The sequence below is a fragment of the Pan troglodytes genome, chromosome 15 (genome assembly GCF_028858775.2).
Source record: "Pan troglodytes isolate AG18354 chromosome 15, NHGRI_mPanTro3-v2.0_pri, whole genome shotgun sequence".
Lineage (NCBI taxonomy): Eukaryota > Metazoa > Chordata > Mammalia > Primates > Hominidae > Pan > Pan troglodytes.
Genome location: NC_072413.2, coordinates 86,811,129 through 86,955,307, shown reverse-complemented (window position 1 = coordinate 86,955,307; position 144,179 = coordinate 86,811,129). Strand labels below are relative to the sequence as shown.

The window sequence follows — 144,179 nt, the reverse complement described above, 5'->3', positions numbered from 1 at the left end:
AAGAAAGTAGATTTTTGGATAGAAAATATATATACATTTGTACCTAGGGAGCCCAGAGAGGAGGACAGAATGCTTCTGGTTGGGGCTAGGATTTCCCAAGAGAAGCCTGGGAAGACTGAGCCCTGGCCCAGTGGCATGCTCCCCACCCTCTGGGCACCTGCAAGGTGTTCAGTAAGGGGGTGCCGATAGGCCTGTTTTCCATCACCTTGGGCTCGCAGATCTAGGGCTGGCTGGGCCCAACTGGAAGTGATCACTCATGGTGTCTCATGCAGTGACAGTCAGGTGGTGATGGGGCTGAGGTCATTCGAGGGCTTCTTCACTGGCTCTCTGGCACCTGGGCTGGAACCTGGAACTGCTGGGGCTCCGTTGGGCATCTCCTCCTCCTCCTCCTCTCCCTCTCTCTCTTTCCTCCTTTCCCTCTCTCTCTTTCCTCCTCTCCCTCTCTCTCTTTCCTCCTCTCCCTCTCTCTCTTTCCTCCTCTCCCTCTCTCTCTTTCCTCCTTTCCCTCTCTCTCTTTCCTCCTCTCCCTCTCTCTCTTTCCTCCTCTCCCTCTCTCTCTTTCCTCCTCTCCCTCTCTCTCTTTCCTCCTTTCCCTCTCTCTCTTTCCTCCTCTCCCTCTCTCTCTTTCCTCCTCTCCCTCTCTCTCTTTCCTCCTCCTCTTCTTCTCCTTCTTTTTATCTTCCTCCTCCCTATCCTCCTTCTTACCTCCTCCTTGTTCTTCTCTCTTTCTCTTTCCTCCTTTTCCCCTTTCTCTTCCTCCTCTTCCTCCTTCTCCTCTTCATCCTCTCTTTCCTTCTTCTCTCTCTTCCCTCTCCAACATCTTCTCTTTCTTCTTCTTCCCTCCCTTCCTCCTTCTATATAGGGCAGCTAGACTTGTGTGTGTGCGTATGTGTATACATATATATATATATGTATACACACACACAAGTCTAGTATATATATGTATACACACACTATATATATATACACATACACTATATATATTTTAATATATATATAGTGTGTGTGTATATATATGTGTATATATATGTATTTAAAACCCTGCATTTTTATTTAAGCCTAGACCACTCCAGCTTCTGTCTAAGGTGCCTTCTCCAAATGCACAGTTCCACTGGGGAAGTAAGTACCACTGACTGACTGGGTGGTGTAAACAATAGAAATTTATTGTCTTTCAGTTCTGGAAGCTAGATCAAAGTGTCAACAGGATTGGTTCGTCCTGGAGGCTCTGAGGGAGACTCTGTTCCAGGCCTCTCCTCCACCCTCTGATCATTCGCTGGAAATCTCTGCTGTTCCTGGGCTTGTGGCAGCAGAATTCCAATCTTCACACCGTGTCCTCCCTGTGTCTGGGTGTCTGTGTCCACATTTCCTCTTTTTTCTCAGGACGCCTGTCATACTGGATTAAGGGCCCACCCTACCCCAGTCTGGCCTCATCTTAACTAATTATGTGTATAACCACCCTATTTCCAAATGAGCTCACATTCTGAGGCACTGGGGGTTAGGATTTCAACATATGAACTTTTGGGGGACATGGTGGAACCCATAACAGCCAGAGACTCCTCTCCTGCCAAGCACATCATAAGGACCTACTGCATTCAACCCACTCTGCCTGTGGCGCTGTGCCTCTGTGCCTGTCTAGAGGGCCAGTCTGCCCATTTGATTTTATTCAGAAAGGTTTCCTCAATGCCTCCCACACATGTGGAGAACATGGAACAGAACAGAGCAGGAGGCTTCCCTGAAGCCATTCTCGTGAGTGCCATGTTCCTTTTCATCACAAGACTTGGTTCTAGCAGACACCCAAGGGAGGTGAGCTTTTTCCAAAGCTCAGAGAGTTTTCAGGCTGAAACTTCCCACCCTGCAGGGCAAGCTTACTTTCAAACCCCCATTCAGGGAGGCCATTTGTGGGGTCTGTCTGGCTCTGCTGGTTTGAGTTCTGTCTCCCTCTGAGAAGCCCTCCCCAGCATCCTCCAATCTCCCAGGGCCCCTCCACGGGTGGTCTGCCTGTGTCTCCTCTCACACCTTCTCATCCCTTGGACTGGTCATGGCTTGTTTGCTTGTCTGCTCCCCACTGGACTGTAGGCTAATGGCGACAGAGACCTGGTCTCAGTCATTGCTGCATCGCCTGTGCCCAGCCCAGAGCCTCACCCCCAACTGGGACAGAAGGCCACAAACTACAGCCCCTGGGCCATATTTCATCCCCCAACCACCTGTTTTTGTCTAGCCTGTGAACTAAGAATGGTTTTTACATTTTTTAATGGTTGGGAGGGAAATCCCCCAAAAGAATGATACTTTGTGACATGTGAAAGTGATATGAAATTCAAAGGTCAGTGTCCACAAATAAAGTTTTACTGGAAAATAGCAATGCTCATTCATTTATATATTGTCTATGGCTTCTTTAGCCCTACAATAGCAGAACTGAGTAGATGCAACAGAGGCCGTCTGTCTCCTAAAACAGAAAATATTTATAATCTGTTTCCTTACAGAAAAAGTATGTGCCAACTCCTCTACTAGACACTGGGGAGATGGATGTTGACTGATGATGAAACAATTGGATAAATGGTCCCCAGAGCCCAGGCAGCTCAAGCTGCCTTTTGCTATTAGTTATTTTTATATGTGAGATCCTGAAGGCAGGGATTGAGTCTTCTTTTCCTTTTTTGGCTCACCATGGGGTCAGAAGGTCTTGGAAAATGTTGATGCTGATTTGCTGCCTTGGACACCAGGAAGCGGTGGTGCACGGAAGGGCTTGAAGACGCGGGTGCTCCTTCATCGCTGGTCGGTAGAGTCCTTCACCCTTGGTCTGGAGGTCAGGCTGTGGTTGCTGCGGTGCATTCTCTCAGCTGGGAGACCATCCCTGCATGCACTGTGAGAGGAGACATGAGGCCTGCAGACCTGCTAGAAGCTGGGGGGAACACCACCGGGTCCACTGTCGGACAAAGTATTTGACTTTCAAGTGAAAACCAAACCTAGGGCACAAAGGAGAAAGTATAGATGTCAGGTACTGACAGGGCTGTATTTAAACCTCATCTTTGGTTCTTTCTAATTCTGTGACTTTAACACAAGCTGCTGCGCCTTTGTTTTCTCATCTGCAAACTGGGGACAGTAATGGTTGTCGTAGGATCTCAGAAAGACGATGGATGTATAAAAAGATGTTGAGAGACATCTTTCCGTATCTCAGAAATTGGAATCAATACTCAGCCACTCAATAAATACTGAATACCTGCTATGCACCAGGCACTGGTTCAGGCTTGTGGGATATACCAGTGCTATAGATGGAATGTTTGTGCCCAAGATTCATATGTTGAAACCTAATCCCCAACATGATAGTATTTGGAGATGAGGCTTTTGGGAGGTGATAAGTCATGAGGGTGGAGCCCTCGAATGGGATTATTGCCCTTATAAAAGAATCTCCCGAGAGACCCTCACTCTTTCTACCATGTGAAGACATGAAAAGATGGGTATCTATGGACCAGGAGACAGACCCTCACTAGACACTGAATCTTGCCAGTGCCTTCATCTTGGACTTCCCAGCCTCCAGAACCATGAGCAATAAATGTCTGCTGCTTAAGCAACCCAGCCTATGGTATTCTGTTATAGCAGCCTGCATAGACTAAGACAATCAGTGAACAAAACAAAGAAAGCACCTCCTCTCAAGGGGCTTCTATTTTGGCAGTGGAGACAAAAAATAAACAACAAACATAATGATGTAAATTATATAATGTGTTAGCAGGTGATAAATGTTATGAAAAAAAGATAAAAGAGTAGGGCAGGGCATAGGCGCTTGGGAGTGCCACAGTCAGAGAGCAGTTTGCAATATTAAATAGAGTGATTGGGGCAGACTCATGGAGAAGGGGAGCTCTGAGCAAATGCTTCGGAAATCAAGAATATGTCTGTTGAATAAAGAGTTGTTTGACCCTGGGCAAGTCACATACAGCCACTGAGCCTCAGTTTCCTCAACTGTAGTTAACAAAAGCTGCTTCTCGGGATTGTTGTGAGTTTTACAGGAAATCAGATTTGTAATAGTGTAGAGCTTTGCATCTAGTGGATGCTCAGTACATGCGTATTATGAGGGGAACAATAGTGGTTTTTCTTTTTGGTAAAGAATTGCTCATTAAGTTAATTTACATGGTAAATTAGGGGACCCACCCCTGATACCTCATGGGTTAGCCTCTGAAGCTCAGTCAATGTGTACCACAGAAATCACCCCAGTAGCACCAAGAACCTCCATGAAATGTCAGATACTGGGGACCCCAGAGACTTTTCCAGACATTACCCCCAAATCAGAAGACTACTTTGATTCCAGGTGTGTGTGTGTTGCTATTGTTGTTGGGCTGAGAAAGTGGATTGGGAGTATTGCCAGCTCAAATAAATGTGCTTCTTATAAGAGCTTTTGGTTTTCTGTCCCCCACTCCCTGCAGGCAGAGCCTGCATAATTTGTGGGGGGAAAATGTGGAGCTCCATTTCTCCAAGCAAAAGGAAAGTTTCATTAAAAGTACTAAATAGGCCAGGCATGGCGGCTCACGCCTGTAATCCCAGCACTTTGGGAAGCTGAGGTGGGCAGATAGCTTGAGCTCAGGTGTTTGAGACCAGCCTGGCTAAAATGGTGAAACCCCATCTCTACCACAAATACAAAAATCAGCCGGGCATGGTGGTGTGTACCTGTGGTCCCAGCTACTCGGGAGAACGAGGCAGGAAGATTGCTTCAGCCTGGGAGGCAGAGGTTGCGGTGAGCCAAGATTGCACCACTGCACTCCAACTTGGATGACAGAGTAAGACCCCGTCTCAAAAAAAAAAAAAAAAAATGTGCTAAATATAAAGCTTCTTTATTCCATGTTTTCTCTCTCTCAAATTGTCATGGTGTCTTTTATTTGCTATTTAATGTTCTTGTAAGTAAATACAAATTAAAACTGGAGAATATTAGCATAAATTTTGCTATTCATCTTTATGCTGTGCAATGGTTACCATAGTTTTAGTTCTTTCTGGTTCTGCATAGTGTGAGGGGAGATTTGAACCCCCCAAAAAGTCCCGTCACTTGTTATTTACTTATTCATTTGGTTTTAACCTGCCTTGTGTTTGCAATGGATTTTAGATGGCTTTACAGGTAAATGCAATATATAGTCAGTCAGAAACCACATTAGGTATTTTTAACAGAGGATATTTAAGACAGGGAATTGTTTACATAGGTATTGGAAGCCTGGAAGAACAAACAGAGGTTACCTGGGTAATACCTACACATCAGTTACTGAAGGAAACAGCCAGCTCTGTCTGTCACCATTTACTCACCACTCTGTTGAGGTTCTTCTCTGGAGTATTGATTCTATAAAAAACCTTCAAGGAATTGACCCTGAGTCACACACAGACTATAATTCTCATGGAATTTCTCATGGAATTAGGAAATGTCAGTGAGAAAGGTATCAATGCAAAGGCCTAAATGCAAATGAAATTTGGGTTTTCACAAACTTCACATACTTCCAAAGCAATTTGAGAAGCATGATGAAGAAGGCAACATTGAGGAGTTTCAGGTTATAAAAGGAGTCTCCTTGAGGAAGCCCTTGAGGAATAATACAGAAAATGGGCTTTAAGCAGGGGCCAGGTTGGGCTTTAAGCACCAACCTGATTCTTAGGCTCAAAGTTTTTAATATGACTCAGGTGCTTTTGATTTCTAGAAGCTTCTCTTAGCAATATTGTGGCATTATTTTCTGGCACATCCTAGAGAAAGGCTTTTAGTCTATGAAAATTGTTTTCATAAATATAACCCATCTCTGCAGAGGCAGACCACTTGGAAGGTAATTGGTTTAAACATGTTCTCCAGAGACGTGGTGAGGTTATTCAAAAACAGGATGGGGAAGATAGAGGCCCCATGCTTCTAAAAATATGTGCAGGCAAGTGCTGAGCTAAATTATATTATAGCTCCCAAATTTGCAGCTTCTTCTTTCATAATGCCCCAGGAGGAAGATGCAACTTTCTGCAGCAGTCACTGTCACTCCCTTGTTGGCCTTGACTTGAAACAATTTTCTTCTGGGATAACACACCATCTGATTTAGCAGAGACAACTGCCAACATTTTACCTCTAGGAAAATATTTTTATTTAGAGATTGGCAGCCATATAATTTAGTTCAAACCCATAGAGGTTTGTTTCAATGACATTAAACCCAGAAAGTAAATGTGATTCAAGGCTGCAATGGCCAGATATTTAGCAAATGGTCGACTTGGATGCAGAATCACACCACGGGGGTAAATTACCGAATTCTATCCAGTGATTCAGAACTCCTACAGGTGGCCAGAGTCAATCTCGATTCCATCCTCTGACTTTTATCAGCCACCTCACATGCTAATAGATATAATTGGCAGCCCCAGTCTTGGCTTCACACTGATGGGCTGGCTTTTAGAATTAAGGATTAGTCAGGGGACAAAAGAGAATCTCCTCCCACAGCATGATAAGCCAAGTTGCCCTTCAATTCTTGATCACTTAACCCATTCTAGAGAGTAATGAGGAACAGTGACAAGGATTACTTATTACTATGGGGTAGGGGGGTGCATTGATGGTTTTTTAAAATGATGGTATTTAGTCAATACCTATTGTGTGCTCTCTACTGTGCTAGCTTTTCTGGATACTTTAGTAAATAAAGGAAAACATGGTCCCTCTTCTCACAGGGCTTATGATATAGTGAGGGAGATAAGCATTAATCAAAGAAACACAATTACATGTAAAATTACGACTGTAATAGGCCATTCCTTTGGAAGCAGAAAATGGTGCTAGGTAGCAAAATTAAGACAATTAACTCATGATGAGAGGCCAGGGTAAGCTTCCCCAAGGAAGAGACATTAGTCTGAGACCTGAAGGGAGAGAAAAAGACTATGAGGCAGAGGGTAGAGGGAAAATGTTCTGGCAGGGGTGGCGGAGGACAGCACACCCGAAGGACAAAAAGATATATAGATACGGTGCTTGCAGTAGTAAAGGTGGATGCTAAGCTGCTATGACCAAAGACCTTCAAAACACATTGACCCAACTGATAGCAATGTATCTCTCTCTGTAATCACTATCTAGGATTAATAGGGAACTTTGCTCCATTAATTCATTCAGAGACCCAGGTTCCTTCCATCTTGTTGCTTGACCATCTCCCTAGAACCCCAGGCTGTTTTCCTCTTCCACATAGTCAAAGCTGGTTCACCACCAAAATTACATCAGCATTTCAGCCAAGGAGAGGAGCTAGCAAGCTCCATTGGAGAGAATATATTCACAGAACCAGATCCAATTGCAAGAGAGGCTGGGAAATGTAGCCTCCAGCCAGATGGCCATGTGCTCTGCCAAATCTTATTTGGATGTGGGAACAAGCTGTAATCTAAAGGGAAGACGGAAAGAATGAGCATTAGGGCAGGCGCGGTGGCTCACGCCTGTAATCCCAGCACTTTGGGAGGCCGAGTGAGGGGATCACCTGAGGTCAGGAGTTTGAGAACAGCCTGGCCAACATGGTGAAACCCTGTCTCTGCTAAAAATACAAAAATTAGCTGGGCGTGGTGGCACATGCCTATAATTCCAACTACTCAGGAGGCTGAGGCAGGAGAATCGCTTGAACCCAGGAAGCGGAGGTTGCAGTGAGCAGAGATCATGCCACTGCACTCCAGCCTGGGCGACAAGAGCAAGACTCCATCTCAAAAAAAAAAAAAAAAAAAGAATGAGCATTAAGATATAACAGTCTCTGTCCCAAAGCAAAAAGCATTCTTAGCATGTAATTATATTGTCACTGAACTAACAAATAAAAAGAATAAATATTCCCTCTTGCCTTGATTCAGTTAAAATGACTGCAACAGGAAGACCAATTAGTAATTGTATAAGCTTCCTAGAAGCATTCTTGGTGCAACTTGCCATCTTTGCAGATCATGAATGAAACACGGGGGAAGGAGCACCTCCAAAATTTTACCACCTATGGGGCACTTACTATGTCAAGCACTGTATTATGGGTGATTTACATACATTCTCTTCTTTAAACCTTACAACAATCCATTTTACAGATGATGGAACTGAGGCAGAGACAAATTAAGATTACATTAGGTCACGTAATTGGCATATAGAGAATTTGGAATCAGATCTGAATTCTAAATTCCATCTTTTTAGCAGGTACACTATATGAATGTCTCCCTAGAAATTGTGACTCCAACACAAGGAATTTAAGACATTAATGCATATATTACTGGGTAGATTCTCAAATAATTGGCATATACGGAATTTGAAATCACATCCGAATTCCAAATTTTATACTTTTAGCAGGTACCCTATACAAATGTCTCCCTAGAAACTGTGACTCTGATAGAAGGAATTTAAGACATTAAAGGATATATTGCTGGGTAGATTCTCCCTATTTAATGTCCTTAGAAATATTCTGGTTCAGGGCCGGATGCAATGGCTCATGCCTGTAATCCCAGAACTTTGGGAGGCCAAGGCAGGCAGATCACCTGAGGTCAGGAGTTCAAGACCAGCCTGGCCAACATGGCAAAACCCCGTCTCCACTGAAAATACAAGAATTAGCTGGGCATGTTGGTGGGCGCCTGTTACATGGGAGGCTGAGGCAGGAGAATCGCTTGAACACGGGAGACGGAAGTTGCAGCGAGCCAAGATCTCATCACTGCACTCCAGCCTGGGTGAGAGAGCGAGACTCTGTCTCAAAAAAAAAAAAAAAAAAAAAGAAAAGAAAAGAAAAGAAAAAAGAAATATTCTCGTTTAAATGTTTTTCTCTTAGTTTCTTTCATTTTTTTCCTCCATTCATAACTAAACCTTCCCTTTTATCAGCTAAATGACTGGTTTATGAGTTATCCTTATAATACACTTGGGTTATACCACATACTGGACATTGAATATCAGTTTTTCAAAGAATGAAACTCTCAGTACAGATTACTTCTAAAGTTACACTGTAAAGAATTTGACCTTTCTTTAGTTATTCAGAAGCTCTCAACTTGACTCATTCAATAAACATTCACAGATCATCTGTGGTAGGCACAGTGCTTGGCACAAAGATGAATAAGGCCCAGACCCTGCCGCCAAGATGCTCCCAGGCAAACACATAGCCAAGGGGTCATGACACCTTTGCAACAACAGCAAGTGTGTGATGCAGAGGTCATTAGGGCAGTAAGGCCTCCATGAGAGCGAAGTGGGTGGTGAGGCCAGGAAGGGCTTCACAGGCATGATGATATTTAGGAGAAGTCTTGAACGGTGAAAAGGGCTTAACCAGTAGACATGGACCAAGAAGGTATATATGCAGATGGAAAAGCATTTGGTGAAAGCACAGAGGTTTAACATGACATACATATATATATGTTCAGGTGTAGTAGGTACTGGCAAAATTTTTCCAAATTCGTTGCTCCAGTTTACAGTCCTACCAGTAACAAAAGGAAGTTCCAGTTGTTCTGAAACATTCTAGTTCATATTTGATGTTTTTGGTTCTGGAAATGTTAGCTACTTAAAAGTGGTATCTCGTCATGGTAGTAGTTATTTCATTGTGAGTTTAATTTACATGATGTTAAGTATTTTTTTTTACATATTTATTGAGCATTTTGATATTCTTTCTAAAGTGCCAGTTCAACTCTTTTGCCCATTTTGTCTATTTCTTCTTGATTTACAGTCTGAATACAAGACTTTTGTTGAGTATATGTATCTTTTCCAGTCAACAGCTTGTCTTTTTCCCTCTTTCAATGTTTTTCATTTATTTGTTTGTTTGTTTGTTTTTAAGACAAAGTCTTGGCCGGGCGCGGTGGCTCACGCCTGTAATCCCAGCACTTTGGGAGGCCGAGGCGGGCGGATCACGAGGTCAGGAGATCGAGACCATCCTGGCTAACACGGTGAAACCCCGTCTCTACTAAAAATACAAAAAATTAGCCGGGCGCGGTAGCGGGCGCCTGTAGTCCCAGCTACTCGGGAGGCTGAGGCAGGAGAATGGCGTGAACCCGGGAGGCGGAGCTTGCAGTGAGCCGAGATCGCGCCACTGCACTCCAGCCTGGGCGACAGAGCGAGACTCCGTCTCAAAAAAAAAAAAAAAAGACAAAGTCTTGCTCTGTCACCCAGGCTGGAGTGCAGTGGCACCATCTCAACTCACTGCAACCTCCGCCTTCCAGGTTCAAGCAATGCTCCTGCCTCAGCCTCCCGAGTATCTGGGACTAGAGGTGTGTCCACCACACCTGGCTAATTTTTGTATTTTTTAAGTAGAGACAGGGTTTCACCATGTTTGCCAGGCTGGTCTTGAACTCCTGACCTCAAGTGATCTGCACCCCCTTGGACTCCCAAAGTGCTGGGATTATAGGCATGAGCCACTGTACCCAGCCCCAAAGTGTTTTATTTTAATTAAATTCATCAATTTATTAAAAGTTAGTGTTTAATGTTTTGTTTAAGAATAACTGGGCCAGGTGTGGTGTCTCGGGTCTATAATCCCAGCATTTTGGGTGCCCAAAATGGAAGGATCCCTTGAGACAAGAAGTTTGAGACTAGCCTGGGCAACATAGCAAGACCCCATCTTTAAATAAATATTTTAAATTAGCCAGAAGTGATGACATGGGCTGTAGTCCTTACTTAGGAAGCTGTGGCAGGAGGATTGCTTAAGCCCAGGAGTTCAAGGCTGCAGTGAGCTATATTGTGCCACTGTACTCCAGCTTGGGCAACAGTGCAAGACCCCATTTCTTAAATCAATCTAATCAGTTAATCAGTTAATCAATCAACCAATCAATCAATCAATCTTTGCTTACCCCAAGGTCATGGAGACATTTTCTTACTTTCTTTTTCTGCATACTTAAATGTTTTTATTTTCACCTTTAGTTCTATAATCTACCATGAATTAATGTTTATGTATAGTGGAGGCAGGAATAAAAGTTCATTTTTTGCCCCAACTGATATCCCACTGACCCAGCAACAACCGTAGAAAAGACTGTTCCTTCGCTACTGAATTGCCCTAGGGCTTCTGTCATAAATCAGGTGTCTATATTATATATATATTATATATATATTTATCAAGCTATACAATTAATATTTGTTTACTTTATTAAAGTTGTTATTCAATTAAAAAAACATTTTTTAAGCCCAGAGGTGTGAAGCTACCTAACAAGTTTGAGGATTTGTAAGTACTCTGGACCAACTACAGTGTGTAGTACTGAGGGTGGTATGGAGTGTGTAGTACTGAGGGTGGTAGGGGGTGTGTAGTACTGAGGGTGGTATGGGGTGTGTAGTACTGAGGGTGGTATGGAGTGTGTAGTACTGAGGGTGGTAGGGGGTGTGTAGTACTGAGGGTGGTATGGGGTGTGTAGTACTGAGGGTGGTATGGAGTGTGTAGTACTGAGGGTGGTATGGGGTGTGTACTACTGAGGGTGGTATGGGGTGTGTCATACTGAGGGTGGTATGGGGTGTATAGTACTGAGGGTGGTATGGGGTGTATAGTACTGAGGGTGGTATGGGAGGAGATTCATTCATTTAAAAAGTGTTAGGTGTGCACCTACTATGGGGCACACAGGAGTCTCCATTCAAGGGATATTGCCTTCATGGTGACTGGATTTTTGTACAGGAGTAGAAAAAAATAAAATTCTAAAGCAAGATGAAAAGGATTAGAGTGACAAGAGCTGCTATTTTCATAAAGACAGCCTCTCTGACATTTGGCCCATAACCTGGGTCAAGGGGTTGAGGGAGTGTGAGCCCTGTGGATCTAGGGAAAGAGTGACACAGGTAGAGGGAAGAAGTGCAAAGGCCTTGAGGTAGGCTTGAAACAGTGCTCAAACCAGAGTGGCTGGAGGGGAGGGAGGGAGAGAGAAAGAGGAAGAGAAAGCCAGAGTGGCTGGAGGGGAGGGAGGGAGAGAGAAAGAGGAAGAGAAAGCCAGAGTGGCTGGAGGGGAGGGAGGGAGAGAGAAAGAGGAAGAGAAAGCCAGAGTGGCTGGAGAGGAGAAGGCACAGTAAGGAATGAGAGTAGAGAGACAGTGAGAGGCTGATTGCAAAGGATCTCCTGGCCCAGTGTACAGACCTGGGATTTCATTTTGCATGCAATGGGACAAGACGGGGAGGGGGAATTGATCAGGGGAGTGACATGATCCAACTTAGGTTCTCCATAGCACGTGGAGGCACATGGAGGCAGGAAGACAAGTTAGTACAAGACCGGAAAAGTCAGCAGGGATATGGTCATAGAAGACCTTATGAAGAACAACTGAGGCCAGGGTGTGGCTTGCTCACATTATAGAAGGATCATTTTAGCAGCAGTGGAGAGTGACCTTGATGTGGAGACTAGGTCTGTGGAGACTAGGTCTGGGGAGACTACTGGCAAGGAAGCCAGATGGCCAGTACCCTTAGGGTACTCTGAAGTCTTCCTCGGGGTCAATAGTTCTATCAATAGTTCATTTTAGATAGGCAGGAGTGCTGATCAGTTGGATGTTGTGGTTAGCAGAAAGCCCAGTGACAGAGGTCCTTGTCCACAGAAACCTCACAACAAGGTGAGGTTTCTTCTCCTTCTTCTGCGTTTACCTACAGGAAAAATGAACAGCTGCCTTCTAAAGTGATGTGTTCCCCCTTTTTCTTCAAACAAAATGGCACCAAGACAGAGCAAAGCAGAACTGGGAGGGTTTGGCTGCTATATTGGGCTTAGTTCCATTTCCCAGTTTGTAGCTACTCCTGTGTTGGGAGCATGAGCTAGTTTATGGTCACAGAAACGAAGCCCAGCTGTGAGAGGGGCTAATGACAGAAGGAAGCAGGAAAAACTCGTCATTTTTATAGAATCTCATTTGAATCTCATCCTGGCATGCCAAACAACTAAGGAAAATTGAGAGATTAAATTTTCTGGGAAGCCAACTGGAACTTTCTTACTTGCAATTCTATATCCAGCTGAAACTGCTCACTGAAAAATCATAGAGGGCTGGGAACGTGCAGCCATCTTCAAACACTGTACTTCCATCACAGAGAAGGCTCCTATAGGGTTGATGCTCAGGAATGCAATATTATCATGCAAAGGAATGCAGTACAAATTCTTCTTTTATGCTTTTCTTGGAGCTAAAGGGATAGGTTTTAAACATTGAACAAATGTAAGAGAGCCAGAATATTGCTTGTCATACTCGAAAGCTATAGGGATAGACAATAAAGGCAATCTCTTTCATTTGAGAAGCAGCAAGCGGTGGGGTGGTCAGAAGAAAACAACAGGGACTTGAGAGTTGGACAGGTCTGGACTCAAATCCTGGCACCACCACTCACTGGCTGAATAACATTTGGAAAGTTATTAAACTCTTGAAGCATATTTTTCTTTCTGTAAAATGGGGATAAAATTCTGACTTTTCAGAACAGTGGTGAATATTAAACTAAAAAGTGCACATAACATGTTGGGCACATGATAGGTGCTCAATAAAGGAAAGAGAGCCAAATAACATGTTACCCTCTACATAATGCTTTCATTATGTAATTGTATATACTGAATAATAATAAGGCATGTTGGAAACAGAAAATTTAAATCTCCCTGTGAATATCTCTGGACCAGGCCTGCAACATGGCCCTCAAGACCACCCCCAACCTGCCTGTGCGTGGCCGGACACCAGCCCGGGAGGCATTCCCAGCCATCTCCAGATCTCCAAAGACCTCTAAAGGAAATAATGGACATCCGAGAGCTATCGCTGGTATTTCAAGAAAAGACTAACAAAGAGTTTTTCGTCTCTAAGCCTGCATAGATTATCAAAAACATCAAGTGCTGTTGCTTTTGCCTGGAATTGAGACAGTCCAGGGTGTTTTCTCCCATTGAGGAGAATCTCAGATTCTTTGCTATACACCACTTTGATGATTAGAATGGGCAAAATGAATTATGTACTTTATTCAGATGAAATCTTTCTTATGGAACCCGGAAGTCAGCTGGGGCCTCCCTGCTCTTCTGAGATGGAGGGGACCTGGCTCAAATCTCTCAATTTCATGGCTTGAGAAAGTCCAAAGCCTTCACCGAGGCATGTACAGATCTCATGGGTTTGGTTGCCATGGTGACCTTCCTCTCTGGCTCCCACAGACATGTATGAAGGCTCATGTTTCACCACTTCAGTCCAAGACTTTGTCACCGTTGACACACATACATATTCCACTCACACCATGCATTTTCAGGGTCACAAAAATGGGGGTCACAGGCAAGGACCCCTCCTCCCACTGACTTCACACTAAGACCTCCTTTCTCTGCTGTCTCTCTCTTCCCTCCTTTCCTTTCTCCTTTCTTGCCTGTCTCAGCAAGGCAGTCTTGCTGTCATCTTTCCAGCTAGAGCATCATGCTCCCTTTTCCCCAAAAATATGGCTCTCTTCCACTGATGCATTGCAATGGATAAAAATGTTTTGCCACTTCATTAAACTTGATATAAATTTCTTTGAGGAAAATCATCAAGAGCTCTTTACTGACAGAAGCAGAGTTACCATGAATCCAGGGCAGTGGTTCTGAGTGTGGTCCCTAGACCAGGAGCATGAGAATCACCTGGAACTGCTAGAAATGCAAATCCCTAGCCCTGTCCCCGCCAACAACTTACAGAAGCAGACACTCTGAGGGTGGGATCCAGCAATCTATATGTTAAGAAGCCTTCCAGGTAACTCTGATATGGAATAAAGTTTGAGAAGCACTGGCCAAGAAAGAGGACCTCAGCTGGAACTAGATGAGCCTGTCAAACCCCAATGCCCATAGAGACTAGGCAATAATACGATGGGCATTGGACAGAAAAGAATGTTATGGGGACTTGAGGGGACTGGGGCTGATTTTTGCCACATGGAAAGGAAGGTCCAAGATGGTCAGGTTTTCTACATTTTCAAGAAAAAACAGAAATGTGAATTTTTGTGTGCATTCTCCAGATGTTTAAATGTCAGCAACAAATTTGTCTGGTTCTCCTGGGTTAATTCAAGGGCTTAGAGAAGCTGCCGACACTATCACCCTCTTTCAGCTGAGAATTACAGGATTCCAAGCCATGCTTCTAGGTCTGCTGCTCCTGGTTCAATTTTTTTGAGATGGAGTCTTGCTCTGTCACCCAGGCCGGAGTGCAGTGACACCATCTCGGCTCACTGCAAGCTCCGCCTCCCAAGTTCAAGCAATTCTCCTGCCTCAGCCTCCCGAGTAGCTGAGACTACAGGCATGCACTACCATGCCTGGCTAATTTTTTTTTTTTTTTTTTTTTTTTTTGTATTTTTAGTAGAGAGGGTTTCACTGTGTTAGCCAGGATGGTCTCGATCTCCTGTCCTCGTGATCTGCCCGCCTTGGCCTCCCAAAGTGCTAGGATTACAGTTGTGAGCCACCGTGACTGGCCTCCCAGTTCAATTTTTAAAGCACAGTTAGGAACAGTGGAAAAAAATGAAATGGAGACTCTCATTTAAGGTGGATTTTGTGCCAGACATTAAAATGGGTTTTTTAATTAATACAGGGCCGTGGAGTGGGAAGCCTATAAAACAGTAGTGAAATGGCAGTTGGACTTAATGTGAGATATTGTTTCTGAGCAGCCTTTTTATTTCCATCTGTATTTTCTCAGAAAGTCACCAGGGAATCCGTTTTGTTTCCTGCATTACATTTAAAGCCGGGCCTATAGAATATATGCAGTGCTCTCTCGTTGCCAGGGCAACCATTATCTTCTCCTAATTCCTTTTCTTTCCTAAAAATAAAGTGCCCTTTCTCAAAGTATCTATTTTGGCTTTTTATTTAAATCTCTCTTTCTGCAGCAGCCCCGTCTCCCTTTGACCTGAGTGTGACTTTTGTTTGGCTTGAGAAGAGATGTCGATAACACACATTCTGGACCCGACTGCCAGCCATCTCTGAGTGTTCCATTAGAACACTAATGAGAGCCACAGACACGGGGGGCTGGGAAACAACCCCAGCAATTTCATAGAAGGGGGTCATGGTCCCATTCCTATGGCACAGATGGCACTTGGAACAATGTTTCCCCAGCTCATTATTTCATTGGCTGCTTCCAAAGAACTGTATTTCCACGGCAGAAATGACCATTTCAAGAGATGAAGAGATGGGCGGAGGGCCCAGTGCCCAGCTGCTCTCATGAGGGATGAAGCCTTAGACTGCCCCACTCCTTTGATCTGTAACTAGACAATGCCCCTTCCCTGGTTCCTTGGCATTGTTGGAAACATTCCTTTGCCTGTAGAGAAGTCTTGATGGTCCACTTCAGAGGCATTAAAAAAGCTGGAAGGAAAGGAAATGTGGAACACTGGCCTAAGTTCTGCAGCCTTTGAACATCAAAGACCAGGCCTTGATCAATACATCCACTAAAAGTGATTGCTTGGGACTTCTGAACCAAAAGGAACACGCTCTATAGACCATATCCTTTTGGAGACAATTTGCCATGCTGAGATCCTACAAAGATGGATCTTGTCATGAGATAAGATGAGAAAATCAATCTGCCCAAGATTAACTAAGGCAAATAGTTATGATCCCAGTGCTCTATGAGTCTACGTCCAAGCTAGGCTGCCCTGATGCATCCCACACAGATGAGCAGAAGACATTCATAGAGTCACAAAGACATGTCTGGTTCTCAGCGGAGTGTGTGCTTGGAGTTCTCTCTGGATTTACCTGAGCCATCCACATTCCTCCCTCTCCATCCTTACTGTGGCCAGCCTGCTCCTTGACAATCTGAGCTTCTCCATTACATCTGTGATAATGAAAAAGACATGCTCTTCCCTACCAAGTCAAGTGGCCAACGCAGGAGTGGGAAGCATGACTTTGGCTCATACCAGCTTGTGTTTGGGGCACAGTGTATCTAACGGGAGTCTTAAAATTTGCCCACTACACATACTATGGGGCTAGAAGTCATTATTTTCTTTCTCTCCCTCTTGCAATTTCAAGTCTTCTCCACAATTCTTTCCTACTGTAATGTTGTTCACTTGGATGGTGGCCCTTTGGCACAGCTAATGTGGAGCCCGAGCTCTGTGGTGTTTTACGGAAGGAATGTCACTTGCTGTGACCTCGACTGTGTGCTGCGGCTGGGGGTCAGGCTGGACTTGATGGGTCAGCAAGTTGGGACTGAAAACAGATAATTAAGAATTGGTCCTTGGTACCAGGCTGAGTCAAGAAGCCCAGGGCAGCTCTTGGAGTCCAGAGCCCCATCTTCAGATAGACAAGTTGCTCACAGAAAAGGGTGAGCTGGGGGGTAGAAGCACTGCCCAGTTCTGCCACAAGGAGGAGAAAGTCCAAGGATGAGATTGCGCTGCTGGAGGATGGGCAACCAGCAAAGAAGAAGGAAGGCACCCGCTCTGACCATTTCCCTGTGGGCCTCATGGTCTGAGCCCTAAAGGCTCAATCACATACCGATTAGACTAGTCTGAGCTTTCACAACACTTTCTTTGAGGTTTTTTTCATCATAGGCTTAGTAATTTTGACATTATGATCTAATCTTAAAAGCACTTGTTGACCAAAAGAGTAGAAAGCAGGGTCTTGAAGAGACATTTGCACACCCATGTTCATAGCATCATTATTCACAGTAGCCAAAAGGTAAAGGAACCCAAGTGACCATTGACAGATGAATGAATAAACAAAATGTGGTATATCCATACAGTGGAATATTATTCAGCCTTAAAAAGAAAGACAATTCTGGTATACACTACAATATGGATGAACCTGGGGGATAATATACTAAGTGAAATAAACCAGTCACAAAAAGACAAATACTGTACTTTATAATTCCACTTCTATAAGGTACCTAGAATAGTTGAAATCATAAAGACAGAAAGTAGAAGGATGATTGCCAGGGACTTAGGGAAGGGGAGAATGGGTGAGTTCTTGTTTAATGTATATAGAGTTTCAGTTCTGCAAGATGAAAAGAATTCTGGAGGTTGGTTGTACAACAGTGTAAATGTACTCAACACTATTAAACTCTACACTTAAAAATGGTTAAGTGCCGGGTGTGGTGGCTCATGCCTGTAATCCCAGCACTTTGGGAGGCCAAGGAGGGCAGATCACAAGGTCAGGAGTTTGAGACCAGCCTGGCCAATATCGTGAAACCCCGTCTCTACTAAAAATACAAAAGTTACCCAGTTGTGGTGGTGGGCACTTGCAGTCCCAGCTACTCAGGAGGCTGAGGCAGGAGAATCACTTGAACTCAGGAGGCAGAGGTTGCAGTGAGCCAAGATTGTGCCACTGCACTCCAGCCTGGGTGACAGAGCAAGCTCTGTCTCAAAAAAAAAAAAAAAGGTTAAGATGGTAAATTTTATGTTATATATATTTTACTACAATATTGAAAACAAACAAATAAGCACCTGCTTTTTTGTCCCCTTTGTTTTTCCTGCTATTCTACTGAGATTCATTGAAGACATGGGTCCTCATCCCAGGACTGTCACTCACAAATTGCGTGACCCTGGGCAATTCACAAAAGCTTTCTGCACATAACTTTCTTCATGGATAATTGGGAATAATAATAGTGACTTTGGAGGATAGGGTGGGAAAGGATTTATGAATTAAAATGGACAATATATAAGGGCTATTGGAGATTACAAATCCATTATGTCCCTAAGGACACTGACACCGAGGTCTTGCATCTATCAAGGACTCAATGAATGGATGGATCCAGAAATGTGCCTTAGCCAGCAAGTGACTGACAGAACAGTAAAGTCAGTGAAATTGGCCTTCAGGCCCACCACCAAGTTGGGTATCTTCCTGCCCTCCTGAGTCCTCCATGCTTGCATTCTTCCCTTCCCAGAAAGCTGGATGATATGGTTTGGCTGTGTCCCCACCCAAATCTCATCTTGAATTGTAGCTCCCATAATCCCTGCATGTCATGGGAGGGACCCATTGAAAGGTAATTGAATTATGGTGGCAAGTCTTCCCTGTGCTGTTCTCATGATAGTGAATAATTCTCACAAGATCCGATGGTTTATAAAGGGCAGCTCCCTTGCACACAAGCTCTCTTGTCTGCCACCATGTAAGACATCCCTTTGCTCTTCCTTTGTCTTCCACCATGATTGTGAGGCCTCCCCAGCCATGTGGAACTGTTACTGTGAGTCTTTTAAACCTCTTTTTCTTTATAAATTACGCAGTCTCAGGTATGTCTTTTTTTAGCAGCATGAGAACAGACTAATACACTGGGTGAAGTCTTACACTCAGACATTGGTTCACAGACATCTTGCGAAGGTGTCCACACTTTTATAAGAAGTGTTGGGAAAGCAGGGCACTTAACCCAAAAGAATAAATTTCAATGGTGGAAGTTCAGACATTAGCAATAGTGCCTTACAGAAGCTGAGTTGGGGGCAGGGACAGATGGGGAGGGGAAAGTCTTCTTGGCAATCTCTCCATCACAGCATGCAGTGAGAAAAGCCAAGGTCCTCAGCTTGGGAGTCATGCTGCCATTTTGGTGAGAAGCAGCATCATAGCTTAGTGTTAAGAGCAAGGACTCAGGAACCTGACAATCTGCATTTGAACTCTGGCTCTGCCACTGAACAGCTGTGTAGCCTTTCATGTGTATTTAACCTCTCTGTGCTCCAGTCTCCTCAACTTTAAAGTGAGGATGATAATAGCATCCACATTGTAGGTTTGCTGTAAGGAATTAAATCAATCCTTCATACAGTGAGTACTTAGACAGTGCTTGGCACATAGAAAGTGCTATATAAATATTTGTCAAATAAAATCTAGAAAAATGTGCAACACCCATATCTATTCCCTGGCTTCTACATTGGATCTTTTCCTCCCCATTGCTACTATCATCCTGATTTCCTGCATGGAAAATATATTCCCCACCCATGCCCTGGCCACAAACAGATAACTCTTTGAGACCAGATTCCTGGCTGCTAATAAAACTGGCTTTCAGACCCCATTTTCTAGTTAGTTGCCTAATTTAGAGACCTTGTCAATTTGCATTACATAGAAATAATGCAATAAGACTTCAAAGCCACTTAGAACCATGCCCTACAGCCCGTCTCTGAAACTTCCAAAGTGGGTTGGAGCAATTTTAAATTATTTGACAGCATGAAACTTCTCCCTTGCAATTTTCCTGTGATGACAGGGGTAGGACAGTATTGGGGGTAATCACTTAGAAACTAAGTGGCCAAAAATGTGCTATGTTCTACTCATAAATGGAAGCTGAGTGAAATAAACCTTTTCATCATAATGGTTTAGATTATTCTGTTGCTGTTGCTGCTTTTGTTTATTTCTTTCCTTTCTCTTACTTCTTTTGTTTGTAATCTAATAAATTCCTGTTCAAGTTTAGATGAAATAGTTAGAATGCACAAATGAAACCTGCACCCTGATTTTTTAAAAAACAAGAACATTATGAGTGCCCTAGAAACCCTATAGCCATGATGCTTTCTAGTCACTACTCTCCCACCTCCAAGCATACATAACCTTACTTTTAAGGGCATTGAATAGTCTTGACTGTTTCTGTACTTCACATGAATGGAATTTTACAGAAGCTATGGTTTTGCGTCTGTTTTCACCCAACATCATATTTATGAGATTCATCCATTTTATCACATATAGTTGTAGTTTGTTCACTCTCATTGCTGTGCCATATGCCTGCATTAGTCTGTTCTCATGTTTCTAATAAAGACATGCCCAAGGCTGAGTAATTTATAAAAGAAAGAGGTTGAATGGACTCACAGTTCCACATGGCTGGGGAGGCCTCACGGTCATGGCAGAAGGTGAATGAGGAGCAAAGTCACATCTTACATGGTGGCAGGCAAGAGGGCTCGTGCAGAAGAACTCCCATTTATAAAATCATCAGATCTCGTGAGACTTACTGAATCTCAAGAGAACAGTGTGGGGGAAACGGCCTCCATGATTCCATTATCTCCACCTGGCCCCGCCCTTGACATGTGGGGATTATTACAATTCAAGGTGAGATTTAGGTGGGGACACAGAGCCAAACCATGTCAATGCCATTGTGTGATTAGACCACAGTTGATTTATCCATCACATTGGATGGACATTTGTGTAGTTTCCAGTTTCAGTAGATTTTGAATAGTGCTGCTAGGAACCTTCTTGTACATCTTTTGGTGAATGTGTGAAATCTATTTTGTTTTGTACAAACTGTTTATCTCCCCTCTTTCTAACAAGCCTCCCTCCCCTTATCCAAGTCAGGCAGGGTAATCCAAGAGTGGGTGATTGGAAGGGAAAAGAATTCCAGCTGCCCAACTTCTGGCTCCTATCTTCCTTCCTCCCTAAGCAACTTCCTTCACCCTCCTCCCTCAGGACCTGGGATTCATCCATCCCAACCTGGGGCTGCCTTTCCTACTGCCTCCTGATGTGCTTTCCTGTGACTTCCCCCTGGAGCTCCAGCTCCTCTGCCTCAAGACTGCCACACCCTCTTTCACCCACCTGCAGGCCAGAATTCTTGTGACCTCAGGCAAGCCTTCTGAATGCCGATTCCTAGCCTCAGCTAACAGCTCTGGCCTGTTGCTGTCTTTGTTAGATGCTGTGATACACCCGCTCTGCCAGACTTCTTTCCTTCACTGAACACTGTGTCTCCTGGGCTTTCATCACCCCAGCTAACTTGCCTTAACTATTTGTACTAGTTATGAGTGTGGAATTTGAGATCAGGAAACCTAGATTTGAACTTCAGTTCTAGGTTTTAGTTGTGTGGTGCTGACAAGTGCTTTGATCTCTCTAAGCCTTAACTTCCTCATCTGTAGTAACAGTAACAATATACCCTGAACTCATAATATGGCTGCAGAGTTATAAGAGATAATGTGCTTATTATTATTGGGGTTGTTGTTATTACATATGCCCTGCATTATATATGCTGCTTTTTGCCTTCTAAAGATAAATCACTTTGGGTTTTTTTTTTATTCAAAGTCAACAGTTTTTACCATAAAATAACATTGAGGAATGCTATCTAGAAAGAATCACAATTAGCCTAATTCCTTTGCCCTTCTTTAAATATACTGAAAAGAAGTTGGGAAATATTCACAATATATTATTAAGGGTTTCTTCTTTTTTTTTAAAAAAAAGAGGTAAGACACTCAATTATATATACATATATGTAGTTTTTGTTTTAGAAAAATCAAAGAAACATATCGAGAAAGGGATGGCAAAGAAAGATTAAAAGGTTAATAGTATTTTCCTCTGGTTGGTGGGATTCTGGGTGCTTTCTATGGTAGTCCTATTTTCCTATAGCTTCTGATATATATACATACACACATATATCCTTTTATACACATATACATACAATTTAGGCTTTTAAAATAAGCCTAGAGTTTAAAGTCCTGCCTAGAACAATCAGACAAGAGAAGAAATAAATGGCATCTAAATTGGAAAGGAATAAGTCAAAGTATCCTTGTTAGTAGGTGATATGATCTTATACTTGGAAAAAACTAAAGACTCAATGAAAAAAAAACCTATTAGAGTTGATAAACAAATTCAGCAAAGTTGCAGGATACAAAATTAACATACAAATCAGTAGCATTTCTATATGTCAACAATCAACAATCTGAAAAAGAAATCCCATTTATGATAGCCACAAATAAAATTAAACATCTATGAATTAACTTAACCAAAGAAGTAAAGAATCTCTATAACAAAAACTATAAAACAATGATGAAAGAAATTGAAAAGGAAACTCAAAAATGGAAAGATGTTCCATGTTAGTGGTCTGGAAGAATCAATATTGTTAAAATGTCCATACTGTCCAAAGCAATCTACAGATTTAATGAAATCCCAATCAAAATACCAATGACATTTTTCACATAAATAGAAAAAATAATCCTAAAATGTATATGGAACACAAAAGACCCAGAATAGCCAAAGCTATCCTAAACAAAAAGAACAAAACTGGAAGAATCACATTACTGACTTTAAATTATACTACAGAGCTATAGCAACCAAAACAGCCTGGCACTGGCATAAAAACAGATACAAAAACCATTGGAACATAATAGAGAACCCAGAAACAAATCCACACACATATAGTGAACTCATTTTCAACAAAGGTGCCAAGAACATGCACTGGGGAAAAGACAATCTCTTCAATAAACTGTGCTAGGAAAACTGGATATTCGTATGCAGAAGAATGAAACCAGACCCCTATCTGCCACCATATAAAAAAATCAAATCAAAATGAATTAAAGACTTAAATCTAAGACTTCAAACTATGAAACTACTACAAGTAAACATTGGGGAAACTCTCCAGGACATTGGTGTGGGCAAAAATTTCACGCACAGGTAACCAAAGCAAAAATGAACAAATGGGATAACATCAATTTTAAGTTTCTGCACAGCAAGGGAAACAATCAACAAAGTGAACAGACAGCCCACAAGAATAGAAGAAAATATTTGCAAACAACCCCTCTGACAAGGGATTGATAACCAGAATCTATCTGGGTGCAGTGACTCACATCTGTAATCCCAGCACTTTGGGAGGCCGAGGCGGGTGGATTGCCTGAGGTCTGGAGTTCGAGACCAGCCTGGGCAACGTTGTGAAAACCTGTCTCTACTGAAAATACAAAAATTAGCCAGGCGTGGTGGCACGTGCCTGTAGTCCCAGCTCCTCAGGAGGCTGAGGCAGGAGAATCTCTTGAACCCAAGAGGCAGAGTTGCAGTGAGCCAAGATTGTGCCACCGCACTGCAGCCTGGGTGACAGAGTGAGATTTCATCTAAAAAAAACAAAACAAACAAACAAACAAAAGGGAATCTATAAGGAGCTCAAACAACTCTTTAGGAAAAAATCTAATAATTTGATCAAAAAATGGACAAAAGATTTGAATAGACATTTCTCCAAAAAAGACATACAAATCGCAAATAGGCATATGAAAAGGTACTCAACATCATTGATCAGCAGAGAAACGTAAATCAAAACTACAATGAAATACCATCTCATCCCTGTAAAAAGCTTATATCCAAAAGACAGGCAATAACAAATGCTGGTGAGGATGTGGAGAAAAGGGAACCCTTGTACGCTGTTGGTGGAAATGTAAATTAGTAAAACTACTAAGGAGAACAATTTGGAGGTTCTTCAAAAAACTAAAAATAGAGCTGCCATATGATCCATCAATCTCATTGTTGGGTATATACCCAAAAGAAAGGACATAAGTATATTGAAGAGATATTTGTATTCCCATGTTTATTGCAGCATTGTCACAATAGCCAAGATTTGGAAACAACCTAAGTGTCCATCAACACATGAATTGATAAAGAAAATGTTGTACATATACACAATGAAGTACTATTCAGTCACAAAAAAGAATGAGATCCAGTCATTTGAAAGAACATGGGTGGAAGTGGAGGTCATTATGTTAAGTGAAATAAGCCAGGCACAGAAAGATAAACATTGTATATTCTCATTTATTTGTGGAATCTACAAATCAAAACAATTGAATTCATGGAGATAGTAGAGGATGGTTACCAGAGGCTGGGGAGGTTAGTAGGGGAGTAGGGGGAGGTGGGAATGGTTAATGGGTACAAAAAAATAGAAATAATGAATAAGACCTACTATTTGATAGCACAACAGGGTGACTATAGTCAATAATAATAATTTAATTGTACATTTTAAAATAACTAAGAGAGTATAACTGGATTGTAACACAAAAGATAAATGCTTGAGGGGATGGATGCCCCATTCTCCATGATGTGATTATTACACATTGCATGCCTGCATCAAAACATCTCATGTACCCCTTAAATTTATATACCTACTATATAACCACAAAAATTAAAAATAAAAAAATTAAATAAACCCAGTTTGGACAATGGAAAGGAAATTAAATTAATAGACTGGTGACCTGACGGTGAAGTCAGGAAAGAGTCTAGTATTAGCTTCCTGGTTATCACTTGTTTCTTTCTATACAAAACTGACTTGGGCTTTTGTCATGCAATGGAGTCAAGGAGGAGTATGTTTGGCACCCAGGTGATCCACTTGGGTCCCTCTTGGTACATGCACCATTTTGACAATAAGTGCACGAGTGCAGGAAGCCCAACCTCAGAAGGGCATGGTGACCAGGGCACAGACCCCTCAGGGATACAAGTCTGGGTCACTCCACCAGCTTAACCATCAAGATCTGCAGAGGTTCTGGCTGAGGGTGAGAGGAATTGAGGATGGATGGTAGAGGAGAGAGATTATAAATATCAATTCTGATTTTAAGACCAGTTGCAGCATCAGGGGCTCAAACTTGTCTTACTGATACACTGCTTCTAGGTTCCCCCCAAGAGGCAGAAGAAGCTGCTTCCAGAATGTATATGAAGACGAGATTCAAGTGCACAAAGGTGAACTGTGGGGGCCACTGTGATACTCCATTGAGATCCTCTTTCAGAAAGGGCTTGTTTCCCCAGGTGCCTGGAGTGCTGTTGGTGACTACCTTCAGCTGTAAGTCCTTTAAGGCAGAGAAGAGACATAATTTAGAAAGATTTATCTGCCAGCTCTTAAAGGGAATGAACTAGATCTGTACACATCCACATGGGTAGATACCCCAAACAAATCTTCAGTGTAAAAAATCAAGATGTAGAGAATGCAATTATTTGGGTCGACTTGGAACACCCATTGAGCAAAACTATATATTGCTTATGGTTACACATATGTATATCAAAATATACAAAATAAACACCATACATATGTATTCTCTAGAGGGACAGAACTAGTAGGATATATGTATATATAAAAAGGAATTTATTTATTAAGGAGAATTGACTTGCACAGTCACAAGACGAAGTCCCACAATAGGCTGTCTGCAAGTTAAGAAGCAAGGAAGCCAGTAGCATCTCAGTCCAACTCTCAAAACCTCAAAAGTAGGGAAGCCAACAGTGCAGCCTTCAGTCTGTGGCCAAAGTCCCGAAAGCCCCTCACCAACCACTGGTGTAAGACCAAGAGTCCAAAAGCCAGAGAACTTGGAGTCTGCCGTCCGAGGGCAGGAAGCATCCAGCGCGGGAGAAAGATGAAGGCAAGAAAGACTCAGCACGTCTGCTTCTACCACCTTCTTCTGCCTACTTTTTCTAGCCACCCTGGCAGCTGATTGGATGGTGCCCACCAACATTGTGGGTGGGTCTTCCTGAGAGTGGGTCTTCCTCTCCCAGTCCACTGACTCAAATGTTAATATTTTCTGGCAACACCCAGAAACACCCAGATACACCAGAAACAATACTTTGCATCTTTCAATCCAATCAAGTTGACATTTAATATTAACCATTACAAGAAATATTTGTGCACATTTTGTAAGCCTTCACATGCATAAATATTTTGACTTAGCCTTTGCTGTGTAACAAATAGCTCCGGGATCTTAATGGGTTACAATAACAAACATTTGCTTTTATTCACATTACAGGAGGGCTGTTGTTTCTCAATGTCCCTCTTCAACTCTGTCAGACTCTGTTGGACTCTGGTGGGTTTAGCTGGGCTCAGCTGGGCTCAGCATCATGTGGCTTCTCACTCTGCTACCCCAGCTGGAGGAGCAGCTCCTATCTGTAATCTGCTGTAACCATGGCAGAGGACAAGAATTCAAGAAGGGCAATATTAAATCATGAGAGTACATTTAAAGCAAGATCAGATCTGGCATGCTTCATTTTCCTTTGGCCAAAGAAAGTCACAGGACCAAGCCCAAAGTCTTTGGGGAAGTGTGTTCTGCCTTCAGGGAAGCATAACAGGGTAAGGAGGCAATAAATTATTGGGAACAAATAACATGATCTACCATACACTACAAACTCATGGTGGTGACTGCCAGGGGAGGAGCTGGAAGGGCAATGGAAAGAGGAGTCAGTGAATGAAGAGGATGTTATCTAGAACTGTAATATAATTTTATAAAAGACTTGATACAATATGACAATTCTGATAATGAAATACAGATATTTGTCTAATTATGCTTGGTATTTTGCTTTCTGTTTTCACAGAAATTATGAATTGATGAGGGGGGAGATTAAAAATGGAGTTGGAAGGGAGTAGTTAAGAGGCAATTGCAGAATTCCAGGTAAAATGATAAAGACCTGAATTATTACCCTAGCAGGAGAAATGATGTAATGGAGTTATTGAAAAACTAGAATTGACCAGATTTTCAACATCATTAGCAATTTTCATGTGTTTATTTAACACTTGTATATCCTCTTCTCTGAAATGACTCTTCATGTATTTTGCCCACTATGTACTTGGATTGTTTATTTTTTTAACTATTAGAGTTTGATAACTCTTCATATATTTTAGATACTAGTCCTTTGCTGTACGTGTAGTTTGCAAATATTTTTCCACTCAGTAGGTTTATTTCATCATCTTAACTCTGTGTTTCAGTGACCTAAAGTTTTTCAAATATTGATTAAAGTTTTCACATAAATTTTTTTTATTTCAACCATTTTACGTGGACCATTCCATGGCATTAATTATGTTTACAATGTCATTAAACCATAACCACAATATGCAATTTCTTTCATCATTCCAAATACAAACTCTGCATCTATTAAGCAATAACCCACATTTCCACCACCACCCCAGTACCTGCTCCCTTCAATCTATTGTCTGTCTCAATTCATTTTTCCTGTTCTAAATATTCTGTAGAAGTAGAATCATACATATTTGTCCTGTTAATTTCTGTCATAATTCACTTGCAATGTGTTTAAGGTTTGTCAATGTTGCAACTTGTATCAAACTTTCATTCCTTTTTATGGTGGAATAAAGTTTTATTGTTTGTATACCCTTAAAAAACAAGATCAGATTTGATGATCAATTCAATGTGAAGGGTGGGAGAGAGGAATGAGTCAAGAATGCAAGCATGCCTTCAGAGATGAACCAAGAGTGACTGCAATGGCAGGGATGCCAGCTCAGGTGCCCGGGTGGAGGAGTAACTGCTCTCCCTGCCGGAGAACAGAGGTCACAGGGTGGCTGGGCCAGGAGGAGGTGAGGCCTGTTATTTCACGGCTTTGTTGATAACTCTGAATCTATTATTTTGCTTTTCCTTCTGTCTTTGTTTACCTATTTGTTCCTTTGCTTGTTCTTTCTCACTGCTGGTTTGCAAACCAGGAGTACATACACCTAACTTGAACTGATATTATTATTTTTGGTAACAAGTCCTTTCACTTGAGAGTTTTAATTCTACAAGGGTAGGGCCAATGAAATAGTGTAGGCTGGCTAGCAACAGGTTGCTCTGGGGAAGAAAGTGTTCCCAGTGAAAACTTGGTGACTGAAAAGCACATACTCATTGCAGACTTCTTAACGTTGCTTGAGGGATTCATTTGCCATAATTAAATACATGTATTAATTTATTCAATATGAATCTGGAGCTTGCTATAAACAGATGTCTCCACGGAAGGCTGCTGGAGAGCAAACCAGGTCTTATAATTTGTAGTCTGAGTCCTTGTGACCTTTTTTTGATTTGGGGTTCATGTTGAAAGCCACCGTTCATTTCTCTGTCATTGTATCTCATCTTCAGTCATTATAGAGGGAACCACATCCTCACCCCTGGGACTTCTCGAAGGGAATTGTTCATTAAGCCAGTCAAATTTAATCTCCATATTGTTAAAAATCTCCCCAACCCTTTTATATGATGCAATAACAAACAAATGAAAAGCAGCTAGAACTTGTATGCATATAAGTAGATCCCGAACAACAAAAGGACCAGTTTTTCTGGCTAAAAGCAAGCCTGCCATTACAATGAGGCCATGCCTTCATTCCTACTCACTCAATTATACTTGAGGAAGAGATGGGAAGCTAATTCTCTACCTGCCCCACAAAACTATTCCATTTCACAACCCATCTACACTATCACTTACATCGATAGCTCATGTTGCTGGCAGTAAAGTGCTGTGATCTTATTCCATTTTAAAACAGTCCTGGAATAAATGGTGCTGAAATTGCTCAGATCTAGCCTGCTATCTTCTACCCCAGCATACAGAGAGAGAACAGAACAGATGAAATGCTGGGCTTGCCGACCCCGTCTCTCCTTTCCACTTCGTGGTCTTAAGAAAATCACATAATCAGAAGTTCAATTACCTTCTCTATAAAATAGGAAGAAAAGGCCGGGTGCAGTGGCTCACACCTGTAATCACAGCATTTTGGGAGGCCAAGGCGGGTGGATCACTTGAGGTCAGGAGTTCGAGATCAGCCTGGCCAAAATGGCGAAACCCCATCTCTACTAAAAATAGAAAAAAAAAAAAAAAATTAGCTGGGCGTGGTGGCAAGTGCCTGTAATCCCAGCTAATCAGAAGGCTGAGGCAGGAGAACCTCTTGAACCCAGGAGGTGGAGGTTGCAGCGAGCCGAGATCACACCATTGCACTCCAGCCTGGGCAACAAGAGCAAAACTCTGTTTCAAAACAAATAAATAAATAAAAATAAAATAAATAAAACGGGAAGAATGATATCCTCAATGTAGATTTTTTAATGAGGATCACACAAAAGAAAGTAGGTGAAAGTGCCGACGTTTGTTAGAGCAGAGCATTTCAGACTTTGACGTGTGTATGACCGTGTGGGAATGGGATACAGGTTCTGGCTTTGTAGCTCAGTGGTGGAGCCTGAAATTCTGAGTTTCTAACAAGCTCCCAGATGATGCCAATGCTGCTAGGCCATAGACCATAACTGGAGTAGCAAAGTGATTACTGTGTTGTCCAGTGTGGTAGATGCTGGCCACAGGTGTTCATTTAAGTTTAAATTAATTAAAATGAAATAAAATTTAAAATCCAGTTTGTTAATTGCAGTAGCCAAATGTTTAGATGTCCACAGCCACCTGTGACTAGTGGCTACCACTACATTGGACAACACAGACGTAGAACATTTCCACCACTGCAGAAAGTTCCACTGGACTGTGCTGTGTTAAGCACCATGGTGATGTTTAAAAAGCTATTCGATAACATTCAAACAGTGTTTACTGATCATCTTTGTATTTGTCAGGGTTCTCTAGAGGCACAGAACTAATAGGATAGATGTATATATGAAGGGGAGTTTATTAGGAGAATTGGCTCACATGATCACAAGGTGAAGTCCCACAATAGGCCATCTGCAAGCTGAGAAGCCAGGAAGCCAGTCCGAGTCCCAAAACCTCAAAAGTAGGGAAGCTGACTGTGCAGCCTTCAGTCTGTGGCCTAAGACCCAAGAGGCCCTGGCAAACCACTGATATAAGTCTAAGAGTTCAAAGCTGAAGAACCTGGAGTCTGATGTTCAAGGGCAGGAAATATCCATCACGGGAGAAAGACGGAGGCCAGAAGACTAAACTAGTCTAGTCTTTCCCTGATTCCTGCCTGCTTTTATTATGGCCGCACTGGCAGCTGATTAAATTATGTCCACCAGGATTGAGGGTCAGTCTGCCCTTCCCAGTTCACTGACTCAAATGTTAATCTCCTTTGGCAACATCCTCACACACACATCCAGGAACAGTACTTTGTATTCTTCAATGAAGTTGACACTCAAGATTAGCTATCACAATCTTCCACGTATATTTCTAGACACTAATGAGATAGCAGTGAGCAAAACAAAGTCCTTGCCCTTGTGGAGCTTACCTTCTGATTTGAATAAATAAGAGATTGTAACTAAATGGTCTTGGATACAGCAGCTCTCTCATAAGCAGACTCAACTTTATCCTACAACAGCCTCACAGCAGAATTCATCACTTCCTCACAGCCCCTGAAGCAAAAGCCACTCAAATAACCATAAGTGAAGAATTAGTCTGAAGATTTTACTGAAGATTTCTTAAAGGATGCTACAGGGAAGTCTACATTGCATAGCCCAGAATACTGTTTAATATTGTTTTTCTTTTTCCTTTTAAAATTACACAATTAATACATGTCAAATAGGATTTTTACCTGCTTTCCACTCCCAACACCCAAAACGCCCTGTCTGATACTTCTTCCTAAGTCTCTCTGTTTTGGGTCACCGAAGAGATCTTCCCAATATTCTTATTTTGCAGAGAAATTAATCTCTGCCCAGTTCCTCAAGCCTTGCATGCCTGTTACTTCTATACCTTTTACTTCTTTGAGTTCTACCGCAGCTTTCATTCGAGATGAAGTCCACCTGCCCTCACATTGTTGACCATGAAACATTGGTGGTAATCACCAGCTCACAAAAGCCAATGGTGCTTTTATCTTCCCAACTTTGTGTTCAGTGACCTCATATTAGAAAGCTTGAAATTCATCTGAGTGGTAGTATTTACACCATAGAAATTGGCATATGCTACAAACTAGGTCTTTTTTTTTCCCCAGAGAACCAACTGTTAAACATGTGGTAGCACACCACTGGGTGTAGAGAACATGTAGAGATGACATGGTGCCCAGTGTCATTTAGAGCTTATTGAGAGGACTCTGTTTCATTTTGTAGCCCCAGATGCTTCTTCCTCTTTGTTTTCTACTGTGGGGTCTGAAAGCTGTCTCACTCCTCTGAGGGGGACCCTCCCTTGCAAGACAGAGGAGAAGCAGCCACTCTGGCAATTCAAAGAACATCATCCCATGGCTTAAAACAGAGTGGTCCTCTGGGCCGGGAGAGACATCAGGGAGAAAATAAGAATGAACCACATCCCTCCACTCCATTCATTGATAGGAAACCTACAGACAGCACCTGATACTCACCTGCCTTCAGGTGTGCTTTCTTTGGTTTATCGTGAAACCAGCCAAATTCATTTTTCTCTGTAACTGTTAAATTGAAAATCAGTGACATAAAGAGGTGGTAAGGGAAAACTGGGTTTGACTTCCGGTATCTCACAACTGCCCTTAGTGGACTGCAACCACCGTGGTAACACTCTAGAAGTATGGAACAAAAACTAGTTTACAGTCACCTCTGCTCAGAGGGGGGGTGGGGGAGATGGAGGAGTTAAATGCAATGATGTGAAAATCATTTGGGGGATTTGCAAGAAGCTCTGGCTAAGGCAGCCCCCCTGGGCAAGCTTCTCTTCAGCTCCTATTTTCTGTTTGCTGTGGCTTGAGCCAGCTCTACACTATAGCTCTGGGCACTGCCTCATAAGAGACTCTTGCCTCCCTCCTATCATTTTTGCACTGCTCTTTTCTGTTTCTTCTCAAGTCTGACTTGACATTCAGTGAAGCCTCTTTTGCTTTGGATGAAAATCCTGGAAGTGGTGAGGGAGGTGGGGTAGGAGAGGTTCCCACTATGATTTAGCCTGGGTTTCAACAGGGCCCCAGGCTCACCCCACTCACGGCAACACTGGATGTTAGGTTCTGCCCTAACCCTTCCACCCCTGCACCCTAAGGCTTTAGTGGAGAGGCCACAATGAGAGAGGCTGCTGCCACCAGCGGAGAAGATAGGAAAAGAAGGAAAAGAAGCATTCATGTGAGGAAAGCCTCCGTGGATGGTACACCTGTCCCCTTGGCCCTTGACTCATTCTTCTGTTCCTTAATGCCATCTGGATCAGCTGTGGGCTCTCTTGCCTAATTATAGTTCATAAGGGCCAATTTTGTAATGACTTGGCACCTAAATTGAGCCTGCACCTTTTTCACACTGCAGTTTGGGCTTTAATAGCTTAAGTAGGACAGCCAACTCGGGTAAATCACCTTGCTTGTAAAGAGGTATTTAGGGCTATATGAGGGAAAAAATGCCTTTACAAGGTGGATGGCTTAAAGGTAGATCCAAATGCAGCATCTCGACTAGAAATTTCAAGGCAGATAGGCTGGGTTTAAAAATATGGGGCAGGGGTCCAAGCTGCAGCCCATGTTTTGTGGTATCTCCTCCCTTCTCCTCACTCTCAGCTGATGGCCTTATTTCACTGGAACAATAGGAGCAATTAGAAGAATGTCACCTGCCCCCAAGGAGACATCTTTCCGGGTAGCAGTGCCTATATCTTTATACTCTTGTCTTTCATCCTGTTGCTATGGGCAGAGCTGTCTACACTTCTATTTAAAACCAAACCCAACACTGGAAGGCTTCCCCTCTTACCTTCTGCAATAACCCTCTCTTGCTTGCATCGCCAAGTTTCTCCCCTGCAAGACAGTTCTCTGAGTGACCTTGAACCAACCCAATTTTCCCTCCCCCTTTTTTGCATGTAGTCTCAAGAATAAGAGTAGAATGTGCTGGAATGCAATATCCTGAGAAAAAGCTCAGGCTTTATTCCTCTCTCCCCTAGAAGGAAGATGTCCTTCAAAGCTTTGCCCAGGGAGTCCTGTTTCTCCCAGGGTATGAAACCCAGGGCAGGCTGCCTTTTGAGGGTCCTCAGCTGTGATACAAAATGGGACACAGGCAGTCAAGACCACGTTCACCTTGGGCAGTTTTCTTGAGCCTTGAGGGATGAGCTCACAATGGATCCAAGACTTCTGTCCCTTACTGTTATCTATAAAAAATAAACCTGCTTTACATAACTTGTGTGTATGTTCTGTCTCACTGGACTCAGACAAATAGATAACCAGTATGAGGTGGACTTAACAGTAGCCTAGGATGTCTCGGGCATAAGTACATGGACTCCTGGTTTCTGGTGCTTGGCATAATGACATTCTCTGCAATTCTATACGCAGTGGGAGTCTCTCTTGAGATTGATGATTAGTGAGCCTGCTCCATGCCCCTCTCTGCTGGATCATTTCTATCAGCATATAAACACGTCGTACACTGCCTATCTAGAAACAAAACACAATCAAAACACAGAAATAAAAACCTCCTTTGACCTAACGTCTACAATCCAGGTGCTGCCAATCCCTCCCTCCCTTTTACAGAAAAATACCTTGAAAGGGTTGGTTATCTACTTTTACGGGCTCAACTTCTCTCTTTTTGGTCTTTCTTGATCCTCTCACATAAGCTTTTCATGCCTAACACTCCAATGAAAGAGCTCTGTATCCAATGGTCAAATTTAAGTTCTCCTCGAACCCTATCAACAGATTCATGTGACCCTGTTGAGCACCTTCCTTCTTGAAACACACTTCACTGGACCTCCAGCCCTCCACTTCCTCTCTTGGTTCCCTTCTTACTCACTGGCCACTCCTCAGCCTGTTTTACATACTCCTCAGCCTCTTTTGCTGCATCCTCCTGATTTTCCCCATCTCCAAAGTTTGGAGGATACAGTCATTGGACAGCTTATCTTCTCTATCCGCATTTCTTTCCTAGGTAATGTCATCCAGCCTAATGGCTTTAAATACCATCTTGTCATTGACAATTCCCAAATGTGCCAGCCTGGACATGTCTTCCGAATCCCAGCTCTTGAATCCAGCTGCCTCCTGTACAGCTCCATTGGGATAGGAATTTCAAGCTGAATTTTAACTCCTTTTTTTTTGAGGCAGGGAAGTCTCACTCTGTTGCACAGGCTGGAGTGCAGTGGCACAATCACTGTAGCCTTGACCTCCCACACTCAAGCAATCCTCCCACCCCAGCTTCCTGAGTAGCTGGGACTACAGGTGCACACCACCACACCCAGCTAATTTTATTATTTTTTGTAGAGCCAGGACCTCACTATGTTGCCTAGGCTGGTCTTGAACTCCTATCCTCAAGTAATCCTCCCACCTTGGCTTCCAAAGTGCTGGGATTACAGGCATGAGCCACTGAACTGAGTGAATTTTAACTCTTGATTTCTCCCTCCATCAACTCTTTCAGTTGCTCAGGCCAAAAAGCCATGGAGGCATCTGTAACTCCTTTCTTTCTCACACATTCGACAGCCAATCCATCAGCAAATCCCTGGCAGGTCCACTTCTAAATCATACCCAGAATCTGCTCACCCCTCCCTGACTCCACTGCCACCACCCAAGCCAAGCCACCATCCTCTCTCACCTGGATCATTGTGGTCCACTCTATGTTTCTACCCTTGACATCCCAACGGCCAGAATGATGCTTTAAAAATCAGGTCAGGTATGTCATTCCTTTTCTCAGAACCCTCACATCCTTTTCTACCTCTCCCAGATAGAATCCAAAGCCCTTACCACCACCTGCAAAGCTCTACACAACCTGGATCCTGAGGCCTCTGGCCTCACCTCACTGCACCCTGTCCCTGCTGCCTAACTCAGTTTAGGCTGCCAGAACAAAATATCACATACTGGGTGGGGGGAGGGGGCTTAACTCATAAACATTTATTTAATCACAGTTCTAGAGGCTGGAAGTCCAAGATCAAAACGTCAACAGGTTTGGTTTCTTCTGAGGCCTCTCTCCTTGGCTTCTAGATGACTGCCTTCTTGCTGTGCCTTTCCTCTGTGCATGCACGTGCCTGTGTCCAAATTCCTCTTCTTGTAAGGGCATCAATTACATCTGATTAGGGCCTACCCTAAAGATCTTATTTTAATGTAATTACCTCTTTAAAGACCTTATCTCCAAATATGATTACGTTCTGAGATGCTGGGGATTAGGACATCAACATAGAAATTTTAGGGGTACACAATTCCACCCATAACATCGCCATCACTCTGCTCCAGGCACACTGGTCTCCCTATTGTTCCCGCATCATGAAATGGACATAGTAATAGTACTTTCCTCATGGAATCAGTATAAGGATTAAATTAGTTCACATATACAAAGCATTTAGAACAGTGTCTGGCACGTAACAGATGCTCAAAATATGTTAGCTGTTGGGGTTGGGGTTGTTATGGTTGTTGTGGTTGCGTAATACTCTGTTTGACCAGGGGGATATTGTGCCCCTGAAGATTGGCTGCTGGAACGTCACTGCAATGATTAAATGGGGACAGAGATGGTGCAGATGGCCACATCCAATAGATAGAAAGAAAAGCTCAAATGTCCCTTTATCAGGGAGGTCTTCCCTAACCCCCACTAAAATATCAAACACACACACACACACACACACACACACACACACACACGTTACTCTCTATCTTCCCTATTCTGATATGGCATTTATTACCCCATGATAGGTTATAAATTACTAGTTTCCTTATGATCTGCCTTCACTGTCAATCTTCTACCTGACAATAAGCTCCACGAGGGCCAGAACTTTGCCTGCTTTATTTTTAGAGCCTAGAATGGGAGCTGGCAATACTAGGACTCAATAAACATTTGTTGACCAAATGAATGAGTGGTAAATGAACAGGTGTGCTCTTCCAGGCCCAGGCTCCCAAGGTCCCATCCCTAGAAAAAGGCAAGTGGTGAACTTAAGAAACAAAACAGACCGAAAGAGCCCTTTTTCTTTTTCTTTTTTTCCCAACTTTTATTTTAGATTCAGAGGGTATGTGTGTAGGTCTGTTACCTGGATATGCTGCATGATGCTGAGATTTGGGGTACAAACAATTCCGTCACCCAGGTACTGAGCAAAGTGCCCAATAGTTAGTTTTTCAACCCTTGCTCTTCTCCCTTCCTCCCCTCTCTAGTAGTCTCCATTGTCTATTGTTGCCATCTTTATGTCCATGATTACCCAATGTTTAGCTCTCACTTGTAAGTGAGAACATGTAGTATTTGTTTTTTTGTTCCTGCATTAGTTCACTTACAATAATGGCCTCCAGTTGCATCCATGTTGCAAAGAACATGATTTCGTTCTTCTTTATGGTTGCATAGTATTCCCTGGTGTATATGTACCACATTCTGTTTATCCAGTTTACCACTGATGGACACCTAGGTTGATTCCATGTCTTTGCTATTGTGAATAGTGCTGTGATGAACCTGCGAGTCCATGTGTCTTTTTGTTAGAATGATTTGTTTTCTTTTGGATATATACCCAGTCATGGGATTGCTGGGCCAAGTGGTAGTTCTATTTTAAGTAAAGGAGCACTTTTTCAAATGAATGCTCTGTAACCTGTTGGGAACAAGGTCACGTGCAGCAGTAAGTTTGGGGCAATGAGCAAAGACTTCTCCAGAATACATCAGTGGGGTGTGGTATGGGTACAACGCCCCTTCAGCAACATCCACAGAGTGTGATGATGGAACCAACAACAGTGGCTGCACCAGATGGCAACTTGGCATGGTGATAGCACACAGACTCAGCACTTGGCAGAGGCGGTACCTTGTGGGGACAGGCTGTGGCTCAGGCAGCCTTGGTGGCTGATGCTGTCATCTTCAACTGGCATACCATGGAGGAACCGACAGCTCCCGGGGATGGTGGTGGCAGTGCCCTGGATGGCAGGCACAACCACGTCATGACGGCATCTGGAGCTTTCTAGTGGGTGCCAGACCCTTTCGCAGCAGGGCTGGCGGGAAAGCCGTGGGAGAGCATGCTCTTGGCACTCAGGGCAGGCACCAGCCCCAAAACTCCTCAGGCAGCAGACACCATCCAGTGGGGCTCCAGAAATGAAGACCCCAACAGCTGACACATGGAACCCAAGAGTGGTGCTCTTACCGGCACTCGAGGACAGTCTAGAGGACCCATAGAAATCACAGGATGCTATCTTACAGAGAACAGAAGCCCCCCGTAACTGTGGAAGGGGAAAGTGGCCAGAAAAATATTGTTTGTTTTTGTTAATAAGACTCTAGTGTGGACAGAGAAAACTTGGATTAAACACTGTGCTGGGCATCATCTGTGGTCCTTAACCACGGTCCCACCTTGGCATGCTCTCTCCAGCAAAGCAGGGGAGGAAGCCTGAAGACCCCATTAGTTTCCGCCACAAGAAGCACTCACTATGGTTTCTGGGAAGCACTCACTCAGAAGGTGGGAAGAAACTGGAAGCTAGTTTTCTTCCTCCGCCAGTAGAATGCAGGGACCTGGACCCCTGCAGGGATGTTAGCAGCTTTCTGCATTTTCTGGGCTCTGGATAACATCATCCCTCCCTGCTTTTTGTTCTCAACAGCCCTTCCAATAATCTTGTGGCTTAATTCCTATATTAAATTCCCCTCTGCCTAAATACCTACAGCAATTTGTGTCTTCCAACTGATAACTCTAACTAATGCAAATAGGTATTAGGTTGGTGAAAAGTCAAGAATTTTGCACCAACCTAAAATATTTTCCATTTTTATTATGGTTTATGATGTCTAAAAAGCTTTTGAATTATCTAAATTCTAGAACATCACTTTCCTGAGTCTCAGTTTCTTCATCTACAAAGTAGGAGCAGGCCTGGCATGGTGGCTCACACCTGTAATCCCAACACTTTGGAAGGGTGAGGCAGGAGGATTACTTGAGGCCAGGAGCCTGGGCAACATAGAGAGATTTCCCTCTACAATTTTTTTTTTTAAATTAGCTGGGCAAGGTAGCATACTCCTGTAGCCCAGCTACTCGGGAGTCTGAGATAGGAAGATCACTTGAGCCCAGGGAGTCAAAGCTGCAATGAGCTGTGATTGTGCCACTGTTCTCAGCCTGGGCAACAGAGCAAGACCCCATCTCAAAAAACAAAACAAAACAAAAAAAGAAGCTATAAGACCTCACTTGCAGGGTTATTGACAGAATTCAGTAGGATTAATTCTAGCTCAGAATTTAGCCCGGAGTTGGTGCTAACTTTTAGCCCTGGAACCCAGCTGACAGAACTAGATCATATCTAGTACTATGATTACATTAAAAATGAAAAACAAGACTATGAAAATAGCCCAGGAGAAATAAAACTGAACTGTTTACAATACAGGAATATCAACTCAACCAAATAGTTCAAAATCTCCCCTTCAGTTGCCAGGAATTCAATGTAGAAACACTCAAGTGGCATTCTATATGCCTTGGGGATCTGAGGGTGAATGGAAAACAGCTCATATTGGAAGGGGATGTAATAACATCAAGCAGTGTGCCAGTATAAGGGTGAGAAAGTAGCCTTATTTTAAATGTCCATGTGCCATCCCACTAGGGTACTTTATAGTCAAAATATCTTGACAAGCTTCTAGTTGCCAAATACCTGCCTTCCATTTTAAAGCATGCTATTTCAGTAGTGTTGCTCTCCGAGAGGTTGTAAGCAAACTGAGATTTTCTAAATCTACTATCATGCCCCTACTGACTTAAATTATAACTTGCAGAGGTTTTGTTTCTAATTCCTGATTCTTTTCAACTCTAACACTTAGCTGAAATATCCCTGCTTTCTCTACCCAGCTTGCGCCAGTCAGAGTTCTTAGTTGAGAAAAATAGAAGGCATTTTAGCAGTGTACCCAGAAAAGGAATTTATTAAAGGACACGAGATCATTTACTGAAATTCCTGGAGGACTAGAGTCAGGTTGAGAGTCCATGCAACATGCAAGCCATGCTGCAGGGCAGCTCCAGGAAAGACATTTCTCATCAGTGGATATAGAACTGCAGCTCACACCAGAAGCTGACCCCACATTCTGGTTGCCAGACCTCTCTTTCTTCTGTTCTTGAAGGCTGGATGCCTCACTAACCCCTGCCATCTGAAAACTGGATTCTGGGATCCAGCTGTTTCCTACTATTGTTTTCTTCCAAATTAAAGTGTCCCGTGGGTGAGTTTGATTAGAGAAATCAAGATCACATGTCTGTTCCCTACCTGCAAGAAAGGCTGGAAAGGAAGATAACTTCTATCTTGGGAAGTAGGGTAGGCGACTTACATCTTGGGAAATTCATAAACTCCAACAATTATCATCTTTACACAATCCTTCTGTCAGTGTAAGCAAAGATCTTCAAGGTGGAATTAATTAATTAGAGATAAAGAAGTACCTGCCATGAAACCAGAAATGTGTTTGGTTCTTTACGGAAGTTTACATGTGCAGAAAAAGCCATTTTATACGCAGCTTCAAGGAGCTTATAATTTAATTGAAGAAATAGGCAACCAGCTGATACCTATGTGCTACGGTTTGAATGTGTCCTCTGCAAAATTCATGTTGAAATACCCTGCTGTAATGGTATTATTACTGGTGGAGTCGTCCAGATTCTTGGGCATTTTGAACAAAGAGTTGGACAAAAGGCACAAACAAAGCAATGAAAGACTGAAGCAACGAAAGCAAAGATTTATTGAAATGAAAGTACACTCCACAGAGTGGGAGTGGGCTTGAGCAAAAAGCCCAAGGGCTCTGGTTAAAGAATTTTCTGGGGTTCAAATACCCTCTAGAGGTTTATCATTGGTTACTTGGTTACACCCTATGTAAATAAAGACTTGGCCCTCGACCAGTCTGATTGGTTGTGGGAGGGGACCAGTCAGAGGTACTTTCCATTTTTCTTCTGCCTCACAGTTAAAAGGGTGGGAGTTGCAAAGGGAGTAGCCTCTGACCCTTTTGTTAATTGCACATGGAGGGGTGGGGTTTTCCTTTTGATTCAGGTCTAGGAAATCAGTGTGAATTGGCCTTAGGTTCCCTGCCTCCAGACCCTATTCTCCTGTTTCTGTATTAAGAAGTTGGGCCTTTGGGGAAGGGAGGAAGTCACTAATGTCTAGAGTGCCTTATAAAATGTCTAGAGGGCCGGGCGCGGTGGCTCATGCCTGTAATCCCAACACTTTGGGAGGCCGAGGCGGGCGGATCACGAGGTCAGGAGATTGAGACCATCCTGGCTAACACAGTGAAACCCCATCTCTACTAAAAGTACAAAAAAATTAGCCGGGCGTGGTGGTGGGCGCCTGTAGTCCCAGCTACTCGGGAGGCTGAGGCAGGAGAATGGCGTGAACCCGGGAGGCGGAGCTTGCAGTGAGCCGAGATCGCGCCACTGTGCACTCCAGCCTGGGCGACAAAGCAAGACTCTGTCTCAATAAATAAATAAATAAATAAATAATAAATTGAAAGGTCTAGAGGTAACTAGCCTAGGGCCTTTTAGCTCTTCCGCTCTTCCACCATATGAGGACATAGCAGTTGTCCCTCTCCAGAGGATGCAACAACAAGGCACCCTCTTGGAAGCAGAGAGCAGCTCTCACCAGACAATGAACCTACTGGTGGCTTAATCTTGGACTTCCTAGCCTTCAAAATTGTGAGAGAGAGAAAAAAATCTTTTCTTCATAAATCACCCAGTCTCAGGTATTTTGTTATAGCAGTAGGAACGGGCTAAGCCACTGGGGCTGGTAATTCACAGTAGCATAGACTTTGGACATTTAGGAGGTTGATATCTGTAGACCTTTGGGGTCTCCAAATTTATAAATATGGATAATATGATCACTGAAAATCACATGATTCCTGAATGTATCCTTATTGCCTTTTCAACTTTCACTTACGTTTTCTCTTTAATTTGGTGCTATTTTAAAACAAATGGAGTTTCATTTTTGAAGAATACATGAAACAAATGACCAGAGATCCACAAAGACCAGTTGAGATGAGAATGATGGGTGGTCAGATGGGCTTAGTAGTAATTTCCTCAGGATCAAATAACTGCTTAAAAGGTTAATGAGAAGAGGTCAGGGAAGGTTCAAAAGAGGAAGCAAAAATTCCAAACTTCTTTCTACGGACTAGAACAGTGGTCTCCAATCCCTGGGTTGCACACTGGTTTTATCAATGTCCAACATGCATTTATTGAGCACCTACCTAGTACTGTGAGGCAAAGGGGATATAGCAGGGAACCAGACAATGCCCCTGCATTTCTGGGGCTTCTATCCTAGTTGAGGAGAAAACACACACTAAATATTTATTTGGTTCCATGTGATAGGTCTGCAAAGGGGAAACACGGGCCATGATGAGAATTGGACAGCAGGATTTAACCTTACCAGTAGGTTCTGCTCAGGCTTTCATGAGAGTGATATTAAAGCAGGCCTCTGAGTATTCATGTCTTTACATGGAATCAACCTAAATGCCCATCAACAGTAGACTGGCTAAAGAAAATGTGACACATATACACCATGGACTACTACGCAGCCATGAAAATGGATGATCCTTTGCAGCAACATGGATAGAGCTGGAGGCCATTATCCTAAGCAAACAAACACAGGAACAAAAAACCAAATACCACATGGCCCCATTTATAATTGGGAGTACAAATGGACGCAAAGAGGGGAACAACACGGTGGGAACTACTTGAGGGTGGAGGGTGGGAGGAGGGTGAAGGTCAAAAAACTACCTATCAGGTACTGTGCTGGATGACACACCCAGCATGATATCAGGTATTGCCTAGATGACGAGATAATCTGTACACCAAACCCCTGTGACATGAAATGCACTTATATAACAAACCTGCACAAGTACCCCTGAACCTGAAATACAAGTTAAAACAATAATAAAGCAGGCATCAGAACAGCAAGGAGGAATTGGTGGGAAGGAGAAGCAGAAAGATTCCAGTAAGTGGAAACAACACGTGCTAGGGTCCAAGTTGCTTTACCTCTGTGGACTTTTAGATTTGAACGATTAAAGTAGGGACAATAGTACCTACTTTGCAGGATGATGTGAAGATAAATGACCTAAGTACCTGAAGTGAACATTTGTCACTGTTGCCACCCATCATCCAGGCAACTCTTCTATCTGGGGGGCATCCTAAGTCAGGTGGAAGCCACAGCCCACCTACCATTACGGAGGCCAGAGGAAGTAAAAAGATCCTCTCCCAGCTCCCTGACAGGTACTGCCTGGGCCTGTTATCCAGGCTGGGCCAATCAGATGCTCCTGTCCAACCTTTGAATCTGGAGGTAAAGAAGCAAAGATGAAGGATTAGAGAGATTATTTGTAACGGCTTCAGAGATGACGCAAGTCCAGCCACACAGCAGAGAAAGTCCTAGGAGCAGAAACCAAGCATAGCAGGAACCACAATGATGCTGGGTGATGCTGGAGGCAGCGTCCTGGGCAGATCCTCCCTGTGGTGTGGCCTCGACCATCCCTTTCCTCCCCTGCAATCCACTTGTCCTTTGAGTCTGGTTATCCAGACATTTCGTCATTTCTGTGGTCTAGCTCACATTCTTTTGATATATTCATTTTTCCACTCAGGTTAGCCAGACCGGATTTCTATTGTTTGCAGCCAGAAACCATGATCTCAGCACCTAAAAAACTAAAGAGATTAAAAAATGAAACCTAAAACAAAATATTTAAGATATTTAGTTGTTGCTGGAAGAATCTGATGTAGTAGTAGAAATAAGAGGTAAGCTTTCTTCCAAGTAGACAGCAATTGCAACTACATTTTAAATGGCTCTTGGGCAAAAAAAAAAAAAAAGTCTATATTCAGGATGAATGTTAATAAAAAGCAGCTAGAATAATAGTAAGATGCCAGGCCCTCCACACCCCTTTCTGGTTCCAATATTCCTGTAGTTTAAACCAGAGCACAATAGCCAGGTCATTGGATAGAATGAATGTTAATATATGCCCAGGAAATAGCTGAGCTTTAATTCAAAAGTCATAGGTTGCTCTGAGACATACAAGCTGGACTGCCATGTAGCAGTTAGGAGAGACAAATGGCTACAGAACTTAGATGTAAATTTTTTTAAGTGCTTAATTGGTGCAGCATGTGATGGGACATGTACTCCAGGATTTAATAAAGTATAGATTATCTGGATCAAATTGAGGCCATTTGCAAAATCGAGTTACTAGATAGCCATTTTTTAAATGACTCGTGCTACCAGGAAGGGCTATTGCACAAATGATTGTCTGCATTATCCCTGAAGGGTGCTCTGCTTGTCATGAAGCAGAGCTCCTGGAAAACCTGTCACATGTTATAAAACCCAGGTTTGTGACAACTGACTTTAGCAGTAGGGAAAAGAAGAAACTTAACCAACATAATCAAAAAGCAGGTAGAGGACAGTTATCACCCTTAACCTTGGCATCTGGCCGCTTCTTACCACTTCCAGATCTATCTCTCATCTGAGTTGCTGCAATGGTTTTCTGACTTGTTTCTGGTTAAGAAAAATAAAAACAGAGACCACCTTTTAGATATACCCCAAGGCCAACCACCTGCAGCTGCATAGCCAAAACAAGTCATTCTGATTACCCTGAAACCCTTCCTCTAGTCATAAACACAAAACCTTGCCTTTGCATCCTTGTCAGCATGATTCTTTGAAATTAAACCAATCAACTATAGACAAATCAGCGTAAAGAGATTTGTTTGTCCTAAAAAGAATGATAATGTACAACGGCCAATCACAGGAAAGATCAAAATACCTCTCTTCTTATGCTTTACAAACTGTGCTGTCTGCCATAAGGCCAGCTTCTTACCACCTGGTTCCAAGTCTCCTGCATTGCGATCTGTAAATTTTTTTTGTATAACAGTAAACTTTTAAAAATTTTAGTTTGATCTGGTCTTATCTTTGACATCTCCGTATTTCCACTCTTCTCCCTTATGGTCTATTTCTCATCACAGCAGCCAGAGTGATCCCTTTTTTTTTTTTTTTTTTTTTTTTTTTTTTTTTTTTTTTGAGATGTAGTCTCACTCTGTCATCCAGGCTGGAATGCAGTGGCATGATATTGGCTCACAGCAACCTCTGCCTCCTGGGTTCAAACAATTCTGCTGCCTCAGCTTCCCGAGTAGCTGGGATTACAGGCATGTGCCACCACACCCGGCTAATTTTTCTGTTTTTAGTAGAGACAGGATTTCACGATGTTGGTCAGGCTGGTCTCAAACTCCTGACCTCGTGATTCGCCCACCTCAGCCTCCCAAAGTGCTGGGTTTACAGGCGTGAGCCACCGCACCTGGCCCAGAGTGATCCTTTTAAAACCTGAGTCAGATTATGTTCCTAATCACAACTCTCCAGTGCTTCCCCATCTCAAAACAGGAAATAATCAAAGTCCTTACAGTGGCTTACAAGACCCTAATGATCTGTCAATACCCACCCCCACCCATACACACTCTCTCACACACCCACACACACACTCTCACACACTCATGCACACACTATCAAACACCTCCCCCCACACACATCTCTGACATCATCTTGTACCACTCTCCCCTTCACTCAACTCCAGCCATTCTGGTCTGCTTGCTACTCCTAGAAGAATCCCAAGCTCCAAAACATGCTCCTGTCTTAGGGCATTTGCTTCAGCTGTTCCCACTGCCTGGAACTGTCTTGCCCAAGATACCCCCTTAGCTCACTCCCTCCACCTTCTGTAAGTCTGTGCTAGAATGTCTCCTCATGAGACCTGCCTTAGACTCTCTATTTAAAATTGCAACTCACAGCTCCCTCTGCATGCTCCTGAGCTGTTTTTCCCTATCATGTACCCTAGCATGTATCTTAGCATGTACCCTAGGATGTATCTTAGCATGTACCCTGTATGCCTTCTCTGCTAGTGCACTCTCTGCTTTACTTATTATCACATTTATGGATGGTTTTATGTCTCCCTCCTAGAATATAAGCCCTATAATCACAAGGATTTTTGTGTATTTTGTCCACTGTTGTATCTCCCTAACCTATAAGAGTATTTAGCATTTAGTAGATGCTCAATAAATATGTGCTGAATAAATAAGTGACTGTCTCAGGGGAGAAATAAAGCAGACCAGAAAATAGAGAAAGTCTTTCTGAGTTTCTAAAACTCTAAGCCTCTGAGCAACAGAAAGGGTAGGGTGTAGACAAAATGCTTGGGAGAAACATGAAAGAGAGGATTTTCCTTCTACCTACACACTAGAAAAATATTTGAGGGGGTTGAAGGAAAGTGACAAAAGCAGAGAGTTTGGTGAGTCCTGGAGAGTGACATTTATGCTCCATGGACAGAACCCCAGGGAAGCCTCAAGACCCGTGAGTGGGGATGCCTCACTGATGCCTCTATTCAGAGAGGACCAGAAACAGCATCTCAGGGAGGTGCACACCCCAAGAGGGAGCAGAGCAGCAGAGAGAGACACAGGGCCAAATACGGCCACCTGTACAGAAAGGAGAGCAGTCTCAGTGGGCATCCGTGTACCCAGGCTGTCTCTCCAAAAAGCTTGTCAGTGTGTAACCCATCTCCCCTGCCAAACCTTCACACAGCTCTGAGAAAGTAGAGTGAGCCAAGCACAGTGGCTCACACCTGTAATTTCAGCACTTTGGGAGGCCGAGGTGGAGGATCACTTGAGCCCAAGAGTTTGAGACCAGTCTGGGGAATATAGTGAGACCCTGCCTCTACAAAAAAATTTAAAAATTAACCAGGCATGCAGGCATGGTGGCACATGCCTAAAGTCCCAGCTACTCAGGAAGCTGAGGCAGGAGGATTGCTTGAGCCTGGGAGGTGGAGGTTGCAGTGAGCCAAAATTGTGCCACTGCACTTCAGCCTGGGCGACAAAGCAAGATCCTGTATCAAAAAAAAAAAAAAATAGTACAGTGATCTCTAAAGACTAACTTAACTCCCCACTATCCCATTGGAATAAAGGGAGAAATCATAAGTTATGCAAAAATGAAATTACATTTTCGGCACACCAGAGTTCAAATTTACCTCATTTTATGTTAAAAACAATCACTAATATTTTAAGGGATGGAATAAATTTTAAAGAAATGTTGGTCATGTGCCAGGCAGAGTACAACTTGGTTCCCAGGAGCCTGGGATGAGCATTTCGTATCCTCTGCTGACCTTGAGTGTGCGTCTGTAGGAAAATTAGAGACACGTGAGGCTGCTGCACACAGCTGAGTAATTGCCATGGCAACTAAAGGCCCATCACCTGAGCTTTATTCCAAACTGAGTTATCAAGAGCAAATTGCAGACAGTCTCAGAAAATAGAAAATGGAAAATTCACCTTCTCTCCCTTCTCCTTCTTTCTCATGATATTGGAGTTCTAAAAGTATCCCATCCCTCTTCCTAAAATTATTCCGAATGCCTTTTTTTTCTTTCTCGGATTTGCTGTCTGATTCATATATCCTTGTGCTTGATGGGGTGAGGGATTGGGATAAAATTAGCTCACTGCAGTTCCCTTAGCAGGGTCACCCCACATATCTCACATTGGCAAGGCTGGCAGAATGACAGAGTGTCCCCAATGAGGCCACTTTGGGACAAGCACATCTCTGGTCTGTTGAAGGAGATCCATGACCTCATCACTCTTGTCTGGAAGGGATCATAACTGAGATAGAAAAGTTGTCATGTCAGGCTGCTTCTGGACCTGAGGTTGTGTTAATGAATAAATGATGACTTTCTGACCAGATCTTTATAGTTTTTTTCTATCATTTAAAGTAGAAGATGGTACACATAAAATGATTTGGAATATGCTTCAGGTGATGGGTTCGTTAGTTGCCATGGTGATTACTCAGCCATGAGTCAATGTTCCTTCTTTAAACAGTTCCAACATCTTAATAAGCATAAAAATCAACTGCAGCCAGGTGCAGTGGCTCATGCCTGTAATCCCAGCACTTTGGGAGGCCAAGGTGGGAGGATCACTTGGAGCTGGGAGTTTAAGACCAGCCTGGGCAATAAAGGGAGATCCCGTCTCTATAAAAATATTTATTTAAAATACTGGCAGAGCATGGTTGTGCATGCCTGCAGTCCCAGCTACTTGGGAGGTTGAGGTGTGAGGATCGCTTGAGCCCAGGAGTGTGAAGTTACAGTGAGTATGATGATTGCACCACTGTACTCCGACCTGGGTGACAGAGCAAGACCCTGTCTCTTAAAAAAAAAATCAACTACAGAGTGTGTCTAAAATATTTATTCCTGGGACCCTTCTTCAGGATCTGATTCAGTAGGGCTGGGTATGGGCCCCGGGAATTTGTGTTTTTAACAAACACCCTGTCTTAGTCTATTTTACCTTCCTACAAAGGAATACCTGAGGCTGAGTAATTCATAAAGAAAAAAAGCCCGGATGCAGTGGCTCACGCCTGTAATGCCAGCACTTTGGGAGGCCGAGGCAGGCAGATAACTTGAGGTCGGGAGTTCGAGAGCAGCCTGGCCAACATGGTGAAATCCTGTTTCTATTAAAAATACAACAATTATCTGGGCATGGTGGTGTGCACCTGTAATCTCAGCTACTCGGGAGGCTGAGGCATAAGAATTTCTTGAACCCAGGAGGCTGAGGTTGCAGTGAGCTGAGATCATGCAGAGACTCCGTCTCAAAAAAGAAAAAAAAGAAGTTTATTTGGCTTATGGCTCTGCAGATTGTAAAAAGCATGGTACCAGCATCTGTTTTTGGTGAGGGCTTCAGGAAGCTTCCACTCATGGTGGAAGGGGAAGGGCAGCTGATGTGTGCAGATCACATGATGAGAGAGAAACAAGACAGAGCCGGGAAGGAGATGCCAGGCTCTTTTTAACAATCAGATCCTGAGTGAATTCATAGAACAAGAAGTCCCTCATTACCGTAGAGGCGGACACCAAGCTGATCCTGAGGGATCCGCCCCCATGACCCAAACACAACCCACCAGGTCCCACCTCTCACACTGGGGCTCAAATTACAACATGAGATTTGGAAGGGATAAATATCCAAACCATATCACACTCTCGCCCCAGGAAGATTCTCATTCAGGTGATCTTCACACCACACTGTGAGAAATACAGCACACTCAAAGGCTTTCCTGAGTAAGGTTAGTGAAATGTCACCAGTTTGTAACTAATAATGTCACAGATTTGGCAAAATGTCAATGAGTAACAGCTGACTTTGGGGTGGGAGGACCTCACTGCAGTAGAGTCTTTCTACCTGAGCTATGTGCCCTTGGGCTAGTTCCATGACCTCGGTTTTCTCATCTGTATTTCCTTTATGCAGAGGATACCTAAAATGTGTGGAAATGAATAACTGATACAAAATTACAAACCCCTGAATATCAAGTACACACACAGGTTGGCAAAAAAGAGTTAATTCCAGACTGTTTCACATTAAAATAGACATTACTTTTTTTTTTTTTTTTTGAAACAGAGTCTAGCTTTTTCACTCAGGCTGGAGTGCAGTGGCACGATCTCAGCTCACTGGTTCCCCCGGCTTCCAGGCTCAAGCGATTCTCCTGCCTCGGCCTCCCTGGTAGCTGGGACTACAGGTGCATGCCACCATACATATTTTGTATTTTTACAAAAACACAAAAATTTTTGTATTTTTAGTAGAGATGGGGTTTTACCATGTTGACCAGGCTGGTCCCAAACTCCTGACCTCAAGTGATCCACCTGCCTCAGCCTCCCAAAGTGCTGGGATTACAGGTGTGAGCCACCATGCCCAGCCCAAAATAGACATTACTTTTTTAGAACACTTAGAGTAATTATTTTAGGGAACACACTCCCGTTCTCCTTTGAAAGAAAAGCCCAATCTCCTACCTCGATTTTGAGATTTTATTTGGACTTTGTATCTCCTAGCCTCTAGAGATGTGGTCATAAAAAGTAATGTACGTTTTATAAAAAAGTTTTCTCACTTTGCCTTAAATGTATATGCATACACATTTTCGTGTAGAAGACTTAAAATATTACACATATGGTTATACTGGACTGCAAAGAAGTGAATGGAATTGAACTAACTGTTGGAATTGAATTAAATCTGTTTCTAATTTTCCCTTGAAAAAGAGCAACCTCATGGGTCAGTTATACCTTATAGACAAAATTATGGTTTTTAAATGACAAAAATACTGAATCATGGAATTTTAGGCTGATCTAGGAGGTCCTCCATTGCTATCACTTACATTCATAGATTTTGACCATTACACCTAAGCAAAATTCTCAGAACCGTCCAAATTGTTTTGTTGTGTTGGAGTTTTATCATGTTTATTAAAATTTGAAATAGGTTCACTGGGATTCAAATATCTTTGTCATTCAGGTTTGTTGTGTTTGCTGGTTTCTTTGATTTTTAGTATCTGGATTTGACTTCTGTAAGTGCTTCAAACTAGATTTGGTTTTTTATTTGTTTTTTTGTTTTGTTTTGTTTTGTTTTGTTTTGTTTTAGGGGATTGATATGGTTTGGATCTGTGTTCTCACAAAGTCTCATGTGAATTGTAATCCCCAGTGTTGAGGGAGGTGCCTGGTGGGTGGTGATTGGATCATGGGGCAGATCCCTCATGAATGGTTTAGCTCCATCCCCTGGGTGCTGTTCTCCTGATAGTGAGTGAGTGAGTGATCATGAGATCTGGTTGTTTTAAAAGTGTGTGGCATCACCCCGCTCTCTGTCTTGCTTCTGCTCCAGCCATGTAAGATGTGACTGCTTCCCCTTCTGCCATGATTGTAAGTTTCCTGAGGCCTCCCCAGGAGCCAAGCAGATGCCAGCATCATGCTTCCGGTAAAGCCTGTGGAACCGTGAGCCAATTAAACCTCTTTTTTTAAATAAATTGCCCAGTCTCAGGTATTTCCTTATAGCCATGCTAGAACAAGCAAATACAGAAAATGGATTAGGTGGAGGGAGTTGTTTGAAATTATAGCAAAATAAACTGATAAGAGGACTTTAACCAAAAGGCATTTTTAAAGGAATAATCACAAGTGATTATTGCAGTCTACATTAAAACCAGTATTTCTATGTTGACTGTTCTGTGTGGTTATTCTTTTCACTAGAATGACCACCCCAAGGTCCTAAAAGAGGCACATTTATCAAATAAGTATCTAACTACATATTCACTCTTCTACTCACTAATAGAATGAATTAATAATACATATTAGAAATGTCAGCTTTTAAAGGTGACATAATTTTCTTGTTCATTCTTCCTTAACTAGAAAATGCAATTCCCTTTCATTCTATTCTAAGAATTATAGTACTTGAAGTTTACCTTTGTCTTTTGTTTGTTTGTTTTTTGAGACAGGGTCTCACCCTGTTACCCAGGCTGGAGTGCAGTGGCATGACCATGTCTCACTGCAGCCTCAACCTCCCAGGATCAGGTGATCCTCCCACCCCAGCCTTCTGAGTGGGAAGGGACTAAAGCCATGTGCCACCGTGCCTGGCTAATCTTTGTATTTTTGGGGGTAGAGACAGAGTTTCGCCATGTTACCCAGGCTGGTCTCCAACTCCTGACCTCAGGTGATCCGCCCGCCTCAGCCTCCCAAAGTGCTGAGATTACAGGAGTGAGCCACTGTGCCCAGGTTGAAGTTTAACTTTCTTTTTTTTTTTTCTTTTTCTTTTTTTTTTTGAGACAGAGTCTCACTCTGTCACCCAGGCTGGAGTGCAATGGCACAATCTCGGCTCGCTGCAACCTCCTCCTCCTGGGTTCCAGTGAGTCTCATGCCTCACCCTCCCAAGTAGCTGTGATTACAGGTGCTTGCCACCATGCCTGGCTAAGTTTTGTATTTTTAGTAGAGACAGGGTTTTACCATGTTGTCCAGGCTGGTCTTGAACTCCTGACCTCAAGCAACCCACCCGCCTCAGCCTCCCAAAGTGCTGGGATTACGGGTGTGAGCCACCATGCCCGGCCTGAAATTTAACTTTTTGTTTGTTTAGAAATGAACTCTTAGAATTCTTATTTTGGTTGTTTATACCACCTAGGGATTAGGACAAATGTCACTGCCTTGAAATTCTTTTAAATGCTCCTTTTACTTTACATGGCTCCTTCTCTTTTCATTGTCTTACTTGCTTCCCGATTCATTATCATGCTTCAGAACAATCCCAAACCAGGAGGTAAAAGGCCCTTCCAAAGGTCCAAGGGGCTCAGGCCAGGCTGTAGCTGTTCCATCCCAGAATATGCCCAGGGGTGAGGGCACAGAAGTGGCAAAATGGCCTTGTAGAAAAGTATCAGACGTGGCTCAGAAAACCTGGTTCCCCTGGCCACCAGTGGTCTTGAGCCAGGCCTTTTGGTATTCTGGGCATTTTCCTCAGCTGAAAAATAAAGGGGAAAGATGAAATGTTCTGTGCAAGCTCTTCTGGTCCCAAAATATTATGACTTTCCAGTCAGCTTGTGCTTTGCTCCTGTGGTCACCCCAAAAACATGGCCAAATGAATAGATTCTACCAGGTACCTAGGAAGAGAAAGAAACCCCCTGGCCTCTTTGAGCTTCCCTGGCCTTTTATCGAAGAAGACATTTTTGAGATGAGAGAAACATCCATGTTACCTAGCAACTTGTTCAGAAGCACAACTATTGAGATTAATGTGTAAAACTGTCGTAGTGGAAGATGTTTCCACTTTTGTCCTTTTATGAGTTGTTTTTTACATAAACCCAATAAGCAACACCTATTCCTGAATATCTGACAAAGCGTACTGTTTCTTTTCTCTTGATCTTTCCACAACACCTAATTTGACCCTGGCTGAGGAATCATCTTAGATTAGTAGATTTAACTACCATCTTTCCTAGACTTCATCCTGATCTTATCTGACTCTGAGCCTCACACAAACCCTGACATGTTCCATTTCACTCCAGGCACAATGCCTCATTATTTCATATCAACTTCCCACGCTTTAGTTAACTCAGTGCTTAAAGCTTTGCTACGTTATCCTCACATGAGCTTACTCACATTTTTTGAGTAAATAACCATAAAATATTATGCCTATATATGATATATGAGTTATATTAAAGGAGAGATACACAGTCTAATACAGTGCCTGCCACACAGTGGGTAGGCCTTCAGTAAGTGTTTGTTGAATGAATAAATGTCACTTAAATATTCTTCCCAAGACAATCCCTTCTGCTGTGCCTGGTAACATCCCTTCGCTTGCCAGCCATCCCTGCCACAGAACTTTGAGCCTATATGTTCAACATAGACCAAGACAATAGGCCCCAACTCTACAATAATTCTGTCATATGTATAATAGCCCTTATTATTAACACAATTTAAAAACAACCCACAAAAGCCTCCCAGCAGGTTTTTGTTACTCCCATGTGGACTTCAGTGTAAACATAGTCCCTGACTGGCAGCATATTCTTCCTTTGAGTCAGAGCTGTTTACCAAGAACATAAAAAAGAGGGTGAGGAGGAGGTTCATTTTTCCGGGGCTCTGCAGGGTGTACAGCCAGTACCTTTCCAATTTTCACAAACGAACTTCCGTCTCTTTTATTGAAATACCTTTTCCATCAAGGCTCACTATGCCCAAAGCCGCATTCTACACTATAACATCTACTAAGATCTTTTGCTCCCAAATTTTCCTTAAAATCCCCTTTCGGGAATTACTGACATCATTAAAAGCGATGGGGAGTGACGGACTTCATTCAGACAATTAGACCACCACACCCCTGCACATATCACCCCCTGTGGTGGAATGAATAGTGTCCCCCAAATATTCATGTTTACCTGGGACCTCTGAATATAATTTTATGTGAAAATAGCACCTTTGCAGATATAATTACTTAAATCAAGATGAGACAATACTGCAGTAGGGTGGGCCCTAAATCCAATGACTGGTGTTCTTATGGTGGTGTGCACCTGTAGTCCCAGCTACTACAGGCAGGCTGAGGTGGGAGGATTGCTTGAGCCCAGGAGTTCAGGTTGCAGTGAGCTGTGATCACACCACTGCACTCCAGCCTGGGTGACAAAATGAGACCCTGTCTCTAAAAACAAAAACAAAAAAAAGAAGGAGGAGAAGAGAGGGCACATACAGACACACAGGGGAGGGAGCCATCTGATGACAGAGGCAGAGACTGGAGTGATACAGCTATAAGCTAAGGAACACTAAGAATTGCCAGCAACCTGGGAAAAGGTGAAGAAAGATTCCCTTCTAGAGCCTTCAGAGGGAGGACAGCCTTGCTGATACCTTGATTTCAGACTGTGGGATCCCCCAAGTAAAACTGTATTAAGGTAAGAAAGTATTGCTCTGGATTTTGTACCATGACACTATAGAATGGGAGGTCATCAAAGGCTTGGGCCATTATGAGGGGAGAGAAGAGAGGATTAAGCACAAAAGCCCTGAGCTAAAGGTTTTACATGTACACACACATAATTTTATTTACTACTCAAATCAAAATGCTGTGAGATAGTGTATCAATAACGATGCTTTCGGAATCTGACAAATTTCATAGACAAAAAGGCAGTAAAGACACAAATACATTGAATAATAAAATAAATGAAATAGATAAAGCAACTTGTATGTTACAGAAAGAGAAAAGATTTGGTATCTGTCATATGGAAAACCTGCCTTTTTATTTGTCCATGGATCACATACCAAATGTAGGATAAATCTCCCGGAGAATTCATAATAAGATGTGATATGGTTTGGTTCTGTGTCCCCACTCAAATTTCCCCTCTAACTAATAATCCACACATGTTGTGGGAGGGACCTGGTGGGAGGTAATTGAATCACGGGGGCGGGTTTTTGCCATGCTGATCTCATGATAGTGAATAAGTCTCATGAGATCTGATGGTTTTATAAAGGTGAGCTTCCCTGCACATGCCCTCTTGCTACCACCATGTAAGACATGACTTTGCTCCTCCTTTGTCTTCCACCATGATTATGAGGCCTTCCCAGCCTTGTGGATCTGTAAGTCAATTGAACCTGTTTCCTTTATAAATTACCCAGTCTCGGGTATGTCCTTATTAGCAGCCTGAAAACAGACTCATACAAGATGTGACTAGTCTCAAGAAGGAAGTGAACAAAGACATTGGTAATCATATAGGTAAATCTAAACAATCATTAGCAACAATAGTGACAAGTGACTGCTTTGAGGGATACAGAAACAAGGTGAAATTAAAGCCCTGGGCATGTAACAGTCAGCACCTACAATTGGAGGGTTTTGAATTATGCAGGAAGAAGATGGAAATATTAAATATAGATTTAAATTGAATATACCTCTTAAATATTAAGAAAAACTACTAAAAAGACACAGAAAGAGATTGTCAAACTTCCAAATCAGTAGAGAGATGCTAAAAGCAACGCTCTTCAACTCTTCTCCAGGCCACCCTGACTCACCTCTGCCTTTCAGTTCTAGTGCACACCATCATGCTGCAGAATCAGGTTAGTGCTGAGCGACGGTGAGACCCTGTCTTAAAAAAACTGAGAGAGAGAAAGAGAGAGGACACATACAGACACACAGGGGAGGAGGCCACCTGTGTGTCTGTGACAGATGCAGAGACTGGAGTGATGCAGCCGCAAGCTGAGGAATACCAACGATTACCAGCAACCTGGGAAGAGGCAAGGAATGATTTGAATTTGCTACTCCTCGACATTGAATTTGCTACTCCTGGTCCCATTAGCTGTGGCTGGAGGGATAGCAGCAGGGACATGATGAAACAGTGTCTGTAGTTAGGAAACAGGTATTTCCAAGACAGTGCAGGGGCTCTGCTAGCACCGCAAAAGTATGTCTATTCTATGTGGTAGATTGAGGCCTCATGATTATATTACTATATTAAAAGCAAATCAAAGATTTTTATTTCCCAAGTGTCATCTACATAGCAACTTTCAGAATCTTTAGATTAACTTGCAAACAGACAAAAAAAAGAATATGATCTCCCTCTCCATACATACACCTACACGTGCTCGTGTGCATACACACGGATACACAAAGAAAGCACCCCACAGAACCCCAAAGGTATAATCTGTGTGGCACCATGTGGTCAGAAATGGATGCATGAGCAAAGCCAGAGCAGAAAGCGTCTCCAAACACTTACGCATCCTCCCACTGTCTTCCAAGAACATTGTGTTGAGTTTACAGCTTTAAAAATGTAATTAACACTTTTACTCAAGGGAGAGTAGGTCCTGAGAGTTTTAACAGGACACAGTAGAAGCAGATTCAAACCTCAGTGAGCAATGGTTTTCTCAAAGGGTAAATCAAGTACTACAGCCATTATTTTCTGGTCTCCTAGGAACCTGGAGACCAATATGAACTAGATCCACGTTTCTTAGAAGTCCACTGTCATTGTTGTCATATCCCCCCCATAAGATTTGCAAATTAAACCCTATCCAGTACAGCTCTAAAAGCAGCCCTATGATGAAAGCCTGGAAAAGCAATTTGAATAAATAGGATCTAAAACGTTATGGCTTTCTGCTACGATAACGTCACCAAATGCTCCACTGACTTTGGAGCTTGCAAGAGCAGTGTCCCTGCCGAGGCAGTTGGTGTCATGGGGTGAGTTGAGGGATGCTGCAAGGTTTGTCTTGCCTCAAAATATCTCACATATAATTCTGCCACATTGCCTGAAGCCCCATGTGAAAATACAAGTCTTTTACTTAGGAGGGAGAATTAGATGGTGATTTGGCATAATCATGAGGAGAGACAGAATTGACACATGTCGGTGAGAGGAGACGAGGCTCTGGAACAGGACATGCTGCTCACAGGGTGGGGGAGCACCCTGAGCCCAGTGCAGGGGAAAGGAGGCTGGAGAAGTCACGGGGGCAGGTAAGGAGAGGAAGGCGCAAAACAAAGCAAGCTTCACCCACTTAATTCTTCCACCTAGAGCTGAGAAGAGACTAAGTGTGGGGACTATTGGAGAGAAACTCCCAGCTAAAATACACACCTTTGTTCTGGAACAGCTGCTTTATGTGAAGATACCATGACCACATTATTTTTACATTAAAATAAATTCAGATTTGCTTTGCAGTTAATTCACATGGCTATTTTAAAGGGGGGAAAAACAGAAGGCTATTACTTCAAATTTCATGCTAACAGTGGACCTCTTAAACAGTGTCCCAAACATCTCAGATTTTCTCAGCTCTGTCCCTTCACCTGCATCTGCTGGTGAATGTCACTGTACACTGGGAAGAGCTGCTTGCATGAGCTTCAAGGATATAAAAGCAAGGAGCCTTGTTCTGGGGAATCAGTATCAAAAAGAGGACTGTAGTCCTAAGAACACGTGTTATTTTCAATCAAAGTCTTTGAGAAATTTTTTTGCAGTTGAAACCCTATTAGGGACTATAAAACCAAAATAAGCCTGCTGTAAGCTCAGACAGGTCAGAATACAGAGATATCAACGCAGCACATTTCCATCCTGCCAGTCAGGATCTTCTCCTGCTTCAACTGATGGACACGCTCAATGTGTCTAAGAGGTGTTCAGTGCTGTTGGAGGAGACTCTGTTTCCAATTAAAGGTCTCCCTTTACTGGCAAGTTTAATTAATTCAGCTTTGCCTTTCAGTTGGTCTCTATATTATTAACAGGCTGTGGTGTGGTTGGGAAAGTGGAAAGGTACTGGTATGGTTGGGAACAGAAGATCTGTATTTAATTCCCCAGTCTGTCTCTTACCAGTTGTGTGACCGTGAGTGGATCATTTTATCTCTCTGATGTTTGTTTTTCTCATCTGTAAGAGGAGGATTCAAATTGCTGGGCTGCTAGTCCCACAGGTTGCTGAAAGGATCAGAGAAGCTTGTGAAAGCACACTGTGGCCCATAGAACTTGTGGAGCTACCAGGACCCATTCTGATGGGAGACATTGGATCATTTGTGAACCATTTATTCCCTGTGACATCTCAATGTTTATCAGACATGTGGAGAGCTGCCACCTCATCTTCTGCTTTTACCATGGTTGATCTTTTCTCAATAGGCTGAAAGAAGACAGGATGCCAAGATGCTGAGATTCCCACTATGCCTTTACCATCTCTGTAAATTAGGACAAGTTACATACCCTTTGTGAGGTTATCACCAGGAAAATTAGGATCATGATAGATAACTTGTGGAGTTGTGAAGATTACATGCAACAGGCATCTAATACATAATAATTTCTATTATGATGTTTTCTCTCTCTTCATCTGTTCACAAGTGTTTTATGGAAGTCCCAAAAGGTGGCCTGGATCATTTGGTTTAAAGCCCTCTTAAAGGATCCTGGAGCACCTCCCATTGGAGCTGTATCAGATATCTCCCACTGGAGTATTAATAGGTAGATAATAGATATAGGGCTATTTAGGTTATCTGTTTCTTCTTGAGGAAGCTTCAATCATTTGCATCTTTTGAGGAATTTAGTGGGGAGAGTGCTCTTAGAAGCCATCTAGCAAAGTGGTTCTCTAACTGTAAGGTATGTCAGAATCACCGCAGCTCTAGACACTAATTCAAATGTTGTAACAAATATTACAATGGATAAAATTGTAACCTGAGGTAACTGTTACTTCCCCACAATTCCCGTTTGCTAAAATATAAAACTGCCATATAACTAGTAGTCCTGCATTTATAAAAAGACAGCAATCTTGTTAAGAAAACTATTAGTTGCAAACTAATTAATGAAGCACCATCTGTGAGATTCAGTGTTCTTTGCATGAGCTGTGACTAGTCATCTAGGCAAATTTTTATGCTTTTTATCACAGATGGGAAAGAGAAAAGGGTGTAACCTTTGTGTGAATTATCCTATTAGATGCATATGCTACACGGTTTAGAAAATTTTATTTATTATCTGGTATAAACATATTCATTTTCATACTCTTCCTAGAAAACCTGATTTAATCTATATCTAACTTTGTATTCTCCAACTGATCCCAAATATTGTCTCCAGATCAGTGTTTACAAAATACCTGCCTCCTTTTCTATCTTCAGTTAAAACTTAAACTCTTTAGCTTGGGATTCAAAACCTACACTCCAATCCTTCCCCGTCTCACCAAACTTAGCTCTCATGACCAACCTACTCTCACTGTTATTGCTTGACTCCCTTACAGCCAAATTCATATTCTAGTGGCTCCCAAATCTGTTCACCCATTAGCTTTGCCTGGAATGCCACTCTATGGCCTCTTCCTCCTCTCTGGTTGTCAAAATCCTACTTATTCTTCAAGGTAAGGCACTTCATCCAGTGATTTCTCCCATATGCTCTCAATGCTTATTCATTTAAAAAAGACTTATGGCCGGTCATGGTAGCTCATGCCTATAATCCCAGCACTTTGGAAGGCCAAGGCGGGAGGATCACTTGAAGCCAGGAGTTCAAGACTAGCCCTGGCAACACAGTGAGACCCTGTCTCTATGAAAGATTTAAAAACATGTTTTCTTTAAATTAGCTGGGCATGATGGCATGCACGGGTAGTCCTAGCTACTCAGGAGGCTGAGGTTGGGGGATCACTTGAGCCCAGGAGTTTGAGGCTGCAGTGAGCTATGATTGTGCCACTGAACTCCAGCCTGGGTGACAGACCCTGTCTTAAAAATTTTTTTAATAACAGTTAACAATAATTTATTATATATTTCAAAATAGCTAGAAGAGAAGATTTGGAATGCTCCCAACACAAGGAAATGACAAATGTTTGAGGCAATGAATATCCTAATAACTCAGATTTGATCATTATGCATTGCATGCTTGTATCAAAATATTATATGTGCCCCATAAATAGGTACAACTATTGTATATGCATAAAAATAAAAATCAAAACATGTTTACAGAGCTCTTAAAATTTTATTGCAGTTACACAGTCTGTAAAAAATAACATGGCATTTTAGTTAACTGGAATGTTTCTATTTTAAAAATTAGTTCTATTGAGGTATAATCAACATAGAGTAAAACTTTCACTAAGGTGCAGAGTTCTATGAGTTATTTTTAAAAAAAACAGTTTTATTGAGGTGTAATGAATATACATGCATATATTTAAAGTGTAAAATGTGGTAAGATTGACATATGTATACATTGGTGAAGCCATTACCCTGTCCCCAGGCAACCACTGATCTGCTTTCTGACAATATAGTTTACATTTTCTAGAATTTTCTATAAATGGAGTAATACAGTATGCATTTCTTTTTGCTTAGCTTCTTTTACTCACCATAATTATTTGGAGATTCATCTATATTGTTATGTATTATCAATAGTTCATTCCTTTTTATTCCCAAATAGTATTCCATTATGTGTACATACCACAGTTTATTTATCCATTTATCTGTGACAGACATGTGAATTGTTTCCAGTTAGGAACTTTACAAATAAAGTTGCTATGAACACTCATGTCCAAGTCTTTTCTTGATTATATGATTTCCAAGTTTCATTTGTTCCACGTGCTAACCAACTCGTGATATGGGCCATCTCTTTAATTGTAGACAACCTAATTTAATCTTAATTTACATTTTTAAATAACTAATGGTGTTAGATATCTTTTCATGTGCTAATTTGCCATTTATATAGCTTCTTTGAAATGTTCGTTTAAATTATTTGCCCACTTTATAATTGCATTGTTTTCATATTGTTTTGAGAGTTGTTTACATATTCTGGATGCAAATCCTTTATCAGATATAATATTTGCAAATATTTTCTCACAGCTTGTGGCTTTTCTTTCCATTCTCTTAACAATGTCCATAGAAGCACAAAGTTTAATTTTCATGAAGTCAAATTTATCCATTTTTCTTTTTTAAATTGTGCTTTTGGTGTAACTAGGAAATCTTTGTGTAACCCAAACTAACAAAGATTTTCTCTTATGTTTTCTTCTAAAAGTTTTATACTTATAGGTAAGTATAAAATTTAACTCATCCATTGCGAGTTAAATTTTTTATATGGTGCAGGCTACAAGCCAAAGTTGATTTTTTGCGTGTGATATCTAATTGTTTCATCACACTGAAAAAATTACCCTTTGTCTTTGCACCTTCGTCAAAAATCAGTTTTCCACACATGTGAGGCTCTATTTCTGACTCTTTAGATCTGTTCCATCAATCTATTTGTCTATGTTGAGAAGAAACCCACACTGTACTGATTATGGTAGCTTTAAAATAAGCCTTGAAATTAGATAGTGTTAGTCCCAAATTTGTTCTTCTTTTTTAACAGTGTTTGGATTATTACTGGATCTTTGCATTTCTATATTAATTTTAGACCTAGCCTGTGAATTCCTACCAAAAACAAGCTAGGATTTGGATTGGGACTGTGTTGAATATGTAGATTAATCTGGGAGAAAATAACATCTTAACAGTATGGAGTCTTCCAACCCATTAACATAGTACAGTTCATCATTTATTTAAGACTTTAAAAATTTCTTTCAGTAATATTTTGTAGAAGTCTTGTATATATTTTGTCAAATGTATCCCCAAGTGTATATCATATTCTTCATATTGCTGTAAATGGTATTGATTTTATAATTTCAGTTTCCAACTCTTCACTGTGAATATGTGGAAATACAGTTGACTTTTGTATGTTGATACTCTATCCTGCAACCTTGCTAAACTCACTTTTTAGTCCTAGTATTTTTTGTAGACTACGTGGGATTTTTCTACATAATCATGTCATCTATGAATAAAGGCCATTTTGTATCTTTCTTTCCAGCCTAAATGTATTTTATTTATTTATTGCTTTATCTCACTGGTTAGAACATCCAGTACAACATTAATTAATGTAGAGAAAGCCAGCAACCTTGCATTTTTCTTAATTATAGGGGAAAGTGTGTTCTTTTTCAGTCTCTCGCCTTTGAGTACGACATTAGCTAGCTACAGGCTATTTGTAGGTGCCTTTACCAAATTGAGGAAGTTCTCTTCTATTCCTAGTTTGCTGAGTGTTATTTTTTTCAATCAAAAATGCGTGTGAAATTTTGTCAAATGCTTTTTCTCAGTTTATTGAGATGATCGTATGGCTTTTTCTTTCTTGTTAATATAGTGAATTATTTTAATTGACTACTGTATATTAAAATATTCTTGCATTCCTAGAATAAACTGTACTTGCTCAGGATGTATCACTGTTTTTTATACATTCTTAAATTTGATTTGCTGACCTTTTGTTAATAATTTTTAAAATGTATGTTCTTAAGGGATATTGGTGTGTCTATAGTTGTATTTTTTGTATTATCTGTGTCTGGATTTTGGTACCAGGGTAATGCTGGCTTTATAGAATGAGTTGAAAAGTACTCGTCCTGTCCTTTTTCAATTTTTATGGAAGAGTTTGTGTAGAATTTATATTATTTATTTATTGAATGTTTAGTAGAATCAACCAGTAAAATTATCTGCGCCTGGGAAGGTTTTTGACTACAAATTCAATTTCTTTAATAGATATGGGACTATTTGGGTTATTCATTTCTTCTTGAAGAAGCTTTGACAGTTTGTGTCTTTCAAGGAATTTCTCCATTTTATCTAAATTGTTGAACATATTGCCATAAAGTTGTTTATAAATGTCTTTATTAGCCTTTTAATATTTGTAAAATTCTGGAGTAATATTTCTCTCATGCCTGATATTGGAAATTTGTGTGTTCTTTCTTCCTTATCATTCTGACTAGAGGCTTATCAACTTTATTGCTTTCTTCAAAGAATCAGCTTTTGATTTCACTAACGTTCTCTATTTCTTTTCTATTTCATAGATTTCCACTCTAATATTTGTTATTTCTTTTATTATGCTTATTTTGAGATTAATTTGGTCTTCTTTTTCTATGTTTTTATGGGCAACTTGTTGATTTGTGTATTTCTCCTTGCATTTCTATCCATTCTTTAGGTATTTTGAAGTTCTGCTATTAGGTACAGGAACATTTAGGATTCTTATGTCCTTTTGAGGAATTCACTCCCTTAAGCATTGTTAAATGGCCTTTATTTATTTCTAGTAATGTTGTTTGCTTTGAACTCTACTTGGCCTTATATTAATATAGCATTCAGCTTTTCTTTTGTTTTAGTATATCTTTTCCTATACTTTTACTTTAATCCAAATGACAGATAATAACAAATGCTCATGAGAATGTGGAGAAATTTAAACTCTCATACACTGATGGTGGGAATGAAAAATGATGCAGCCACTTTGGAACTCTGGCAGTTCCTCAAAAGGTTAAGTATATAGATACCATATGACCCAGTAATTCTACTTCTAGGTATCTGTCCAAGAGAAAAACACATCCACAGAAAAACTTGTATGTAAATGTTTACAGGAGCAATACTAATAATAGCCATAAAGTAGAAACAATCTAAATATCCATCATCTAATGAGTGGATAGATAAAATGTGGTATATCCATATGATGTAATGTTATTTGTCAATAAAAAGGAAATAAATATTGATACATGCTACAACGTGAATGACATATGAAAACATTATGCTAAGGGAGAAAAGTCAGTCCCAAAAGACCTCATATTATATCATACAATTTATATGAAATATCCAGAATAGGTAGATGATATGGTTTGGCTCTGTGTCCCCACCCAAATCTCACCTTGAATTGTAATAACATCCACGTGTCAAGGGCAGGACCAGGTGGAGAAAATTGAATCATGGGGGCAGTCTCCCCTATGCTGTTCTCCTGATAGTGAGTTCCCATGAGAGTTGATGGTTTTATAAGGGGCTTCCCCCTTCACTCAGCACTGATTCTCTCCTGATGCCCTGTGATAACGTTCCTCCTACCATGATTGTAAGTTTCCTGAGGCCTCCTCAGCCATGTGAAACTGTGAGTCAATTAAACCTCTTTTCTTTATAAATTACCCAGTCTCAGGTAGTTCTTCATGGCAGCGTGAGAATAGACTAATATAGTATGTTGGTACCACAGACAGTGGAGTGCTCCTATAAAGATACCCAAAAGTGTGGAAGAGACTTTGCAACTGGGTAACAGGCAGAGGTTGGAACAGTTTGGAGGGCTCAGAGGAAGACAGAAAAATGTGGGAATGTTTGGAACTTCCTAGAGACTTGTTGAAAGGCTTTGACCTAAAAGCTGATAATGATATGGACAATGAAGTCCAGGCTAAGGTGGTCTTGGATGGAAATGAAGAACTTATTGGGAACTGGAGCAAAGGTCACTCTTGCTATGCTTTAGCAAAGAGACTGGCAGCATTCTACCCCTGCCCTGGAGACCTGTGGAACTTTGAACTTGAGAGAGGTGATTTAGGGTATCTGGTGGAAGAAATTTCTAAGCAGCAAAGCATTCAAGAGGAGGCAGAGCATAAAAGTTTAGAAAATTTGCAGCCTGACAATGTGATAGAAAACAAAAACCCATATTCTGAGGAGAAATTCAAGCCTGCTGCAGAAATTGGCATAAGTAACAAGGAACCAAATATTAATCACCAAGACAATGGGGAAAATGTCTCCAGGGCATGTCAGAGAACTTTGAGGCATCCCCTCTCATCACAGACCTGGAGGCCTAGGAGGGAAAAATGGTTCCATGGGCTGGGTCCATGGTCCCTCTGCTGTGTGTAGCTCCAGACTTGGTGCCATGTGTCTCAGCCGCTCCAGCCATGGCTAAAAGAGGCCAAGGTACAGCTTAGGCCATTGCTTCAGAGGGTGCAAGCCCCAATCCTTGGCAGCTTCCACATGGCGTTGGTTTGCAGGTGTGCAGAAGACAAAAATTGAGGTTTCGGAACCTCCACCTAGATTTCAGAGGATGTATGGAAAAGTGTGGCAGACTTGTAACAGTTACTACTTGAGAGCATCACTATGACCATTACTACTGTTACTACTTGAGACCGTCATTACAACCGTTATTACTGTTCCTACTTGAGACTGTCATTACAAGGCTGAATGAAGCGGGACAAACGCAGAAATGAAAACTTAAAACAAAAGAAACTGTTTTAAAGGAAGGGGCCAGGGGAAGAAGAAGAGAGCTCCCTGCTTCTAGTGAGCAAAGGCAGCCGTCCTGAGCTTCTACAGCCCTTCATATTTATTGGGTAGAAAGAGCAGGGAGGAGGAAGTAATGATTGGTCAGCTGCTTGATTGATCACAGGTTCACATTATTGCTAACAGGTTTCAGATGTGCCTAATCACAAGAAACACTGTGCTTTGGGCATGACTGCCCTCAGCATTCCTTCTGGGCAGCAGACGCAGTTTGTCAGTTTGCTAACAACCTGCTTTCATGAGAACAGTTTGCTATTTACTCATATAGCCGCCAGTGGTATACTGAGTTCATCAAGGGGCTCTCATAGAGAACCTCTGCTAGGGCAGCGTGGAAGGGAAATGTGGGGTTGTAGCCCCCACACAGAGTCCCCACTGGGGCATTGCTTAGAAGAGCTGTGAGAAGACGGCCACCATGCTCCAGACCCCAGAATGGTAGATCCACCAGCTTGCATCGTGTGCCTGGAAAAGCCACAGACACTCAATGCCAGCCCATGAAAGCAGCTGGGAGGGGGGCTGTATCCTGCAAAGCCACAGGGGTGAAGCTGCTGCCCAAGGCCTTGGGAGCCCATCTCTTGTATCAGCATGACCTGAATGTGAAACATGGAGTCAAAAAAGATTATTTAGGAGCTTTAAGGTTTAATTCCTGCCTTATTGGATTTTGGACTTACATGGGGACTGTGGCCCCTTTGTTTCGGCCAATTTCTCTCACTTGCAATGGGTGTATTTACCCAATGCCTGTACCTCCATTGTATCTAGGAAGTAACTAACTTGGTTTTGATTTTACAGGCTCACAGGTGGAAGAGACTTGCTTTGTCTCAGGTAAGACTTTGGACTTGGATTTTTAGGTTCACGCTGGAATGAGGTAAGACTTTGGGGGACTATTGAAAGATCATGATTATGTTTTGAAACATGAGGACATGAGATTTGGGAGGGGCCAGGGGCAGAATGATATGGCCTGGCTGTGTCTCCACCCAAATCTCAACTTGTGTCAAAGGCAGGACCAGGTGGAAATGATTGAATCCTGGGGGCAGTTTCCATCATGCTGTTCTCGTGATAGTGAGTTCTCATGAGAGCTGATGGTTTTATAAGGGGCTTTCCCCTCTGCTTGGCACTCATTCTCTCTCCTGACGCCCTGTGAAGAGGTGCCTTCCACCATAATTGTAAGTTTCCTGAGGCCTTCCCAGCCATGCTGAAGTCAATTAAACCTCTTTTCTTTATAAGTTACTAAGTCTTGGGTATTTCTTCATAGCAGTGTGAGAACGGACTAATACAGTATATTTATAGAGAAGCAAAGTAGATTAGTGGTTGCCCAGGGCTACAGTCAGGGATAGGGATGGGATTGTGGGGCTATGGAAAGTGACTATTAATGGGTATGAGATTCCTTTGGGGGATGATGAGAAAAAAAATTTTTTGAGACAGGATCTTGCTCTGTAATCCATGCTGGAATGCAGTGGTGCGAACATTGCATTGTAGCCTTGACCTCCTGAGCTCAAGTGATCCTTCTACCTCAGACTCCTGAGTAGCTGGGACCACAGGCATGCACCACTGTGCCAGGCCAATTTTTTAATTTTTTGTATTAGCCTGTTCTCACACTACTAACAAAGACATACCTGAGACTGAATAATTTATAAAGTTAAGAGGCTTAATTCACTCACACTTCCATGTGGCTGGGGAGGCCTCACAATCATGGCAGAAGGTGAATGAGGAGCAAAGTCATGTCTTACATGGAAGCAGGCAAGAGAGAGCATGTGCAGAAACCATCAGATCTCATGAGACTTATTCACTACCATGAGAACAGCATGGGAAAGAACCACCCCCATGATTTGATTGCCTCCCACCAGGTCCCTCCCAAAACACAGGGGACTTATGGGAGCTATAATTTGAGATTTGGGTGGGGACACAGCTAAACCATATCAGATGGGGTCTCACTATGTTGCCCAGGCTGGTCTCAAACTCCTGGGCTCAAGCGATTCTCCTGCCTTGGCCTCCCAAAGTGTTGGGATTACAGGCATGAGACACTGTACCCAACCTGAAAGTGTCTTAAAATTGATTGTAATGATGATTGCTTAACTGTGAATATATTAAAAACCACTGGGTGTACTTTTTTTAAAAAAAGAGGAGTCATATAGTACATGAACAATATCTCAAAAAAGTCACGTTAAAAAAGCGACCTCTGGGTTGGGAGCTACTGGTGACCTCAGTGAAAGCAGTTTCTAGAGTGGTAGAAGTAGACTCCAGATTAAAGAGGTTGAGGAATGAATGAAAGATGAGGAAGTAGGTAACAGAAGTCATCTAGCCTTTCAAGACCTGTGACAAAGGAGATAGGGTGGTACTAGAAAAGGGGGCAGGTTTTATCAAGGATAGACTGGACGAAGAAAATGTGGTACGTATACACCATGGAATACTCTGCAGCCATAAAATGGAAAGAGATCATGTACTTTGCAGGGACATGGATGGAGCTGGAAGGCATTATCCTCAGTAAACTAATGCAGGAACAGAAAACCAAACACCACATGTTCTCACTTATAAGTGGGAGCTGAACAATGAGAACACATGGACACATGGTGGGGAACAACACACACTGGGGCCTGTTGTGGGGACAGTAGAGGTAGGGAGAACATCAGGAAGAATAGCTAATGGATGCTGGGCTTAATACCTAGGTGATGGGTTGATCTGTGCAGCAAACCACCATGGCACACATTTACCTATGTAACAAACCCTGCACATCCTGCACATACACCCTCGAACTTAAAAGTGGAAGAAAACAAAAACACACAAGAGAAATGGAAGGAATTTAATAAAATTTGCCACACTACTCTCAAGATTGTAACGATATATATGCCCATCAGTGAATTTTGACAGTACCTTCACCTCATATATAATAAACATTTCAAATCTTTGTTCTCTGAAGAGGTTAAAAATGTATCTTTTTCTTGAATTAATTTCATTCTGTTATCAAATTTTTTTTGTTACATATGTTTATCAACCATTTTAATTTCTTTTATGAGTTTCGTTTTCAGGTTATTTGCTTTTTCTTCCTTTATTTTAATAAACAGTTATATTGTCTATTTTTAAAAAGGGAGGCAGGCTTAAAGGAAATGTGATTTTTAAAAAAGACATAATCCAGTAGAGAGAAATAAATTGAAGCTATTAGACCAGAAGAGGGGTGGGGTTTGGGGGCGGTGACAGTTGCAAGGTGCTGGAGTCCATAAAAACTTGAGTTTCAAATATTGGAAGAGGGTCTCTCTTTCTGATTTAAAAAGAAAACAAAATTCTTCCTAAAATCTGTTTAGGTCTAGCCTCTTCTCCAAGATAACATGGTTGCTTTCACCAAGAGTTCCCGTTGTTTTCACTTAACAATCCACTTTCCCTTATTAGTCAGAATTAGATTCAGGTAAAGAAAAGGATCACATTGCAAGAAACATAGTTTCCAAGGATTATAACAACATGTCTATTCTTTCATTTCAAGGACTGGCTTTGACATCAAAGAAGTGAAATAATAGTCTCTCTCAAAAATGTTGTTTTTATTTAGCTAAAAATAGGACGAATGCCATCTATATGGACAGATATGAAAGTGCAGTTATTTTCAAATTGCTAAATAAATGTTTCCCCCTCAAATCTGAGCCTAGATGACCATTTTGGAACTCTGCAAGGAACATAAACGTGGAACATTCCAATTTCTCTATTTCCTAGAATACAAAATTATCTGGTGATGGCTTTTTTTCCTACACTTGTTTTCTGGGTTATTTTCTAAGGTTTAGTCCTGCCAGTCTCTCTAAAATATTTGTTTTCTGAATGCTTAAATTCAATCCCAGCTGAAAGACCCTGACAGAAATCCCTCATTGTAGTAAAGAGTTGGTGGTGGAAACTAAAAGTGTAGAGACGCTGGGTGCAGTGGCTCACACCTGTAATCCTAGCACTTTGGGAGGCCATGGTGGGTGGACCACTTGAGGCCAGGAGTTTGAGACCAGCCTGAGCAACATGGTGAAACCCCGTCTCTACTAAAAATACAAAAATTAGCTGGGTGTGGTGGCGCATGCCTGTAATCCCAGCTGCTTGGGAGGCTGAGGCACGAAAATTGCTTGAACCCGGGAGGCAGAGGTTGCAGTGAGCCAAGATCATGCCACTGCACTTCAGCCTGGGCGACCGAGCAAGACTCTGTCTTAATAATAATAATAATAATAATAATAATAATAATAATAATGATGATGATGATGATGTAGTGACACATTACCTTTATTAATTTTCTTATCTGTAGGCCATAAATTGTATCCTGATAGATAATCTGAGCCTGGGAAAAAGCACTCAGAAATGCAATGGAAGAGTTATCACTATGGGGACTGGCTCAGCCATGACACATTTGTAAAAAAGGAAGAACTTCTAACCTCAGTAATGTTTCAGCACAGGAAGCCTTCTTGCCAGATCTCATTTTCATCAGTTGGAAGTAAGTTCGATGATGTGAATTTTGGTTAAACAATTTGTATTTATGGATTGAGCACCTCTTTAGCCACAATGGAAAACCGGAAAACAATTATTAGTATTTTTTGTGTTCTTTCTAGAGAAATGTTGGCACAGAAGCCAGAAGTTACACAGTCCATAGGAAATGTTGTTACAAAGACATCCTGAATGTCGCTTCTGATACAGTCATCCACGGTGCTATGTCATCATTCTGCCCTGAGCCACTGTGACTCATTCTTTGCCTTCGTGCTCACACTGAATTCACATAAATTCAAGACAAAATCCCTCCAGATCACCTTAGGAAAATGGAATCATTTATTTTTTGCTGTGTTAATATTCCCTTATTATTCAATTTTCCTGACGCACACAATGTTCATTTTAAATGGTAGTAGATTTATTTACAGCAGAAACAGAGAGAGGTGATTTGACCTAGTGATTAAGAGCACACACTCAAGAGGCCACGCTGCCTAAACCTGAATCTTTGGCACTTACTACTAGTTCAATAAGCTTTTTACTATGCCTCAGTATTCTCATAAGTAAAATGGAATAACAGCCTGCATAGGACCACGGTGGGAATGAAATGAATTCATTCCCATAAAGAGCTCAGAACAGTGGGCATATTTAACATCCTCAGTAAATGTTCAGCCATTCTTATTAGCTCTTATTTTAAATTAAGAAAATGATTCACATTATACCATTTGAATCTAAATATTGACTACGATATTAGGAAATGTGATAGTACCTGAGGAAATTCTCAAGGGCTAAATAAACACTAACACATCACAGAGAACCAAGAAAGGTTCAAGTCTAAGGTGCAGGAACAAGACCTTGGGCTGCAGCTATGGATGTGACGCGGGGCCTTGCTGTCTTGTCTGTAGTGAATGCTAGCCTTGAGCAAGCTATCATTCCTTGAATTCAGTTTTTTTGTTCTCTCAGCTGAGTATACAATTTATACAAATCTGAACAGAATAGAAGTATCTATCAAATAGTTTTCATGAAGTTAAAAAAAATGAAAAATAACATGGAGGTCCCAAAGTCCAAAGTATGAGTTTGAGTGGTCCTGTCCCATTAACACATTTCCTTGTGTGAACACTTTAATGAGAGTTCCACTAAATAAGGCAGAGAAAAGTTCAAGAGCCTTTCTAAGGCTGCTATGCCATGCATGGTACTGGAATATTGCTGACTTCCGTGCTGTGGCTGACCAGAAGTGGGACTCCTGGCCTGTGACTCTATTTCTAATCTGAATATTCTTATTATTAAAAATGTGACATCCCATAAATCACTTTTTAGGAAAAAACAGAATTGGTGGTATATCATTTGAAATAAAATTAAAATAATGATGATTTCTAAGATTACTGGACTTCTGTAAAACCTGTTTCACCTGAGATGACTAAAATAAAAACTCATTAAAAAATAATGAAATGATGGTGTTTTACACAATGATTTATTTTAAAGCTTAATAGGAAATCACAAAGTATTTAATAAAAAATAGTTTTAAATACATTTTTAAAGTCTTAAGGAAAGTCTCTATTTATAATCCTCCCACCTCCACCTCCCAAGTAGCTGGGACTATAGGCACATGCTACCACACCTGGCTTAAAGGTGCAGTTTTAATGGCAGATTTCAGACTCCTTAAGCTACATGATGGCTAAGAGTCAGCTTAAGGACTTAAAAAATGTACATTTATAAAACATTGAGGAAATTCACCAAAATGTTTTGTAAACATTATAAACAAACATCTACTATATAATGTGAGAGACAGTTTCAGGATCTATTTAGAAAGGTTTAAATCCTGTATTTTATAATATTATTTTATAAAGTTACTATTACTATGAAATTTGCATTACACATTCTGTGTCACCCTTATGTGTCACCTTAACTAATATCAAGGACAGGTTTGTTAAAATATACGTATTACACTATATACATACATACACAGACATAGTACTTTTTTCCCCTCGCATAATGCTGCTTCATAAGAACATATGTGGTCTAAGGAACAATCAGAGCATAGCAAAATGCTGCCTTAATTGTTTAATTAAATGTTGTGTGTCCACATGGTCTGGAAATGCTGCTTCAGACTTCTGCGCAGCAACATAGCTTCTCTGCAGATCTCCAATCTGCAAAAAATACAAGAATAAGACCGTGGAATGAGATCAGAAAAAAATGAGTAAGGAAGTAAAAAAGAAAATAAGACATAGTATCTGCATGCTGTAGAAATTCAAAGGGTTCTTTTCTTTTTTTTAACAAACCCACAACTAACATCATAACTCAAAGGGTTCTTAAAGGCAAATTGCTTAATTATGCTACTTTGATTTTAGAATTCTAGATTATAATTCAATCTTGAAAAATACGTGAGAAAGATAAAATAACCAATTATATAAATAATTTCCAGCTGTCTGGTAATGAATTTAGAAACCTATGTTTTCTTTTCCTGTCACTGATGATAGTATTATAAACGTAAAGTGATATTTACATGCTGAAACAGCCAGCTCTAGATAGCTCAGAAAACTTAGAGAAAACTATCTGTAAGGTACCACAAACAAAAATATATTTTGATTAGAGTTGTTACCTTTTAGACAGAAAATTTAAGCAAAAACTGCTGTATTTAAGGCATAATAACATGTTTTGAGAGGTTTTAAGTGGTGCTGGCACAATAATGTTGGGAAAATATCTGGTTTTAAAAGTTTATAAAGGATGTCTCTGATTTTCAATGAACTTTATATTAATTCCCAAAGAAAAACACATATACTGTCTGAATGTATCCTTTTTATTGATACATAATAACATATTAATGAGGTACATGCAATATTTTTATACAAGCATACAAGGTATAATGACCAAATCAGGGTAACTGGGGTATCCGTCACCTCAAACATTTATAATTTCTTTGTGTTGGGAATATTTCAAATCTTCTAGCTATTTTGGGATATACAATAAATTATTAATTACAGTTGAGTATATCTTGATTCATGGATACGTTCTAAAAAGGAAGAGGCTTTTTCATGTATACACTCAAAAAATCTAGATAAATTCTGGTAGATTTCTGGTAACAATACATACATATTAAAACAGAAATTAAGTTTCCTTTTTTAAATCATAGCACTTCTTTTTAATATACTGCTTTCTGTTATGGAAGTGCAGCCTTTTGCTTAAAGAAGATATCTCATTTGAGTTATATATTATTAAAATGTGGTGCTATTCCCGAAGGTAAGCCAGCCCTCTTGGGGGTTTAACTAACTAAGCAGTAGCACAGTACAGTGGGAAACACATGGACATCACTGGGATCTGGGTGTGAATCTGAAATCTGCCACTGCCAAGGGACGCAGAAGTCTTTTAACCTCTTTAAGCCTTGGGTTCCATTAGAAATTAAGCTGCTTGAGGTACAGGTTTTTGTCTTTTACTCATCATTACATCCTCTGTGCCAAAAACAGGGCCTGGTATATAGCAAAGGCTCAATAAATAGAACATCAGTCACGAAAAAAATGAGTGAGGAAGGCGGGGTAGTTGGGAGAATTAGAGAAAGTATTTAAAGCACCTAGAACAGTGGCTGGTACTTACAGGTGCTCAATAATTACAACTCAGGAATGACAGTTTATTTTATTTTCAATACAGAAATGACAGTGTAGATGACTTCATATTTATGCTATGAAGAATAACATCTTTATAAATATCTTATGGTCTATCAAGACCCTAATTTATATCACAAATATTTTTAGCCATTTCCTTATTCTCAAAACAGACTCACCTTCCAAGTACAAGCTAGTTATTAGATGTCTTTTGCTTGTTTTCTTATTGTTAAAAATGGCACGTGGTTCCTTTTAGCTTTCGGATACTAACTGACTTGCAACACAGTATTATTTCCCCCATATTCTTCACAGCTAAGATAGTTTTCACATTAGAATATCACTAATTTTACAGCAATTGTACCAGAAACTTGGTGGCAATATGATCTACAAATAATGCACAGGATTTTGTTGCTGTAAAAGCCAATAACTAAACATTTCCCAAACCAGGAGTTATTAAGTGAGTATTTCTTCAATGACTAAATGCCATATTTCAAAACATAAAATAATTCTATAATCTATAATGGAGTTTAGTCAATATTCAGCAATAAATTAAAAGTTTTAAATGCTGTCCCTTGAAGTAAAGATGTATAAATAAGTACAGTAATTAAGAGTTTTAAAAAGTCATTTCTTTCAGGAAGATGAGGTTAGAATTTCCTCATTTATTTGTACTTTTTTTAAAACAAAGAAAAAAAAAGAACAGATCAGATGATAAATTAATGAAGAAAGAGAATACCTTATCAGAGATTGTTGCAAAATTAAAATGCGGTTCATACATATGGGGTGCTAATGATGATGCAGTTTGTAATAGTGCCCTTGCCTGTGTATAAAAATAAAGAAAAGAAAAACCAAAGGCGTATGAACATATATCAGCACCATATTTGTGATTTTTTTTTTGGTAAAAGAATTCTTTACCTATGACAGGACTTTAATAACACGAGCCTGTGATAAATACAGACAACATTCCTCATGAAATACAATGACTTCATGAAATACAATTAACTACCGATACCTTGCCAAAATTATGTTAATAATAAATGCTTCATAAGACACAGAAAATAAGAGAACTGAAAATTCAGAGTACATTTAAAGTTATTTGGGAACCAATGTTCTCATAAAGGTTATATTTCAATATGACATACAATCTGAAATACAATCTTCTCAATACTACAACATTCTCCTTAATCTAGTTTTTACTGCTGTTGATTGACTAAGCAGGCTCTAATTACCTTTTCTTTAATGTAATAACAACCAAAAAAACCATTGTAAATTTCAAAGCCCAAAATTCTGTGCTGGATGACAGTGAGCAAGTATTTAATATAGTGCTGATCAGTTTTGTTAGTGAGACAGCAATTGAATATGACAAGCTTTCTGTTCTCTAAGATACTCAAAATATAACATTCACATTTTTTTGTGTGATCATAGGATCATCAATGCAGAGACCACTGAGCAGCATGAGATGCTTATACATTCATTAAGACCACAAATTCAACATTACAAACTGCTAACAACCCCTCAACTTGTAGCTACATCTAAAACTTCTATCCATGACCCTGAAGACAAATTTGTATAACTTTTTTAATGGAAAACAAAATGATATCAAGCCAATATAGAATGAAAGATATAATTTTTAATAAAATGAAGATCATATTATGAAATCTTTCACCAAAACATTTCAAGTCAATTGCATGCTAGAGAAACTACAGTAAGTAAGAGGAAAAGAAAATTACCAATATGGGAACAGAGAAAAATCACAAAAATCACTTGTTTCATCATATGAATACAGGCAAAGTTCCTGACAAAACAAGTGTCCATTTTAGAACAGTCTGTAAACTACAAATCTATCTTCCTTACTTTGGGAGAATTTATGCAATAAAGGTAACATCCAATGACCTTTCTTTCCTTGTTGTGGTTAAAAGTTTATCATTGTGCTTAGAAGACCAGGCTAATGTACTGGCATGCTGTTCGCCATGTCTGTGACCTCGGGTAAAGTTACTCACCCTTCTCAAGCCTCCATTTCTTTATCTCCAAAGTGGGGAATGTAATAATATTTGCCCTTGATGGCTGCTAACATTGTATGAACATATTTAGTATTTTAAACTTTTTCTTTTACATATATCATTATAATAATACAATTTATTAAGCATCTACCATGTGCTCCATACTATGCTTCTACTATGCCAAGTGCATGATCTAACACTCACAAACAATCCCTTCAAATCACTACTGTTACACTCTATTTTATGTATCATCCATTCGTTCCACAAATATTGACTGAGCATCTACCATACGGCAGGTACTGTTTCTGATGCTGGGAATATAACAGTTACATGACAGATATGGTCACTCTTTTCATACAGCTGACATTCTACATCCTACACATATATATGAAAATATCTGATAAAGTGGTAAATACTGTGAAGAAAAAAAGTAAGAGATGTGATAACACCTAAGGGCTCTTTTAGACTGATGGGGGAGATGACCTTTCTAAGGAGGTGGCATTTAATCTAAGACCTGAATGACAAGAAAGAAATTTGTCATTGCAAGATCTGAAGGAAGAACACTCCAAAGGCCCTAAAGGAAGACAGAGCACTGTCTGTCTGCAGAGCAGCAAGACAGCGATGTGTCTGCAAGTCAGTGGGAAAGAAGGAGTGGCAAAAGATGTGGTCTGAGCAGGAGCCGGAGGCCAGGTCACGTGGGGCCTCAAAGGCCATAGTCACGGTTTCAAGTCCAGATTTTATTCCAAGTTGAAGGAGAAGGCACTAGAGCATTTTAAACAAAGTAGTATTAAACAGTCTTGGTTTTAAAAAAAATCTCTCAGGTTGTTCTGAGAAGAGTGTATCACAGAGTGCACTGACTTGCTGATGTAAGTGGAAACAAAAAGACCAGCTAGGAGGCTCTCATAGTAGTCCATGCAAGAGATGAGAGCAGTCTGAAGAAGGGTCATGGGAATGGAGAAAGGTGGCCGGGCTCAGAATGTGATGGGACTCTGAGGTCAGAATGACAGGGCTTGCTGAATATGATGTGGGCGCAAGTGTGGCAGGGGGAAGCAATAAAAAGAGAGAAGTTTCGGGGTGGCTCCAAGGATTTTGGCTTGAGCAGTTATGTAGTAGACAGGGGATGGTGACTGGTAGAACACTTCACTAAGATAGGGTAGAATGGGGAGGCTCAGATTTGTCCTAATAAAATCAAACATTCTATTTTGGACTCAGAATGGTTAAGTAACTTGTCCCAAGGTCACACAGCTAATACACAACAGAGCTGGGATTCAAATCCACGCCTGTCAGATTCTAGAGCTCATTTTAAAATAACATACGCTGTAATGCTACCACACATGACAGCTTTTCTCTGAAGAAAGCAGACTGCCCAGCATGCCGCTGCCAGTTCACTGACCTGTTCAACGTGGCCCTTCCGCATCTCCAGCACAGCCAGGTTGTTGTAGGCCTCGGCGTGGTTGTTGTTGTTGACCAGAGCCAGCCTGAAGCACTGATGGGCCAAATTTGTATCTCCTATTCCCTACAGAAGAAAGCCCATGTTCACACCCATGGGTCCATTTACTTCCTCCTCCTTTCTTTCCTCATAGGTATCTCTTCTGCTACCAGACAAAAAGCATCAAGTACCATACAATTACAGAAGTCAATGTGAATTCTACGTAAGTGGATTTAACCTGAGAATATAAAATGAGCCACAATGACTCCCAGAAACTTCTAAATTGCCCCGTAAGACTACTGCCAAACCTGGATTTAGGATAATTCCTGAAAATTTCTTCAAACTAACTTTTTTGTTTGTTTTGAGACAGGGTCTCACACTTTGTCACCCAGGCTAGAGTGCAGTGCTACGATCACAGCTCACTGCAGCCTTGACCTTCTAGGCCCAAGTGATCTTCCTGCCTCAGCCCTCAGAGTAGCTGGGACTACAGATGTGCACTACCACACCCAGCTAATTTTTAAATTTTTTGTAGAGACAGAGTCCCACTATGTTGCCCAGGGTGGTCTCAAACTCCTGGGCTCAAGCAATCCTCCTGCTTCAGCCTCCCAAAATGCTGGAATTATAGGCATGAGCCACTGTGTCTGGCTCAAACCAACTTTCTATAACGGAAATTATATCAGTAAGACAACATACCACAGCTACATGTCCCAAGTTGTACCAGACATCAGCTGCCTCTTCTTCATTTTCAGCCAAAGAAAGGGCACGTTCAAATGAGGTCAGAGTCATATCATACTGCTGGGCATAGAAGCAACACAGCCCCAGATTGTTAAAAAGCTGGCCGTTATAAATGCCCATCTGCAGCAGCCGCCTTTTCAAAAAAGAACACACAAATTTTGGTGTCAGACCAACTTTGTAAGTTTTAAGACATATATATATATATATATATATATTTTACACAGTTAAAAATGAATTCATCTTGTGATTTTTGATACTCCTTAAGAATATAAATACGTGTTATAGTAAATGAAAAAATGTTTAAAGCAAATACAAACACCTCTCTTTCATAATGGTACTAGTCATGGGGAATGTGTCTAGAGACAAAGACAAACAACTGATCTAAGTTTTCTCCCCAAATGCTTTGTTAGAGAACCAAAATAAGAAATAGTCACAAAAAGTAAAGCCCACACACTTCAGCTTTATAAAGCTTTGCTGCCCATAGGGTAAATTCCTAAAACCTAATCTAATTTGAGGACTGCGTTTAGCATTAACCTCTACGTTTTCAGCTGAGTTGGATCCCGTTTTTGGCTCGCTGTACTTTGTGCTTCAGCTGTGTCTACTGAACTCCAATGAGCTTCCACTGAGGAAGACAAGACCATCAGTGTGGATCCTTACATTATCCACTTAGCTTTCACACTGCAGCTCAAGAGCCCCATTTGCTTCTATGCATAATTAATCCCATGGGACAAAGGACAAGCGAGTTCATGTAAGCAAATGAAAATCCAGCCCAGCTGCCGTGAGAAACCCATGACCCACTTTGGGGGTTGGGGAGTAGAGTCAGCTGCAGGTGCACAGAATAGTGTTCTTATTATTACATTTTATGCCTCCAACACATATTTGGAAAGAACCCTTGTCAGCTGCCAGTCATCTCTTTCTATATTACCCAAGGGCTAAAGAGGAAATCATAATTTAAAAATTAATTTCAGAAGTCATATGTAGGATGAAATAAGTACTTAAAAGAGAATCAGTGAATATAATTTATTTAGACTGAACAAATATTGGGACAAGAACCGACAATGCTGCACAAAACAGGTGATTCTGTTTCAGGTCCTCATCAAGGTTCAGAACATGAGGCCAAATGCTCTTTGCAAATCTTTTCACCTTTCAATTTCAGTGTCTTTATGTTTAACGGTATTAACGGAGGCGATGATGATGGTTAAGTTTTAAGTAACTATTCAACTTATTGGTTGATGACAAAATGGCTAACACATACAATGACAATGAGGTTTAAAACTCATGTCAGTTGTCCAGTGTGTTTCTGCAAGATGCCAGACATCTGCATGTTTCCAAATTATTGGATGTCACTTCAATGCTCATTATATATCTCAGTGTTGACATTTTAGTTTCATAAAGACATGGCCTATACCTTATTTCTCTATACTTTCATTCCATCTTTCTTATTATTTTATCAATATTTCACAGGAAAGTGGTTCTACGAATTGGATGTGAAGTGCACCTGTAAAACCGGAGAGCTATTTCTGGCTGATCAGAATAGAAGTGGTTGCTTCCAATGCATGCGATGGCTTCCACATGAGTATTGTCTTGTTTCAAAACTTCTTTGTAGTATTCGGCTGCTGATGACATATTGTTCATTTCCTATTCTCCATCAAGAGAGAAGAGCAATATTTTATTAATATTGGACAAGAAATTATTTTTTTTGACTAAGTCCATTCATTCAATAAGTATTTATTGAGAGGCTACCATGTGCCAGACTCCATTCTAGACCCTGGGGATACAATATGAACAAAAAGAGAAAGTCACTGTCCTCAGGGAGGTGACATCTGGTATGAAAGGCAAACAAATATGTAATATAAGAGAAGGTTAAGTGCTGTGAAGAGAAACAGAGCAGGAGAGAGAGAGCAGGGAGAGTGTGCTTCAGAAGGGGTGGCGGAAGGGGCCACTTTGGAGGAGGTGCTATTTGAAAAGACCTGAGTGAAGTCAAGGATCAAGCCCTGAGCATATCTGGGGGAAGCTCACTCTGGGCAGAGGGAAGAGCAAATGTATGAGCCTGAGAGGGGAACGTGCTTGTCACATATGAAGAACCACACGAAGGTAAATGAGGCTGGGAAGAGGGAAAGTGGCACAAAAGGAGATGAGAGGCAGCCAGGGCCTTTGTAAGCCACGGTGAGAACTTCAGATTTTTTTTTTTCTAGTTGAGAGAAATCCATTAGGAGAGGAATAACAATCATATTTGCATTTTGAAAGAATAACTTGACTGCTGCATGCTAGACATACCAAAACAGGAAAGAGTGGTAGCAGGAAGATCAAGAGTCCAGGAAAGAAAAGACAGCAACCAAGACCAAGCTTAGAAATACATACAAAGTGAAAAACTAAATAAACCTTCTACAGTTATTATATATTCTTTCTAAAATACTGATAATCATAAATGTATGCATCTAATGTTATCAATGAATGTTATATTTCCCAAGTCCACCTTCAAGGCCCTGTTCAGGCTCCACATCCTTCATGAAGATTTCCCTAATGCCTTCATTTCACACAGCTGTCTTCTACCTCTCAACTTACATGGTGTTTATTATGTGAACTTGTTCTCATTAGAGAAGGACTCATACGTTTCTTTAAATTTTAATCATATCAAATATGAGACTCTACTGATTGTAAGAAGCACCATGCAGTGCTTTTTTTAAACAGAATTTTTATTTGATCCTCACTGATATTTAGACATACTCATACACAGATTGCGTCACAGATCACTCTTTTGCATACTTTGTGGTAAGAACATTTAAAATCCACTTTTAATATTTCTTAAAAGTGCTCCACTATTGTCTCCAAGATTTTCTTCCAACCTATGGACAGTCATTCTGCTATGCTGATACCTGTGTTTTCTTGATTTTCTTGATCTTACCAGCAGGTGTCAACAAAAGCTTTCAGGCAACAACCAGTAATAGTTACCAGGTTCACCATGCTCCCAAGAGTAATTACCCAAGTTTCCATATAAACAGACTATGACAACTACATGGCAACTGCCACTTGGCCATAAAAAGATGCTATCCATTTTAAGATGTATCTCAAGTTCAGAGATGTTAAAATGTGAAAAAAAATGTCTTTTTAGAGTCCATGAAATATGGTAAATTCCTTTAGAGGAAGATCGTATGTGCCATTTCTTAGCACAAAATTTAGTGTTCTAGAAACTGAAAAATTAATAAACAAGAATTAAACAACTCCAAAAAATGTTCTTAGCTTCCCATGTTTCCATTAGAACAGAGGTTCTCAAACGTTTTGGTCTAAGATTCCTTTTAAACTGTTAAAAATTGCTGAGAAGAAGTTTTGTTTATGTAAGTTATATAGATTAATATTAGAAATTGCAACTGAGCTATCTTTAAACATTTACTTATTAATTCATTCTAAATAACACACAATAAACCTATTACATGTTCACATACATAACATTTTTATGAAAAATAATAAGCTCTTCTGAGTGGAGAAAGTCTGTAGGTTGTACAACTATGTTTGTGACAGGGTAGATTAGTCTGTTTAACCCAGAGAGAGAAGGTTGTTAAGTCCTTTTGAGCATAGGTCTAAAGCCAAAAGCTCCACTTCTGCTTTTATCTGTAATCAAGCTAATGGTTTGACCTCTATTTGTCGAAATCTTGTATCTCTCTCTCTCAGTTGGTTCTCAACATGGAGAACAGGGATGTAACTTATCAGTCCCGTAAAACCCTAACAAAACATTCAACAGTTGACCCAAATCTATGCTTTATATATATTTCTTCATGTGCTTTATGTTTGAAATTCTTTTTCAAAGCCAACAGCATCCCACAGTGCTAGGCTTCAGTGTTACAGCTTCCAAAGGTGGCAATGCCCAACGCAAAGAAGGCTCAAGCCTCAGTAAGCCAGTTGGTTCAAGACTTTGGGTTCTATAAAATTACTTTTGAATACTTGTATACTTAATTAATGGACACAGAAATTAATTTATGTAATCTCGAGGAATTTTGGACTGAAACACCTATTGTACTGACAACCTCGTATGTAGGTCTTCAATTAAGTTTTATAAACTTATAAAATACGTGCTTATACTAAATAAATGTAAACCTTACAAAACGGTACAAAATTAAAAGTAAATGCCCCATCCCCAAATTGCAGTAGGCAGAGGCTCTGTTAATAGCTTCTTGAGTATTGTTCAGGAAATTTTGTTCATACATAAGCATACATATGGGTGTGCATATTTTAACCATAAACAGAATCATTCTATACATTCTAATATACAGTTTATTTTTTCACTCTCAGTGTCTTGACTCTTTCCATATCAAAACCAAAAGCTTTACTTCATATTTTTAAATAATACTTCTGCATAGTGTTCCATCAATACAGAGACCATAATTTATTAAACCAGTCCCTTTTTGTTCAAGCATATGTTTCCTTTTTTTAACCAAAAAACATGCTATAAAAACATCATTGCACAGATCTTTGTGCACTTCTATGAAAATATCCTTAAGGAAAATTCCTAGAAGTAATATGGCCAGGTCAAAGAGCATGCACATTTTAAAATATCATCAATAATTGCAAACAACTTCCAAATGTTCATACATGGAGCTTGTTTCTCTACACCCTTGGCAACCCTAGATAACATAGAACTTCTTCATCTTTGCTGATCTGATTGAGTGAAAAATGGCTTATCACTGTTGTTTTAGTTTTTTATATCTTTAATTATGACAGAGGTTAGGCATTTAACACATCAGATATTATTTACATTTCTCTTTCAGTGAACTGCCAATTCATATTTTTTGTCTGTTCTTCTATCCTATCCTATCTTTTGTCCCTCCACGATTGTGTGTATGGGAGTCTTGGGTGGAACACTGCCCTCCTGGACACAGGAGAGCTGGAGGCTGAGGTGTGGCTCAAGAATCCCTGGGCACTGACTGTGTTCTATTCCAGATGAAAAGAGCCCGTGTTGATGTTGACCATAGTTCAAAAACACAGGAAGGCTCAGTGTTTATAAACATTCTCTTCAGAGGAAAAGTATAGATGGCTTAATTAAGTTCTTCCAAATAGGTGTCACCAAGCCCTAAGTACTAAAGGGGGCGGTATAGTCAATGCAGCTGGAACTTGGTTGTTGTCTCATCTCTGTGGTGATTTTACTTTCATGGAGAGGGTCAATGGCCACTGTGTAGGCTGAAAGGAAACAAGAGCCTAAGGAAAAGCCACACCATGACATGGAAATACCTCGTTTCCATGTTTACATTCTTGACTAAATAGATGAGAATTTGTGTGTGCGTGTGCGTGTGTGTGTGTGTTTAAATCTCCCATTTTCAGCAATTTTTAAGCAATGTGTAGTTCGAGGAAATCAAAAGCAGTCTTTTGTCTGTCCCAGGTATGCCAACTATTTTCCCTGTTTGATATTTTTATCATTTGCTTTGTTGTATATGGGTTTGGTTTCTATTTTTTGTTTTTGCCACTTAGAAAATTTAACTTTTACATTCTCAAATTTATCAATCTTTGCTATTATGGCTTTCTGACTTTGTGTCATGATTAGAAAAATCTTCCTCATTCCAATTTATACAAATAATTCATCTGTGTTTTCTTCTGGAACTTTCAGGGTATCATTTTTTGAAGTTTTAAATTTTTAAAGTTTTAAATCTGGCAGTAATTAATAGTATAAATCATTACTCATCCAGCTCTATTTTTAAACTATTTATTAAATAACCAAGTAATGCAATTGGCTTAATAGGCTATCTTTATCACATCTTAAATTTTCATATATATGAACACACATTGACTCTATTTTGTTTCTTTATTCCTTTATCAGATTTGTTTAAATTTTACTAGTTCTAGAATAGATTTTATTAATGTAGACTTAAAATTACATTTTCAAGTATATAAATGCCATTTCAAGTATATAATAAATTTGGTATCAAGTGATTTTTAGTGGTTATTTTTGATCCAATTCACAAAATGTAGACACAAAATCTATAATTAGATTTTTAAATTATTATTATTATTATTTTTATTTTTGAGATGGAGTTTCACTCTTGTTGCCCAGACTGGAGTGCAATGGCACAATCTTGGCTTACCGCAACCTCTGCCTCCTGGGTTCAATCAATTCTCCTGCCTCAGCCTCCTGAGTAGCTAGGATTACAGGCATGCGCCACCAAGCCAGGCTAATTTTGTATTTTTAGTAGAGACAAGGTTTCTCCATATTGGTCAGGCTGGTCTCGAACTCCAGACCTCAGGTGATCTGCCCACCTCTGCATCCCAAAGTTCTGGGATTAAAATAAAATTAAATAACTGCAGAAAATGAATGCTGCAGTAGTTTTCAAATTTTGTTCTGCAACAAAATCAATCACCTAGTGGGCTTGCTAAAAATCCAGATGCCTGAGTCCCACCTTCCAGGACTTCTGATTCAGAGGAAGAGGATGGGTCATACTTCCCATCCACTCCCAAGGTAATTTCATACACAGTAAAGTTTGAAGACCCCTAGAATAACATTTCCAGGGTAAGGTTTTTAATTGCAAATGCCTTTCAACAAAGAATGGCTAAAATTAAGACCTGTCTTTGAAATGAATAAACAAAATACCTCAAGAAAAACTGAAACCACCAACAAAGAAACCTGGCAAGGATAAATCATTTTAAACAATGAACAATAAGCAGTTCAACATATTCATCCTAAAAGAGACAATATTTAAAAGATATCTTCAACAATGAAAGATAGAAAAAAGAAGAGAACATAAAGGAATGGAATCCCTCCAGCCAGGGCCAAGCATGATGTATGTAACAAAAACCCTAAAGGCACACACAGTGCAGGCTGCGGTGCTAAAACCAATTTACTGATTAACTGGACATCTATTGTCACATGAAGAGAAAAAGAATACACTGGAAATCTGACTTTGGTGTGGTAAACCTTTACATAACGGAAATTAGCTATGCAAATTGAAGGCAAAAGACAGAAATACTGCCACCAACTATTTCAAGTCTGTGCTTAGTCCTTGATCACTCTATTTGTGCATGATTGTCCCTACAGCTAAGATGCTTTCCTCTCCATTCCTTTCTTCCTTCAAGTATACAGTCAACTTAGAGCAGGGAAAGGTTGAGAAAAGGAATCCACTCCAGAGCTACTCCGTATCACAGCCACAGCAACAGTGACTGTAACAGAGGCTTGGAAGGAATTCTCCCCACCAGCAACCATGCAATAAAGATGTGATAGTTCTCTAGCTCTTTCTGCTAGCACTTCCTGTCTAAGAAGAGAAGGGCAAAAGGGCTGAAATGAGCAGAAGGCAAGGGCCTAAAGGTCAGAGCTCCAACTGCACTGGCATAGTCACCATCGGAACAAGCATGAATTCCACTAGTTAAGGTTGTTGGTCAAAGTTTTATTCATACTCAATTTAGAGTCCAGAATATTTTCATTGATTGATCAAAGGCTTCTATTTATACATTTATAAAAATTACATTTCAAAAGGAAATCATAGTTTTTCTAGACAATGTTAAAATACTTTTATTTTGAAAGTAATACATGTTTATTATGGAAAATCTAGAAAATACAGAAAGTATAAAAAAAATTCATATACTATCACCTAGGTATAGAAGCTATTAATATATTCCATTCTTTTCTAACAAAATGATTTCAAAATATCATACCTAGCATTTTCAAGGAATTTCAAGAAAACAGAGATATGTCTGTTCAATATTATATTGGAAGCCCTAAGCAGTAAGACATATTTTTAAAAGTGGTAAAATAATTGAAAGGAAGAGATGAAACCATCTGTATTTGCAAATGATGATTGTTTTATTTACTTAGAATATCCAAGAGGACCTATGAACAAGATCTTACAATTTAAAGAGTTGCTAGTATCAAAAAAAGTTTTAAAAAGTAATACATTCCTATCTGCCAGAAGTAATCAAATAGAAAATAGAAGAGAAAAAATTAAGGATTCCATTCATACTTATACGTAGGAATACACCTGCATAGAAAAAAGTTAACATAGCAGGCCTGAGACCACTATTCTTAGAAAGGCCTGTATCTGGGAATTTGGCTGGTTCTCTACATTGATATGAAATTTCCCCAAATGATAAGCGTAGCTTGCTACACCTAACCTGTTTGCGTAAACAGTGTGGTTTGTGCTGAATGCCTGTTTACTTCTGGGAGTCTTTGCTGTGTGATAAACAGTGTGTGATTATATGACCAGCACCCAATAGTAACCATGGATACAGAGTCTCTAATGAGCTTCCCTGGTAGACATCACTTCTCATGAGTTGTCACAACTTGCTGCTGGAAGAATTAAGTGTGTCCTGTGTGACTCCACTGGGAGGGAGCTCTTGGAAGCTTGTACCTGGTTTCCTCTGAACTTTGCCCCAAGAGCTGTTTCCTTTTACTAATTTTGCTTTGTATCCTTTTGCTGAAATAAATCATAGCAGTGAGTACAACTGCCGGCTGAGTGCTATGAGTCCCAGTAAATCACTGAATCTCAGCGTGGTTTGGGGGACCCTCAACACACCATCTTTCTGGAGATAATTACAAAATATTTGCTGAAGAACAAAAAAAGACCTAGGTAAATGGAGAGTTATATCTTGATGGAGAATGGGAAGAAAGGCGGCCCACCCACCCACTCCCCATCATTCACACACTCAATGTAATTCCAATCAATATGCTTCCAGGGATTTTTATGGCTCTTGATAGGCCAATCCTACAATAAATATGGAAGAGCAAAGGGCCAGGAAAACCAACTGTAAACAAGAAGAAAAAGGTGGTAGAATTTGCCCAACCTGATATCATGAATTATTGTAAAACTACAATAATTAGATAGCAGGGAAGATATCTCAATGGGACTTTTCATAGAATTTGACGACATGACTCTAAAATTTATAAGCCTGATGCCAGAAGTTCGAGACCAGCCTGATCAACAAAGTAAGATCCCATTTCTGCAAAAAGTAAAAAAAATTAGCTGGACATGGGGGCACAAGCCTGTAGTCCCAGCTACCCAGGAGGCTGACGTAGGATCACTGGAGCCTAGGAATTTGGAGGCTGCAGTGAGTTATGATTACGCCACTGTGATCCAGCCTGGGCAACAGAGTGAGAACCCATCTCTAAATATATATATATATATATATGGAGAGAGAGAGAGAGAGAATGGAATGTAATGTCAGTATCAATTTTTGTCCATTTGTGGAAGATACATTTTGGGGCTTTCTATTCTGTTCCAGTGGATTGTTTGTCCATTCTTATACCAATGTTATAGCAATGCAAGAATCACCTAATACACCATCCAAGAAAGGATTAATTATCAGAATATAGAACTCAAATAACTCAACAAGAAAACAAGCAATCCAATTTAAATATGGACAAAAGACTTGAATAGACATTTCTCAAAAGAAGACATACAAATGGCCAACAGGTATATGAACACATGCTCAACATTACTAATCATCAGGGAAATGTAAATCAAAACCACAGTGAAATATCATCTCACCCCAGTTAGAATGGCTATCATCAAAAAGACAAAAAAATAACAAATGCTGGCAAGGATGTGAAGGCAGGGGAATGAATGCTCATACACTGTTGATGGGAATGCAAAGTAGTATAGTTGTTATGGAAAACAGTATGGAGGTTCCACAAAAAAACTCAAAATAGACCTACCATATGATCCAGCAATCCCACTGCTGAATATATACCCAAAAGAAAGGAAATCTGTATATCAAAGAGATATCCCATGTTTATTGCGGCATTATTCACAATAGCCAAGATGTGGAATCAACCTGAGTGTCCATCAGTGGATGAATGGATAAAGAAAATGTGGTATATAGACACAATAAAGCAATATTGAGCCATAAAAAAGGATGAAATCCTGTCATTTGTAGGAACATGAATGAATTGGAAGTCATTATGTTAAGTGAAATAAGCCAGGCACAGAAAGAAAAGTGCCGCATGTTCTCACTCATGCAGTAGCTAAAAAAGTGGATCTAACGGAGGTAAAAGGTAAAATTATGGTTACCAGAGGCTAGGAAGGGTGTGGGGAGACTGGAGGGTGAAGAGAAGTTGGTTAAGGGGTACAAAAATATTTAGACAGAAAGAATAAGTTCTATTTGATAGTACAGTAGGGAAATTATGGTTAACAATAATTTATTGTATATTTCAAAATAGCTAGGAAAGAATTGTAATGTTCCCAAAACAAAGAAAAGATAAATGTTTGAGGTGATAGATAACTCAATTACCCTGATTTGATCATTACACATTGTATACAGGAATTAAAATAGCATATGTACCACAAAAATATGTAAAACTATTGTGTATCAATAAAAAAAAATAATAATAACATGAATTACCTCATAGATTCTTGCAATTCCACAGAGCAGGGTTACTTCTCCTGGAAACTTATCTAAGCCTTGTTTGAAAAGATTTAAAGCAGTCACAGGTTGATCCAATGAGACATAAACCTAAAAACAAGATACATTTCAATAAAAGTATAGGTTCTTAAAATTAATATTTGTTATGACATTTATAATTATTGATTAGTAACAAATTATCTCCTAGATATTACAGTAAAGAATTTTTAGCCGGGTGTGGTGGCTCACACCTGTATTCCCAGCATTTTGGGAGGCTGAGGTGGGTGGACCACTTGAGACCAGGAGTTCGAGACCAGCCTGGGCAACACAGTGAAACCCCATCTCTACAAAAAATACAAAAATTAGCTGGGCATGCTGGCATGTGCCTGTAGTTCCAGCTACTTGGGAGGCTGAGATGGGAGGATCACTAGAGCCTGGGAGGTCAAGGCCGCAGTGAGCTGTGATCGCACTGCACTCCAGCCTGGGTAACAGAGTGAAACCCTGTCTTCAAAAAAAAAAAAAAAAAGAAGAAGAAGAAAGAATCTTCAAAAATGTGCAGGATTAATTTTCAATAATGACATTATAGTTTTATCTCCACATGTTATACATAAAGCATTCATTCATTTATTCTCTAACAAATGCCTACTGTGAGTTTACTATTGCCAGAGACTGGCAATAGTAACTAGACAAGAAAGAATCAAGGGAAAATCTTTTTAGGATAGAACAGGTATGATTATGTCTATAGGCTGGCATTAAGAAACCAATTAGGCGACTGAGGTTAAAGATGCTGAATAAAGAGGAGATGACCCATGGAACAAGGCCTGAGAGAGATAAGGCAGTGGACAGGCCTTTCCAAAACAAGAGAGGACACAGGTTTGTGAGGTCAGGGAGTAAAGCAAGTTAGCACTTAATGGCTTCCACTTCATTAGCAATTAGAACATTAGCATGAGTAAACCATATACTTAATACGAATTTCTAAAACAGTATTATTATTTTATGTATGGCAACATAAGATTATGACACTTTTTTTCCATGATTTTCGGATCCACTTTCTAAACAGTAAGGGTGTGCTTTGAGAAAAAATCCAAAGGGATACAATAGAAAACTAAAGTATTTATCATTAAAGTTTGAGATGAGAGAGAGAGGTATGGATAATAACTTTTCAGTTTTTACCTTATACACTATTGACTGTACAAGTTCTATATTTTAAAAATATAACAAATAATATATAATTAGTATTTACATAATCTAAAAGGTTTAATTTTTAAATTAACAATTAAGAACTTTAAAAAGCAATGTTCCTAAAATCTGCTTGATCTCTTTCCTTTACACATATACAACATATGTAAATATATATTATATAAAAATATTTATATTATATTACTATATGGTATACATTATAATAAACATGCTATATAGTTATTATATTTATATTATATTATATATTTATTATATAATATATTTATATTATATATGATTATATATTTATATTATTTTTATATATTTATAATTATATAATCTTATATATTTTTATATAAATTAAATATATATTGAATTTCATATATATATTTTTTTTTAGAGATGAGTCTCACTATGTTGTCCAGACTGGTCTCGAACTCCAGGACTCAAGCAATCCTCCAGCCTCAGCCTCCCAAAGTGCTGGGATTACAGGCATGAGCCACCAGGGTACATGTGCAGGTTTGTTATATAGGTAAACTCATATCATGGGGAGTTTGTTGTACAGATTATTTCATCACCCAGGAATTAAGCCTACTACCCATTAGTTATTTTTTCTGCTCCTCTCCCTCCTTACACCCTCTCGGAGGCCCCAGTGTCTGCTGCTCCCCTCTATGTGTCCATGTGTTCTCATCAGTTAGCTCCCACTTATAGTGAGAACATGAGGTATGTGGTTTTCTGTTCCTGCGTTAGTTTGCTGAGGATAATGGCCTCCAGCTCCATCCATGTTCCTGCAAAGGACATGCTCTCATTCTTTTTTATGGCTGCATAGTATTCCATAGTGTATATGTACCACATTTTCATTATCTGATCTACCACTGATGGGCATTTAGGTTAATTCCTTGTCTTTGCTATTGTGAATAGTGCTGCAATGAACGTATGCATGCATGTGTCATTGTGATAGAACAAAAATCTGCTTGATCTCTATTACATAATAACCATCCAGTCATACATTAAAGAAAAACTGTATATTCTACCTCTATATAGTTGTGTAGGGAATAATAAACAAATCAATTTATGGAAAAACAGGTGAAGCCATGTATTTAACAAGAGTTAAATAAAAAGCATATTTTTTCAACAATATAGTGATTATCAATTAAGATGATAGTCAAATAGTGTGACTTGAGCCTTAATTTCAAGCTCTTTCCAAAAAGTTTACTATGATGCACAGAAACTTCTTTAAGACTTTAAGCGTAAGCTGGGCATGATGGCTCACACCTGTAATCCTAGCACTTTGGTAGGCTGAGGCCAGAGGATCGCTTGAGGCCAGGAGTTTGAGACCAGCCTGTCAACACAGCAAGAATCCATCTCTACCAAAAAAAAAAAAAAAAAAAAAAAAAAAAAAAAAATATTATCCAGGCATGGTGGCCTGTGGTCCCAGCTACTCAGGAGGCTGAGAGGAGAGGATCGCCTGAGCCTGGGAAGTCAAGGCTGCAGTGAGCCGTGATAATGGCAGTGCACTCCAGCCTGGGTGACAGAGTGACACCCCTACTCAGAAAAAAAAAAATTGTTTAAGTTGAATATATCACATATAGAAGATAAAGTTAGATACCAGATAGTTTCAAACATTTTTGAAAGTCATTAAAACATACTAAGACTAGCACAGTAAATTTATATAACTTTCATTTTGCTTCTTTTTCATATGTTAATTTTTATTCCCATATTTAGGAACTAGTAGCACTTCCTTTTATATCTCATCTTCTTTTGAATCTCCTTTACCACATTTTTTAATTTAAGAAACTCTAACAGATAAAGCAAAATCATGTCATCACCACCACTTGTGTTTTTCTTTCAAAGTAGCCTTGGTGAGGGTCAAGAAGTAACTTTACTCCACTATTGAAAATTCTGGCCAGGCATGGTGGCTCCCACCTGTAACCCCAGCACTTTAAGGAGGCTGAGGCGGGAGGATCACTTGAGGCCGGCAGCTCAAGACCAGCCTGGCCAACACGGTGAAACCCCATCTCTACTAAAAATACAAAAATTAGCTAGGCATGGTGGTGTGCATCTGTAATCCCAGCTACTTGGGAGGCTGAGACAGGAGAATCACTCGAATCTAGGAGGCAGAGGTTGTAGTGAGCTGAGATCATGCCACTGCACTCCAGCCTGGGCAACAGAGCAAGACTCCATCTCAAAAAAAAAAAAAAAAATGAAAGAAAGAAAATTCTAGGTGGCCCCATCATTTCTGCTGTGGCTGCAGGTGGCACTGCAGCAGTGACTAGGTCTGGAGTCAGAAAGACCTGGATCTGAATGCTAACTCCTAACCACCAAGGGACCCTGAAAAACTTACCCCTCTTTAAATTTAATTTTCCTTAAGAGTATAAAGGAAATGATAAAACTCACCTTTGCAGGGTTATCATGAGGGTTAAACTGTATATATAATGAACATGATAAAATGTTTTACACTGAGTAGGTGATCAATAAAGGTGAAGTATTATTTTTATTATTATGCCTCAGCCGAGTAACTAGGAACCTAAGTAAACACAGTCCCTGTTCTCTACTACCTGCCCAAGTGGGATACAAAGGTACTGTAGAAAATAAGGCCTCATTAGGGCCTGTTACCTATGCGAGTAGTGAGCCTATGGTATTTTCTCCTGTCCTAATGGGTAATCTTTCAAATGGGTCTTCTTATTTTTCATGGCAATCAATTTCTTATGAGACAGTTACCCTCTATATGTTCTCATTTTTTCCCTTGCTGTAAAGAAAAACAAGTTAAATCTAAACATAGTAACTTGCCAAATATTCCTGAAGAAGCTGTTTACTCTCCCCATGCAATGGCCAGAATTTAAACATTTATTCTGAGAAGGCAGATTTCACTCAAATTAAGATTTACTTACTTTTGCCAAGTACAGAAATGTATCTACCATTTCCTGCTGCTTCAGGGCTGATTTAAACTGTTTTTCTGCTTCACGATACATTCCCAACCTACAAATAGCAATTTTAAGAATTAGACATTCAACTTAAAAATAAACACTACATCATACCCTGAGGATGAATAGAGACAAATTATAAGAGGAAGCACATACCAAGGAAGGTAATGTTGCACATACACATAAATTAACATGTTTATTTATACAGCTTAGCAATAAGTTGCCTATCTCCCATATTCACTGGCTTCTAACCCCCAAATGGTATGTAAAGAGTCTGTCTGAAGCCTAGTCACAGCAGGACTAAGATAATAGCTTCTAGTAAGCCAGGTCACATCAGTTCACCACCCAAAGAGCTTATGATCAGCTGGACATATGGCAAGTGACCTGAATAAATGCTTAGAGTCTCCATATTACTGGAAGAGCTGAAGGATGACATTTATTTGAAAATCTCTTCTGCTCTGAGACAAAAGCACATTTTAAAAAGCTATCTTTAAAAGCTATTCTGATGTAAGTAATAATTAGCACTTGGGTAATATAGTTATACCATTTTATTATTCTAGAAATCTTGCTTTCCCTTATTAGATATCTGATACTGATTGTCCTAGTCTATGAATCTGAGATTTGCTCCTTGCCTAAATATGACTGTCCTGATGTAAGTAGTGCCTACCTCTTACACCCAGGAAAGAATCTGTTGCCACTAATTCAATCATTAAAACACACACAACTTTCAACAGGTCTATTCATTCATGTCCTTAATAGACCTGTTAGGCTTACTCATAACCACTCATTTTTTAGCTATCTGAGAGCTACTCAGATACGATAATGTTTTATTTTGTGAAATCAAATCAAAATGATATACAGTATGCTCCATTGTGCTACTTTCATTTAAAGGCTTGAAAGAAGACCTTTGATCATTTTTCATAACCTTAAACCTTAAGCATTGGTGTGGCTGATGCCCAAATAGCTATTGGAGGCCTTGGGATTAAAGTGGTTAAAGGCTAAAGTGAGAAGATGTGGGACATGGCAGAAGCCCCTACCTCTTCAAAGGTCCCACAGTTTCACAGGGAGTATTTATAAAATGTTATCAAAGAACTCTAAAGTTCTGAAAAACAACATATATATGTACACAACATCAACTGAACATGCAAATCTTTTTCTTTCTTTTGAGATAGAGTCTCTGTCGCCCAGGCTGGAGGGCAATGGTGGGATCACAGCTCACCGCAGCCTTGCCCTCTGGGGCTCAAGCAATCCTCTGTCTTAGCCTCCCAAGTAGCTGGGATTACTGACATGTACCACTATGCCCGGCTAACTTTTCTATTTTGTTTTGGTAAAGACAGGATCTCACCTTGTTGCCAAGGCTGGCTGCCAACTCCTGGGCTCAAGCTATCCTCCCACCTTGGCCTCCCAAAGTGCTGGGATTACAGGCATGAGCCACCGCACCTGGCCATGCATGCAAGTCTTAAACACGTGACTGAAATACAGTCACTAAATTCCATGAATTTAAATTATCCATGTGAGTCTGTGTATTTTTATCTAACTTGTTTCTTTCCAAAAATGATTTAAAAGGGATTACAATAAAAAGATACATATAAAACAAGAATATGAAAACAGAAATAGATTATTTTAAAAACAATGGAGATAGATAAATTTTAAAAATAAAAATATAATCAGAAATATTACACTGCATGAAAGCCAAAGAACCATGTTCTTTATTACTACAGCCTTAAGAGAGAACTTAATCTAATACTATCAAAAAGGAATCCACCACATGAATTCTTGTGCAAAGAAAATGGAACATGCCATGTTCAAAGAAAGTCAAGGCATAAAACATCAGTCAAGTTTATAAACACCGGCCAGTATCAAAGAGTCAGAGTCCAGCTGCCAACTTTTTCTCTCCAACTTAAATTTAACAAAACTGTAAAGTGTCAACTGCGTGCTTATTTCGTGATGGTAAGGAGATGAAAAATGAAGAAGGTAACAACCATGTCCTTAAAGCAATGATAATCAAAGAATGAAACAAAACATGTTCACAAATAAATGTAATCATATTATGGTCAATCAGGAAAAAAGTGCTTTGAGAGCACAGAGGAGGTTCAGGGAGATAGCAAACAGGCAAGATTTCAACAGCCAGATGTGGAGGGAAGAGCGACATTTCCAAAATAAAATTAAACCATGAACGTAAGTACATAGGCAGTAAAGTAAACAGCATGTTAGGGAATGCTGAATTTGGTTTCATTGAAAAGGACATAATAATGGGAGTATGGCAGGATTCAGTGGCTAATGCCTATAATCCCAGCACCTTAGGATGCCAAGGCGGGAGGATGGTATGAGTCCAGGGGTTCAAGACCACCTTGGGCAACATAGCAAGAACCTGTCTCTATAAAAAAGAAAGCTTTAAAAAATTAGCCGGGCATGGTGGCATGTGCCTGTAATCCCAGCTTGGGAGACTGAAGCAGGATGGCTTAAGCCCAGGAGATTGAGGCTGCAGTGAGCCACAATCATATAACTACACTCCAGCCTGGGTGAAAGAGCAAGATCCCATCTCTAAAAAATATAATAAAATAAAATATTATACAAAATTACCTTCAGGCTATGTGTATAAGGTTTATATGAAACATATATGAATTTCATCTTTAAACCTGGGTCCCATCCCCAAGATATCTCATTAAATATATTCAAATATTGCAAAATCTGAAACACTTCTGTTCCCAAGCATTTCAGATAAGAAATACTTAACCCGTAATTATTTACTGTCCTCTCTCCTCCATTCTATTGTAAACCACTTGAAAGAAGGGACAATCTAATCTTTTGTACTCCCAGTTCCTGGCAGAGTAGCTGCCCATTAAATATTTTACTGAGTGAATGAATGAATGTATAAATGAAAGAATACTGAATATGTCATAAAGATGGGCAGGTATTAAAGAACAGAAAAGAAGGATAATTTAATATGACAAGGTACACTCATTTAAATGCCATCATATATGGATGGCAAAAGGAATCAGAGTTTTGCTTTCCTTTAATTATCAAGCATTTCTGAAGGTTTTGCTTGGCAGCTCAAGACTTCAAGACTGTCTCCAGGAATTACATTCATAAGAGTTTAATGATATAATGGTCTAAAATTACCTTTTAGCAGAAAACACTTTCTCCATCTAGCAGCAGGAAAAAACACTTTAGAGTTTTATGTGAAATATCTAAATGGAAAGTAGTCTTAATTTCAACGGCAGAACAATAAACATGCTTTTTATACCATTTATAGTCTTCTTTTTTCTCACAGTACTTGAATGACAACTGAAGCTTATAAATATTGAAGTGTGCTCATAGTAACTGAAGTCTACCCTATTTTAATAATAAAAGATATTTATACTTAAAAATAGAATTGTTCATTTGTTTCTATTTTTCCAAATGTTCTATATGCATTTCAATATCAGCAACAAGTTTCAGATCTTATTTACTAGTTGCTATATAAATATTCATAAAATTCATTACGACTCTTCTGATCTCTCAGTTAATTTGCTTTAAAATACATTGAAACATTAAGAGAATATAAAAATATTCAGGTCCTACAGAAACAATATGGAATTGTGGAAACAGCAAGAGAATTGGCGTCAGAAAGGGAGCTCAAATTCTTGTTCTGCCACTTACTGGTTACGTGAATTTGGACAAATCACTTTAACTTTGTGAGGCTCAATTTTTTTCATCTGGGAAAAGGACTAACAATAGCCACTACCTCCAAGGTTCTGTGAGACTTAAGTGAAATGGTATAATGTAGGAACAAAGTATCTCTTAACTATGAAGTGTTTTACAGATGTGAGGCATCAGTGTAAATAAAAAGATTTGATTACCAAGAGAACAGAACTAGAAATCAGCAGACTTGGTTCTAGTCCCTGGTCTGTTACTCACTAGCTCCTGATGCAAATTACAGCCACTGTCTTGGCCTCAGCTTCCTCATGTGAAAAGGGGAGTTGGGCCTGATGGTCTCAAAGCTTCCCTCTCCCAGCTCAAAAGTTTTATTATTCTAAAGGTATTAATTCTTATTGCTACCCTGTGATTGTTAAGTAAATGCTTTATCAAGTAAGTCAAAGACACAGTTCTCATTTCTTCATGGGAAAATCTGCCCCCCCCTCAAAAAGTATCAGATTTGAGACCCTAAAATACGTGGCCACTTCTAAGCCCTTCACAAATAATGAAATTTACCTGTAGTAACATTTTCCAATCTGTACTTTCCACCACCAGTCCTTGTACTGAGAATGCTCTGTGGAGAGGGCAGCCAGATCCAAAGCCTTTGAAAACAATTCATTTTAGATTAGTATTTTCTTTTCTAACAATAAGCAGTCAGGAAAATAAATAATGAAATAGACCATATAATTAGCACCAATCAAAACGTGCATTAGAAATCAGACAGAAACTCAAGTTGCTCATGTTTCCAGATGGCCCCACCAATTTTCGCTAATCAGTTCCAGACCAGAGGGCTAATAGCAGATGAGATAAAAACACTCATCAAAGGGAAGCAGATGTATAATATATTTGAATATAATTTTAATATACAAGACACAAAATTGATATTAAAAAATGCCTAAGTTTTTACCCACTCCCCCTGATTTATCTACTGTATAATGATTCAAAATGCCTCCAAACTCCGTGGCAGTCAAGTCTTCGGTGTGTAAGCCAGATCCAGTGGCAGTGCCCACTTTCAAGACAGATGTAGAGAAATAAAGATTAAGTAAGCAGGTAGAGAAAAGGCTTGGAAAATGGGATCATGAAGAAGAGTGAAAGGAGCTGGAGTATTTGGATAACTGTTGTCTTTAACAACCATCATTTCACTTTTCTGACATCATCTTACATCCCAGTAAATTCTAAGGAGCAGACTGCCCTTTGCCGCAAACTGAAAAAGATCTTCTCTTCAATTGTTTTCATATTTTACATTTGTTTACCCCATATCTTTAATACCCTCGAGTTTGTTCCCTCTATTGTTTATTCAAGATTAGACAAGAGGTGACTTAAAAAGAATTAGAATTTTATATAGAGGAAGTGGAAACCATTTTTGACAAAGGGAAAGCAAATCAGTCTTTGTAGAAATTTGAAGCTCAGATAAAGATGTGAATAATAGAAGCTGGGGCTACTAGTTAAGAGAGAATTCTGATTTTTTGTAACACGATTTTTCTCTCAAGGCTGAAAGTTTTTTATTCTTTAGCCAGTGTTAACATAATCATGATATCCAAGAGCTCAGTTAAAGTACCTCTTAGATTTTCAGTTCTATTATCTCAAAACACATCCCAGATTACTGTCCACTTCTTAATACCAACTCTTTTCTGAAATGAATGCGAGTTCCTTAATCTTACTGTATAATTAATTATTTTTCCTTGTGTTCCCCATCTTCTCTTGCTCCAGGGGAGATCTTTAAATATGCAAACTACTTATAAAGAAATGGTGACACCATGCTGAGCCTCTAATGGACTTGAAAAATCAGCATCTCTACTTGAAAGCTATGAAAATTAAAAACAAGCCACACAGTACTTTCATATGCTTATTTTTCTCCCCCACCACCCTGCCCCCAGCCAGAAATAAAAATGAAACCAAAAAAAATGAGGAGAAAAGTATAACTACAATTAGCATTATTTTCAGATATACTAGAAAAATATATTTTCAGCCAGCTTAATTCAGGCATACATGGTAAATATCTAAACATTTTAAGTTGATCTTTATAAAGACCTTTTTCCAGCAAACAGACCATAGTCCTTCTCATGCTTTGTATAAACAGACCTTCTATTTTTTAGAAAAAGATGTCATGCAAAAATTTTTTATGTCTTCTAACTTCCCAAGGTTAGATTCAGTGCTTCTTACAGGTTGCTGGTTTTGCTTGCATAGTTGGTCCTAAAACAACTCGTCCTATGGAGAACCCATATCTTTGTGCTAATCCAATTAAGGATATTAATATAAATTATTGATACAGAATAAAAATGGCAAAAAGAAATTATAATGATGAAGACTCAGGCTGCTAAGGACTGAACTCTGACCTTTTTTTCTCTTGCCCCAAATCCTTTCTAAGCAGACCCTACAAACCATAAAATCTCATTAAACAGTTTTTTAAAACTAACCTGGTATAATGCAGACTATTTTCCAATCTGACTCTAGTATAGCATCACAAGAGAGATGACAGACACCCCCTGATCTTAAACATCCTTATGTACTGACTTTAAGTCTTTAGACAAAGATTACCTTTCAACCAATTGCCAACTAAAGAATCCCTAAAACCCACCAATGACTTGTAAGCCATGGCTTCGAGATGTACAGAATTTTCAGGCCCAATCACTGTATACCTTCCATGTACTGATTTATGATTTTACCTGCAATTCCCATACTTTCCTGAAATGTACAAAGCCAAACTGTAACCCAGTTGCCTTGGGCACACTTTCTCAGGACCTTTTGAGACTGTGTATCCCCAGACCGAGGTCACGCATATTGACTCAGAATAAACCTCTTTAAATATTTTGACAGAATTTGGTTTTTCTGTCCTCACTGGCACTAAAGAAAAACATTTGTGACAATTTCTTTCCTTTCTTTTTTGATACAGTCTTGCTCTGTTGCCCAGGCTGGATGGAGTGCAGTGGCACAATCTCGACTCCTCCACCTCCCAGGCTCAAGCAATCTTCATGCCTCAGCCTCCTGAGTAGCTGGGATTACAGGTATGTGCCACCCTGCCCAGCTAATGTTTTATGTTTTTAGTGGAGACACGGTTTCACCCCATGTTAGCCAGGCTAGTCTCGAACTCTTGACCTCAAGTTGATCCGCCTGCCTCAGCCTCCCAAAGTGCTGGGATTACAGGTGTGAGCCACCATTCCTGGCCCATCTGGGACAATTTTAAGTGGCTGGCAAGCTCTCTGAGGACAGATAATCCTCTTTTACATCTCTGCTGTTGTTCTGGAATATTGCTGTGCACAGAAGAGGTACTCAAGAACTATCTGTTGACTGAATTAATTATAATCTTTGTTTCTGACGTCTGTTGACAACACCTTAAAAACCAAACAAAATTGTCATAGTAATAAGATTCATAATTAAAAGCTATTAACCTTAAAAATTTTAAGTAGTGACAGACCTATATTTCTTTAATCATTCCCAAATTTTTAAAATAAATAAGACTTTAATGATTTTTGGATGATTTAGTAAAACCAATATCTAGATATTAATAAAAGCTCAGAATGCCATTTTTTTTAAAGCAGTAAGTTTATAAAAGTCCAAAAGTAGGAGGAATTTTGGCAGATCTAAGTTTAAAAAAAGTCATCCTTTCACTGTTGTTATAGTTGTAACAACTTCAGGATGATGAAATTAAAGAGCATGTGGAAACAAAGATTGCAGAATCACCAACCCACATGCCACTTTAGTTTTGTCGATACCAACAATATTGTCCAAAAAGGGAAAGGTGGGGAAAGGGAGTTATTAAATACTCAAAGGCAGAAATAGTTTTCCATATATAACTTTACTTTTTCCTAACATTTAAATACCACTGCATGGCGTTCTCTGTCTCTACAGTATTCTTCCTATTAGTCTGTAGATAAACACAGAATCACCAGCCCACGTGTCACCTGAGTTTCGTTGATACTGCCCACCCCCACAACATGAGAAAAGCACTAAAAGCTCAAAGACAGAAAAATCGTTTTCCATGGACAATCAATTTTATACTTTCTTAATATTTAAACACCATTTCAAGGTATTTCTTATATTTGTCTATAATATTCTCTGTATTTGTGTTAAATACTTAATTTAAAGAGAAATTTGGAGGCCACCCAAGGTATCTAAATACGAAAACACCTCTGATTTCTTAACATGTTAAAAAACAGAATTCCTGTTTTCTTTTTCCAGCTAAAGTTATAAAATATATGTAAGATATAAAAATACATGCTTTATACTTATTATCTAAATCCTTCTTCCATTCAGAAAATAACATTTCTGGTAAAAGCAAGAATGACATTTTAATGGAACAATCTGATCCACAACAGCACTATAATGTGGCAAGACCGTACCAGAGTGAGAAACAGAACAAGACATCTGTCCAACTCAGCACCCCTAGCACCCATCAAAGTACCAATATATACAACCCAATCATTACTATTTAAAGAATAAACTAATCAACACATATATCAATATATGAATTAGTAAATAAAATGGAAAACAAAGGAACAATTTGTGTTTCTCACTAAATAAGAACAAAACAAATTGCTCCATTTTATGTTCTACAAAAAATGTATGTATATTGGGGGTAAGCAGATGAAAATAACAAGCAGAGTACAAATTGGCAGCATTTTAATATATTATTGCCCCTAATTTATAATTCATTTTACTATAACATTATTGTTGAAAAATTTTAAAACAAAGGTAAAGTTAGACTTAATCTCCGTTAGTACCATGAGGTACAACATAGGCATTCAACAAATATTTGTGGAATGAATACATCTTAACCTCAAAATACTACCACTTTAATGTTTAAGTAATACCTTCTAGTATCTGTCATAAATGCATATTTTTAGAGTTATACTTCTATTTAACATACTAAATGGTATACTTTTGGCTTAACATTATAAAATAAACACTTTCCATGTTTCTGCCTAGTGTTTATAATTATGGTTTTTAATGGCTACATAAGATTCCATCATGCTATTTATTATAATTTACCAAACTCATTCCCTATTGTTAAACAATTAGGTTAGATATAGTTTTGCCACTATATCTAAAGTTACAATGAATACCATTGCAAATACAGCACTTTAGTTTTTCCTGCAATCTCCTGAGAAGTGAAATTACAGAAACAAATTGAGGAACTATCTTTAAGGCTATCTGCTCTATATTATCATATTGTTTTCCAAATTGTGGTACCATGTGTAATATCACCTATAATGTATGACAACTAACTGTACTCTCCCTCAGGATTTTTTTTCTAATTTCATAAATATAAAACTCAAAGTCCAAAGCCTCTTTATTTTATATTTTTGTTGTTATTAAAAAAGTACACCTCTAATGTGCTATTTACCAGCATTTTTTCTAATGTAAATTTTCTGTTTTGGGGTCATTTCTATTTTCATAAAAATTTTTCAAAAATTAAGATCAGCTTTTTTTTTTTTTTTTTTTGAGACAGAGTTTCGCTCTTGTCGCCCAGGCTGAAATGCAGTGGCGCGATCTGGGCTCACAGCAACCTCTGCCTCCCGGGTTCAAGCGATTCTCCTGCCTCAGCCTCCTGAGTAGCTGGGATTACAGGCACCCGCCATTACGCCTAGCTAATTTTTGTATTTTTAGTATAGACAGAGTTTCACCATGTTGTCCAGGCTTGTCTCGAACTCCTGACCTCAGGTGATCCACCCACCTTGGCCTCCCAAAGTGCTGGGATTACAGTTGTGAGCCACTGCACCCAGCCAAGATCAGCTTTTTTATACATGATAAATACCAATATTTCAAAATCATGCTTCATGTACATAATTCCCCCTTCTATTGCCCTTTTACTTCTGATTTTGTTTCTGTCCACTAGATAGAGATTACACATATGCATCAGTAAGTCTTTTTCCTTTGTGATTGTTTCACAAATCCAACCAACTTTATGAAATACCCTAATGTTTGCTAGTTTCAATTTTTTTATTCTTCATTGATTAAATATCTAAAATAAAGTCCCCAAATTTTCTCAAGTGTCATTTAATGAATTATAAAGATAAAAGAGTCAACGATTTTGTTCAATATTGCTTGGTTTTGGTGTTTTAAGAGAGTCACTGTTACCAAGAATAAAAATATATAATTTATAAATGGGGACTCCAGTTCTCAATAGTTTTTACTATCACCTCCGTGTTAATGAGATATATTTGAGTCATGTTTGCTGTCTCTTTTCTCTTCATTTGCTGATTTCTTTCATTGAGACAGGTAACGCACCTCCTCTTGTTTTGTTTGCTATAGGGAGCTCTGGTTTTTGAGTTCTGCTAATATTCCCCAGGTCTATTTTACTACACAGGAACACCTGGCATTACACCCGTCTATTAACCATTGGTTTTTAAACTACTATATTCTAAGGCAGTATTTTCCAATCCTGCCTGAAAATTAGCATTGCCTGCGGAGCTTTTATTAACAACAGATTCGCCACACCTACCCTTGAGGATTCTGACTCAGGAAGTCTAGCACAGATCCAGAAGTCCTTATTTAATAATTCCCCAGGTAATTTAGAAGCAGAGCCCAATATAGGAACTACCCAACAGCCCCAATATTTGAGGGGCAGAAGATCATGGGGTGGGACGAGCAAGGAGGAGGCTGATGGATATGTTCTAAGTTTGCTAGCCCTGCTATAATTCAAGTAGCCCACCTTTTGTCTGTTTTACATATTAGGGTCTCGATAAGATTTCACTTGAAGAAAAGGATTTTGCTGCTTAAAATAAAAAGTTTAAATGTTACTACTCTATCTGTTTAAAATCAAAAATTTTTAAGTTCATATGCATGAAGAACTATGATACTAACATAATATGTAAAAATTACAGTCGGCTAATCCTTAGAATCTTTAGAATATTAAGTGCAGTAGTGCAGGGAATAAATCTTACATTTTTTTCAATGTGATTTTTATTCCTCAATAAGAATGGGTAAATTCCAAGATGTAGAACTACATCTTCAAGATGAATCTATTAATAAAAAACATTGTCACCATGACCTACAAATGGCTTATGATCTGCCTAGCTTCTAAACTCATCACCAACAACTCTTCCCCCTCACAGGCCTCACTCAGCCACACTGGCCTTCTTACTGTTCCTTAAACAACCCAAGCATGCTTCTACTCAGGACCTTTACAGTTAAAGCTCTTTGAAAATGCTCTTCCTACACATAATGATGTGGTTCCTGTCCCCCTTCATTGAGGTGTCTGTTAGAATGTTTTCTTTTCTTTTCTTTTTTTTGAGACAGAGTCTCACCCTGTCACCCAAACTGGAGTGCAGTGGCATGATCATGGCTCACTGCAGCCTCAACCTCCCTGGGTTCAGGTGATCCTCCCAGAGTAGCTGGGACTACAGCTCTATCCCTCTAGAGTAGCTGGGACTACAAGCACGTGCCACCATGCCTGGCTAATTTTTGTATTTTTTGCAGAGACAGGGTTTCGCCACGTTGCCTAGGCTGGTCTCGAACCCCTGGGCTCCAGTGATACACCTGCCTCAGCCTCCCAAAGTGCTGGGATTCAGCCACTGAGCCACATATTTTCTGTTCAGAGAGACTTCAATGACCACTCCCCACTCCATCCAAAATAGCATCCTCCCCCACATCATTATTTATTCCCTTATCTGCTTTCCTGCTTCTTTGTTGTTACAGTACTCATTAGCCCATAAGACTTCATACATTTTAAAGTTTGTTTCTATTCCTTGCCCAACCAGAATATTATCTCTAAAAGAGCAGAGACTTTGTCTGTCTGTTTCACTGTGTGATCTCAGGGCTGGAACTGTGGTTCAAACATACATTGGATGAAAGAATAGATGCCCTTGATATGCATTAATCTTCCAAATACAAGAGTATCACTTTATGATACTCTAGTAATTTGAGATTTACTAATTTATGAAATGGAATAGCATTCTAATGCTTTTTAATTACAGTTTGACCATTTAATTTTATATATCATCAGGCTGAAAGCCTCTCACCAGCTTTTTATGAAGTTAAAATGGCTGACTTTTATTTACAGAAGTGTGCATGGTTTCTCAGCTGTCCCAACCTTCATTTTTTCTTTTCCCTACATAACCACATCTACGAACACCACATTCTATATATGTGGCCCCTACATTTCAATGTCACATCTCCCAACGCATGCAATGGTATCTCCACTTAGATAGCCTTTTGTCATTTCAAGCTCAAAACGCCTTCAAGTCACTTAGTCAGCTTCTTTACAAACTGACTTCCTTCCCTAATTATCCCATTTCTGCCAATAAAACTATCACTCTTCTCACAGCATCTCTAGGAGGCAAATTTGACCTGTCTGTCTTTCCTTTGTCCCTAGCATCAAATCTATCATCAAGTTCTGTCACTTCCTTCTTTAAAATGTCTCTGTGGAACTCCCATTTTCTAGGATGAGGACGATTTAGTGATCATTCCATATCTCGTTCTTGTTTTTGCCCTTTCTTTACATTTCTTTTTCCTCCTTTCCATACATTCTACTTACTTCATGGATCTTTACTAATATCATCCCTTCTGAATTTTTCCCTTTCCTACTTGGTAACAACTTCACAGTTTGACAATGACCTCTTTAACTATTTCATTTATGTCCATTTTATTTCTTCAGCTAGATTACATGGCTTGTAGAGGCAGGAAAAAGTATCATATTTTTTATTAGTTCTCCTAGTGTATAGCTAGTGGTTGACACATAGAAAACACAATTAAGGGGATGGCTATGGTGGCTCACACCTGTAATCCCAGCACTTTGGGAAGCTGAGGCAGGAGGATCACTTAAGGCCAGGAATTCAAGACCAGCCTGGGAAACATAGGGAGAGCATGTCTGTACAGATAATTAAAAAAAAAAAAATCAGCTGGGCATGGTGGCACACGCCTATGGTCCCAGCTACTTGGGAGGCTGAGATGGGAGGATCGCCTGAGCCTGGGAAGTCAAGGCTGCAGTGAGCCGTGATAATACCACTGCATTCCAGCCTGGGTGACAGAGTGAGACTCTGTCTCAAAAAAAAAAAGAAGAAAAAAAGAAAACACAATTAAGGAAAACATTTTTATTTTCCTAAATGCTTAATGTATGGATATAAAGCCTTTTTCCTGGAACTAATAGGAAAATGAGAAAACATGCAATCAGACACTGTAGAATGAACTGCATTTGATTTGACCAAAGTTGTTCCATTATTGCTCATTTGCATATAAGTATGCAAAAATCAAAACAATTTGAGAAGTCATACACATATAACTGTAAAATTCTCTGTTAAGAGGCTATGAAGACGATTCCGTCTACTTTTGTATGTTTGAAATCTTTGATCATAAAACGTTAATGATGGGGAAAAGGACACACCACAAAAATAACAGAAATATGCGTGTTAGTAAACCTATAATATACTATATGGACTAAGGAAATAAACAGATCAACAACACCATTAGCGTAAAAACTATAACTTTAACACAAGCATGTTATGCAGTATTCTCAATAACCTGTATCTTCCCATTTATTGGAGATCTACATACTCTATGAACCAAGCATAGTTCTTATCACTTGTATATTTATACACATTTTCCCATGGAAACTGAGGGTGGATTTTAAAGTATTAGTAATTCTCCAATCTTTAATAATTTCATCTGTTTATAAGGTCAGAAATAGAATATTTCAGAATCTAAACTTCCAAAGTCAGAAAAATTACAATAAAAGAAAATAGCATGAATTCAAAACTTACAGTCTTAACATCATTTTCATGATGAAAGATATACTCAAACAAAGCCTGTGAAGAAAAAAGTGTCAAAAATACGTTAGATTTTTTTTTTTAATTTGCTGTTAACAAAAGTACTCTAAAGCCCTGGATTTATAGATAAAAGGGCCTATCCATCTTTTGTTACAATCACTCATTTTAAAATATTACTATTTATAACTGATTCTGGTTTTAACAGAATACAAACTGGAATGCACAAAGAATTAAACTTTTTTTGGTATATATATTTTATTAGAAAGACAATTGAAAAATTTATTTCTTAAAGACCAACTTCAGAATTGTCGTAAAACAGATGCAGACAATTCTTTATATTCTCTACATATATTATACAGTGATTATGATATTAATAATGACAATTTAGACATAAAAAAACTGGAAGTTTCTACTGAAACAAAGTAGAGTACAAGGGTAAAGCAGGGTGTTTTTTGCTTAATTTTTAAAGCTATTTTTCCTTATATGGTATTCATAGTAACTCTATGATTCAGGATATTCAGGTTTCTTTAGCAGGGTGCTACTCAGCCAAGCTGGACATTGGAATCACCTGGCAGTGGGGCACATATCAGACCACTTAAATTAAATCAGAGTTGGGGGGATGGCAAAGCCCTGACCTTATATTTTTTAAAGCCCTCAGATAACTCTCATGTACAGCCAGGGCTAAGAACAATTATTTCCAATATTTCACTCAACTCCTCTAAACAAATAAGCATTTACTCTTATTGGTACTACCTTTTTCCATAATACCATCATGTTACACTTGCAAAGAGGCTAACAGCCCTGGAAAATATCAAGGTTACTAACAAAGAAGACTTGAAGGCAACCAATTTTTTAAAAAAATCAAGACAAGGCCTTTCTTTAAAAAAAAAAACAAACCTATAACAATCCCTCCATTTGTTCTGTTATAAAGAAACAAAAGTTAAGAGTGCAATTGGTGCTATTACTGCCATGAAAATGACGTTACAGCACCAAAGACAGTGTCATAGAGTCACCCTAGACACCCCAAGCAATATGCCTTTATTAAAAATGACTCCTTTTGGGTCAAGGCAAGCTGGGGGCCAAAGACAGAAAAACCTGGCATTATTTCTACAACACACTAAAAAAGCACAAAATCTAGTTCAGGCTAAATCTAGTAACAGACCAGATCTGTCCTGGATGCATCTTAATTTAATTGAGAAAAATGCTTCCACTGACTGACTCTCTGGTCAAAAAATAGCAATGGTATCAACTAGCCAGACAGTCCCTTCAAGTAAGCGACCTTAAAGGGTAGGGAACCAGATATTCCATATGAGTTGCTTTCACTACTCCACTCTCATAAAAGAAAGGGAAGGAAGGATAGCTTTACAATTTCACTAAATGAAGTCAACAGGATTGCTGCTGAACAAGAATTTAAGAAAAAAATCAGCAGCAATTATTACTGGCTAATTCCCTGTCTACCAAATGGCATCTTTTTTTCAGACTTAAACTTAAGTCTGTACAGCTAGTGTCCATTTTAATTTTCTCTAGAGTGTTTGGTATTTAGTAAACACATACGTTAAACACCATTAGAACTGAGATTAGGAATGAGCTCAGCACTTATGCTCAGATATTTCAGCTAAAAACCTGAGCAAGGCTTAAATTAGTTTCTGGAAGATAAGTGCTCCTGTCTCTGAATTATTGCAAGCTCACCCTCAAGGTTTATATACTGAAAAGGTCATGGACACCTTCCTTTATTTTTCTTTTTCTCTTTCTCTCCCTCTGCCTCTCTTTCCCTTTCTCCCTCTCCTTCTGCTTCTCATTTTCTCTTTAATTTAAAGGAGCATTTAATCTTTGAGTAGTGATAATTACTAATGTGGCTGGCATGCCACTATGTGGTTTGAGTAATCCTTTTTGAGATGCCTGATAAATTACTAATTAGGAGTACATAATTTTTATCATCCTTTGACAGTCCTAAAAACCTACAAGGATAGAAAATTATTTCTCTGAGAATAGTCCAAGCTAAAAAGGAAAAAAATACGTACATATACAGATGACTTCTTAAGCTTCATTCTACAAAGATGATGCTGCATACGTGCTTTCTTTGTTACAAATTACTACTCTTTATCAAGGGAAAAGAATTTCCTATAATAATGGTATATGTACTTTATTTCTGACTGACCTTCCTTAACTCAATTAACTCAAAGACTAAGAGTAATTTTACATATAAAACATTTCCACTTCAATAAAGACATGGCCTTTCCTTCACAAGTTTTTATTCATTTTCTAATTTGTCATTATCATCATACGTGTAATATTACTTCAAAACTCAAAATCATTTGAAGTACATACCTTTGCCAACTTAGGTTTCTGGGAATACTTTGTTAAATTCAGCCTAGATAAATTTATAAATGGTCCATCAGGACTTGTAAGCATGGAAGCCTACAGAGGAAAAACAATAGAACAAGAGATCTGAAACTTTCTTTTGAAACATAAACAAGATTAATATGCATAAAAATATAAAGGCAACATAAATAAAAATAATCACCTTCAAAAATCTTCCATATAATTCTCCACTATAACAACAGGGGAAAATGATATACCATAATATAAAGCTACTTTGGTAATACCAAAGTAATACAAGGCTATGGGAAAGCTGATAGAATTTACCGTTCCCAGCCTGACAAATCTTCCGGAGGAGCTGGTGATAGGGCGGGCTGTGTAGGCGGTTCTGGGTGTTCTGATAGCCTGTTCCATAGTGCCTGGCCTTCCACTCTGTGTGCTGGGCCTGAGGAAACCTGTAATGGGTCTTCCAGCTTGTGTGATTGGCCTGTGAAGATTATAAATTGTTATAATACAAAGAAGATCATTTGAGGAAAGACTCTCATACAGTCCGATCAATATTTAGTGGCAGAGGATATGAAGCAGAAGTACATACCTAACGGCCTGACTAGGCCCTCCTGTCTGATTAGTTCCAGGGAGTTTCAAAGACGTTCCAGGGCCTAGGAGACAAGATGGCTAATTCAATTTATATATTATCTATTAATCTGTAAAAACTGTAAGCTAATACAATTTTCAGAATTGCGCTGGCCTGGTGAAAAAGACATTAATAGCAAGAAATGTATTTTAGGGAGATGTGTTTTAGACTAATATTTAATAAGTACCTATCATGTTACTTATGTCATCACATTTAATCATCACATTAAGTCTGTAAAGTAGGTAGTATTAACCCATTTAACAAAGGTTCACAGAATTAAGTAAACAGGTCAACCTATTAGTAGGGCTGGGATTTAAACTCAAGACTAACAGGCTCCAAAGTTCAAAATAATGGTTCTATCCTCATAGTTGAATTATTTCTCATACAAACTTCTCCCAATAAAAGATAATTTACCCACAATATCTAGAATTTAGATATTTTTAACTCTAAAAGAACAAAATAATGGTAAAGAAAGATATATTAACATAAAAATATGTATTTTTTCTCAATTTCTATTTGAAGGTTTAAAATAGCTATTACCTTCCAAAAGATATAAATGACTGAGAACTATAATTACCAGCAAGACCACCATATGTCCTGGTTATAATTCAATACCATTTTTTTTTTAAGGCTAGTCAAGTAAAGCAGTGGGAGTGGAGAAGGAACAAAGAAATCTGTAATGGGTTGTGATCAATTCGTTGTAAACACCTCTCTCAGATCAGCCATTATCCAATACCATTTGTACCACCACATCTCCAAGCTGGGGACTGTGCCTCTGTGACAATCCCAACAGACACTCACAGCCCAGCATATCACCTCATTACCTCACATTATGACTTAGAGCAAATCATGTTCGATTATAAGAATAAAGTGATGTTTTCAAACGACCTTTTTTTAAAGTGCTCTTAGAACACCTCTGTTGTTTGGATACTTCCCAGATAAACAATATTCTGATATATTAGACAAGTAGTTCAAATAGAATGTACTTTTATAAATTTTTCCCATATGATCAGCAGTTGAACATAGGTATAAATTATTTCTAAAATGCATAATATAGCTTGTATTAGAAAATTGTTATACATTGATCTCATACCTTAAGTTTAAGATAACTGAATTGTGGGGAAAAAGCCTTTGTACTATAAGGCAGAACAGAAACCATTTACTTAAAGTAATGGTTTTTTCATCATTTTTGTTTCATGTCTATAATGTTTATATATATAAAGTGTAGAAATACATAGGCATATATATTCCTCTTATACACAGTATTCTTCCTCTTAATGGTATTTCATTAACTTAACTGAAAACCCAATACTTACGTGGAACTTGAGCAATAGCATTTTCATCCAGCATCATTTCTGCAATTCCTTCCTGATCTATATCAATTTCATCTATGTATACCATTTCTGTTAGTGCTCTTGCTTTTAAGATCCAAGCTGCCTAAAAACCATGGATAAATAAAACATATATTAAAATAGCATTAGAAATACTACACAGCTTATAGAAATAGCCATCCTTCATTGTTGTTATTTCATTTTATATTAAACATGTTTACCTCTTAACACATTATTTTAATTTAAAGGGCCATGTCAAAAACTAATACAAGAAGCCATCATTATTAATCAAGAAACAACCAATGTATCAATTACATAGTAAATAAAAGTGAGGTAATTACCTGGTAGTCTTCTAACACTCCTTTTTATAAATAAAAAGATAGATCTTTAGAGAAAATTTTACTAAAATAATAATTTGAAAACAAATGAATAAAGCTACAACCACATTGTTCTTTCTGCCTTCCTCCTTCAAGGTCAAGTCCTTTATTATAAAGCCTTCCCTGATTTTCCAGTTCTAAACCTATTACACACTCTTGTCTTTCTTACAGAGACTTCTCTTTATGCCTCTATTATTACACACTTAACCACATTTGAAAAACACTCTAGCAAGCTTTTATATCTTGTTCACTTTGGAATTTTCCATAATATCTATGGTTTTTGTAGACAGTAGGTATTCAAGAAATGTTGGTTGAACTGAACTAAGATCAATTTATCCAATTCCAATAACGAAACAACACTGGTTGCTTTGTGATCTAGTCAGTAGAAAACCTGCTAGATAATGAAAAAAAGGGAAAAGGTAATCAAGAAATCTAAACTGGAAAATATTTTATCAGCTTTGCTTTACCTTGAAAAATTCAATGTAAACATGTACACAATTAAATTTCTTATTAAACATATGAAATTGTTTTATCTGAAATTTCTACCTTTCCTTTACTACAGAATAGAGGCAGAAAACAATAAAGCTTGGTGTGCTGTGGAGGATTTGAAAAGAAGGCAACTCTTGAAGCTGCAGCATATTAGTGACTCTAGAGCCTAGAGGAAGTAGCAGCAAGGGAAATTTGGGGAGGGATTAGGCTCAGTATACTAGGAATATATGGCTGTGAAGCAGGCTCAATGAAGGCCAAGGGACTGCGAAAGGAACAGGTGAGAGCTACAGGAAGTCCAGAAAGTCCCCACGTAAAGAACTCAAGATGCATTCAGTATATATATTCATTGAGCACCCCCTAATTAAATACCATCAGGCTAGGTTCTGATAAGGAAACATGAGAAGACTAAAACACGGATCCTAATTTCCCTGAATACATCACCTACTGGGTGAAATATGACAGGTGACAAGTGTGTGGTTTTATAGATGTTGGAAAGCAAAGATCCTTTTGTGAGCTCAAGTAATTGGAATGCATTCTATGAACATTTTTTTAAAAACAAAAAAAAAGAATAACATCATGCGTTCATTTTAATGGGAATAAAGATGGCTGCCTCTACAACATATTTAGGTTCCCAAAGTGAAAATACATTTGGTTAGATGATTGGCTTTTGGCTTGCACTTTTCTGGTTGAGGTTTACTGGATTATTTAAAAATTTAGAACAAACTGTTTTGAATGTTATGTATGAATTTAACACAATTAGATGAGTAGAATATAGACTCAAAAAACTTATTTGTAAAAAAATTAAAAAAAAAACAATTCCTATTGGAACTCCAATTGGAACTGTGAGAGCCAACAAAGTATAGAAAAAAAATCTCAGGTTTTCACTCATCAAAGATCAGGAACAATACCATATCTATACAACTGTTCCCAGGGATCAGGGAAGTCCTCAATGGCTTGAGCTAATGTTCTAATTTAACTTCAAAGATGGAAATAGGCAATACTGATTTATATTAAATCTCTACAGGTCATACTGCCCTGCCAGTATCTGACAGCTTTGATTTTTCAAAAGAGCATTCTTTGCTCAGCACTCTCTGATGGACAGGAAGGACTACAGCATTTTCTGTTGGAACAGCAAAGCACAACATGGGCTCTGCTTGTTCATTCCCATATTACTAGGGGGCACCTACTGCATGCTACATCCTGAGTATACAAAGAGGAGTAAATCATAGTCCTAGTTCTAACTGGAAAGAATTTCCATGTAATGAGAAAAATGTAATAACAAAAATGAAAAACAAAAAGAAGTGTGTGATAGAACAGAGGAAATGTGTCCAGCTACCTGGGAGTGGAAGGAAGGGTAGAAGTGAAGAATTGGGCCCAGTGGACAGGCAAAGTGGACAATAGGCAGGCTAGCTAGAGAGCCTATGGCATGTTTGGAAACTCTAGGAGAATTGAGTGTAGGTGAAGAATGAGGGAAGAGGTTGGAGAAAAAGTCAGGAGCCAGGTGATGGATCCTGTATGCCGCAGTGAGGTATGTAAATTTTTATCCTGATGAGAAGCTAATGAGGCTTCAGAACTATGATTTGGAGTCCTACCTAAATCAAGTTTATTTATTTATTTATTCATTTACTTTTTGAGATGGAGTTTTGCTCTTGTTGCCCAAGCTGGAGTACAATGGCGTGATCTCGGCTCGCTGCAACCTCCGCTTCCTGGGTTCAAGCGATTCTCCTGCCTCAGCCTCCCAAGTAGCTGGGATTACAGGCACGTGCCACCACGCCCAGCTAATTTTCTGTATTTTTAGTAGAGATGGGGTTTCACCATGTTGGTTAGGCTTGTCTCCAACTCCTGACCTCAGGTGATCCACCCTCCTTGGCCTCCCAAAGTGCTGAGATTACAGGCGTGAGCCACCATGCCTGGCCTTAAGTTTTAAACATCAAGTTTTATCATTATAGCAGCATTTATATAGTTGGTTATTAATATATTTTACTTTTAACTATTTTCAAGTTCATACTGTTATTTCATAGTCCAATTTATCATGATTCTTGACATCCATCCCCCAACTGATGTCTTAAATATTAAAGAGTTACACATTTTTTATATTAGGCTAAGCAAAATATAGAAAAGAAAATCCACTCTTCCTTCCCTGCAATATGAATAAATACTTCCGAAGTCGAAGTCAAATAGGAACTTTTTTTTTTTTTTTTTTTTTTTTTTTTTTTTTTTAAGACAGGCTCTCACCCTGTCTCCCAGGCTGGAATGTAGTGGTGCAGCCTCAACCTCCAGAGTTCAGGTGATCCTTCCACCTCCCACCTCAGGTCTCAGGTTCCAGAGTAGCTAGGACTACAGGTGTGTACTACCACACCCAGCTTTGTTTGTTTGTTTGTTTGTTTGCAGAGATGGGATCTCGCTTTGTTGCCCTGGCTGGTCTTGAACTCCTGGCCTCAAGTGATCCTCCTGCTTTGGCCTCCTAAAGTGCTGAGTTTACAGGTGTGAGCCACTGCACCAAGGCTAGGAATATCTTTTTAAAATTTTTATTCCATAAGAATCCACTTTTTCAAAAAGATAGAAAAATGTTAATTTCTAAAATATAATTCTTAAGAAACAATGGTATGAATTTTTGATATTTACAGCTCTAAAATAAAATCTACTCAGACTTATTCAATTTTAAATTTTATCAGTGTTTGAGAAAATTAATCTTCCTGAGTTCTCTTCTGTCCTAACAAAAATGACCTTGAAAATCACATATCACGGCTTGATTAAACATCAGACTGTTTTCAAAGAACTGCTCCTGGCAATGTGAACAATTCTTGAGATTTTAATGAAAACAGCAGAAGGAGCTTTGGCTTTAAAAAAATAATAATTTTTTTTTTACTTTGGAAACAAGCCAAGTATGTTTTACAGCCCTAAAATCCTCTGCCTGTTTTAAAAAAACAAACCAAAAAAAAGTTTAAAACTAATCAGTGATTAAAATAAAATGAATAACAAAGCACACACAGTAATCCCAAACTACCCCTTAAAACTAAATAAAAATATAAATTTGCCTTATCAGATATGTTTACTTATTAACAAATGGGAGGGTCACACAGTTTAAAAAAATAGTTTATGTAAATTTATTTAAATATTTATGTACTAGAAGTACCATAATATCAATAAAAATAAGAATTGATGCTTTTGGAACTTTGTTTTTTAAGGGAAAAGCATAGATTCTCCCAAACCAAATGAATAATCATATCAATTTTTCCCTTTTTATCTGTGAAACACAATCCCATCTCACTCACCAACTGAGTTAGTCTATAGGACATTACTCCTGAGGCAGATACTTGCCAGCAAACATCAGGAAAATATTGACTCACTCATTCCATCCACTGTGACACTAGTTCAGTTTTAGTTATAAAAATGAACATATGAAGGGGTTAAAACTCTGCTGACTGAGCAAAGCATGTTTAAATTATTCTGTTACTCTTAATACAGAATGCAAGGCCAGTAGTTTAAAGCATGTAAGAAACAATTTTAGGTTATTATTAGAATAAGGCTATGAAAGGAACAGTCTGTCTGACCTGATTTAGACATCATAAGACTCAGTAACTATGGACACTCTGCCTACTCTATGAAAATGAAAACTTATGCACAAGATACTGAATTGTTATTGTATATAGCCTCATTCCTTTTGAAGTTGTAACAGTGTGCAAAAATAAGAAATTCCAAAAGTGGAAATAGTAAGGCCAAAAGAATCTAGTCAGCCTTGTTCCCTTTTGTATCATTATCCAGTGAATAATTAAGTCTATACAAACAGAACAGGAAAATAATGCCAAATACAGATTTTTCAGGAGTCCTTGTGCTAGTTTAAAGCTCTTAAATGCCATTTATAGTTTTAAAACCATTTCTACAATGCAAATTATTGATGTTTTAAATTTTAATCAAAACCTTCCAAATTTCCTGAGAACAAAATCCACAGTATTTATAACTTTGATCCTTCTTGAATGACTTGTACCCATATTATGCAAAAAAAAAAATAGTTTTGCCCCATCGATCAGTTTGTAAATCAAGATTATGAACATTCAAAAGACAAATGTCAGCCTTTTAAAGAACACAGTGCCACATTTTAACCTATTTACAGTGTGTTTAATACTACACAAGCCTCCATAAGAGTACTTTGTAAATTGCTTTTTATTCTAAAAGGTTTGCTAATTACACATATGGACCCCTAATAAGGTTCAAGTCTTTTATTTACCTAAAAAAACCGCTGTTAACATTCCATCTCACTTGGTAGGGCAAACACCTGGCAACATTTAAGCTCTCTGATTTATAACTCTGCACAACTTCTCTCCTTAGTCCCAGACTCACTGGCAACTCTCCTGGACTAAAAGTATCACTGGCCAGGTGTCCCCCTCCTCTCTCCCAGGGTTTCCTCCCAATTCATTCTCTTGTGTTTTATCCAGTTAGCAAGGCTCTAGCTGCCTCCTATCCTTATCCAAATTGATTTGGTCGATGTGACTGTCTGGCCAGTGTCCCTTCCTTCCTCCATCACTGTGGCAGCCTCCTCCCTCTTAGAGCCACCAGGTCAGTTAAAACCAAGACCTTCCCAAGCACAGTCCACTCTTGACTCAAGATATGCCATCCCATCCATCACAGTCTTTCAGACATTTGTCATTCCGCTGACTCTCCCACTCCCTTTCTAAGCCCTTGGTTCCCCTCACCTCCTTCTTTATTTTTCATATCCTTCTAATCCATCTTGGTCATTTCCATTTAAGCTCCAAGTCCCAATGAGTAGACTGCATTATTAGTTCTACAAGGCTATCAATATACACAAAAGTATTGAAAATATAATCATTTATTTACATAAGAAGGCACAGAATGTCTGACAGATATGGCTAATTTTATAAACCCACAGGAAGATATGCAGCAAATTTTCTAATCTATAGCAACAACTAAGCAATAGCATTAAAGAATTCTCTAAACTAAAGGTTGCAGCTAAACCTTTCTTTACCTGATGCACTGGCAATTCAGGATCTGGTTCCTGGAAAGCATTAAGAAGGCAGTAAACAGTTTTAAGAAATACAGTTTCTAAAATAAAAAGTCTTAAGGACCAACCAAGTATTTGTATTTGTAGGTGAACTCTAACTCATTCAATAAAAATCAAAAAAATTAACTTTAGTCTTCCTACAGAAGTGTTCTCAAGAGTTGTGTAAAATGAATATACATTGAAGAATGCTAAATTTTCAATGATCAGAAAATTCTAATTAATCTAACCTCATTCAAAGTGCAAAGAGAAGATAACTACTTGTTTAATGAACACACAATATATCAGAAATTGAGAATAATTCCATAACTATACCAAGGAAATAGTTCCTTTTATTCAAAAATAAGTTCACGGTGGTTAAAACATTCAGACTTTAATCACTTAAGGAGAAGAAGGAAAATCCACATAATACAAACCCTTCAGATAAACTCAGCATCTGGGTTTTTCTGTACAAATTAAATAGAAACCCACTGGTTAAAAAAATCAGACTTATAACAAATTTATTTATAAAACATCTACACTTACATGTCTGTCTAGTCAGCAATGTCTGTTGAGCACTCAATCTGTTTTACTGGGGAAAGTACTAAGAAACAAAAAAAGGAAAAAAGATCCTTGCTTTCTACAGCTCTAAATCCAAAAAGAACACCTCAAATATTTTTTAAGAATATATTCTTGGTACAAGCAATGTGCAAACCATATGGTCACCATGCAAGGACAGGCAATTTATTTAACATGACGCATGGTAGGAACATGAGAAGAAAAGGTTAAGTTAGGCTAGAAAATGAGGGCCCCAAAGGATGGAAGTTACAGAAGATGTGGCAATCAACTGAACCGAAAACAAAACAGCAACTAGAGAACACATAGCAATTGGAGGTTTTCAACTCCAGTGCACCTACCAAGGATGTGGAAAAAGTATAGATTTCCTAAATACAGTCCAAACTTAAGGAAACACACCAATCCAGGGAATGACATGCCAGATGAAAGAAGTAACACATTCTATTCTTTCTTTCTTCTGTTTACTTGTATACAGATCTCTATAGCCCATTATCTCATTTGAGTCTCATAACAACCATCTGAGGAAAGCAGGTAAGTATTATTATCTACTTTACAGATAAGGAAACAAATTCAGAGATGTTAAGTAATTTGTTTAAGGTCACACAAACGGTTGAGGGAATCAAATGCTCCTTCTTGCCAGTGCCTCTTGGAGATTAAAAAAAAAAGAGTTGGACATAGTAAGGCAGGAATGAAAGGTAAAGTTTAGGAGAGATACAAGATAAATCCAATATATTATAGAAAACTGGGGGAGAAAGTTTACTAGAGGTGATTGTAGACAATGCTTGAAAAGGAAAAAACAGCTAAAGGAGACAGAAGCCACTGATACTGGATGCTGTGATTTGCCAAGGGCAGGTAGATTCCTCCAGTGACACAAAATGAAACCACCAGTTCAGCCTCAGAGGATTTCTGCTCACTGAGGAAAGTCTCCGTGATCTCTCTGTCTTGTTCCTCTGCCCTTCAGGGATACATTTAGGGCTGATCATGTGGATGAAGAGTGTGTAGGGAAATTACAGGAAATCATCTATGTGCAGGTCAGAGGAGAAAATGAGAGGCCTAATGAGTAGGGAGGTTCAGAGACAGGTGAAGGATTGCATTGATGGAAAATGGAGACCAGGCCTAAGTGGGTATGAGGCCAAGAACACATTAATTCCACAACATTCTAGAGGGGGAGGCACCTAAATTACAATACAATGTGTCAAATACTATACTCACATTGTGGTCAAATTATAGATGACTTAGGTGAACAAAAGAAAAGCAGAAGACATGGAAGATAAGAGAGTCAGAGAAGGGGGAGATTATTCTGGAAATTATTGAGTGCCAATGATTTATGAACTATATTCAACATCCTTTCACCATCCATTTCACCGGACATCTTCCTCACAAATGCTTTCAGATTCCCAGCAATCATTTAAGAAAAATATAGATGATAGAATCCTGCATGCAAATATCTGTAGGTATACAGACAACAGCAGCTAACATTTTTTATCACTTACCACATGTTCATGAGCCTTATAACAACCCTCTGAGTTATAGGTATACTATCATCACCATTTACAGATGAGAACACTCAGAGCAAGATGTTACAGGACCTGTGAGCCCCCAAATTGGGGCTTAGCCCAGGAGGGTTCTTGGCTCTGCCAAGGAAATAATTCCAGGGTGAGTCAGTGGTATTAGACAGCAATCCTTTATTGGCTGGTACTGCTCCTTGCAGAGGAGGGCTAACTCATAGGCAGTGTAGCCAGAATCAGCAACTATGGGCTCTTGGCAACTGTATTTATACTCATGAAAACCCACTTTCAATTACATGCAAATTAAGGGGTGGGCCAATGCAAATTAGGGAACAAGTTATTTAGAACTTTCTAGGAAAGCGGCAGTAACTTATAGGTTGTTGCCATGGAAAGAGGTGGTAACTTCTGGGTCATTGCCATGGCACTTTTAAACTGTCATGGCAGCTGGTGGGAGGGTGTTCTACTGATGAGCAGTGAGGGCAGCGAGGGGTCGCTTTCCTTGCCATCTGCTGGTTTCTTTACTTTATCCTGTCTAGACTAGATCCTGTTTTGGTCAGCCGTGTTGTGACCAGAAAACAAGTCCTGTTGGTCTCTTACCTCAAAGGTATAGAGGCAGTATTTGAACCCAGACACTCTGGGCCCAGAGCAGGACTCTGCTGAGTATGTGGGATGACAGCAAGGATGGAACACAGACTACCATAGGATGTGGAGAGACCAAGGACAGGCATGGCTTTGTGGAGATCCATCAGGAGCAGGACTATGAAGGAAGAGTTGGAATGTTTTAATTAGGAGATAGGGGAAAACTCTTTTTTAAAAATCACTGAGCTTTTCCTCTTTGGGTCGCTCTCAGTTGTAGTTCTGCGATTTAAATTAATCCACCCGTGCAGCTTCACTTAGTCTAGCAAACTATTTCTACAGGTATCGGCGCAGTTAAGCAGAAAGCTCCAGGCTTTGCCCAAGAGTCAGAAGACGTGGGCTAGGCTTGATCCTCAGGGAGCCACTTAGCTGCATGACCTTGAACAAGTCATATAATCTACATTACCTTCTCAAATTAAAGCAATAGTACCTACCTCATAGGAGAATCTTAAGGACTAATAATAAAACCTTGCATTTTTAAGAAAACTTCACAACTTTTAGAGTTCTTTCACATATATTATCATACTTATTCAAGTATAAGCTTAACAGAAGCACCAAACCATCTATTACTCCCCCTTTCAGAACTCAGAACTGACTCCCAGTGATGGAAGATCAAATTAAAACTTCCTCTGAATCTCCCTCAAAGTGGGTAACAGGACATGGAAAGTAGAGTGCCACTTCCTAGAACCAGAAAATATCCATTAGCATCAACTTCAAGTCACATCTGTTTGCTTCCTTCCTTCCACCCTAGGGTTCAGCATTTTCTTAGCTTGTTTCTGTTACTTTAGGGAATTAAATCTCCAGATAATTCTGAATGCAACTTTCTGATTACCATCAATACTTATGCTGGCTAATGAGTCTCCTCAGCTTAAACTGCCGAGTCATTGTTCAAAATTTAGTAATAAAAGAAGGGGGAAAAAGTTTAAGAGAATAGAGGAATTGATGGATTTCAGAAGGTTAGAGAGATCTAGTGACCACGCAGCCAAGTGGGAGTGTAATCTGTGTAATTCAGCAGGAATACAAATTCATAAAATGACCTGCCCCACAGCGTGTAGAATCAAAGGATTAAGTCTGGCTAAGTCTCCATGGCCCCAAAGAGGAAACCAATTAGATAATCACACGATATGTTCTTTGGCTTGGATCACCAGATCACTGTCTCAACCAACTACTAACATACAGCTCATTGGGGAGCCCTGGTTTCATGTCTTTCATCTAAGCCAGTCATTTTCAGCCATTTCTCCTCCTTCAAACCATTTACAATAATAACCCCCTCCTCTCTGTAACATCTCTCATTATAAGCAGAGATTGGGGCAAAACGAGAATGTAAGTTAGAAAAAAGTCTTTCTCCCATTCTGATACACAGCTAATGGGTCCCACCCTCAGAATCACCGATTTTAATAATCTGAAAATCTACCAGACACCTACCCCATTAATGAAAGCATATTGTCTTTTAAAAATCCCACTGCCTGAAAAACCTTCACGTTTTATTAACTGTTTAATTATAATGGAGCTAAAAATCAGGACTGGTTTTAAAGCCATGAATCTGACATATGGAACACAAAGAACAGTAAACAGATTAAGCAACTAATCAGGATGATCAACATGAGCTGCAGAAGCAAACATTCTCTCTAGGTCACAGTGCTGTACGGAGAGGACTGTTTCGCATTTCCTCTTTTTATATCTTACAACTTTTAACCACTTTTTCAGTCACGATTTAAAGAACACTTTGAAAAAGATAATGCTTCTCTATGAATTGGTTATTCCTATTATATTTAATCAAAAAGGGAAATTATAATAAGTTAATCAGTTATCTTTCTTTCTTTATTCTTAACAGATCTGAACTTTAATACTCTTCATGCTTACAGACCCTGGCTGGCCTCTGTCCCTCACCATTCTGTGTCTAGAAAAAGCAGTTGAGAACCCATATTCTTCAAGAACCCTTCCCCATTACCAAACACCGTATTATTATATTTAATCTACCCTTCAGTTCTTTTGTAGCCAAATTAAAATGTATTACTCTGAAGAAACATGCTGTTGCATAGTACATCATACCTCTCTGGCTAGCCTGACTATCAAAAATAAAATCCAGAAATCCTAATAGAAAATACAAGGCAATAATTAAAGACTTTTGATGATTCTACACCAAAATAGTATCCCTTAAAGGCGAAATAAATGCATATAAATAGTCTTAGAGGTGGCCTTCATCTCAATAAGCTAATGTATCAGGACCAAAATGTTATCTTTTTGAAGCTCCCTGGACCAGCTTATAAAAAGATTAACAAATAACAAATCATTTTTGAGAGGTTTTTCTCATCTGGGAGAAAAATAAGCAAAACCAAAAGTGAAAAATGACATTATTAAAAACAAAAACTATCTTTTGTAATGGGGAGGGGAAAACGTAAGAGCAAAAATGAATCCATTTGGCACTAAGAAGAAATATTTTAATTTCTGGGCTCCTCTATGTGTCCAGGAGTTTCAAACTCACTCCATACTATAATCAGTTTGGTGGCACAGAACAGTAATTCAAATAGTTATAGAGGAAAAGTACTCTCAAATGTCAAAACCTCAGTAAATGCCCATGAGGCTAAAGGGACATGAAGGTGAACCAGCTAACTGCGGAGCAGAGGACCATCTGCTCCCGCTCTGGTCACATTTCTGTTAGCTTTTCATAGATTGTGAATCTCTCCATCATTTAACTTCCTCCACCGAAACAAAGAAAGCACTGTAAGAGATAGCAATGATGATCATTACTATTAGAAACACTCTCCTGGAGGAACCTAGGAAGAATTTTAAAAATTGATTTTTAAAAACTGACCCTCAAAACAAGAATTAAGAATGCCCATAATGAAATTATATTTATTTGAAAAAGTAAGTGTACATTTAAGAACATATGGTGCTGAGAATTAAGGATGGGGCAGGGGAAGACAAAGATCATCAAGCAACTACGACGACCTTCATAGAGAGGAAGCTGACAAATATGAACAACTCCATCAAAACACACACATGAACATGATCGACGCACTCATTCAGCAAATACATATCAAAAGCCCCTGTGTGCCTGACTCTGCATCAGGTGCTTGGGATACCACACAAACCTGCCATCATGGAGTCATGTTCTAAGGAAAGATAATTTTCAAGCTTGTAATCAAAGGAACTTCCTTAAGCTTCCTTCCTAAAGCTCTTCTTTAATTGCATCAACACTCTAACATAAATATTAATTTTTTTAATGAAGAAAAAGGCAGGATTTCTTCAAGCTTGGGAAAAATCATTCTGGGAAATATTTCCAACATGAAATAACAACTGGGTGCAAAATACAGAAACTGGTGTTACGAAAAACATAGAGTAATAACAGCACAGTGTTCAAAGTTAGGTCAAAGAATGACTAACATGAGTAAGCCCTGTAAACTTTTCAATAGCCCTACCTAGTAACAAAACCTAACTCTGGTAAGATGACATCAAGTTAAACGTCTATTCCTGGTAAAATGCTACTCATTATTCTGGCAATATATACAGTTCAACCATAATAAACTACCTCAACAAAACAAAACAAACAAATAAAACAAATAAAAATTATTAGAAAGGAAAAGAATATCAAATTTCCTCCAGATCTGGTACTGATTCTCTTAGACCTACTCTGATATATATTGGAGCTGAACATATCAACCCTTGCTCATAAAAATAAAACAATAACTTTTTTTGAAACTTCTATTCAGGTCTGGTCACAAGCTTTTCGGATAAGGGATACACAATCTGTAGTAAGCACTCAATGAAAGGTCATTGAGATGAATACATATCAAGTCCTGATATCTCAATTTATAGGTGCAATACTGAATGTCACTATGAACTCAAGATTAGAGGGTCTTAACTATTAATAAAAATACTGCTGCTTTGCCTACATTTCCCGATGTACCAACATCTTCCCAGGATAACAGTGAAGATATCTGACCCTTTCCCTGGGTCAAAAAAAAAAAGGAATCCGGTGGTCAAATAAGTTTCAGAACTATTTAATTATTTGGATTAATCAAAAATAGGCAAAATTAGTTTCCTTTTCTTCAAAACTACTCAGAGCCTTTAGGGTGCATCCTGAATCTCCAAGAAGGAACATACATTTCCCAAATGTACTTAATGAGGAAACTTGTTCTCACTGAACAGCTCTTGGGACTACTGTTTCGTGGAACACAGAATGAAAACTACCGTAACTCAATGGAAAAATTAAAATGGCACATAAAGTTCCTGCAAACCATTGTGCCTAGAACAATGTCTGGCACATCAAAGGTTCTTTTTTTTTGAGACAGAGTCTCTCTCTGTCGCCCAGGCTGTGGAGTGTGGAGTGCAGTGGTGCGATCTCCGCTCACTGCAAGCTCCGCCTTCCGGGTTCACGCCATTCTCCTACCTCGGCCTCCCGAGTAACTGGGACTACAGGCGCCCGCCAACACGCCCGGCTAATTTTTTCTATTTTTAGTAGAGAGGGGGTTTCACCGTGTTAGCCAGGATGGTCTCAATCTCCTGACCTCGTGATCCGCCCGCCTCGGCCTCCCAAAGCGCTGGGTTTACAGGCATAAGCCACCGTGCCCGGCCACATCAAAGGTTCTTAACAAGCTTCTGTTGTACCAACGTAAAGGGTCAATATTTTGTCACAATTCCCAAACATATTTGATTGTGTATTTTTTTAAGCAATATCTATGAGATTACTATGCCAAAAAACACATTTGGGGGCTGGGCGCGGTGGCTCATGCCTGTAATCCCAACACTTTGGGAGGCCGAGGCAGACGGATCACGAGGTCAGGAGTTCGAGACCACCCTGGCTAACACGGTGAAATCCCGTCTCTACTAAAAATACAAAAAAATTAGCCAGGCGTGGTGGCACGTAACTGTAGTCCCAGCTACTCGGGAGTCTGAGGCAGGAGAATCGCTTGAACCTGGGAGGCGGAGGTTGCAGACAGCCGAGATCGCGCCGTGCCACTGCACTCCAGCCTGGGCGACAGAGCGAGACTCCGTCTCAAAAAAAATTAAAAAAAATTAAAAAAAATTTAAAAAAACCTTGGAAAAATGCTTGTCTACAGAAATATAGTCCTATTAATTAATGTGAACTAACAACAGAACCTAGCTTTGTATTACCACTAACGTAGGCTGTTCTAAGAGAGATGTACTATCTGAAAGACAAAATGTTCATCTCAGCAGGTTATCATCCATCATCCATTTGCTGGGAGCTAAGGCAGAGCCTAGTAACAGCATTCACACTCAGGCCTCCGCTTTTGTAACTCCCTTCAATTTTCCATTTTTTCTAACATCTCCAAGGCAACACCACTAGAGGAAAAGCTAGGGAACTAGAACTACGTAGGTATATTCTGCACTTACTAAAAGCACTGACAAACTGCCGCAGCGCTACTTCTGTTCTCCCATTTTCTCCTTTTTTGCCTATTCCAGGAGCCACCTGCCCACCAGAATTGTACCGCTCACGTACATTGTATACCACCTTTTCCACTCGCTATACACATTACTCTAGTTTAAGTTCTCTTTTCATCAATGCCATCATTCCTTCTTGTAAGGAGCCTTTCTTTCCCATTTCTCCCTCCTACAATTAGAGCTCCCCTTGCCTAGGTAATTTTTTAAATAATGAATGTATCTTTCTCCCTCCTAGATTCTCATTCTTCTAATTTGCATATTTGCCTCAAGCTAAACTCATGGCCTCCTTCACTCTTGGACAACAGTCTAAAGATGAGGTGGGAGGATCACATGTTCGATCCAAAAGGAAGAAGGCAGCTATGTTAACAGGAGGTGGAGAGTCACAGATCTTTGTTTATGCATATTTTTTTTAGAAATTAACAACGCACACGCCGAGAGCTTAAAGCCCATCAATATGCAAGTATAAACGAATTATCAAAGTTCCTCGTCAAGTAAAGTTCAGGGCTCTCACTCTGGGACACGTATAGGGGAGGGGAGGCTGAAGATTGTGAGGAGGGGGCGGTCATGGCACAGAACTTGCTATCCCCGTGGACGTGGCGGACAGCGGACCCGCTAGTCACAGCTCCACAAGGTCTCGCTCCGGGCGCCTCCGAGGGCCGAACGGTCAGCCCCGCCTCGGGCCTTCCTCCCCGGCCTCCCCACCCGGGGCTGGGATATGCCCCAGACCCCGCAGCCTCAGCGTCAGGATGCACAGGCTGACGGGAGCTGGCCGGTACCTGGTCATAAGGGGACTTCTCCAGCATCTGCGTGCATAGATCGGCGCAGAGCTGGAACTTCCTGCGCCTAAAATAGCTCCAGGCCAGGAGCAGCGGCTCCATCTCCGAGCTCATGGCTGCCGGTGCTGCCAGCGAAGGCCCAGCGCTCCAGGAGAGAGGTGGGCGTGGAGTGAAGAACTGGCGGCGTCCGACTCTGCCCGGCAACCCGCGACGGCTGGGGCCTTGTCCGAGAGGTGCCCGCAGCGCGCCTGAGAACAGGAAAAAGAAAAACAACCGCAAGCAGAACTCGGCTACGGGGCTTGCCTAAACTTGGTTGGAAAAAGATGTCTACTTTTAAAGGCTACAGGTTTCATTGATTTTGAAAAGAAGGCACCGCGGCTAAACAAAAAGGTAGTGAGTTAGACACCTGCCCCTGGGGTCCCCCACCCTCCCAGGAGGCGCAGCTGCCTAGCAACCGAATGCTCTGCCTGCCCTGCAGGTCCGGAAGAGTCCCTGGAGTTGATGTCTGTCTGGTGTCTGTCCTACTTCTTCCATTCGCTCGTTTCCATCCCTTTCGCTTTACCTTCCGATTCTAGAAACACAAACAAGTAAACAGCTTCCACAGTACCATCCACCCATCAAGACCTAAAGCCCTAAATCCTGAAATTGTCCGCTGTTTCTCGAGGTCCTTCCCACCGAATCTCAACATCTGAACTGCAAGTGGCTTGCTTTTACTCATTTTGCAGATGAGAAACTGAGATAGACTCAGAGAAGAGAAATTATTAAAATTGCATTGAGTTAGGGAGCTGGAACTGCAATCTGGTTGACTACAAGTTGCTAATACATTTGTTAATTCGACTCACATGGTGATTCCGGATTGTAAATTGGTGACAGTTTTACCAAACTAGATAATGTGTGCAAAAAAAAAAAAATAATAATAATAATTTTTAAAAGCTTTGTGAAACATCGTCTCCTGGCACTTGCTGTTTGGCAAGGGTTTACTTGTGCAGAGTGATTTCTTCAAACACAGTTCTGACTTTTCTCTAGAAATTTGCACAGATGACAAATATGCTTAAAATGGCAATGGTTATGAAAAGAGAGGTGTGACCGGCTAAATCCAGGTAGGCTTTTCTCAAACCACTGGGGTCTGAGAAAACATTAGACATTCTATTTAATCCACATATTTATATTTTTCATAGGTATTAAAATGAAACTTATGCTTCTAAACTAAGAAATTTATTGTTACCTTTTATTCTCTACTAAGCAGTCTTTCTTGAATTGTTGTATTTTGGAAGTCAGTAATTATCAGGATTGTCATTGTTACAGTTAAGTGTATTGTCATTAGTCTATTTGTGTTCTCCTGGAACTGCCGGTAGGAATGTAATCTCCCTAAAGGTCCTAATGAAGCAGCCCATGGTTTCTGAGTGTCAAATTTTTAAGAACGCACATGCCGACAATTGACAATTGGGCTCAATATTTCACAGCGTCTTCTTGTTTTCTGGTACACTGTAAGCAGATTACTATGTAAGTGATTTTCAACCCTACTAGAGAAAGTGAAGCGCAGAGAAACCCTTTAAAAGGGTCAGTTTCACAAATGATGCTAGATCTCAGTTCATAGATCCTTATCTTTTACTCTCTAGCATATAGTCAGATGTTCTAAATAAACTTTTTTAAAGAATAGTTTTCGATTTACAGAAAAGTCACAAAAATAGTAGACAGTTCCCATATACCCAGTTTCTCTATTGTGTGAGATGTTGACATTTGTTTTAGTGTAAGATGATACATTTGTTACAACTAAGGAATCAACAATGGTACATTCCTATTAAATAAACTCCACAGTTTATTTGGATTTCAGTAGTTTTCCCTTAATATTATTTCTCTATTCCAGGATCTCACTTAGGGTACCACATAACATTTAGTTATCATGTCTCCTTTACCTCCTCTGACACTGTGGCAGTTTTTTAGACATTCCTTGTTTATGATGACCTTGACAGTGTTGAAAAGTGCTGGTCAAGTATTTTGTAGAATATCTGAGAAGTTCTTAAAATAGAGATGTCCCAATTCCAGCCCTAGAAATATTGACTTAAATTGTTTGAGGTAGGACTGGGGCATCGGTTTTGTTTTTTTAAGTGTCTCAGGTGATTCTGATGGGTAGCCAGGATTAATCACCCACTACATTGAGTTCTAGTCATGTATCTATTGAGATTATTGCCAACTTCCTACAGAGAAACACTATTTACATAAGTGGGGAAATAAACATGCCAATAAACATATAAATAAATGTGGAACAAATGAGGCATTAAAATATTTTACTAGCATATAATGTATGTTAACTTCTTTCAGAAGGCTGTTTTTTTCCTCTCACAAAAGTCAAATGAATGAGGAAAATTGTAGGATATTTAGCAAATTACAGGATGTTAAACATGTCCAAATGTAGCATAAAATGTGTCTTTAAAAGGATATAAAAATATGTTATTTTTAATATCATGTAAATATGTTTATGGTTCATTGATTTTATGAATTTATAGACAGACTTACATTTTTTAATAATATCTAACTGATAAAGCAGAAACCATTTTTTAAAGATATGCTAGTAATAGGAAGAATAGACAATGTAACAATTCCTGGTGAAGGGAATAGATAAGAGTTACTAGGACCATTTTCCTCCTAGAGAAAGTGAAGCACAGAGAAACAAGCCCTTTAAAAGGGTTAGTTTCACAATCGATGCTAGATCTCAGTTCATAGATCCTTATCTTTTACTCTGTAGCAACTAGGTATTTCTTTAGGTTAATCAGTCTTAAATCAAATACCTAAGGTAATTTAACTTTAAATGCCAAAGTTTAAATTTTCTTAAATGTTAAATTGGAATTATTCTGCACATTTAACCCAAAAGAAAAACAAAAGGCATAAAATGAGATATTTTCTTGGTCAACAAGTATTTGCCCGGGCTCTGTGCTTGGTGGTAAGAATGCAGAGATCAACAAGATAGATCTCCTGGCCGGAGAGTACTTACACACAAAGAGTAATTAGCACGAAGAGCACTGGACTTAAGGTTAGATTTAGCAGCCGTGTTTTCTCAGGCAAATTAGGAATCAGTTTAGGATGATGATTAAGAAGTGGGCTCTGAGGCCGGGCATGGTGGCTCAGGCCTATAATCTCAGCACTTTGGGAGGCCAAAGGCAAGGAGGATCACTTGAGCCTTGAGCCCAGGAAGTCAAGGCTGCAGTGAGCCATGAGCATGCCATTGCACTCCAGCCTGGCAGCAGAGCAAGACCCTGTCACTAAAAAAAAAAATAATAAAAAAAAATAAAATAAAATAAAATAAAATTGGGCTCTGGGGCCAGATGTTTTGTATTTGAAACCTGACTTTTTCATGCCCTTGGCAAAGTTGTGGGGACTTTGTGGAAGGGACTTACTGGCCTGTGCCTCAGATTTTTTATCCATAATGTAACATGTATTTGCTGTATTATTTAAGAATTTTCAATTCTGCCCTAAAGAATAGGAAAAACAAATGGGATAGATGAAACTTATCTGTAAGTATATGTTACATCAATTCATGTTAAGTACAGATAATAAGTAAATCATTAACCCATGAAACATGTTAAACATAGAATAGATATTTACTTCTTAGACATACGTTAAAAGGACAAAACAAACAAGAGTGTTACTTGTAAACAGAGATGGAAAGCAAAATAAACCTTAAATATTCATAAAGCATGGATCAGTCTTGTTGCCTCAAATTGACCACCCATTGGTATCATCCATTCTAACCCACTTGTTTTGTGCTTAAAATGTATACTGCTGCTCATCAGGTCATTGCTGAGCTATAGGTGTAGCTCATACTTACCTCTATCTTTTTATTATTTTTATTGTTTGGGGACAGGATCTTGCTCTGTCGTCCAGGCTGGAGTGCAGTGGCACAATCATGACTCATTGCCTGCTCACTGCAGCCTCAACCTCCAGGTCTCAGGTGATCCTCCCACCTCATCCTCCCGGCTAGTTGGGACTACAAGCACGCACCATCATGCCCAGCTAATTTTTTTTTTTAATTTTTTGTAGAGACGTGGTCTCGCCATGTTGCCCAGGCTGTTCTTGAACTCCTGGACTCAAGTACTCTGCCTGCTTCAATCTTCCAAAGTGTTGGAATTACAGGTGTGAGCCACAGCACTCAGCAACCTCGGTCTTTTTGATAGAGCAAACATAGACTGGCACCATGAACTTTCCATCTCTGAACATTCTTACCTACACTCTGGTTCTTGTAACCATGCCATCTTTGGAGAAGGCAGATGAGGCAGAGAGAGAGAGGCAGAACATGTGAACATTGAGTGACCCACAGTAGTGTGGTCCTTTCACCTGCCTGATCTAAATGTGTTCACCTACTGAATCTCTTTCCCCTTGCTTCCCACTTTTTTCTAAAACAATTCAGTCTCCATAGTGACTGTCAAAAATTGCCAGTGCTGACTATCTTGCAAGTTGTCATGGCAGGATATTGGAAAAAGTTTTCAATTAGCAATAACCTAGGATAAACCTCATTGGCTACCATATTTCCACTGTACAAAGCTAAGACTGTGTGTTTTAAATTGGTTTAACAAACTAATTTATTTGACCATCTTAATCTGGCCTTTGAGCCAGATTATAATGATAGTGATAATGATAGTGAATATTTTATGGGATGACTGTGGAGATCACATCAATTTAATTCAAGTAAGGCACAATTACATTGTCTTTCAAAGAACATAGAAACACGTTGGCAGGGAATCAGTAATGTATGCAACCAGGTAGCTCCTCTATTTTCAGTCAGACTGAAATAGGAATTAAAAGAAATTAAAGAATGTGTAAGCAAAAACTCAGTTGTATGTAAGAAAACCCAATTCCCCCTGAAGAAGAGAAAGAGCTGGAGTCCTTTAAAATTAACTGCCTGTTTTTCTGTGGCTAGTGGACCTTATCTCTCCCTTTCCCAGTCATTGTGAAGACTGTTTCTCTAGCTGTGCAGCTGCAAGGTCACTAGACAGATAATGTCAAGTCGTAAAACATGTTGTTCCTTGAAAAGTAAGAAATAATGTAATGCATGTCTTAATTGAATAACTGTCTTTGTTTCTCGCTTCTGTAACATGCTTCTCCCTGCATAGATCTCCCCCCGCCCCAAAAAATACTTAAAAGGTAGCTTGACTCTCTGTTTGAGGCTCAGTCCTTTTGATGTTAATCCGACTGGGTCGGTGCACCTAAATAATTAAATAATTCCTCCTTAACCCCTCGATCTCTCTGATTCCTTAATTACCCCACAGCAAGACAATGTTTATTACATGCTAGAGATAGAACAGTTTGAGGAATTACCAAAGAGATAGGAAGTTGTTCTCATTTTCCCAGTTCCTTGAGGAAGTTCTTGGAGGAAGTTTCTTGAGGAATTCCTTAAGAAAGTGCTTGATGTATATCTATTGATACTGATATTTATGCCAAAAATTCTTTTAAATACTATGAGATGCCAGAGAAATAGGGTGAAATGTGCATGTAAACAAATAAGTTAAATAAAGGGTGATAGGAGCCATGATGGAAACCTGTGAGAGAATGCGGTTATGGACGTAGGCACAGGACTGAGTGATTCTACCTGTGTGTGGGGTTCATAAACAGCTCTGCAGTCAGCCGCTGAGGAAAAGTTTCCCAACAGCATGCAATCCTGTGGACAGAAAAGGAGGGGTGGAAAAAAAAGAAGACACAAAGATTCACTGAAGCCAGATCATCAAGAATATGGAACACCATGCAGGGAAGTTTGGGTTTTAGCACATAATCAGTGAAAAGCCACCAGAGAAGTTTTACCAGTGAAACGAAACAACTTGATTGACTAAAAGTGAAGGCAAGGAGACTGGTTAGGATACTATTGCAATAGTCATGATGTGAGTTGCTGGGAGTAATGGGGATGGACAGAAGAGACCAAAACATGTTCAAGAAATAGAATCAACAGGACTTGGACACCGATTGAATATGGGGAGGGCATTTGGCTAAGGAAAGAAAAGAAGCCAGGATAACTCCCAGCTCTCTGGGTTGTGCATGTATGGATAGGGGAGCCAGTCACCAAGATGAGAGTGAAGGAGACAGAAAAGGTTGGAAAAAAACAGAGATTAAATTCATTTTGGGATATAATGATTTTAAGTGTCTCTGGGACAGCCAGATGGAGATATTCTGTTAGTAACTAGAGTTAGAAGCCAGTCAGAAACAATGGAGCAAGGTCAGGGATGGAGATTAAATTTCAGACTCATATTATTATACATCTGCTCATGGAAAGCAATAAAGAGGATGAAATCATCCCACAGAGAATTTGTAGAATGAGAAGAGAGCCAAAGACAGAAACCCTGCAGATTCCCAACATTGAGGGGCAGGTAATGAAAAGAGGAAAAATAAAATCTACTGAGAAGGAGTGGCCAGAGATGTAAGAGGAAAACCAAGTGGGTGTGGCATCATGAAGCCAAAGTACAGACAGAATTTCAAAAAGAAGAGGCAGTTCAACCATGTTCACTTCTGAGAATTCATGGAAACGAAAAGCTTTAAAAAAGTCACTGATTTGGCCATTAGGTATCTATTTGCAATATTTGTCAGAGTCATTTCAGGGAGTCAAGAGTGAATAGGAACAGAAACCTGAGTGCAATAGGCTGAGACAGAAACAGACCTGAAGAAAGAGACATGCGAATGCAGCTTATTCTTTCAAGGGACAATTACTCATGCAAATGATTTTAAAATACTTGCAAAGCCACATGCATGTGCTTGAATTCATAGAAATTTTCTACTTTTTGGACATTTTACCATGTAATAGATGCTCTCTGTAAAGCTTTTTAAGATTATCAAGTTCTATAACAGGCAGTTACATAAACCACTGATTCTGGGGTAGAGATTATTCCCTAAAGTGAATGTAGTCTGAAGTAACTTGTTTACCGTATTTTTGGTCAGGAAGAAGTGACACTTTTATACTCTTGGGCTCCATATGAAAAAGTGAACTCATTATTACATGAAAGTCCTCAGAATCAAAATGGTGTCATTTGTGTTAAAAATGAACAAAATCGGCCAGGCGCGGTGGCTCACGCCTGTAATCCCAGCACTTTGGGAGGCCGAGGTGGGCGGATCACAAGGTCAGGAGATCGAGACCATCCTGGCTAACACGGTGAAACCCCGTCTCTACTAAAAATGCAAAAAAAATTAGCCAGGTGTGGTGGAGGGCGCCTGTAGTCCCAGCTACTCAGGAGGCTGAGGCAGGAGAAAGGCTTGAACCCGGGAGGCAGAGCTTGCAGTGAGCCGAGATTGCGCCACTGCACTCCAGCCTGGGTGACAGAGCGAGACTCCGTCTCAAAAAAAAAAAAAAAAAAGGAACAAAATCCTGACAAATAGAACTGAGGAAGGCTATGAAGAGAGGGTTCTCCTGCGTGAGTGCTTTGTAACAAAAACTATCACAAAAGACTACAAAAAGCACAACATTGCACAAACATCATCACAACCTTACACAAGAAATACTTCTGTGAGGACATCTGCCAGCCAACCTTGACTGATGCCACGCTTGTTACAGATCCTTGTTATGATCCTTTGAAGGAGAATCACTTCAAAACAATTCTGTAATCCTCTTTATTTTTCCTTTTAAAACCTTTATCTTCCTTTACCTCCCTTAATATGCATATAGTTTACTATGGCACACATATTCCCATTGCAATGTCCTATTCCTGAATAAATATCATTTTCTTTTAGAGAACATCTAAAAGAGGTTGGCAACACTCACTTGTCATTTAAAAAGCCATAGAATGGCCAGGTGCGTGCCTGTAGTCCCAGATATTTGGGAGGCTGAGGTGGGAGGATTGCTTGAGCCCAGGAATTTGAGGCCAGTCTCAGCAACATAGTAAGACTCTGTCTCCAAAAAATAATAATAAATAATAAATTAAATTTAAAAACTAAAAGAATTTTAAGGCCATGGAATGAAAAATTCTCAGAAATATATAGCCAAATGTTTTTTGATATTACTTACATGAAGTAGTAATAAATGATATAAAAATGGCTACCATTTATTTATTTATTTATTTTAATTTTTATTTATTTATTTTGAGACAGTCTTGCTCTGTTGTCCAGTCTGGAGTGCAATGGCGTGATCTCAGCCCACTGCAACCTCTACCTCCGAGGTTCAAGCTATTCTTCTGTCTCAGCCTCCCAAGTAGCTGGGATTACAGGCACCTGCCACCACGCCCGGTTAATTTTTGTATTTTTAGTAGAGACGAGGTTTCACCATGTTGGCCATGCTGGTTTCAAACTCCTGACCTCAGGTGGTCCACCCGCCTCAGCCTTCCAAAGTGCTGGGATTACAGGAAGAAACCACCGTGTCTGGCCCATTTATTTAGCTCTTAGTCTGGGTAGGTTAGACACAATACTAGGTTCCACACGTGCTCTTAAATCTTCCTATTAACTCTGCAAGCTAGGTATTATTACTATCCCCATTTTACAGATGAAAGGACAACAACTTAGGTTTAGTTACTTGCAAAAAGTCTTCCAGCTAGTGAGTAGCGCAACCAGAATTTGAACTCATGATTAGTCAAAATCCTGCACCCTCAACCAACTGTACACTTGACTTCTCACTACTCCATCTGAACTTCATATAGTGTCTTCCCATATGCTGTCTAACATCTGCAGTGTCCTTATCTCCTCTCCACATGCCTTTTTTTCTTATTGGTGTAGATAGATTCAGGCCAAATTCCCACTCTACTGTGAACCTTACGGATGCTCCAAGGGCCTGTCTGCAAGATATCATTAATACTCTTACTATAAAACTAGGCCAGGAGCGGTGGCTCACATCTTTGGGCGTAATCCCAGCACTTTGGGAGGCTGAGGCAGGCAGATCACTTGAGCTCAGGAGTTCGAGACCAGCCTGGCCAATATGGCAAAACCCTATCTCCACAAAAAGCATAAAAATTAGCCGGGTTTGGTGGCACACGCCTGTAGTCCTAGCTACTCAGGAGGCTGAGGCAGGAGCATCTCTTGAACCCTGGAGGTAGAGGTTGCAGTGAGCTGAGATCATGCCGCTGCATTCCAGCCCAGGCAACAGAGCAAGACTCCATCTCAAATAAATAAATAAATAAAAATAAATAAATAAAACTTATTGTGCTACATTGTAATATCTGATTCTCCAAGTAGACTTTAATGTATTCATTCAGCAAATGGCACGTGACAATAATCATTTTATAGACGTTTGTTGAATGAATAGTTGAATGAAGTTCAATACATACTATACTTTTATACTAAGTGCAAAATTGACAGTTATATTTTAAATAAATATTGTAATGTTTGAATGTGTACTTTGGCATCTATTTAAATGCATAGGGAACCAATTTTAGCCATTTAAAAACATGGTGCTGTATAACATTTTTTATTAAAATGCCAAAGCCGTTGAAGATTAGTCTTTGTAAGTGCAGTTAACCTTAAAAATTTTGAAAATTCTTTTTTTTTTTTTTTCAAACAGGGTCTCACTCTGTTGCCCAGGCTGGAGTGCAATGGCACAATCTCTGCTCACTGCAATCTCTGCCTCCCAGGCTCAAGTGATCCTCCCACCTCAGCCTCCCAAATAGCTGGGACTACAGGCACCGGACCACCATGCCCGGCTAATTTTTGTAGAGATGAGGTTTTGCCATGTTGCCCAGGCTGGTCTCGAACTCCTGGGCTCAGGTGATCTACCCACCGTGGCCTCCTAAACTGCTGGGATTACAAGCATGAGTCACCGCGCCCAGCCAGATAGTTTTCTTTCTAGAAAATTTTGTTATATAGGAAATCTCTTGTTTTTAAAAATATTTATTTTGTATTCTGTAATTTATTGGACACTTTGATTCAGTAACTTAGAATACTACCTTCACCCTCTACTAATTCTAGTATATACTGAATCCTATTTCTGCCTTGTCTCTTCAGTGCCATTGGTATGAAGGTTAATATTTATAACCATACAACACAATTTTAATTTCTGTAGCTTTGTTTTCAAATCTTCACTTTTTTTAAGTCTTAAGCCTATGTGAGCCTTTATTCATAGAAAAACTATTTTATGCCATAAAGTAGTCACAATCCAATATTACTGGCATTTCAAATACTTGAACAAAAACTTTTATTTATGTGGTGAGAAATACACACTTAATAATACTCTGCTGCTACTATAGTAACCTCCAAATCAAAAAAGCACTATAAAACTAGCAATCTCCCTGAAAATATGTAAAATGCTTCTCAATTTTTGTTCATGATTTGCATTACATTAATCTCAAATTACTGACCAATTGCCAAGATCTATTTTCTGCTAGAGCTCTCCAGTGATGTCATTACCTGTTATTTTGGCAAAGGTCTTAAAGTGAAAATAAAATTATTAAACATCTCCTTTGATTCTAAATTTTCTTGTTTCACAGAAAACTTCACAGTCAGAATTTCACAGGCGATTAGACATTCACTAAGGTGATCTATCCAGGTGTTTTTAGGAATATTTATCAATTCCCTCTGATTCATATCATATAAGACAGGCTAAAGAGTTTTAAACTAAGCATATAAAGAGAGCTGATTACACTGAATTGCTTTTTCTATCAAGCTTCTTGTACTCTGAAAATCAGGTTTTGAAGTCTGAAAATAAGTTAATTTTCAACAATTGAAGTAGGCTGAGAACTCCGTTGGTATAAATTCTATTTATGTGACAGCCACCTCTGGCGCCGTTTTATCCTGATGTGATTGAACGTGATATGAAAGAGTGCCTTATTCCTATTCAGTGGCAAAGAGCCATGGCTGATTCTTTTAAAATACTTTTTAAAAAGAAAAGTAGACCTAGACTTTCTTTAGCTGAAACAATGACATTTTAATCAAAATAAAATCTACTTCCCATGTAGCATTTATATGTAAAACAGTTAAAGACCTTTAACTTTTATTTTTATTTTTTATTTCTTTTCGAGACAGGGTCTTACTCTGTCACCTAGGCTGGAGTACAGTGGTGAGATTATGGCTCACTGTGGCCTCTACCTCCCAGGCTCAGTTAATCCTCCTGCCTTAAGTAGCTGGGGATACAGGCATGCACTACCATGCCCAGCTAATTTTTCTATTTTTTTTTTTAATAGATAGGGTCTTACTCTGGTGCCCAGGCTGGTCTTGTATTCCTGGGCTCAAGCAGTTCTCCCAACTCGGCCTCCTAATGTGCTGGGATTGTAGGTGTCAGCCACCAAGCCCAGCCAACCTTTAACTTTTATTGGGAATCCTGATATAAGTATTTTAAAATATAAAACTTCTTATTTGAAAAGATGTAATATAGAGGCCGGGTGCGGTGGCTCACATCTGTAATCCTAGCACTTTGGGAGGCTGAGTCAGGCGGATCACTTGTGGTCAGGAGTTTGAAACCAGCCTGGCCAATATGGTGAAACCCTGTCTCTACTAAAAATACAAAAATTAGCCAGGCTTGGTGGCGCGTGCCTGTAATCCCACCTACTTGGGAGGCTGAGTCAGGAGAATCACTTGAACCTGGGAGGCAGAGTTTGCAATGAGCCGAGGTTGCACCACTGCACTCCAGCCTGGGCAAAAGAGCGAGACACTGTCTCAAAAAGAGAAAAGAAAAGGAAAATGCAATATACAATATATTCTTACATCCCTGCCTTTTATTCTGATCTGCCACAAAGACATTTATATACATATGTAAGAGGAGGACAATGAGTTAGAAAATTTCTTTGATTTGGCTACAGTACTGCTCTTTTTTAGAAAAATTAAGTTCCAAAATGCTTTACCAACACCATCCAAACTCCCTACCAAGCTATCTAAAGGTCCTACATTTGTAGCTACTGGCTACTTCACCAACCATATCTTACCTCCTCAGCCTTGCTCATTCCACTTAAGTGACACTGCCTTCTTGCTGGTCCTTGAGTGGGTTTAGCAGGGTATTCACATTTGCTATTCGCTGACAGCTACACTCTTCCCCCAGGTATGCACCTGCCTCACTCTGCCAGTTCATAAAGGTCCCCACTGAAGTGTGTCACTTCATTAAAGAGGTCCTCCCTCCAAACCATCTGCATCTCATTTCCTTCCATATTTTTTCGTCAAAGCACCTACTACCCCAGACAAAGATCGTGTCCTTGACCAAACTGTAATCAGGCTCCTTTGAGTCCTTTTCTAGATTTGGCCTCAAACTTGGGCTTCTGTGTCCAATTCTTGCAGAGCCCAGTTTTACTGAGAATTACGCTATGTCAGTCAAGAAGAATCCTTCACCCTCAGTAGCTGATCACCCTTGATATCTGATCAAATTCCTCATCTCCCACTGTCCCCCAGGGGATGGCTGATCACCCTAGCCTGTTAAGTCAGTTCAGCAAGAGTTCCCCCTCCCTTGATGTCTCCTCTTAGTGATTCCTGTCCACCGACCACTCACCTCCCAACCCCCTGCAACCTGTTTCCTTGGCTATAAATCTCCACTTGCTTTTGCTATATTTGGAGTTGAGCCCAGTTCTATACTGTCTCTTTTCCCCGATTGTAATAGCTCCTGAATGAAAATCAGTTTTGCTGCTTTAACTACTGTCAGGCTCTGGTTCTCTTTAATATCACCAGACATATTTTAGAAGTATGATTTTATAGTGGGCCCTCCATAAGTGTGAGTTCCACATCTGTAGCTTCAAGCAACCATAGATTGAAAATATTTAAGGCCGTTCACAGTGGCTCATGCCTGTAATCCTAGCACTTTGGGAGGCTGAGGCAGGTGAATTGCTTGAGCCCAGGAGTTTGACACCAACCTAGACAACATAGAGAAACCCCATCTTCTACAAAAAAAAATACAAAAAATTAGCTAGGCATGGTGGTGTGCACCTGTAGTCCCAAGCTAGGAGAGATACAGAGCAAGACCTTGTCAAGAAAGAGAGAAAGAGAGAAAGAGAGAAAGAGGGAAAGAGGGAAAGAGAGAGGGAGGGAGGGAGAGAGGAAGGAAGGAAGGAAGGAAGGAGAGAAAGAAAGAGAGAAAGAAAGAAAGAGAAAGAAAGAAGACAAGAGAAAAGAAAAGAAAAGAAAGGAAAAGAAAAGAAAGGTGCAGTGGCTCACACCTGTAATCCCAGCACTTTGGGAGGCCAAGGCGGCCAGATCACGAGGTCAGGAAATCGAGACCATCCTAGCCAACACAGTGAAACCCCGTCTCTACTAAAAATACAAAAAATTAGTCAGGTGCAATGGCAGGCTCTTGTAATCCCAGCTCTGCCTCAGGAGACTGAGGCAGGAGAATCGCTTGAATCCTGGTGGCAGAGGTTGCAGTAAGCTGAGATCGCGCCATTGCACTCCAGCCTGGGTGACAGGATGAGACTCCATCTCAAAAAAAAAAAGAAAGAAAGAAAGAAAAAAAGAAAAGAAAAGAGAAAGGAAGGAAGAGAGAGAGAGAGGAAGGAAGGAAGGATGGATGGAAGGAAGGAAGGAAGGAAGGAAATAAATATTGGGAAAAAAAGGATGGTTACATCTGTACTGAACATGTACAGACTTTTTCCTCATCATTGTTCTTTAAATAATAGAGTATAAAAACTATTTACCTAACATTTACATTGTATTTGTTATTATAAGTAATCTAGAGGTGATTTAAATTATACGGGAGGATGTATGTAGGTTATCTGCAAATAGTATGCCGTTTTATATAAGGAGCTTGAGCATCAATGGATTTACGTATCTTTGCAGGGTCCTGGAACCAATTCTCCATGGAAACCAAGGGACAATTGTACATATTATTGTCGATTTCTGCCCTCAACTTCCTTTTTCCCACAACATAAGCACCAAGAGTAGGGTCTTTGCTGTATCTTTAGTGCCTACAATAGTACTTGGCACATAATGTGTGCACAAAAGATATTTGTTGAATAAATGGCTTTCTTTCCAATAATATTATACTCAATACAAGTTATGAATCACTTTCAGCTTAAAGATCCAAATACTATTAGCATTTTCATAAATATTAACACTTGATAGTAATAGATTATTTAATTGAACACAACGTCTATACTTTCTCATAAAACCCTACAAAAAACTGTCATCTCAAGAACACACACTATATGCATATACATATTCGTATATGTGTGTGTATATTGTACACACACATATACAAATATGTACCAATACAAATATAGAAACAAGGAGCATTATGTCTACAACTTATAAATGAATGTGTGTGTGTGTGCATATGGAAGGGGAGGGAAGGAGAGGGAGAGGAAGAATGGTAAAGGAAATGCAATAAATGTTAATTTCAAGGAATCAAGAAATATGGATTAAAATTAAAGTATACAGGGATTCTCTTTATCATTTATCTCAGCCTGAAATTGTTTCTAAGTTAAAAAGTTAGAAGAAAACAAAAAACTTTTTGTCAAAATAAACTAACCACTGTATATATAGTACGATCCAGCCCAAAACAATCTTTTAGCTTGTGCTGAAGAGCATACAATTGTCTTTCTACATGTGAAAAATTATTACTTTCACAGGCTTCTCATGATCTAGAGGACAGATTGAGAAATACTGCCCTAACTCACTTGTTATTATCAGCCAAATTAGAGTGACCAAAACTTTCACAGAGCCTTCAAAGGAATGATGCCTCTGTGGAGTTGACTATTTGCTTGCAAATTGCTCTTGATGCTGTTGCTAATCGAAGATGTTTAACAAACTGTTTTTGAATTACAACACCATTAATAAATTTCATTTACTTTTCATATATTGACTGTGGATATGTGACCTTTCTGAAATTACTCTTTAAGGATCTTTCAGATCTTGGTTCCTCTGCATGTAATCTTTTTCTTCAAAATTTTGTCTTTAATCTTTGGTTTTCAGTTGTTTGACCATGATATGTCCAGGGTTGCTTGTGTGTATGTTTTATATATATCCTTCTTGAGATTTTCTAAACTTCTCAGATCGGTGGTTGTTACCTTTAATTAATTTTAGAAAATTATCAGCTATTATATCCTCAAATATGTCTTTATGCCTGTTCACTCTCTTTTTTCCTTGTAGGACTCCAATTACATGTGTGTTAGATTATTTGATGTCTCAGCTCTTGAGTGCTGTTTTTTTTTTCCACTTTATCTTTTGATTTGGACAATGCTCTAATTTAAAAATCACTAATTCTTTCCACAGCAGTGTCAGTCAGTATATTGATGAATCTGTTGAAGGAATTCTTTATCTCTGATATTATATCTTATATTTTTAGAGTTCCCATTTGACTATTTTTTATAGTTTCTGTCTCTGCTGAAATTCCCATTGCTCATGCATATTGTCCACCTTTTCCCCAAGATTCTTTAACATACTAGTCATAGTAATTTTAAAGTCTCCGTAATAGTCAGGACTCTTCAGAGACTCAGAACCAATAGGATGTATGTAGGTATATATTAAGAGATTTATTATGAGGGATTGACCAGTGTTATTATGGAGGCCGAGAATTCCCATGTTCTGCCATCTGCAAGCTGGAGGCCCAGGAAAGCAGTGCAGCTCCAGCCCAAACCTAAAGGCCTGAGATCCAGGGGAACTGATGATGTAAGTCCCAGTCTGAGTCCAAAGGCCCCAAACCAGTAGCATCCATTTCCAAGTGCAGAAGAAAATAGGTGTTCTGGCTCAAGTAGAAAGCAAATTTTCCCTTCCTTTGCCTTTTTGTTCTATTTAGTCCCTTAACAGATTGGATGATGCCCTTCTTTATTGGTGAAAGCGATAGAGACAGGAGACAGCCAAGGGTCCCTGGTGAAATCCCACCTTCAAGCCTAAAGCAGCCTGAAGGCTGAAAAATGGGACTGCTGGTGCCAGATGAAGCCCATCCCTTCCCAATTGACTCTCTCTGAATAATGCCCATCTGCACACTGGGAGGACAGGGTGGAGCCTCAGGAAGTTTGTGCCACTTGCAGGGGGTAGGAGCCTGGCCTCTTCAGTTCCTGGGTAATGACCTGGGATTCAATCTGTGAGGCAGGAGACCTGCTAGCAGAACTTTCTCTTGCTTTGCTGAGAGTTCCTCTTTCCTTTTTTATTTTAATCCAATAAACCCTGCCCTACTCACCCTACAGTGTGTCTGTGGGCCTAAATTTTCCTGGTTATGTGACAAGAATCTGGTTGTTTTCTACAACAAAAGCAATCTTCTTTATTTAGTGTACCAATTCAAATGCTTATCTCTTCTGGAAACACCCTTACAGACAGAAGTTGTTGGAATAATCAAATAGGGACTGTGATGATTAATTTTATATGTCAACTTGACTGGACTATGGGATGCCCAGATAACTGTAGAGCAAAAATAGTGTTTTACACTAGTGTTTTACAAAATAGTGTTTTACACTAGTGTTTACCAAAACAAAAAATAGTGTTTTACAGTTATCTGGGCATCCCTTAGCCCAGTCAAGTTGACATATAAAATTAACCATCACAGTCCCTATTTGATTATTCCAACAACTAGCCATCTCTGAACCTGGTTCTATTGATTGCTTTATCTCTTCACAATATCCCTCCCACCACTGTCTTGCTTTCTTTGTGTCTTATAATTTTTTAGTATATACTAGAACACTGTAGGTAGAAGAATAGCAGAGGATGAGGAACATAGCGCTGTTTATACCTGGAAATGGGTATGCCTCTTCTCTTTCAAGCTGTTATTATGGGAGCTGCAGTTAATCTGGTCAGGAGTTGAACTAGTTTTGGGCTTTATCGTTGCTATTGTTACCTTCAGTGCACCACAAGCTTCATATTCCTCCAAAAGTGAGCTGTTGTTACTTTGTGCATGTATTATGTCTGGGGTGCTGCAGGATTATTCCCAGTGCTTCTGCTCCACCCTCCACTTTCATTAGTCTCTGCAGGGACTGTGCCACAGTAGGGAGGGAGAGGTTTTCTCTATGTTCCTGCCCTTCCCCAAGAGCAGACTCTTGGTTCTTGTTACTCATGCTAAGATTGTGGTGGGGGCAGGAGGGTGTTTTTGGTTCTTTTGGTCCAGCCTGTCAGGCTTAAGCAGAACTTGAACCTGGGCCTGGGGACAACAGGGCTTTCTTGGTATTCCTGCCATCTCCCCATGATAGTCAAATGCTACCTTGTATCTCTGTTTGATCTTGTTTGGGAGAGTGTTTCTGCTTCTGTCCTAGCAATAAACAGACCTCTGCTTTGTATTGGTGCAGATTCCTGGGTCCCAGAGGATATTTTCCCCTCTCTAGGGACTGATTGGTTTTTATTCTACCCCTTCCCTACAAGCAGGGGATATTTGCCTCGGGCAGGCTTTACGAGAAGAGTCCAGGAAAGTAGGTGGAGATTAGCGTCTGTCCCCCAGTGGCAGTTGATCGCCAATCAGCATGTATGCTTGTTCCACTAAGGGGGGCTCTGTCCATTTTCCTGCTCTGCCCCTAATCTTTCTGATGAAAGCCCTCAAGGAACTTACAGCTGGTGGGCAACACTGACATTAATGAATTATACAAGCAAATATAAAGCTATAATTTTGATCAATATTCAGCAAGAGGAACCTGTTGTTATGAGATTGTGAGAGGGGAATGTGACCTTTTCAGGAAGGTCAGGGAAGACTTTGCTGTCCAGTGATAATTGACTCAGGTATGTAGGCTGGGTACAAGTCAACTAGTTGAAGTGTCCTGAATGAGGGGAGGATTTCCAGCCGCTGAGGATCAGCATGTAAAAAGTCCCCATCGGGCTGGGCACTGTGGCTCACGCCTGTAATCTCAACACTTTGTGAAGCCAAGGCAGGAGGATCGCTTGAGCCCAGGAGTTTCAGGCTGCAGTAAGTTACTGTGGTGCCACTGTCTGGGTGACAGAGCAAGACCCTGTCAAAAAAAAAGTCCCTATGGCAGGGTAATATGGCAAGTACTAGGAAGTGAAAGAAAGTAAGAAGTCCTAGGATAAGAAGACCCAGTGAGTACGAAAAGGGTGTAAATTGAGGGTAAAGAGACAGGAGCAAGACCATCGTGGACATTTTGGTCTTATTAAGAATTTTGGCCTTTATCTTAAATAGTGGGAAGCCATTGGAGAATTTCAAATTGAGGTTGATGGGGAAAGGGATGTAATTGCAATTAGATTTGAAAAAAATAATATTTAAGCAACATATAATTCAGATCTCCCAGTGTTTGTATTTTATATATGAATGCCTTTGAATGATGTAAATTTTGTCATATTTTTAAAGAAAAATTTTTGAAGATAACCTAGGGTATACTAGAATGGATCACAAATAAGGGAGTAAGATTTGAAGTGCTCGGTGATATTCCAATATTTTATATTGGCAGGTGACCGCCCCATACTTGTAATAATGTAAGTTATAATTTAGAAGAAATTTTAAATGAATTTATCTGGTCCCATCCAATTACACTGTATTATATTGCAGATTAAATTATGAGCAAGTCTATATTCAGAAACATTTATTACAAGTATACTTACTTTTAAATGGTGGCAAAATATGTAAATCAAGTATTATTGAATGCTCATAGGGGTATGCAGAATAAAATAAAAATATTGCAAAATGTAAAGCTATCATTTAGAGATAATGTTTCAATTGTTGACTAATAAAACAATGATTTTATTTCCCAGTAAAGTCTGTGACTTTAAAATATATGTGACATTTCACTACTATCATTGTCTTTTTTTTTGAGACGGAGTCTCACTCTGTCACCAGGCTGGAGTGCAGTGGCGCAATATTGGCTCTCTGCAACCTCTACCTCCTGGGTTCAAGTGATTCTCCTGCCTCAGCCTCCCGAGTAGCTGGGACTACAGGCATGTGCCACCATGCCCAGCTAATTTTTGTATTTTTAGTAGAGACAGGGTTTCACCATGTTGGCCAGGATGGTCTCGATCTCTTTCCCTTGTGATCTGCCCGCCTCAGCCTCCCAAAGTGCTGGGATTACAGGTGTGTGCCACCACACCCAGCCTACCATCCTTGTCTTTTATGCATCCTGACTTTATCTTCTTTTATCACCAATTATCACATCTCCTCTTTCTAGAAAGGTACTATCTAGAATTAAACTGTATTTGCCTCTCCAGGAAATATCCTCCTACATCAAAATTAGCTTTTTCTCTCTCCATACATATTTTGCAATTAAGTTTCTTTTTTTTTTCACAACCTATGGTAAATCTACTTTTATTTGCTATCTTTCCTAGATCCATTTTTTAAAAAAATATAGTAACTTTTAATGATGAGTAGAATTCAGAAATGTATCTTTTAATAAGAGCATATTTACTCTATAATTCTTTTGTAATTTTTAAAATATGGTGTTTACTTGAATTAAAAAATATATATGTAGTTATATATATTTCATTTGTTTATATATTTTTTTCACTTGTTTTTAAAGATACTTATGTCTTTATCTCATTTTCATCTTTGGAACATAAATTTCTCAAAACACAGACTGTGTATTCATTTTTTAAATTATTCCCCCATAATACCAAGCCCAATGATTCACACGTGGGCACTCAATTTATGTTTAAAAATGACTATGGTGGTGATTCCTTACCTTTTACTTTCTGTGACATGCTTTCAAATAGTAGAATTGTTGGCAATGTACTTGAAAGAATTAGAAACATGAAGGAACTTGAAACAAGTCAGCAGTGATTACAGAATAATCACCACTACAATATATAATAATGTCTTTTAGTAACTTTGCAAGCATCCACAGTTACTATATCCTCAAATATTGCATAACTGTTTGAGTAGAATCTTTTATGTCCCTGAAGGTGTTATGTTAATTTATTGAGCAAAGATTTCTCATGTTTTCCTTTATTAGATTGATGTCAAGATAGATTTCTTACTGGTAGTTTAGCTGTACTATGGCTATCTACTATGTTGCATTACCTGCCTAAGTCAATATTCTCAGTTGCCGCAAAAATAAATTTTACATATTGATCATAACTTAGTAGGATTTCCAGTCAGGAAATAAACACTTGGCTGCAGTGTGTTGGATCTGTGTTAGGACAGTGTTCTGTAGGTCTCTCACCTTTCTCATATCTTGCAAGCACAGGCACATACTGCCTTGGTTCCAGATTGTCTTTCAAGGATATTTGTGTAGTGAACAATGATGGAAGATAAAGATAGTGTGATCCTCCTCTTGAACAGGGACAGATTTGTTTATTGTCCCTATAATAAAGATGACATCTCCTTCAGGGCAAAGGTCAGACAGGTTTACTGCCCATTATAAAAGACTTAGGTTCCCTAAGCTTCGTTGTAATTCCTGCCCTGTAATGCTACTCACTGTGTGTGTAGATATCACCTGGCCCTCTGCATGTTGCCCTGTAAGAATTGGGGTTCAGGGATCCAGTGGCCAAGAAACCACAGAAGAAGCTGAACAATGAAACCTGGAAGTATGGCTATTAATTCTAACTCCTAGAGAGATGAACTTTAACCAATGGGAAAGAGGGAACAAGAGGAAGCTGGATGAATAAATTCCCATCCTCCTTCCCATGGATTACTCCATGGCATGATTTGTCCTTGCAGCACATTGAGGGACATCCTGTGTGCCAAGTGGATGTGCCTGCCTGGTGACCTGCTCTGTCTCTTCTGGCTTCTGATAAGATGGTAGCCAGGGAGTAACGTCACTTTATGTCACTTCGCATTGCTTCACAGTTTTCCTTGACTCATTTCCTTTTCCTTAACCTCACTGCCCTGGGCTTGCCCTTCCCAATTAAAACATCAGTGCCTTAATCATTGCCTCAGCCTCTGTTTTCTTGAGACTTCAGGCTAAGGTAGTAGCTAAGTAAAGAAGGAGAACTACAGATTCTAAAAGAGTAAGTGGCAAACACATGCTCTTGAGAACACATATCCTGGAAGCATAATTTCCTAAAGTCCTATAAGCGCTGCTATAAAGGTATGTATGATTGTATAAAATGTATTAGGGACTGGCTGGGTGCAGTGGCTCATGCCTGTAATCCCAGCACTTTGGGAGGCCGAGGCAGGTGGATCACCTGAGGTCAGGGGTTCAAGACCAGCCTGGCCAACATGGTGAAACCCCTTCTCTACTAAAAAATACAAAAAATTAGCCAGCCGTGGTGGGTCCCTGTAATCCCAGCTATTCGGGACGCTGAGGGAGGAGAATCACTTGAATCCAGAAGGTGGAGGTTGCAGTGAGCCGAGATAGCATTACTGCACTCCAGCCTGGGCAACAGACTGAGACTCCCTCTCAAAAAAATAAAATGTACTAGGGACTTAAATGAACACTGATTAATTCTGGAGGTTGTGTATGGGGATGTCACAGCAAACTATAGAAGAGAGGTATGTATTTGATTTCTAGGGCTACTGTAATTAAGTACCACAAACTGACTGGCTTCAACAATAGAAATTTCTCGTCTCACATTTCTGGAGGCCAGAAGTCCAAGATCGAAGTGTTGGCCGTGTTAGTTCCTTCCGAGGGTTGTGGGGGAGAATCAGTTTTATTCCCTTCTCCTAGCTTCTGGTGGTTGTGCCAGTCCTTGACAGTCCTTGACTTGCAAATCTCTGCCTTCGTCTTTACATAGAGTTTGTCTTGTGTGGGTGTCTGTATCCCAATTACCCATTTGTCACATTGAATTGGGGCCCACCTCACTCCAGTATGAATTTCATCTTAATTTAAGGAATTATAATCTGCAATGAAATATTTTCCAAATCAGGTCACATTCTAAGGCTGCAGTCCCCAACC

General features: G+C 39.6%; 1 protein-coding gene and 1 non-coding gene across 12 annotated transcripts; both read right to left on the bottom strand.

Moving 5' to 3' along the window:
• Positions 1 to 69,461: 69,461 nt before the first annotated feature.
• Positions 69,462 to 123,055, bottom strand: TTC8 (tetratricopeptide repeat domain 8). Of its 11 annotated transcripts, none has more exons than XR_010150826.1 (15): positions 122,617 to 122,819; positions 110,346 to 110,504; positions 107,838 to 107,958; positions 106,483 to 106,546; positions 106,215 to 106,374; positions 105,897 to 105,986; positions 103,563 to 103,607; positions 94,381 to 94,466; positions 90,154 to 90,241; positions 86,084 to 86,194; positions 77,268 to 77,407; positions 75,728 to 75,902; positions 74,999 to 75,200; positions 72,342 to 72,425; positions 69,465 to 70,159 (listed from the first exon to the last, which is right to left on the bottom strand). XR_010150826.1 is itself a non-coding variant. In XM_054665740.2 (15 exons), the coding sequence occupies exons 1-15, from the start codon at positions 122,728 to 122,730 to the stop codon at positions 70,043 to 70,045; spliced, it is 1,677 nt and encodes a 558-aa protein (XP_054521715.1). In that variant the 5' UTR covers positions 122,731 to 122,820; the 3' UTR covers positions 69,465 to 70,042.
• Positions 123,056 to 127,021: 3,966 nt separating this feature from the next.
• Positions 127,022 to 127,157, bottom strand: LOC112205525 (U4 spliceosomal RNA). Its single transcript, XR_002939464.1, has one exon. It is a non-coding gene; the product is annotated as a U4 spliceosomal RNA (small nuclear RNA).
• Between the last annotated feature and the right edge of the window lie 17,022 nt (positions 127,158 to 144,179).

Bases quoted from the DNA above. Each gene is read 5' to 3' on its own strand.
- TTC8 (XM_054665740.2), bottom strand. From the start codon at position 122,730: ATGAGCTCGGAGATGGAGCCGCTGCTCCTGGCCTGGAGCTATTTTAGG. The intron at 75,903-77,267 runs GTGCACTTCACA...TTTTTTGAAAAG, and splicing joins ATAGCTCTCCGGTTTTACAG to GCGGCTGCTGCAGATGGGCA. The intron at 72,426-74,998 runs GTCAGTGAACTG...TTTTATACACAG, and splicing joins GGAAGGGCCACGTTGAACAG to GCAAGGGCACTATTACAAAC.